This window comes from Perca fluviatilis, chromosome 22 (genome assembly GCF_010015445.1).
Source record: "Perca fluviatilis chromosome 22, GENO_Pfluv_1.0, whole genome shotgun sequence".
NCBI classification, from domain to species: Eukaryota; Metazoa; Chordata; class Actinopteri; order Perciformes; family Percidae; genus Perca; species Perca fluviatilis.
Genome location: NC_053133.1, coordinates 26,219,582 through 26,334,581, shown reverse-complemented (window position 1 = coordinate 26,334,581; position 115,000 = coordinate 26,219,582). Strand labels below are relative to the sequence as shown.

The following is a 115,000-nucleotide window of genomic DNA, read 5'->3' as shown; positions in this document are numbered from 1 at the left end:
TCTGTGGGTGTGTGTGTCTGTGGGTGTGTGTGTGTTTGTCTGTGTGTGTGTGTGTCTCTCTGTGTGTGTGTCTGTGGGTGTCTGTCTGTCTATCTATCTGTCTGTGTGTGTGTGTGTGTGTGTGTGTGTGTGTGTGTGTGTGTGTGTGTGTCTTTGGGTGTGTGTGTCTGTCTGTCTATCTATGTGTGTGTGTGTGTGTGTGTCTTTGGGTGTGTGTGTCTGTGGGTGTGTGTGTGTCTCTGTGGGTTTGTGTGTGTCTGTCTGTCTGTGGGTGTCTGTCTGTCTATCTATATGTGTGTGTGTGTGTGTGTGTGTGTGTGTCTTTGTGTGTGTGTGTCTGTCTGTCTGTGTGTGTCTGTCTGTCTATCTGTGTGTGTGTGTGTGTGTGTGTGTGTGTGTGTGTGTCTTTGGGTGTGTGTGTCTTTGGGTGTGTGTGTCTTTGGGTGTGTGTGTCTGTGGGTGTGTGTGTCTGTGGGTGTGTGTGTGTTTGTCTGTGTGTGTGTGTGTCTGTGTGTGTGTGTGTCTGTGTGTGTGTCTCCAGACGTCTCTGATTTTCGACATCAAGCTGAAAGAACCAGATACTGCCGTGAACATGCACCAACCTGTCCTACCTGCCCGATCCATACACCCCTACAGGATACCGCTGGCAGGTACACACACACACACACACACACACACACACACACACACACACAACACACACACACACACACACACACACACACACAGTGTGCGTATGTTCATGTTTCTGTCTCTCTGCAGGTCCAGCAGTCGTTCCCTCTCAGCCTCCTGTACCATGTCAGCTCTGTATCCTTTTACCTCTAAAACGAGAACATTTACTTAAGGAGGTACTTGTACTTTACTTGAGTATTTTCTCTTCATGCCTCTAGATACTTCTACTCCCCTACATGTATCTGACAGCTTTAGTTACTCAAATTAAGATATTTTTTTTACACACAAAACATAAGTTTGTAAAGGAAACTCCCCAACAGTTTATACAAGTACATATAGTACAATAGGTGATTGACAGAAAATTAATGTGAACCTATTTTGGAAGATAAAATAATTTTTCATGTTTTTTTCTTTTCTTTGTTTTTTTTTTTTGTCCCACATTGATCTTTAACCGACACTTCAGACTCTTCCTCCTGGAGCGTTTTCCAACCCGACATCATCATCAGTGCCAGTGAAGGTGTGGAGAACACACACCTAGGGCTGGGCGATATGGAGAAAATCAAATATCACGATATTTTTGACCAAATACCTCGATATCGATACCACAACGATATTGTAGTGTTGACTATTGGTGCTTTTACAAAATATTTACACAATCAGATTTTTGATAAATACTCATCACTATCATCTTGTTGTTTGAAATAACCAATTTATGACAAAGCAGCAGAGTAGCAGAAGTGTAAAAGATGTGAAGATTTCCAGCTGGTGTCCCAAAAACAGATGTGTTTTCTCCTCTTTCCACCACGATGAATGTGTATTTATTTAGTGAACAGTGTGTGTGTGGAGCAACATGGGGCCCTTCTTGTGTTCGTGGTCAGGTTTTTTTAAAATAATAATTGCAGTAAAGCTCTTTAAAACTACCTGGAGTTCAGAGTTATAGGACTTTTATAAAGATCTATAGATATTATGATTATTCTGTTCTTACTTCAACACTTATACATTAGAATGTGTCTCTCTCTGTGGGTCAGGTTACCTGTGGTACTTGCAGGTGAAGTTGCCTCCGGCTGTCAACCTGCTGCAAGACAAAGGCAAACTGATGGACTTCCTGTTACGACGGAGAGACTGCAAGATGGTCATCCTGTCTGTCTGCTCACAGAGTACGTCTGTCTGTCCGTCTGTCTGTCTGTCTGTCTGTCGTTTAGGGCTGAAACTAACGATTATTTTCATTGTCGATTTAATCTGTGGATTATTTTCTGGATTAATGGATTAGTTGTTTGGTCTCAAATGTCTCGTTTTGTCCACAACTCAAAAAAATATTCAGTTTACTGTCACAGAGGAGAGAAGAAACTAGAACAATATTCACATTTAACAAAGCTGACATCCGAATCAGCTCTAGGCGCTGCAGATGTTGTCCTGTGTGTCTGATTTTAAAAATGTCTTCATTTTAGCAAACTGCTCACAGAACATGTCAGTCTGTTTGTGGTGTTATTTAGATTCATTCATTTGAAAAGATATGATGTTAATTGTCTCAAAATGTAGTTGGGTCAGATTGTGTATTTGATCGTGGGGATGGGGAGGACAAATTTAAAAAATGTGTTGTATGTCCTACAACTTTTTCAGGAATTCAGGCTTAGAAAAATAACTGAAATTTGATCTGAAAACAGCTTAAAGCAACACCAAGTGAAAAATTGAGGATAAGATATACTTTATTGTCCCCCGAAGGGAGATTTCTTTTGCACTCTGTCCGTTCCGCAGCTTTACAAAGACAACACAACATACAGAAAATAAGCATCTCTCAACAAATACTCTCATGCAACACAGAACATGCTCTCATATACATTATACAGGTACGTATATAGTAAGCACATTAACTCCTCCTTTCATTGGCAGTTTCTAATTGAACGACCCTGTCGGCTGCATTCTCCCCAATAAGTGTAGCACAGCCCTTGCACAGTGAGATATTGCGCAACTAACATATTGCTCAACCCCAATAGATCTTTTTCATGGCAGACATGTTGACGTGTCCTAGTAGGAAAAGCACAGGTGTATTCAAAACCATTACTGATGGCTGCATTCCACTTAGGAGAGGTCCTGGTATTAAACCATTACTGATGGCTGCATTCCACTTAGGAGAGGTCCTGGTATTAAACCATTACTGATGGCTGCATTCCACTTAGGAGAGGTCCTGGTATTAAACCATTAATGATGGCTGCATTCCACTTAGGAGAGACCCTGGTATTAAACCATTACTGATGGCTGCATTCCACTTAGGAGAGACCCTGGTATTAAACCATTACTGATGGCTGCATTCCACTTAGGAGAGACCCTGGTATTAAACCATTAATGATGGCTGCATTCCACTTAGGAGAGACCCTGGTATTAAACCATTACTGATGGCTGCATTCCACTTAGGAGAGGTCCTGGTATAAACCATTAATGATGGCTGCATTCCACTTAGGAGAGACCCTGGTATTAAACCATTACTGATGGCTGCATTCCACTTAGGAGAGACCCTGGTATTAAACCATTAATGATGGCTGCATTCCACTTAGGAGAGGCCCTGGTATTAAACCATTAATGATGGCTGCATTCCACTTAGGAGAGGTCCTGGTATTAAACCATTACTGATGGCTGCATTCCACTTAGGAGAGGCCCTGGTATTAAACCATTACTGATGGCTGCATTCCACTTAGGAGAGGCCCGGTATTAAACCATTACTGATGGCTGCATTCCACTTAGGAGAGACCCTGGTATTAAACCATTACTGATGGCTGCATTCCACTTAGGAGAGGTCCTGGTATTAAACCATTACTGATGGCTGCATTCCACTTAGGAGAGACCCTGGTATTGTGCATGCTGACTCACTGAAATAGATGGAACTGAGCCATCGTTAAGGTTATCAATTTCAGCTGTGCTTTTCCTACTATGACAAGTCAACATGTCTGCTGGGAAAAAGCTCCATAGCCTAGGTATTGCACAAATGGCACAATGCCCTGACATAACGCATAACCCTAGTAGCCTACGTTTTGCACAAATGACACAAATGAGGAGTTGCCAGAGTCAATTTTAAGCAGCAATAACCGAGACCAAACAAACCCTGGTGCTCCTACACTAAACTGCGTAATATGTTGCAATTAAACTAAAATGTTCAGTTGTTTCCCCCACAGTTCTGGAGGGCGGGGAGAAGGGAAGTCTTCCTGTCGTGGCGACTGTCTTTGACAAACTGAACCAGGTGTATAAAGAATACCTGGAGGCAGAGCAGACCTACACCGCGGTGAGTTTATTAAACGTTTCTGAACTCGACCCTCCGTGCGACTGCCACCCACGTCTCCACAGACGTTTGTGTGTTTTATTTACGGTGTTTCGTGTTCGTAGGCGATGGAGTCCGGGCCGAGTCGAGGCAGCGCAGCACACAAACGTCCAGTCAGAACGCAGGCGGTCATCGACCAATCAGACATGTACACGCACGTCCTGTCATCCTTCACAGAGAGGAAGGTACATATTTAAACACACACACACAAACCTACACACTCGACTTATGAAGCTAAATGACTGGAAGAAAATGTTGTTTGTTTGTTAAATCTATTAATATGAAGTATTATTATGAAGTATTTTACAAAAGTCTGCTTGGAAATACAGTTGTACGTTTACAAGGTAAGCCGCCAATTTCAAGTACGTCCACACGAAGCCGGCTATCTCTGTGAATGTGTCTCATTTTTGGTTTTCTGTTGAAACTAAATTATAGTTTTTCACACACATGAAAATTGAGCTTTTTTTGAACCTCCTGATTGGATCGTTGTTAAAAGGGTTGGATTCAGATTCAAATAATTTAACTTCTTGATTGAGATATTTTACAAAAGGAGTTGTTGTCCTCCTTCAGGAAACGCAAGCTTTTCACCCTTGTGATGTCCTCGGGTCAAATTAGACCCGTTTTTTAAAGATTTTTAGATCGGAAATATGGGTTTCTTTCAACTAAAATGCCCCAAAATAACTTGGATTGCAAAACATGTATGTTTTATGCAACCCATGAAACATTCTTCACTAGTAAAATTCATGATTACCGCCATTGAATTTTGGTTGTTTTAATTTTAAATCCTTTTTAGGTTTAGGGACAAAAACCTTTTGAAAAAAGAACTTTAAAATACAGGTGACAGTTTAAACCAATTTGCTTTTCAGAGAATTAAATAAAGGACAGAAACAAGATAACTTAAAAGATATACATTTAATGTGTCTGTATGTGTGTGTGTGTGTGTGTGTGTGTGTCTGTGTCTGTGTGTGTGTGTCTGTGTGTGTGTTCTGCAGGGTGTCTCCCATAAATTCATCATCGCCGTGCTGATGGAGTATATCCGCTCTCTGAACCAGTTCCAGATCACCGTGCAGGTAAAACCGAGCAGAGTTGGGGCTCTCTCACTCTAGCTCGCCCAGTAAGAGCGTGCGCCCCATGTTGGGTCCTTTGCAGCGGCGCGGGTTAGAATCCGACCTGCTGCCCTTTGCTGCGTGTCATCCCCCATCTCTCTCCCTTTCAAGTCTATCCTCTGTCACTACATAATGAAGGGAATAGCCCCAAAAAATAATCTTTAAAAAAATAAAAGAAAAACGAGCAGAGTGACACCTCACCGTTTACACAGAAGATCTTTTCTTTTTGATTTTAAAGCAGGATTCTAATGAAATTAGGGCTGGGCAATATATCGATATTATATCGATATCGTGATATGAGACTAGATATCATCTTAGATTTTGGATATCGTAATATCGTAATATGACATAAGTGTCTTTTCCTGGTTGTAAAGGCTGCATTACAGTAAAGTGATGTACTTTTCTGAACTTACCAGACTGTTGTAGCTGTTCTATTATTTGCCTTTTCCCCACTTAGTCATTATATCCACATTACTGATGATTATTTATCTAAAATCTAAGTGTGAAGATATTTTGTTAAAGCACCAATTGTCAACCCTAGAATATCTTCGCAATATCGATATCGAGGTATTTGGTCAAGAATATCGTGATATCTGATTTTTCTCCTTATCGCCCAGCCCTAAAGTATAGAAAAATCAATGTTTGAAGACAAGGCAACAATTCAACCAGGTGTGGCAGGACATATATGAAGCCTTGTATGGTGACTGAGAGAAAAGTATGAGTATGATCATGTATGAGTGTGGTTTAAGGTCATGTGGAGTAGAGCAGTGTTTTTCAACCTTTTTTGAGCCACGGCACATTTTTTTACATGAAAAAAATCCCACAGCAAATACCACCAACCAAAAATTTTACAAAATGACACATTGTAGCCTAATAAGATCAGAATCTGTATTTTTCCTTTTTAAAAATGTATCCAGGCTTACATCGATGATCTCGGCCCTACTGCTTACATCCTGTCACTGCCACCAGGTGGCAGTAATTCTATTGTCTTCAATCAACAAGGTCATTATTGCGCTATACTGCCACCTACTGACACAGAATAGTCTTTAATTTCTCTGCCAGTCATCACATTGCAGGCACAGATGCGCAACAATGGCAAATTATTTGCAGTAACTCAATGGACCAATTAAGTAAAATCGGATAATTTCCCACTGCACACAGGGCGATCTCTCACGACACACAGGTTGAAAATCACTGGAGTAGAGGAATACTGTTACTAGTAGGAGTTGTACTCTGATTGGAGTATGAAATTACACAGTATGCTGGTATATGTATTACTTCTTGATGGAAATAATGAAAATAATTATAAAAGAATAAAGCAGGATTCTCTTTACATCGGTCTGTTACAGTTTCACATGAAATGTAGATGAGAAAACACATGAGAAAACTCAGCTTGTGTTCTAACTGTAGCGTTTGTGTGTTTCAGCATTACCTGTATGAGTTGGTGATAAAGACGTTGGTGCAGCACAACCTCTTCTACATGCTGCACCAGTTCCTGCAGTATCACGTCCTCAGCGACTCCAAACCACTGGTGAGTTCAAACTTAAACCATTTTTGGCCTTTCCCACTTATGCAAAAAAACAGCGGACAACTCTTTTTCCCCTTTTAGTCAATGTTTTTTTTTTTTTATCTATCTATCTAGATAGATAGATAGATAGATAGATAGATATATATACACACACACACACACACACACACACACACACACACACACACACACACAAAAACGTACAACAGATAAATCCCACCCAAAACGAACAGCAGACTCTGCATTGTCTTCAAACTAAGTTCAAAGCAGTATGGAAAAAAAAAAAATGTATATACACTATCGGTCAAAAGTTTGGGGTCACTTTGAAATTTCCATTCCACTCCATTACAGACATAATACCAGCTGATCTGAGTGGGTGGCTGATCTTTGATGCAATATCCTCATTGCCCATTATCAGCAACCATTCATCCAATGCTCCAAAGGCCCTATCTATAAATTGCAGGAATGTCTGACAGAGAGCAGCGGACCTTTGGCAGCTTAAATGTGACACACACCTCAGACCCACAAGCAATCGGCCCGTTCCAAACAGGCACATTTTCAACAGGCACTGCACTAGTCATTCTAAAAGGCTAACTGAGAAAACATTGGTGAACCCTTTTGCAATTATGTAAGCACATAATGTAATCTGAAAACTGCTGCCCTGGTTAAAAATACAATGCAACTGATCTCAGCTGGTATTCTGTCTGTAATGCAGTGGAATGAAAGTGACCCCAAACGTTTGACCGTGTGTGTGTATATGTATGTGTATATATATGTATGTGTGTGTATATGTATGTGTGTATATATATATATATATAAACTAGTACTGTACAAAAAATAAATAGCTAAGTATATACAGATTAAACCAAACACAGTGAAGTCAGAGTCTCTGCAGGAAGGAATGCAGTGGTCTCCAAAGTTGGAATTATGTTTGAGGTCGTAAGGGAGAAGAGACGATATCTGTGACCACCACGTACCGACCGTTGGGACTTGCGGGGCAGACCTAGCCTAGAAATCTAGACGCACCCTAGTGGCAGCAAATTTATTTTGCAGCCAGGGAGGGTCTAGGCACTCTCCGTTGGCTTGCGAGCTGGAAAAAACCAAACTCTGGTCAGGCCAATCACATCGTGTATAGAGTCGGTGGGCTTAATCAAGCTGAAAAACATAATTTTTTTCAGCTAGAAATTAAAGAATTATCAACAGATATTTGGTGTCCGTGTCAAAAAGATTTTCCAAAGTATGGTTTAACAGATAAAATGATGAGGATAATGTAAACTGTTTCTACGTTTCTTTTTAATATTGCTTTCTTTTTGTTCAGGCGTGTTTGCTTCTGTCTCTGGAGAGTACGTACCCTCCTGCACACCAGCTGTCACTGGACATGTTGAAGGTATCAAACACACACACACACACACACACACACACACACACACACACACACACACACACACACACACACACACACTGGCTTTAAATCATGGCAGACTTCTTAAAAGTGTCTTTATTTTCACTTTATTTTGTGTTTTTAGCGTCTGTCCACGGCCAACGATGAGATCGTGGAGGTTCTGCTGTCGAAGCAGCAGGTTCTGGGTGCGCTCAGATTCATCCGCAGTGTCGGTATGTCCGTGTTTAATTTATCCACCAGGATACAATCTCTTAAAGGTCCCATGACATGAAAATTTCACTTTATGAGGTTTTTTAACATTAATATGAGTTCCCCCAGCCTGCCTGTGGTCCCCCAGTGGCTAGAAATTGTGATAGGTGTAAACCGAGCCCTGGGTATCCTGCTCTGTCTTTGAGAAAATGAAAGCTCAGATGGGCCAATTAGGAATCTTCTCCTTATGAGGTCATAAGGAGCAAGGTTACCTCCCCTTTCTCTGCTTTGCCCGCCCAGAGAATTTGGCCCCCCCATGAGAGAGAGACATCATGGCTTTCAAACAAGCAAAGTGGCAGTTGGTCAAGGCCACACCCCCACCCTCCACCTTGCAGGATTAGGGGACCACTAAGGCCTATATAAAAGAGACTTCAGATACAGTATTAGGGGACCACTAAGGTCTATATAAAAGAGACTTCAGATACAGTATTAGGGGACCACTAAGGTCTATATAAAAGAGACTTCAGATACAGTATTAGAGGACCACTAAGGCCTATATAAAAGAGACTTCAGATACAGTATTAGGGGACCACTAAGGCCTATATAAAAGAGACTTCAGATACAGTATTAGGGGACCACTAAGGTCTATATAAAAGAGACTTCAGATACAGTATTAGGGGACCACTAAGGTCTATATAAAAGAGACTTCAGATACAGTATTAGGGGACCACTAAGGTCTATATAAAAGAGACTTCAGATACAGTATTAGGGGACCACTAAGGTCTATATAAAAGAGACTTCAGATACAGTATTAGGGGACCACTAAGGTCTATATAAAAGAGACATCAGATACAGTATTAGGGGACCACTAAGGTCTATATAAAAGCATCCAAAGAGCACCATGTCTCTTAGCTGCATCGGTTCATTTGAACTGAATTGTTATTCTTACTGTAAATTACAATACATACATAAACTATGACGACGGAGCATTAGGGCATCATCAAGGGGGAAAAAAATGATGGAGGATTATTATGATATTTCTTGATTTTGCATTTCGAGAATAAAGTCAACATGACGAGAATAAAGTTGACCTACCATTTCGAGACTAATGTCGAGAATAAATTCAACTCCTTTATCATTTAATCACATTAGAGAGACATGCCAGCTGCCATGTAGGCAACATAATAGATATGGGTTACATTGCCTGAGCCCCACTCCTTCAGGATCAAACAATTTGATCAGTTGTCTTATTGTGTCTTGTGATACAAAATGTGCGTAGGTGTAACCATGGATACCCTTATTGCATCTGTCCATTACAAGCTATTTCAGTTTGCAGGAATTTGGCCACCTCTTCCAAGTTTGTGTGGTTTCTCCTTCTGAACAGACCCAGTTTTCGGCACAATCTCTTCAAACTCCTAATACTTATCACCATACTGTGTTTATGCGCTAAAAGAGAAAGAATTTTCTTGTTATTAAAAAGTATAATTTCACGAGTTCACAAGGCATTTTGTAGAAGACTATAGGTAAAGCTAGTAGTTTGGTTTATTCTCAAAAGTCAGACTTGATTCTTGAAATATAAACTTTATTCTCGACATTTCGACTTTATTCGAAATGCAAAATAAATAATAAAAAAAAATCTTTTTTCCCCCTTGATGTGGCCCTAATGCTCCGTCGTAATATCGGGCTGCACGATATGACCTAAAATCAAAATCACGATTAATTGCACATTTTACCTCGATAACGATAAATTAACGATATTATTTATTTATTTTTTTATAAAAAAAATTTCCTCATTGTTCAAAATAGGCTCAAATATTGAAGGTGAATTTTTTTTTCTTCTAATTCAAAAGTGCTTATTTTTGTGAATTTAAAATAATTGAAGGAAACAGACACAAAGCGGGAACTATTATAGCTATTTATTGAAATGAAAATGTCTTGTGCAAAAAGTCACATTTTAGTTTTGGGATAAATGGGATGAATGGGATAAATACGTCGATAACAGCTTCAGAATTTCGATGTCGATAAATTTCCGATTAATCGTCCAGCCCTAACTACTACACTATGACTTCTGACTTTTTTTCGACACGCTATCTCTGCTGTTTTGATAATTGACTAACCCTAAAGTTTCATTGGGCGCAGGTGGCCATGACAACGTGTCATCCAGGAAGTTTTTGGACGCAGCGCGGCAGACCGGAGACCAGATGTTGTTCTACACCGTGTTCAGGTCGTTCCAGCAGAGAAACCAGCGGCTGAGAGGGAGTCCCAGCTTCAACCCCGGTGAGAGAAAACACACGGGAGAATTTAAGCAGCTGACATCTGTTTTTCTTTTTAAAGTGACTGACTGTCTCCCTCTTCTTCAGGAGAGCACTGTGAGGAGCATGTGGTTCACTTCAAGCAGCTGTTTGGGGATCAGGCTCTGATGAAACCCTCCACTGTGTGAACCTCCTAGGACCAAAACCCTCAGACTGTAAACTTGCCTGGGTCGGACTGCCTCTCCACCTGTTTAGACACACAGGAAGATCAAGAGAAGACCAATCAACATGGAGAACAGATCATCATGGGTTACATGCACACTCGTAAATCATTTCTATTATCCTGTTTCATGTTTGCACAAATAAACATCATATCCTGGTCATATAGTGAGACATGGACCTGATCCAGGTCTCTGACGCATGCAGTGGGTCATCAGTAAGAAAATCATACAATAAATAATTAAGTCTAATTGACTTATTTATGTAGAACACAAGATTTCCGAAACTTAATTTGAGTTGATGGAGTATCGGTATTATTATCAGTCCCTCCAGAAAAACGCGATCAAATTTTTTTAAATATGCCGCACTTTCGCCGCATAAATTGCCGATTTTCACGCAAAATATGCGGGGGTTTACATGATTTCATAATCCTCGCATTTTCGTTGCAAAAAAGTCCCATAATATATCTTTTTAGAAAGTTGAAAAATGTTGCGTTTACTTCACACAAGAGCAGCCATTTTCCCCTGTTGCCATGGGAACGTTATGAAGTGACGTAATTACGTGACGTGAACATCATCGAAAAGCAGGAATCACTTTTTTTTCTGTTTTTCATCAAACCGCAATTTTTGCAAGTTCCCGCATTTCATCAAAAATTGCATAAAATTGCATAAATATCATATAGCATATTCCATTGCATTTTTTAAGGAAACGTAACGCATAATCAAGGATTTTTGCCCGCAACAATCACAAAAAAACTCCAGAAAACATTTTTCTGGAAGGACTGTATTATAAACACATAAGTGTACTTTTAAAATACTGTAGAAAATACATGTATTATCTGCTGTTTTATGGTTAAAATCGAAAGTTATTTGTCATTAAAAAGACTGGGGAAACAAATGGAACATTCCCAAGAAGTAGTAATAGCTTACAATCCCAGAATATTAAGATTATCTACGCAGTATTTAAAATGTACGTATATGAACTTTGTTCTCAATATCCGGTAACTCCCCCCCCCCCGCCTACTCGGGAGAAATGTAACTGACCTGCTGCACGTCCTGCTGGTATCTTGTGTACACTGAGCCAGAGATGTACCTGCACAGGTGATCAGAAACCTGTAAAATGATAGAATCATGTTAACAGGAAACTCATAAAGATAAAAAATCTGAATATAAAAAACAGGAGGAAACTTGGACAAATGTTATTGTTAATATGATATTGTTATGATTGATTGATTGCAATGTTTGCATACTCACTGTAAGCAGCTCAGGTGATGAGTCACTGTGATGTCACCTATGGTGGGCGGGACCAGAGGCTGAATGTTGGGATGCCTGTATGAATATTTATTTAGTATGATGAATTATATTATTGTAACTAACAGTCACCACTTTATAGAGCTTTTTAGAATCAACGGCACTGAACTGTATGAAGTAAAAATGTAAATATGTTTTAATGCGCTGTTAAATGCTATTAAAAGTATAAATATATGAATGAATAATTGATTAAAGTGCAGGTGTTTGCAAAATGTCTGTGCTGTCTGTAGCATATGGAAAAGTCAGAAAAGTCAGTGTATTATGTCGGGGGGAAAAAAGTCATGAAAAAAAGTATAGTATGTAGAAAAAAAGTCATAATATAGTATCTCAAAAGTCATAGTATAGTGTGTTGAAAAAAGTACAAAAAAAGTCATAGTATAGTATGTCGAAAAAAGTACAAAAAAAGTCATAATATAGTATGTCAAAAAAAGTACAAAAGAAGTCATAGTATAGTATATGCCAAAAAAAGTATAAAAAAGTCATAGTATAAGGTATGTAAAAAGATACAAAAGAAGTCATAGGTATAGATGTCAGAAAAGAATTACAAAAAGAGAGTCATAGTATAGTATGTGAAATTAAAAGAGTTTAAAGTGTAAAGTATATTATGTTGAAAAAAGTACAAGGTAGTTATATTAGTATTGAAAAAAAGTACAAAAAGAGTCATAGTATGGTATGTGAAAAAAAGAATTAAAAGAGAGGTCATAGTATGGTATGTCGAGAAAAGAATTACAAAAAGAGTCATAATTATGTATGTGAAGAAAAAATTAAAAGAGACATGAATTATAGTATGTAAAAAGTACAAAAAGAGTATGGTATAGTTGTCAAAAAGAGTGTACAAAAGAGTCATAATTATAATTATGTGCAAAAGGACATAATTAATTTAATAAAAGAATTCAAAAGAGTCATGGTATAGTAGAAAAAAGAATAAAGTCATATTATAGTATGTAAAAAAAGAGATTAAAAAAGAAGTCAATTATAATTATGTTGAAAAAGAGTCATGAGTATGGTATGTTGAAAAAGAGGTCATAATTATGTTGAAAAAAGAGTAAAAAAGAGGTCAAAGTATAAGTATGTGAAAAAAAATTTCAAAAGAGTCATAGTATAGTATGTGAGAAAATATAAAAAAAGAGTCATAGTATAATTATGTCGAAAAAAAGAGGTTACAAAAGGTCATATTATGATTATGTGAAAAAAAAGTACAAAAGAGTGTAATGAGTATGTTGAAAATCATGAGTATAGTATGGAAAGAGGTCATAGTATAGTATGTGAAAAAGAAGTATAATTATAATTATGAAAAAAAGAGATTACAAAAGAGTCATAGTATAAGTATGTTGAAAAAGAATTTTAAAAAGGTAAGGTATATTATGTGAGAAAAAAGTCATGAGTATAGGTATAGAAAAAAAGACAAAAAATTAGGTATAGTATGTCAAGAAAAATTTAAAAGTCAAGTATAAGTATGTGAAAAAAGAGATTAAAAGAGTCATTGGTATGTTAAAAAGATCATAGTATAAGTATGTGAAAAAAAGAGTATGAGTATTATGTGAAAGATCAAGGTCAGTATATTAGAAAAAAAGGTAAAAAGTCATAAGTATATGTATGTGAAAAAAATTTAAAAAAAGAGAGTCATAGTATATTATGTTGAGAAAAAAAGTCATAGTAGTATGTGAAAAAAGTAGATATTATTCCAAAGAGTCATAAGTATTAGTAAAAATTTTTAAAAGAGTCATAGTTGTTTAATAAAAGGAGTATAGGTGAGTGAAAAAAAAATTAAAAGAGTCATAGTTAGAATGTCGAGAAAGAATTACAAAAGTCATGAGTATGAAAAAAAGTCATAGTATGTTAAAAATTAAAGATCATGAGTATAGTATGTCAAAAAGAATTACAAAAGAAGTCATAGTATGAGTATGTGAAAAAAGTAAAGATAAGTATGTATGTGAAAGTAAAAGGTCATAGTATATTATGTTGAAAAAAAGTCATATTAGAGTAGAAAAAAAAATTAAAAGTCATAGTATAATTGAAAAAAGTTAAATAGTATAAGGTATGCAAAAAAAAAAGAGTCATAATTAGAATGTTAAAAGAATTAAAAGAAGTCATAGTATAATAAGAGTTCAAAGTTAGTATTTATGTGAAAAAAAAGTGGTATTAAAAAAGAAGTCATATTATAATTAGAAAAAATTACAAAAGAGTCATAGTATTTATTAAGAAAAAATGTATAAAAAGAGTGTATAGTGTAAAAAAGTCAAAAGAGTCATAAGTTGGTAGTGAGAAAAATTAAAAAGTCATAAGATGTATGTAAAAAAAAGGGTAATTATAAGTATGTCGAAAAAAAGAGATTTTAAAAGAGAGTCATGAGTATAATTATGTGAGAAAAAAGAGAATTAAAAAGAAGTCATAAGGTATAATTATGTCAGAAGGTTTAAAAGAAGTCAATTATAATTATGTTGAGAAAAAGTCATAGTATAGTATGTTGAAGAAAAGTCATAAGTATGTTAATCGAAAAATAAAAGTCAAATTATAAGGTATGTCAGAAAAAAAATTACAAAAAGTCATAATATGGTGTTCAGAGAAAGAATTCAAAAAGTCATTGTATGAGTATGTCAGAAAAAAAAAAATAAAAGTCATATTATAATTATGTGAAAAAAAGTACAAAAAGAAGTCATGAGTATAAAGTATGTTGAGAAAAATCAAAAAGTAATTATGTTCGAAAGAAGTCATAGTATATGTGTGCGAAAAAGATACAAAGAGATCACAAGTATAAGGTATGTCGAAAAAAAGAATTACAAAGAGATCATAGTATAAGTATGTTGAAAAAATTCAAAAAGTCATAGTATAATTATGTCGAAAAAGTCATAAGTATAATTATGTGGAAAAAAAGTCACAAAAAAGAGATCTATAAAATTATAATTATAATCAAAGAAAAAGTACAAAAGTCAAAGAATTATAATTATGTCAGAAAAAGTTAAAGAGTCAAGTATAGGTATGTCAAAAAAAGAGTCATGGTATAATTATGTGCGAAAAAGATACAAAAAGAGGTCATAAGTATGGTAATAGGGAGAAAAAATTAAAAGAAGTCATAGGTATAGTTATGTCGAAAAAAAAGGTCAAAAAAAGTCATAGTATATAGTGTTAAAAAAAGAATTACAAAAGAGGTCATAGTATAAGTATGTTGAAGAAAAGAATCACTAAGTATAATTGTTATGTGAGAAAAGAAGTCATAGTATCAAAGCTTTTTAAAAGTCATAGTATAGTATGTCGAAAAAAGTTTTTAAAAAGTCATAGTATAGTATGTCAATAAAAGTACAAAAGCAGTCATAGTATAGAATGTCAAAAAAAGTACAAAAGCAGTCATAGTATAGAATGTCGAGAAAAGTACAAAAGAAGTCATAGTATAGTGAAAAAAGTCATAGTATAGTATGTCGAAAAAAGTACTAAAGAAGTCATAGTATAGTATGTCAAAAAAAGTACAAAAGAAGTCATAGTATAGTATGTCGAAAAAAGTTTAAAAAGTCATAGTATAGTATGTCGTAAAATGTTTTTAAAAAGTCATAATATATTATGTTGAAAAAAAGTCATAGTATAGTAAGTCGAAAAAAGTACAAAAGAAGTCATAGTATAGTATGTTGAGAAAAGTACAAAAGAAGTCATAGTATAGTATGTCGAAAAAAGTACAATAGAAGTCATAGTATAGTGTCGAGAAAAGTACAAAAGAAGTCATAGTATAGTATGTCAAAAAAGTACAAAAGAAGTCATAGTATAGTATGTTGAGAGAAAAGTCATAGTATAGTATGTCGAAAGTCATAGTATACTATGTCGAAAAAAGTACAAAAGAAGTCATAGTATAGTATGTCGAAAAAGTACAAAAGAAGTCATAGTATACTATGTCTAGAAAAGTACAAAAGAAGTCATTGTATAGTATGTCGAAAAAAGTGCAAAAGTCATAGTATAGTATGTCGAAAAAAGTACAAAAGAAGTCATAGTATAGTATGTTGAGAAAAGTCATAGTATAGTATGTCAAAAGAAGTCATAGTATACTATGTCGAAAAAAGTACTGAAGAAGTCACAGTATAGTATGTTGAAAAAAGTACAAAAGAAGTCATAGTATAGTATGTCAAAAAAGTACAAAAGAAGTCATAGTATAGTATGTCGAAAAAAGTACAAAAGAAGTCATAGTATAGTATGTCGAAAAAAGTACAAAAGAAGTCATAGTATACTATGTCGAGAAAAGTACAAAAGAAGTCATAGTATAGTATGTCGAAAAAAGTGCAAAAGAAGTCATAGTATAGTATGTCGAAAAAAGTATAAAAGTAGTCATAGTATAGTATGTCGAAAAAAGTACAAAAGAAGTCATAGTATAGTATGTCGAAAAAAGTATAAAAGTAGTCATAGTATAGTATGTCGAAAAAAGTAAAAAATGTCATAGTATAGCATGTCGAAAAGATAAAAAAAAAGTCATAGTATAGTATGTTGAAAAAAGTCATAGTATAGTATGTAGAAAAAAGTTATAAAAAAGTCATAGTATAGTTTGTCGAAAAAAGTACAAAAAAAGTCATAGTATAGTATATCGAAAAAAAGTCATAGTATAGTATGTCGATAAAAGTACCAGGCTAATGTACCTGAGTCTCGTAGGACCAGGCTAGTGTATTAGAGTCTGGTAGGACCAGGCTAGTGTACCAGAGTCTGGTAGGACCAGGCTAGTGTACCAGAGTCTGGTAGGACCAGGCTAATATACCAGAGTCTCGTAGGACCAGGCCAGTGTACCAGAGTGTGGTAGGACCAGGCTACTTTTGTCCAACTCCAAGCTAGAAAATTTGAAGGCTACATTGAAAGGTTCCACCACTAAATTCCACAAAATATACATAAAATATCCTTTTCTTGAACATCTGAAATCAATTCAGTTCCCCTCTGCCAATCTGTAATCTGTACTGAACACTTCCAGATGTGTGTAGTTTATTTGTGCTATAAGTAAGTGGGAATAACATTTAATGAACACTTCCTGCAGGATCGGGAACACTTCCTGTAGGATCGGGAACACTTCCTGTAGGATCGGGAACACTTCCTGCAGGATCGTGTCATTCACAAAGGCCTCTTTTTGTTTGTTTTGTTTTTATTTGTGATTTTATTTTCCATGTGTGAGTCTTTAATTGTAATATGTACTGTTTCTATCTGTACTGTTTCTTTTTTTTGACATTTTTTGACATACTATACTATGACTTTTTTTGACTATACTATAAAAAGCACAAAAAAGTCATATGTCGTATGTCGTAAGTCGTATGTCGAAAAAAGTAAAAAAAGTCAAAGTGACGTCAAAATGAATGGAGTTTTAAGCATGGAACCAAAAAACATACTATACTATGATTTTCTTTTACTTTTTTCAACATACTATACTATGATTTTTTTATTATTTTTGACATACTATACTATGACTTTTTTTGACTTTTTTTGACATACTATACTATGACTTTTTTCAACATACTATACTATGACTTTTTTCGACATACTATACTATGACTTTTTTGACATTTTGTGACATACTATACAATAAAAAGCACAAAAAAGTTATAGTATAGTATGTCGAAAAAAGTAAAGAAAGTCAAAGTGACGTCAAAATTAATGGAGTTTTAAGCATGGAACCAAGCCAACAAGCTGCGAAATGAATCATGACCACAAAAAAACAGAACTTAAAGTCCTATGTATGTCATTAAAAAGTCATAAATAAAAAATGTGTAGGCTATGTAAAATATCTATATGTATAAATATCTAATCAGCCAATTATGTGGCAGATATGCAATGCATACAGGAGGTGATGGCTTGGCAGCATCAAAATGGCGCCATAGGAGCTACGTGTTCTGGGGAGAGGCTTACCCCCTTGGTAGTCACACTGTGGTGCCGCTCAGCTCGGCAAGTTTGCTGATGGGTGTCTTTGTTGTGTGTGACTAACAGGCTGAATAAGTGTTCTGACCTAGAAGAGCTAAATGATGGGGACTTAGACAGAAAAGGCCATATCCAATGTAAAAAAAATCATTCTGCACATTTCATGTAGGCCTAATTATATAATGCCTCCACAAGTACTAACCAAGGAATATGAAACCCATGTAAATGTGACTGCTTTTTATCAAAAACGTTAGTTTCCTGTTTAGTTTTCGCCATTAAAAAAAGATTTACAGCAGCTGATCACCCCCCAGTTGATGGACAACCAGGCAGATGGGCTATGTAAAATATTTATAAACTGGTAACAGGTAGTCACACTGTGGTGCACGTACGTCCTACGTCAGTTTCCCTTTATAAATCACAATCCACTCTAAATGTCTAATTGGCAGCTTCATGTCACGCCCATTAGTTGCCCTAAAATAGTCAGTGGAATGCCCCAAATTAATATTCATTCATACCGACATCATGCAACCAACAATGACCGCCCACTTTTGGAACAGCTCCACTTCCGGAAGTGATTTCCCCAATTCATTTATCTTTATTGAAGTTTAATTAAATGTTTATATAAAGAGTTTTAAGCCTGGAACCAAGCCAACTAGCTGTGAAATGAATCATGTATGTCATTAAAATGTCATAAATAAAAAATGTGTAGGCTATTTAAAATATGTATAAATATCTATATGTATAAATATCTAATCATCCAATCACGTGGCAGCTACGCCATGCATTGTAGACAGTCAGGACAGTCTGCTGAAGTTCAAACCAGTATCACAATGACGAAGTAAGGTGATATAAATGACTTTAAAAGGTTTTTGGTACCAGACCAGAAAGTGTCTCACAAAGTTTTTCATAGAACTGGTGATGATCTACTGTTATTTTCACAAAATCTCTCAGGTTGACAGAGATCAGAAGAAAGAGAAAATACCCGGTGAGTGGCAGTTCTCTGGGTCAAAATGCCTTGTTGATGGCAGAGATGAGAGGAGAATGGTGCTGCTGTTAATATAGGATTAAATAAAGTTGTGTGGGCTGTCTTGGTTCACGCTGATTGAGGTTACGGAGCCTCTGTGTTTTTATTTAATTTATTACCTTTGGCTATATTAGTTTACACATAATTAGCTGAGAGGGCTAACTTGGCTTGTTTACTTTATAACCTTTGAGACTGTTTTCATCCGCACAACAGCGTGCTGCGTTTGCGGGTTGGACAACCAGCCAGTTTGATGGCATGGTAGAAATATACGTGACATTAAAACTAAACTAGAACTTATAAAGTCTTATTAAAGAGCCCCAAAACTACCCAAATTCCTATTTGAAATTCCTCAATTAGTGATGTCATTGATTGAGAAAGCCAGTCCAGTTTTTCACATGTGCTGCCCATAGGTGCTGCCTGAGCAAGCACAGCCTGCCCAGTGGTTTATTTTTACTTGGTTGACCAATTACAACAGAGTGGGCCTGCTGACCAATCAGAGCAGACCGGGCTTTTCAGGAAGGCAGACCAAGACCTCAGACAGTGTTTCAGACTGAGGAGCTGCAGCAATGGGCAGTATGAGAAACATCAAAGCATGTAAAACTATTCTAGTAGACCCCAAGAGTACAAATATGATGCTGAAAAGGAGCTCTTTAAATCAAGGTTGCATTTTAACTTGTGTGCTGAGTTTAAGTTAAAATCCAGTTTTAATATTTCAAATCAAGTAAATGATGATAACACTTAGACTTTTTAATAATACTTTATTGATATTATACAAAGGAAGCAATTACATACATAATCAAAAAATTAAGGTGGACACACTTCATGATAAAAAAGCCCACAAAATATTTCAAGTGCCAAGGTGTACATCTGTACATATTTACAGTTGCACGCTACAGTACATGGACAGTTACATTACATTACATCCAAAGCGACTTCCTATTAAGTGCTTTCAACCCTAAAGGTACAAACACCAGACAACAAGTAGCAAGTGCAAGTACATTAGCTTTAAATAAGCAGAACTACAAAGAGCCATATGAAAGTGCAGGTTCAAGGGTATATATATATATATATATATATATATATATATCAACACACACACAAACTTTTTTTTATCCGAGGTGCAGTCGGAAGAGATGTGTTTTTAGCCTTCGGCGGAAGATACGTAGGCTTTCGGCCATCCTGATGTCGATGGGGAGCTCATTTCACCATTTAAGAGCCAAGACAGTGAACGGTCGGGATTTCGTTGAGTGACTAGTTGTCCCTCGCTGTGAGGGGGCAGCGAGCAGGTTGGCTGATGCAGAGCGAAGTGGGCGGGTTGGGGTATATCCGACCCAGGGTGAGTCTAATGAAAACTGTGTCTGCCAGGTTCAGCTCTGAGATTACGTTATGTTCTGCCAGCTAACAGCAACTTAAAGTGCCCATATTATGAAAAAAACATTTTGTTCTGGGATTTGGGGTTTTATTTTGTGTCTCTGGTGCTTCCACACGCATGCAAACTTGGAAAAAAAACATCCATGTTGTTTTGAGTGAGATACAGTTTCCTGAATGTCTTTTGCCTTCAGTCTCTGGGTGAGCTGTTCAAAATCTGCAGGGCTTTCTACATCACTAGCCGAAACGAGGGGGGCTAACCGTAGCAAGCTAGCTCGTTCTCAATGGCAAAACACTGCTACAACACAGACTAGTTCACCATATGTCCATGTTCTGCAGGTATTCCACCCAAAGTTGGAAGTGCACCCTCGTTTAGAAGAAATCTCCCAACTAATCCTGCCTTGTACTGACTGAAGTTGGAGAAACAGATAACTATCTGATGTGATGCTTACCTAGGTACTGCGCATGTACGACTCCCAACAAAGCTGGTAAAGAAGTGCGATGTCTTACCCTGTAGCTAAAACAGAGAGCTGAACACAGGGTGAAAAGAGGAGCTGCAGCAATGTGCAGTACAACCACAATATGGTGTTTTTTGAAAATTAAACCATGTAAACCTATTCTGGTACAACCTCAAAATACAAATATGAACCTGAAAATGAGCATAATATGAGCACTTCAATACAATAGCAGGAAAAGAGCCCCCTGCTGTTCTAAAGCGCTCTGCATGTGGCGTCTGCGTGTAATGTGCAGGTTACCTTCCCCCCAAACACGGACACACATATACAGATACGTCTCGCTGCCACTTGTCTGTAGCTGGCTGTGCTTTGCATGTGTGGGATTCTAAAACGTCCTTAAAATTGTGAATTTGTGGTTTGTTTATTCAAAGTCAAAGACAGTCCAAAGTAGTGCAACTTTGCACATTTTTGTGGGTCTGAGGTGTCACATTTTAGCTGCCAAAGCTCCGCTGCTTTCTTCCTCTCTGTGTCTGGTCCTGCACTGAGCTCAGTCAGTGTGTAGTGTGAGAGGGGGAGTGGCCAGCAGATAGGGCCGCAAAAGCCAATGTGTGCTTCTTTTACCGATATCTTTTGCATTTTCTAATCCAAACAACGTCACTGCACTGCACTTACTCGTGCCCGTAGTAGACACCTGTCAAGTTTGAAATCCATCAGACTAACGGTTCGAGAGATATGCGCATGACAGACGGACAGAAAGAAGTTCCTGCAAAATATATATATATATATAGTACAGGCCAAAAGTTTGGACACACCTTCTCATTCAGTGCGTTTCCTTTTTATTTTCATGACTATTTCCATTGTAGATTCTCACTGAAGGCATCAAAACTATGACTATGTACATATGGAATTATGTACTTAACAAAAAAGTGTGAAATAACTGAAAACATGTCATATTTTAGATTCTTCAAAGTAGCCACCCTTTGCTTTTTTATTAATAAGGGAAAAAATTCCACTAATTAACCCTGACAAAGCACACCTGTGAAGTGAAAACCATTTCAGGTGACTACCTCATGAAGCTCATTGAGAGAACGCCAAGGGTTTGCAGAGTTATCAACAAAAGCAAAGGGTGGCTACTTTGAGGAATCTAAAATATAAGACATGTTTTCAGTTATTTCACACTTTTTTGTTAAGTACATAATTCCATATGTGTTCATTCATAGTTGTGATGCCTTCAGTGAAAATCTACAATGTAAATAGTCATGAAAATAAAGAAACACATTGAATGAGAAGGTGTGTCCAAACTTTTGGCCTGTACTGTATATATATATATATATATACACACACACACACACACACACACACACACACACACACACACACACACACACACACACACACGTACATATAACCGGTGTTTTATATATCGACAACGCCACCTTGGGAGGATTTATGTTCTATCATTTTAGGGTTATTTGCATTTAAACATGTGAATGTGTCATGAATACTACAGGTTTTAATATTTGGTACAGTCAACTTTTTAATCTAAAATAAAGAAAGTAGCACACAGTGGTGAAGTCAGGTCTCCACTTTATTGAATATTCTGCTCAAGAAGAGAGTAAACATATCCAACAGGTGTTGCAGTGTCACAGGAATCTGACATTTCTTCAGCTCTGTAAACATCAGCAGGGTTTGCAACAAAATTATGTTACCAGGGACTCCTTGTTCTTTTAGAGCTATGAGTTATAATAACTTGGAAAGACAAAGCAACCACATGTTTATACACGCTCAGTATCTTTATGTATCAGGAAATAAAATACAAAGTTACAATAGAAATAATTATTTGTGATGTAACACGCGATGAAAGTTGAAACTGATTGTGAAGCACTAAGCAGTTTGAGAAGTAGGCTGTGCATCAAATCAACATCAACTGATTAACAGGAAAATACATTTCTTCAACTCTATGAACATCAGCAATGTACTTAAAGCTACATTGTGTAAGAATGTATCCCATCTAGTGGTGAAATTGTATATGACAACCAACTGAAAATTACTTTCTCCTATTCCGAGTGCATTTCAACTCCTACGGTGGCCAAACCAGAAATTACCTCTCAAAGTCAAGCTTAAGGTACAGACTTTAAAGACTAACTTCATGATTCCTTCCTGACAACTATTTAAGAAAATACTGAACAAAGAAAAACTAAATGCTAAATAAAACAAAAAGGCACTTAAGCTAATTTATGATGATCATTTCAACAAAATAACTTAATCTTTTTTCATCAGCTATGAGTTATATTTTAACATACAAGTGTTGACGAAGCACTTGTGTATCAATATAAGCTCTTTATCTTTAACTATCAAGAATTAGAATAGAAACTCAATATTAAAAATAGATATGTTATCTATCAAGCAATGAAATCATCAAATCAACGTGAACATATTGATAGAAAATCACACATACAGCCAGCTATTGATTACATCATCAATGTTCCTGGTCCCTCTGGGTTTGAATGCATTGTTTAAAATTTGTGAATCATGTTCAAGATAAAATGTAAACCCATATCCCCATTTACAGACCAAGAATCCGAGAAGTATTACTCCTATTCAAGTGGACACAGGTATGCATAGTTTTGTTCATAATAGACCATGAATCCTGGGTAAACAGGCTCAGTGAATGTGGTGCGAAAGGTGTAGAAGTGTCTCAGTGTGTTAGAGGAGACTCTGTAGAAGGACAGAGTGCCAGCAGGCCAGTCCAGATACACCCCAACTCTGTTACAGTCATCAGAGGGATAAGGACTGCTCCACAACACCTGATTATTATAAAATGCTTTAAGTGAGTGTTTCTTATTTCCAGAATCAGCAGTTTTGCCAAAAGCCCATGATATGGTATTTCTTCCAATTAGACTATCTGGACGGCCTGATTTTCTCTCAATTTCACTGTATGCAATGGCAACATAAATAGCTTCTTCAGAAGAATCATTCCACTCAAACTCCCAGTAATGTTGCCCAGATAAGCTCTCTTTGCACAACACCTGAGGATGTTTATCAAACCTCTCTGGGCGATCAGGATATGACTGCCGTGCTCCATGTGTTGCCTTCTTGTTCCTCTCAGACAGAGTGAGGTGGTAGTTTGCAGTGTTTGGGTCCAGGTTGAGATCACAGGCATCTGATGGAGAGACCAAAACAAAATGTGTTGTCAGTTATTCTGATGGTCAAACAGGTTTCTGGAGGAGAGTTATAAGTACAGCATGTTTTTTTTTAATCAAAAAAGCATGGAAACAGACTTACACCAGATGAGATCTCTTCTGTCTGTGATGGTCTCCACAGGAGGGAGGACAGGTTTTGAAAAATCTTCACTGACCAGGATGTGGTTCTTGTAATGGTAGATGGTTGCGCCTGTGTAGTTCTTGTTTGCAATGGTTGCTATGAGGAAACGGAATCGACTGTTGTTCTTCAGTGGGTTGGCAATTTGATGGAAAGCTTTGGCTTTTTCTCTCATTTTGGTAACAACTTCATCTGAGTAGTACCATGGATCTTCATTGGTACTTCCTAATTTAGGGAAGTTCAAGTAATCGGCCATCACATCAAGTGGCGCCCATTTCTTATGAAGTGCGATTGCATTTCGAGTGAAACCGCAAGAGCATTACGTTTTGGATCAGTACCTGTATCGGTGACTTGTCTATCTTCTGATAGTTGGTGGATCTAGTTGATTTCTTTTTTTTTTTTTTTTGAGTAAATTAAAATTTTTTTTTAATGTTAAATTATTTTTATTATTAAAATAACCACACAATTTTTGGAAAGTGCTCAACGGTTTATGAATCACAGGAAAATTCTCTATCACTTTGTCTTCTAGAGAATCGTTGCATCTCATTGCTATTTCCCTTAAATCTTCTAGATTATCCTGGGCATTCCATACTGATTTGTCTGTGATCTCTTTCTTCAGCTCAGCAGCTTTGGGGTTGAAATTCTTCAGCGGCATCAGCCAGACGTGCACTGGAACAGCCTTCTCTTCTTTTTCTCCCAGTAGCTTTGGGAGTTGTACATAGGTATTCACTGCCTCTTCAAATGTTGCAGGGTTGCTTTCAAGAATGAAGTCTCCGTAGAATTTGCAGGAGAATTTCTGTGTCAGGGCTTTTTCTTCATCAGTCAGCTGAATCTTAACTTTCCCCTCGAAATCAAATGAGGGGATCTTCTTTATTACAGCTTGCATGCTGCCCTGGATGTCCTGAACGCTGCTGGCCTCCAACTTTTCACTGTCAAACACAAAGAAAGCATTTGTCCCATAAAGGATGCCTGTGACTACATGTGTTGCTGAGCTCTTCTGAATGACATCCATCTGTTGGGGCTCCATGGTTAGATGATCAATCATTAACTGCTTGAAGTTGGTGGTAGCTTTGTACTGAAGTGTCACTCTGCTCTGATTGTGGAATTTCTTCTGATCATTCAGATACTTGGCAGATCCTTCAACTTCAATCAGTCCACCCAGGAAACTGACCTTCAGAGAAGCTTCAACATCCAGCAGAGTGCACTTGGATTCAGTGGAGTCAGATGCAGCTATGTCAAATGCACTGGAGTGTTGAGAGCTTTCAGTTATCTTGTCTTGTAGAGTTTTATCATCCCACATTGTCAAACCTACGGAAGTTTGAAACCATCAGTCATCTGATAAAGCAGGAAAATCATTTTAATGTAAAGTCACAGAAAACTGACAATCATTTAGATTTCTACATGTTGCAGCATATTCTTCTGCAGTTCCCTAAACAGCTTCTATATTAAAGTGATGGTTCGGAGTAATTCACCCTAGGGTCCTTTGCACCATGACCTCGAGCCAAACACCCCCCAGAAGCTTTTTTCACCTGGGTCGAACATTGGGAGAGTTAGCTAGAGTAGCGTTATCAGCTGAATAGCTTAGCGCAGGGGCTAATGGACCCACGTTTGTATCTTGTAAGTTACCCCACTAATAATGCCTGAAATGATACCAAACGTCTACAAGTAGTACAAATAGGTTATGCTCTCATAAAACGATGGAGTGGAAAGTTTGTAAGTACACCAGAAGTTTATGAACACTTGCCTGCTCTCTTCTGCTCTCTGTTGCTGCTGCTGTTACCTGCAGTTAGACGAGTGCTTAGGGCCGTCTACAAATTACTACACCGAAAAGAGATGCAACAAAAATATTTATTAATTCAATGATTAAATAAGGTAATGTCTCCAAACTTACCTCAATTATTACTTGTCTCCTGCTAGTTATACTACAGCACTTACTTAAAAAAAAAGTTAAATTAAAAAATATTTTTGTTGCATCTCTTTTCGGTGTTGTAATTTGTAGACGGCTCTAAGCACTCGTCTTACAGCAGCAACAACAGCAGAGAGCAGAAGCCAGCAGGCAAGTGTTATTTACATAAACTTCTGGTGTACTTACAAACTTTCCAATCCATCGTTTTATGAGAGCATAACCTATTTGTACTACTGTAGACGTTTGGTATCATTTCGGGCATTATTAGTGGGGTAACTTACGAGATACAAACGTGGGTCCGTTAGCCCCTGTGCTAAGCTATTCAGCTGATAACGCTACTCTAGCTAACTCTCCCAATGTTAGACCCAGGTGAAAAAAGCTTCTGGGGGGGTGTTTGGCTCGAGGTCATGGTGCAAAGGACCCTAGGGTGAATTACTCCGAACCATCACTTTAATAAAGGAACTACTGGATTGAGAGTAGATTAAAGCCCCGCTTTAATGCAAAGAGTTGGAAGACTGCACACACAATTAAGATTGACACCAAAACTACTGTTTTCTGCTCTAATAATCTCACTCCCTGATTTCTGCAGTACCAAGGTATTTGACCATAAAAACAGTTTTTACTAATTTGGAACCAATCCTCAATCAGAGTCAGGTTTCATGGGCAAGGCAGCTTTATTTGAACATTTCAGCAACAATGCAACTCAAAGTGCTTTACATAAAATACAAGAATAAAAGTTACAGTGCAGTGTAAGAAAATAGATCAACCGTAGTCCAGGGATGTTGCAAAAATGGCTCCACAGACGTAATAATCGGCTGAAATTCTACAGTATTTACAATTCAATTTTTCATATTCTGTGCAGGATAATATACCATCAATTTATCATGCACCCATAATATAGTCAAAAAATAAATGGTCACATCTACATAGTAGAATTACAAAGCATTTGCTAATTATTTTCATAGGGTCAGGGGTTAGGATTAGGGCTGAATGGTTATTTTTATCTTTTTTGGGGAGTGGATTGTCTTCTACACCTATGGTTGAAATAGTTTTACTGCTTTATGAAATTACTTCAGAGTTCCTTTAAGTAGAACTGTGAGAGATAGATTGAGAAATATTTTGAATGTAGTTAATGCTTACCTGGGATCAGTTCATCTGTCCGAGCATCATAGAGCATTCCCAGGGTGAAAGGTCGACCCAGGGCAGCAACGGTCTTATTATCTGAGGCCATTTCTCCAACCTGTTGAGTCTGACATGACAGTTTACAGTTTAGTATAAGTCTAAATACCATGGCGTTTCCCCAAACCTTTCAGTTATTCCTTCCAGCCATTCAAGGTAAGTCCTAATCCCACCTGCTGCCTCTGCGTGTCCCTCCCTCTTTCCCCCCCCCACTATCCACACAAAAATAAAGGAAAGCCCCTCCTTTCATCTTAAAAGAAAATAAAAAAAAAAGTCCAATCACTCATAATAAAAAGGAAAAAGCCCCAAAAATAATCTTTAAAGAAAATAAAAAAAAGCTAAATTCTCTCTTCATGTGTCAACTCTTCTGTCTTTGTCCACTATTATCATTTTACTAAAGCACACAGTCCATCACCCTTTGAACACACAGTGTGAAAAGAGGGTTAATGTTCTTCCATTGCAGAGAGGGAATGCAGTCCATTGAGGAAGTGGTCCGCACTTTCACACCACAAGTTTCTGGATTCCTTCATTCTTTGCATAAAACTCCGTCAACGTGTTATGTCTCCAGGTATATTGTGCGTTTTCGTAGGTGTATAAGAAAAAAGAAAGAAAGGGGGAGAAGTGTGTATATATATACTATATACACACTTCTCTATATATATCACTCTCTCTATATCTATGCATACACATATATCTCTCCTATATTCTCTATATCTCTCTCTCTCTATCCTCTCATATCACATATATATCTATACAACACACATATATAAGAAAGAGAGAGACACATAAAAACAGAGAGAGAAACAAAAAAGAGAGAAAGAAAAAAAAAAACAAAAAAAAAAAAAAAAAAAAAAAAAAAAAAACAAAAAACAAAAAAAACAAAAAAAACAACAAACACAAAAACAAACAAAAACAAAACAACAAAACAACAACAAAACAAAAAACAAAACAAACAAACAAAAACACAACAACACACAAAAAAACAAAAAAAGAAAGAAACAAAAAGAAAGAGAGAGAAGAGAGAGAGAGAGGAAAAACAACAAAACAACAAACACATATATAATAACATATATAATATATATATATATATAAATAATACATCTCTCTCTCTATCTCTCTATCTTTCTTCTTTTTCTCTTTTTTTTTTTATGTCTCATGTCTATGTCTCCTTCTATGTCATGTTATGTATGTCTTATATATGTGTCATGTTTCATGTCTCTCGGATAGGGTGTCCATGCGACTGCCGGCGCGGCGCCAGCCGGGCGGCCGGCGCCGGCGCCTCTTTCTTTTTTTCTTCTCCGGCATCCCCTCGGCGACCCACCCTCCTTTCCACCGCTCACGCGTTCGTCTCGCGAGCGCGCCGGCGCTCCCTCCACGTCCCTCCTCCCCTCCTCCCTTTTTTTCTTTTCTCTCTCTCTTCATTCTTTTTTCTTTCTTTTTTCTTCTTTTTTTTTTTCTTTTTTTTTCTTTTTTTCTTTTCTTTCATGTTCAGACCTCAAGACAAAAGGATATAAATTTTTGTGAAGGATCAACAACAAGTGGGACACAATCATGGAGTGGGAACAGGAATTTATGGATATTTCAAACCTTTTAAACAAATAAAAAACTGAAATATTGGGTGCAAAATTATTCAGCCCCATAAGTTAATACTTTGTAGCGCCACCTTTTGCTCCGATTACAGCTGTAAGTCGGCTTGGGGTATGTCTCTATCGGTTTGCACATCGAGACTGACATTTTGCCCATTTCCCCTTGCATGCACAACAGCTCTAGCCCAGTGAGGTTGGATGGAGAGCGTTTGTGAACAGCAGTTTTCAGTTCTTTCCACAGATTCTCGATTGGATTCAGGTCTGGACTTTGACTTGGCCATTCTAACTCCTGGATATGTTTATTTGTGAACCATTCCATTGTAGATTTTGGCTTTATGTTTTGGATCATTGTCTTGCCGGAAGACAAATCTCCGTCCCAGTCTCAGGTCTTTTGCAGACTCCATCAGGTTTTCTTCCAGAATGGTCCTGTATTTGGCTCCATCCATCTTCCCATCAATTTTAACCATCTTCCCTGTCCCTGCTGAAGAAAAGCAGGCCCAAACCATGATGCTGCCACCACCATGTTTGACAGTGGGGATGGTGTGTTCAGGGTGATGAGCTGTGTTGCTTTACGCCAAACATAACGTTTTGCATTGTTGCCAAAAGTTCGATTTTGGTTTCATCTGACCACAGCACCTTCTTCCACATGTTTGGTGTGTCTCCCAGGTGGCTTTTGGCAAACTTTAAACGACACTTTTTATGGATATCTTTAAGAAATGGCTTTTTCTTGCCACTCTTCCATAAAGGCCAGATTTGTGCAGTATACGACTGATTGTTGTCCTATGGACAGAGTCTCCCACCTCAGCTGTAGATCTCTGCAGTTCATCCAGAGTGATCATGGGCCTCTTGGCTGCATCTCTGATCAGTCTTCTCATTGTATGAGCTGAAAGTTTAGAGGGACGGCCGGGTCTTCGTAGATTTGTAGTGGTCTGATACTCCTTCCATTTCAATATTATCGCTTGCACAGTGGTCCTTGGGATGTTTAAAGCTTGGGAAATCTTTTGTATCCAAATCCGGCTTTAAACTTATCCACAACAGTATCTCGGACCTGCCTGGTGTGTTCCTTGTTCTTCATGATGCTTTGCGCTTTAAACGGACCTCTGAGACTATCACAGAGCAGGTGCATTTTATACGGAGACTTGATTACACACAGCTGGATTCTATTTATCATCATTAGTCATTTAGGTCAACATTGGATCATTCAGAGATCCTCACTGAACTTCTGGAGAGTTTGCTGCACTGAAAGTAAAGGGGCTGGAATAATTTTTGCACGCCTACCTTTTTCAGTTTTTATTTGTTAAAAAGTTTGAAATAGCCAATGAATTTCGTTCCACTTCATAATTGGGACCCACTTGTTGTTGATTCTTCAAAAAAATTACAGTTTTATATCTTTATGTTTGAGGCCTGAAATGTGGCAAAAGGTCGAAACGTTCAGAGGGGCGAATACTTCTCAAGAGCAAACTGTATATATATATATATATATATATATATATATATATATATATATATATATATATATATATATATATAAAACGGAATATAGTAGCACGTGTTGAGATAACATAAACAAAAGTACAACTAGTAATGATCAGTCCGAGCATTAGCAAGCTAGACCAACTAGCTTCCAATTACAGAGTGGAATACAAAAGTATCAGTAAAATGGTTAATTTAGAAGTTGATCACAGCAGTTGATCACAGTTAATTTAGCAGTTGATTGCAGCATATATTTATATATATATATATATAAATAATTTAACCATTTATTAAATATTGTGTTTGACAATTGTTAAAGTGAAAAAAATAACATCTTTTCTGTGTTACAACTGTAGTGTTTAAGCTTATTGTGGGGGGATGTGCTGTAGAGACTGCCTCACTGTTGGTGTACTGACAACATGACCATGTAGGTGTTACTTTCACACTTGCAAACGAGGGGGCTGACAAGAAGTGGCCAAACCAATACTTCACACCATTAAAAAAAAAAAAAAACTAAACACATACACACAACACAAAAATATACAAGGTTTCAGTCAACAGTAATGACAAGTCTTTTCACACCATGCTGTGAGTCTGCAGTCGGCCAGGGCTAAAATGTCTGCATCATGACCTTTTCAATGGCAGCACACACCATATGCACATAGTTCCTCACTGTGTGGCCAAGACGGTCGTTAAATGCAAGGCTGATCAATTAGTCACCAGAAGCCAGAAGTATCTGTGAAGTGAATAAACAAAAAAAAGATTAGTTAAATTGGTGAATTGCCTTTGTTCGGTGCCACAACGACTCCTGCCACTCGTATTTTGTTGGAGGGCCCTGGCCCAGCTGAGCTTTCATCATCCTGTTCGACCTCCTGAGGGGTTTCGTCTTCGTCGCTGGTCTCCTGTGAGTCCTTGACGTCCTGTTGTATCACCGGTTCCTTATTTGCTTGTTACCTCTTGTATTTAGTCTCTGTGTTTCACTTCTCTGTTGCCAGGTCATTATTTCTGAGTTCTGTGTGTTAGTGTTCCCGGTTTGTCTCAGTGGTTCCTGGTCTTCTTTGATTGCTACTTCATTTTTGGATTACCTTGACTACTGTTTTCTGGACACCTTTTGTTGTATGGATATTCTTTAATTAAATATTCAAGCTCACTACATTGTCTGGCTATCTCTGCACTTGGTTCCTACATTCCCTGAAGCTCCTGACAGAATGACCTGACCACATTGGACCCAGCAGAGAGGCTTATTTTTCGGGTGTTCCCAGTTTCTTTTTCTTTTCTTTTCCTACAGTTTGCTGCTCCAAACCGATCTGGACATGGAGCCTGCACACGCTATGTCAGATGGACTTGATTTGTGACCTGGTGGAACTTCAAACATTTGGGAGGAGACTGACAGTGATTGTCTGAAGGAGGCAATTCTGTCGTGTGCTTGTGTGAAGGTTTCGGAAAAACCTTGGTTAAAGGACTCTGTTCTTCACTGGGCTATACACTTTATTTTCACTCCCACTCCTCCACCTGCTAATGAGTTGTGTTCAGCCAAGCCTGTTAGCTCCACCAATGCTTCACTCAGTCAAGTACCAGTTCCTCATCAGATTCTGAGCCAGCTAGCATTGTGGCTACAGGTTCTCTGTTTTAGACCCCACCTGCCCCTTTGCCTGCTTCTCCTAGTGATGAAGTTTCTCTACCTGGAGGAGAGCCAGACTTATATGACTTTGTTCCAATATTTAGCTATGTGTGCTAGAAAGACTGAGGAGGCCAAAGCAGCCAGCCTTTTAGCTGGAAGGGAAAAGTCCAGTACAGCTACAAACAGTGTGACCCTAACATCCTGTCTGTCAACTCAACTGCAACCTGTTTTGCCCGCACACCGGACCACCAGCAGTCCTTTGAGGGTACCTGCCTGACCATATTCCCTGGGACCCGTGGAGGGCGCAGACGGGGAAAAGGACGACATGCCTCCCGTCGCCCGCTTCAACCTCTACTCAGCCCAGAGTCCTCACTATTCATCAGTCCAGAGCCTGTGCTGCCCAGCGAGCCCGAGCTGTCCAGCAGCCCTGAGACTGTGCTGTGCAGCAAGCCTGATTCTGAGCTTTTCTGCAAGCCAGAGCCCGTGCTAAAAAATTAAATAGTCAGGATTATTTTCCTGTGTGAAATTGTAATCGTTTTGTATACATGTTAATCTGTTCACATGAAACAATATATACAAAATAAAACATTAAGGTGCTGTTTGTTACAAGCAGATATGTGTATATATGTTATAATATAAGAAATGGCTGGTATTGGTGGTAATAAGGTAACTTCATACATGCAATATCAACTTCCATTGTTATCTAGAAATATGTGATAATTTGCTGCAATACAGCATTGTTCCAAAGGGTGTAGCTGCAACAGAAAGCAAAGCAGAAATATCCATTTAAATGTGTTAATTTACAGCTGTTGTAATCTACAGAACTAATCTGCAGGGGCACTTTGAGTTCAGAATATCTGAATGAATAAAAAGGAACTGAAACCCAGGTCCAGGAGGAGGAGGTGGTTGAGTGTGGAGCAGAAGGAGTGGAGGAGTTTCAGTGTGTCTGCAGAGACTGTGTAGAAGGACAGAGCAACAGCAGAGCAGTCCAGATACACTGATGATACTCTGTCAGATCCAGAGGAACACACAGGGAGGATGGTGGACTCCACATTGTGTCTCAACACATCCAACTTTTAAATCACTGAGATCACTTCCATCTGTTGAGAAAAGACAACAGAAATGATAAATGCGATTTTTAAGGAGACTCCGTTCATCAGCTGTCTGTCAGTGATACAGCACATCCAGTATAAAGACCAGTAAGGACTTCGGTCCTGTTCAGACCACAAGTGGAGCGGCTGTGTAGTGTAGCCTGCTTCTTTTCAGCTCTCATGTTAACATGTTGAAGTGAAGCTCACAGACCTACAGAGACTTTGGGCATCAAGTCTGTTGGCTCTGCAGATTTCACTTAAGTTCACAGTGGAAATAAACTACTGAGAGTCCTGAACACATCATTTCTGCAGAAACAGAGAGATGTTCACTGCTCACTTTAATAATAACTATACTGCTGTTGGGTTCAAAGCTGCAAAAAACATCTGAATCTTTATTGTACTTTTAAATATTACATGAAAAATAAGTAAATATAGAGTCTGTAGGAAAATATTTGGATAAAACAAATGGCAGAAGGACAGATGTACAGTATATATTATATTACAGCTCTGACATTACAAAGACTGAACAGTAAAACCTCAGCTGTGTTTACTGGACTTCAGCAGAGCTTCTAGTCTATATAAAGACCACATGGTTACTAAATGTAATACTTTTCTATTAAATTAGAGCCAGTGATTTGCAGGCTTCAGTCAGACTGATGTCGGAGCTGTGACAAAGATGAACTGATCAGTTGTTTAGTATTGAAATGAGAGAACAAACACTTTGAGATCAGATTTGATGGTAGCACAGTTTGATGTCTCTGTACACGTTGTGATGCTGTCAGCTGTAATCCAGATTTATTTCCTGCAGACATGAACACAACAACAACAGTCATCTTCACATCAACTCAAACACATGATCACATGATTGGCTGACTATTCTCTTTCTCTCTGTCCAATCCTGAAGCCTGTCACCATTCTTCTCTCAAAGCTTCACTGAGAAGGTTGGAGGTTTACAGGAAATACTAGATCTCTGCTGTGATACCAACTGTGTTCAGTTAAACACTACTGAAACCAAAATGGACTGACTCCAACCCTGTACTTACTCCAGAGTCTCCAGTCTACAGTTTGGACTCTCCTTTAGATCAGACAGCAGCTTCACTTCTGAATCCTTCAACTTGTTGTCGCCCAGGTCCAGCTCCCTCAGATGGGAGGGGTTGGACTTCAGAGCTGAGGCCAGAGAAGCACAGCTGATCGCTGACAAACTGCACTCCCACAATCTGAATAAAGAAGAAATTATGTGGATAAAAATGTGATCTCAGATTTTAGACAAAAAAGGTCCATCTTCCCAATGTATAAAACTAATGTATGATGATTGAAGAAGTTGCTCTGCAGACTAACTCAATTTTTTTAATAGAATAAACATCATTGCAACATCCGGTCTCCCTGAAATTTCCTTGATTTAGAATAACTGCTACTAGATAAACCCACCACAATAAACATTAATTTACTTTAACAACTAACAGTGGACATTTTCTACAGTTTCTGTAACAAACACAAGTATTTTGTGACTGGAGACTAAATTTAGTACAAGAAACATGAAAATATGAACAAAAGGACATTTTTATCTTTTTTAAACTTTATGGATGTAGGTTATGTTTGTACAAAAATTGGATTCTATTGTTAATTAACATATAAGATCTATAATAGTAACAGAGAGTCAGTAAACTGACCTCAGACACTCCAGTCTACAAGATGGACCCTCCAGAAAACCACACAGTTGCTTCACTCCTGAATCCTGCAGCTTGTTGGAGCCCAGCTCCAGCTCTCTCAGATGGGAGGGGTTGGAGTTCAGCGCTGAGGTCAGATAAGAACAGCTGATATCTGACAAACCACAGCCCCTCAATCTGAATAAAGAATACATGATGTAACTTTAGAAGACAGTGTTCCTGTATGAAATCATTCAATGTTTAATAATCTGTTCAGAGCTGAAGAAGGTTTAGATTGTAGAAGTTTTGAAAAAGGAAACTCAAAACACCTGAAACCAACAGGATGCAGGTTAAAAACTGTAAAATACAAAAAGTGAAAAATAGCCTTCAATAATATTAATGACAGCATGCTGCTACTTCAATAAAGACAAGTGCAGTGACTTTACCTCTAAACCTCTGACAGCTTCACCAGTGGCAAGCTATACAAACTCTTGTTGTGCAGCCAAACACAAATACAAACCAACAGATATTGATTTAAGATTCAACTATAAATCCCAAAGTTTACAAAGATAACAAATATGTTAGGAGAAATGTGAACAAAAGACATTTACCATATTTCTTTTAGGAATAAAGCATCTTCATTCTTCAGTAAGTATCATCAGCATAATGTAGCTTCTTAAAAATGTTGGAAAAAGATAATTATACTGAATATATTTGATATTTTCCGATAGTTAAAATAGAGATTATTTATATATGTTCAGAGTATTTTTGTTTTTTTAATCATCATTTATTTAAAAAATTATAAGGAATATCAGATGAAAATCAAGTATTTAGGAACTTCATAGTAAATTATTCAGCATAGGATTTTTCTTGTTATATTAAGGTTTTATATGTGCAGCTCAGTATTGCTCCGCCACAGCCAATGGACTTAACCACTGAAGAAGAAAACTTAAGCATTACAATACTGTTAATACTGTTAAAATGCAGTTTAGTGTCACTACAACTTTCACATCATATTAATCTCAGCACAGAAGTAAAAAAATGGTGTCTGACCTAAGAGCTTTCAGTCTACAGTCTGGATTCTCCAGAAGATCAGACAGCAGCTTCACTCCTGAATCCTGCAGCTTGTTGTTACTCAGCTCCAGCTCTCTCAGATGGGAAGGGTTGGACTTCAGAGCTGAGGCCAGAGAAGCACAGCCAATCTCTGACACACTGCAGCTCCACAATCTAAAAAAGAATAAATAAACCAGAAAATTCATACACATATTCATGTCAACACAGATGATTAACATGCTGCTGATTTCAGTCAAGTCTGTGATTAGAGGATCACTATTTACCCTTTAAACTGTGTGTTCTGAAGGATCAAAAGTAATGCTCAGACACAACAGAACACATTGAAATTAACAGAAACCAAAGCAATATGTCACCAGATATTAAGGAAATATGCTAAGTTGAAATACTATCTCCTCTGACAGCAATGCTAAAGCCAGTATTTTCTCCTTCTAAATTTTCCATTATGGGATGAGTGTCTGCTTTTATTTTGGCCCGTGTATAGTTGTCATAGAAATAAAATGGATAGAAGGATCATTGAACTGTTTGCCGTTGTAATTCGATGAGGACACAACAAAATGGGGAATGTTTTTAGTCGTCATGGTGACATCATGCCAATTTAACTTTGGCAAAACAACAGTGTAGCCTGAATTGTTGAATTGGGAAACAACTTACATTCTCTACTGGTTGCCCGCAATTTATGGTATGATACGTTATGGAAAATTCTTGTGGCTACCATCACCAGCTTCAAGGTTATGATATGTTGGACAGTAAGATGATTCCCGCAACCATAATATGTGATGTAGTAGTGTATAGACAAACTGCTTTTAGTAAATTATTTTGTAGATTATGCAACAACAAATATTTTTATTCATATACACATAAACTTAGACAAAGTTATATTCTAAATGGAAGAAAGGCAAATGTTTATTTCATTTTTACATATCACAGGGACTGCAAAGTATTATCGAAAATCCTCCCCTGCCGAAATTCTTCCCCTGCTTCTGTTCAGCGGTTGTAGCCAACAAATGGTGACTGTGACCTGGGTAGAGACTAGGGATGCACGATGATATCGGCACGACATTGGTATCGGCCGATAAAAGCTTAAAATGGTCATCATCGGCAGATATGAATATTTCTGCCGATGAGCCATGCCGATAGGGTGTCTTGTTTACTATGCGCACATGACGACCATGAACGTAGCATGAGCGCCAGCAACTTAAACTTCCAACATGTCGGCTGTGTGGAGGTATTTCGAATGTAAAACAGATAACAAACTTACTATATGCAGTACTTGTAAAGGAGAAGTGATGCGAGGAGGCGTGTTCCACACTACAAATATGATTACGTATCTCAAGAGCCGTCATCCTGAGCAGCCCCGAGAAAAGTAAGAAGAAAAAACGCCGACAAAAACCCATCAGCAGCCTCTACTTCAATCCTTTGACAAAGCTAGAAAATACAGCAGCGGCCACCCAAAGGTAAAAGTTGAATTTTGAATGTATTGCTCTTGATAACCAGCCGTTGAGCGTGGTGGAGCCACGGTATGCTATGCCCAGGCTATGCCTAGCCGGCAATACTTTTCTGATTCCCGGCTGTTTAGCGTTTCCTCTGATGTAAGGCATTTGGCAGACCTGTTAAAGTAGGAGATGAGTTACATTTTTTATTTGAAAATTTATTTTTATTTATTTTACTCCTAAGGACTGAAGTTTGAAGTCTGAACTTAAAAATAAAATGTGGCACTGGCATATAATTTATTCTCCTCCAAGTTAAATAATTTAACTATTTTTCAGGGGTGAATGTCTGTCTACATTTGTAAAATGATACATTTATGGTAGAATCAAATGTTGTTGGTCCTGTGTATTGCCTTATCTGCAACACATGACTGTAATAAGGTAAAGGTAGTACAGGAGAGATATTTGGATTTCTCTTCAGTAGAATCAAAGTGAACAGTATATCAGGGGAAAAATGTGTATATACATCCGTATCGGTATCGGCATCGGCCAAAATGAGTTTGAAAATATCAGGATATCGAATATCGGCCAAAATCCAATATCGTGCATCCCTAGTAGAGACTACCACGAGGTTGGCTTCTTTTTAGCGTCTGTTGCAGTAAAGTTTAGCCAAGAAAAGGTTGGTGTTAGTCGGGTACAGAAGATCTGTCTTTTAAGCAGTTGTTGCAGTAACGTTAAGCTGAGAAAGGGTTGCTGTCTGTCGGGTACATGGACCGTGAGATCGCTGTCTTTTTAGCGTTTTTTGCAGTAACATTAAGCCAACAAATGTTGACAGCTGTCAGTCGTGTAGAGAGCTCCACAAGAGCACAGGCTTTTATAACTGTCAACATGGCAGTATCTAGCGACTCCGCTGCTCTGTGGTAGTGTTTGGCAATGCGAGACTAGCATTTAGCTAACATTGAAATTGTGGGACATTGCATTCAGCTTTCTCAACCCCTGTGAACTTCGAGTCTGGGCAGGAGGGTGGGGGGCGTCTCTCTCCAGTATTTTCAATTTAGACTGAAGTAAATTTAGACAAGAAACAGGAAAATAATTAACAAAAGGAAATTTACAACTTTATGGATGTAATTTATGTTTGTACATTAATTAGGTTCAATTGTTAATAACAGTAAAATAACATATACAAACTATAATAGTAACAGAGTCAGTGAACTGACCTCAGAGTCTCCAGTCTACAGAGTGGACTCTCCAGAAAATGACACAGCTGCTTTACTCCTAAATCATGCAGCCTGTTTCCTGTCAGTTCCAGCTCTCTTAGATGGGAGGGGTTGGCCTTCAGAGCTGAGGTTAGATACGCAAAGCTGATATCGGACAGCTCGCAGTAAGTCAATCTGAAAAAAGAATAAATAATGTAACTTTAGAATACAATAATTATAAAAATCCTTTATTTATAGAGTTCTTCACAAAGTAGCAAAATATTACAGACAAGTCATAAAATCACCCGGTTTACAAAGGAAACAAAAAACAATGTGTAAGGTAAAGTAAACAATTACTATTTTTACTAAAGTATTCAGAGCTAAAGAGGGTTTAGAATGTACGTAGAACTTTAGAAAACAGAAACTCCAAGCACCTGAACCCAACAGGATGACATAAGTTTTCTGACAGGAAGCAACATACACATGATGAAGGCCCTGTTTACACGTACATGGTTATTTTGAAAACCGGAGACATTTACTTTCGTTTGTGCCCTTCGTTTACACGCAAACGGAGAATTTGCCTCTGAAAACGAGTCTTTCTAAAAACTCCGGCCAGAGTGGAGATTTTTGAGATCTTCGTTTGCACGTTTGCACGTAAACTGAGACAAACAGAGGTTTAGGCAGCCGAGAGAGAGAGAGAGAGAGAGAGAGGAAGTGATTCATTGCTGTTGTTGCTATTTTCTGGATTCTGATTGGCTAACGTGGTCTTGAGCATCTTGTTACACCACCACCTACAGGTCTGGCGCGCTCTTGACGGCATTAACGGCATATATACACGGGTACATGTAAACAAACACTTTTCTGAAAACTGACAGCTGTGCACGATGTTATTTTTTAAAAAGGAGAGGTTGAAATGTACGTGTATGAAAATAGCCGCCCACGTGTAAACGTAGCAGAAGTGTCACCTGTTGGTGATGACAGATCAGACACGATTAAAGACACTTCAAACACCTGCATTTGTAAATATGCTTTCTTTCTCTCTATGGTTCTGTATGTGTTTGAAGATCCAATATGTAATCTATTTACTGTATTTAATAAAAAAAATGACCACAATATGTCATCAGATATTAAGGAAACATGCTAAGATGAAATACTATCTTCTGTGACAACAATACTAAAGCCGGTATTTTCTCCTTTGAAATTTCCATTCATGTTTTTTGTTGTTGGCCTGAGTGTTGTTGTCAACTACCTATTTTGACACCCTGGTTGCCAGACATGAAACAATGGGCTGCAGCAATGGTAGCAGAAACTAAACAAACCGGAATAACAAAGAGATTCTACCTGACCTACAAAAAACTTGGTATCTTTCGAAAAAGTTGCAGAACCAGAGTCGTGGTTAAACACGGGTCAATACTGAAGATGCATTTAAAAGTCGTAGACCGCTTAGAGCCCAAAAGGACGCAGAGAAATTAATAATAATTTCCAAATTTTCTCCTAACATGTAAGCATTGAGCTTCATCAATTTCTATCACAGCTAACATAGTAGGGAGGGGCATTTTCAGTCATTTCAACATTCATGTGCTTGCATTAAATTATATGGAGTACTCAAGTTAGTTACTCACAAAAAATTGAGACCAAGTACCGGTAAAGTGATCCCGACTGGTGCTAACGCCTTTGGTTTTTTTTCTTTGATTGTTGTGACGGGGCGCATGGCTGCTGTCATGGTAGCAATGCGCTACCTATTTTATATCTCAAAGACTGAGTGAAGAGGTTGCCTGTATGTTTCTTTAGCGTGTTAATATGTTCTGTTAATTACCACACACGGTTGTCAAGTTAGCCTACCCATTCATCATATCCCTACAGTAATCCCGCAGTTTTCTGGTATATAGGCCTACTCATTTAACCTCTAATTCTGCGTTGATTTATATGCAATTGCTACAACCGTCAATACATCATTCTCTTGTTGAAACCATAACAGTTACTTTACAAACTTGACAGGTTAAAATAATCACAAACACTTATGTCTTGGTTAACTAGTGTCGTTTATTGAGTTTAAAAGTTAACAGAGGGTAAAATGATTTGTCTTACCAGCATGTGCTCTCTTTGTTCTAAAGGAAAGTTTGCCGCGATCCTCGGGTTTAAATGGGTCTATGACTTCCGGGTTAACAGGAAGTTAACCGGCATTTTAAGTATTACATTTTTCAACCATCAAGATGTCTTGTGGCTTTGTCTAATTTTAATGTGAATCATATAAATGATATGCTGTAAATGTCTAGTTTCTTAGATATATTAATGTTGGCTGTATGGAGCCATGACTGTCTATTCTCCTGAGCCACCCCTGCATTGTATTGTGTTGGTATGTTCCAATTTGAGGGGCAGGCTTCAGGCCTACATACAGTGTATGACGAGCTGTATAACAGGGTCTGGAAAGAACTAATACCGAAAATCTCCCCCCTGCCGAAATTCTTCCCCCACTTGTGTTCAGCGGCCTTAGCTGACAGACGGTGGTTGTGACCCGGGTACACACGACCGCAAGGTCACCCCTTTTTAAGCGGCTGTTGCAGTGTTTCATTTAGTATTTTTTTTTAGCAGTGGGGGAAAGTCCGAAGTTCCTGTAAAATATGGTGATTTAAAGGTTATACATAAAATGCATTATTCCTAAAAAGGCATTGGACTTTTTGAAGTTTTTTAACATTACTTATTTAATAAATATGTGTCTCTCTCATGTGTATCAATTGTGAAGATTTGTTGTGATATGTGGTCAGACAAACCCAGAAAACAAATTAATTGAAGGGAATTAAAAAATTCTGTTATGGATTTAAATTTGCTAGATATACACTTTACAAGAGCAAAGTACATGAACTGACCTCAGAATCTCCAGTATACAGTGTGGACTCTTCAATCCAGCCTGCAGCCGCTCCACTCCTGACTCTTTCATGTACCTGTTAAAACTCAGGTCTAGCTCTCTCAGATGGGAGGGGTTGGACTTCAGAGCTGAGGCCACAACTTCACAGTGATTCTCAGAGAGTACACAGTCAGAAAGTCTGTGATAAAATAGATAATATTATGTTAATATAACATTTAATATCTGGTCAGGTGTTATTGTCACGTCATAATTCAGCTAAGTTTTCATTGGCTGCCTGGCTGGGGTGGGTGGTGGCTTATGTGCATCACAGAGCTCACAAAGCAGAAGTGAAACAGAGTGCGAGTGTCAGTCTGATGACATGTGACGGTGGACACAGGCTGCATGAGAGAATCAGCGTTTCCTGAGCTAGTTGACGTTTCCCCTCATCAAGTTGTTGTTATGTCCATGTTTAGAAACTGATGACGAAACTATGATAGAAATAACTGAATAAACGCTATTCTAAAAAAGCTTAAACTTCACGTTAGTTGCAGCAGATAAGAAATATGTCTTTGTCAGTATATACATAAGACACAATATAGAAACATAATGCAGACACTGTTTACACTGTAAAAAATACTGTTGTGATGGACAGGTTTAAATATTAATTTAAGAAAAGTCAGTCAAAGTCAGTTTAATAGTGTGCATGTGTGTAGAGAGTGTATCTTTACTCTTGATCTTTACTATCTTTATACTGATGGCTTCAGATTTACAGTACCTAAATTTAATATGAATCATATCTGGACTTACAGAGCCTTTCTGCAGTTCCTCACAGCTGGAATCAGTCTCAGTCGTCCCTCCGCTGATGTGCTGTACTTCCTCAGGTCCAACTCATCCAGAACCTCCTCTGACATCTGCAGCATGTAGGCCAGAGCTGAGCAGTGGATATCAGAGAGTTTCTTCTCTGATCTGTTCTCGGACTTCAGGAACTCTTGGATCTCCTGATGGACTGAGTGGTCGTTCATCTCCGTCAGACAGTGGAAGATGTTGATGCTTCTGTCAGGAGAACTATAATAACTGCTCATTTCCTTCAGGTTGTTGATGGCTCTCTGGATGATTTCTGGACTGTTGTCTGTCTGACCCAGCAGGCCTCCTAAGAGTCCCTGGTTGGACTCCAGAGAGAGGCCATGAAGGAAGCGGACAAACAGGTCCAGGTGGCCATTCTTACTTTCAAGGGATTTCTCCATGGCTCTCTTCAGGAAGACATCCAGAGATGAGTCAATGTCATCATCATCATCCTCAGTCAGGGATAGATACTGAAATGAGTCACTGTTCTGGTCTTTCTCCAGGAAGTCCTTCAGTACCTCCGAGTTGCTGTTGGTGTAACAGTGGTAGAAATAGACTGCAGCCAGAAACTCCTGAACGCTCAGATGAACAAAGCAGTAGACTGTTTTCTGGAAGATCACACTCTCCCTTTTTAAGATCTCTGTACAAACTCCTGAGTACAGCGAGGCCTCTGTGACATCCAGACCACAGCGCTCCAGGTCTTCTTGGTAGAACATGATGTTTCCTTTCTCCAGCTGTTCAAACGCCAGCCTCCCCAGCTTCAGAAGAACTTCCCTGTCAGCCTCCATCAGCTCCTGTGGACTCGTCTCATGTCCCTCTGCATACTTCTGCTTCTTCCTCTTTGTCTGAACCAGCAGGAAGTGTGAGTACATGTCAGTCAGGGTCTTGGGCAGCTCTCCTCTCTGGTCTGTAGCCAACATGTGGTCCAGAACTGTAGCAGTGATCCAACAGAAGACTGGGATCAGACACATGATGTGGAGGCTCCTGGATGTCTTGATGTGGGAGATGATTCTGCTGGACAGCTCTTCATCACTGACTCTCTTCCTGAAGTACTCCTCCTTCTGGTCGTCAGTGAAGCCTCGTACTTCTGTTACCCTGTCAACACACGCAGGAGGGATCTGATTGGCTGCCGCAGGTCGAGAAGTTATCCAGACGAGGGCCGAGGGAAGCAGCTTCCCCTCGATGAGGTTTGTCAACAGCGCGTTGACCGATGACTTCTGTGTGACATCAGACACAACCTCATTGTTGATGAAATCCAGTGAAAGTCTGCTTTCATCCAGGCCGTCGAAGATGAAGAGAACTTTAGAGCCAGCGAGCTGCTCTGCTGTGACCTTCTGCAACGTTGGATGGAAAACTCTGAGCAGCTCCAGAAGACTGTACTGCTCATCTTTGATCAAGTGCAGCTCCCTGAACGAAAGAGGGATCACCAGACTGATATCTTGGTTTTCCAAACCCTCGGCCCAGTCCAGAGAGAACTTCTGCACTAGGAAGGTTTTTCCAACGCCAGCGACACCGATAGTCAGAACGATTCTGATGTGTTTTTGTTGATCAGGTAAGACTCTAAAGATGTCACTGCACTTGATTGGAGTTTTATGGAAGGTCTCCATCTTGGAAGCTGACTCAAGCTGCCAAACCTCATGTTGGGTGTTAACTTCTTCACTCCATCCCTCTGTGATGTAGACACCAGTGTAGATCCTGTTGAATGGAGTTTCACTTCTTGTATCAGTTCCTTCAGTCACACATTCACATGTCGTCTTCAGACGGTTCTTATATTCACACTGACCACCATTCACTAGCAAAAGAGAAAAGTCAGAAACGTTCACGTTCACACTACTCTGGCATTTCTGAGCCCCTAAATTTGGAGACATTTGAAAACACTGTTTGTGCTCATTCAAAGATAGTGTATTGCAGGGATGAATTACTTCAAAAATGTCTTCACAGGAAAAGGGATACAGAGCAAATATGTTCACTTGAGCAAAAAAAAAACATGCAGCTAAATTTCTGATGGACTTAAAATGTAATGCTATTTGTGATGAATAAGTCGTGGTTTTAGATATGAAGACATCAGCAGACAGATGTAAAGACTTACTTTGTACAGTGCAGGTCTGACCGGCTGACTGCAGTCCAGCTCTGGTTCTGGATCTGGACGGCTGCTCCTCCTCAGAGACATCACTCATCTTCCTCTCTCTGTGAAGACATGTCTTTATCACTAAAATGATTGTAGACTGTTGTTGAAAAATATCAAAAGTTGACCAAAACTGTCTCATAGCTCAGATGTTCCAAGAGAACAGTAAATGTGTTGTTACTGCTCCGTTTGAATTCAGCCTGTAATGAAAATGTTCCATTTTATTTCAACTCTCCTGCTTTCATGAACACTAATAACTGCTTTTCTGTCAGACTGTCTAGTTAAACATTTAGTGATCGGCCTGTCGTTTGTTTATTAATACAAACTCAATGCTTTCTGCATCTCCTTCACAATAAAAGTCCTCCATTAAAGAGAGCTGATTATGTTCTTTACTGTTTCACAGTCACTTTGAGCAGCATAATTTGAGTGAGTTAGGTTTGAACTGAGGTTAGAAGTGCTCAATGGTGTTTTAAGCCCCCAACGTCTCCTTCCAGGCAGCACTGCGACCGTTGAATTCAAGGTACCTTGTCACTGCCCGATGTGAGTCGAGTACAGATGTGAGTCGCGCATGCTCAGATTTAAACAGTTTACGGCATAACGTGTCTTACTGAAATTTGTGAAATCCATAAAATAATAAACGTTTCTCTTTACATACAATAACAGAAGATGGAAATCATTTCAAAACCGTTTTAGCTATCTATGATTGCTTGATTGCTAACGTTAGCTCAAAACGCCATTCAAGTGACAGCCTTTGCTGTGTTTGATTGCTAACCTGTAGCCAGCAGTGAACCAACTTCGTTGTAGGTCCATTTTTACTGTATTGACATTAGCATCTTGTAGGCTACTTGTTGCAAAGTGACGCATCCGCAACTCACATCTGCACTCGACTCACATCGGGCAGTGACACAACTAACCCTAACCTTAACCCTAACCATAACCATTTCCTAATCCTAGGCAGCGCTGCCTGGAAGGCGACGTTTGGGGCTTAAAACACAGATAAACGCTAGAAGTGGTCTGAATATTGTGGTACATCAGCATGTAACAGGGATGTCTCAAGTTTAAGTCCAGACTGTTTCCTTTTCTATAAGTCTTTCTGTCATATGTCACTTTGTACAATCAACTATCAAATGAAGGCATGAATATAATCAGAATCAGAAAAGGATTTATTGCCAAGTAAGTAGCACTTATTAATTTATCTTGGTTGGTATTTTAAATATTCTAAAAAACTGAAGTGGCCAAAATCTACATTTGACTATTTTCTGCCCTTTTTTTTAAAGATTGTATATCCATCCATGTATATGTGCGCCTGCTCTACCCACTGAAACAACCCGGCCACTATTTTCTTCCCTTTTTATTATCTGCAGATAACTTTTACATCAGTACTGCCCATGGATGTTCGTTCTTGACGTCCAGGAACAATAAATGGTGGAGAGAATTTCTAAAACTTAACTACACAACCACAAAACCAACAGAAAAAGCTAAAGAAAAACAAAAAAAAACATGACATTATCAGAGGAAAGTGAAAATGAGTCATATGATAAATGAGTTAGTAGCAGTTCTCTTACTTTGTGTCTGAGGGTCCAGGTTCTTTACTGAAGAATGGAGGTTCGTCTTTGGAAAAGTCACTCTTCATAGACAGACAGCCTGATACTAGAGACTGTGCTCCATCCTCCTCTTCCTCCACATCACTCATCTTCTGATCTGAAGTCAGTCTGAGAGAAAAAACAGGAACACTGACTGTGAGCTCCCTCAACTATCATATAAATATAAAAGGCATACATATACTTTAAATATACTAAAAGAAACTGAAACATCAGTACTGCCCAAAACCAAAACAAACATTTCTGAAGAATAGAGGAAAATCTTTGGACCAGTGACTCTTCTTTTATTCATATTGCTTGAATCTATGATATATTTTCTTTTAAAACCATTTAACCAGGAAGCTCTAAATACAAAAACAACTGCTACTGACAATAATTAGGTTTAAAAGTTTGTATCCGTCCTCTTAGATTAGATTACAGCTTTCCTAGGTGACTGACAGCTGTCTGATTGGTTGAAGGACTATCCAATTGCGTACAGAGTCATTTGAACTATGCCCGTTGATCACGCCTCTTGTGCAGTAGAAAATACAGAGCAGATTCCCCAGACTAATGTTCAATCTTCTAAGATTGAGCTTGGGCTGGTAATAGCCAGACTAGCTACTGACAATAATTAGGTTTAAAAGTTTGTATTTGTCCTCTTAGATTAGATTACAGCTTTTGTAGGTGACTGACAGCTGTCACAGATACAAAGAGGAAAATGGCACGAATTTATTTTCTTTGTCACAAGAAGTTTGTTAAATTGAAGCTATTAATAATACAATTTTAGCAATCAAAACAAAATCAACAAAGAACTAAAATGGATTTGGCAAAGGAAGCTGAAAATGAGTCATATAAATGTGTTAGTAGCAGTTCTCTTACTTTGTGTCTGAGGGTCCAGGTTCATTACTGAAGAATGGAGGTTCGTCTTTGGAAAAGTCACTCTTCATAGACAGACAGCCTGATACTAGAGACTCTGCTCCGTCCTCCTCTTCCTCCACATCACTCATCTTCTGATCTGAAGTCAGTCTGAGAGAAAAAACAGGAACACTGACTGTGAGCTCGCTCAACTATCAAATAAAGGCATACATATACTTTAAATATACTAAAAGAAACTGAAACATCAGTACTGCCCAAAACTAAAACAAAAATTTCTGAAGAATAGAGGGAAATCTTTGGACCAGTGACTCTTCATAGACAGACAGTCTTTTATTCATATTGCTTAAGTCCTTATCCACCTGGCGCGCTATTGGCGGGTTTAACTCGATGACGATTGTGGTGTTTTTGGTAGCGATGCTGTGAAGTTGTATGAAGAGGAATCCGCTGACACTGTTCTTGATTATAAAGGTTTTATTTCATCAAAGAATTCAGCATCAATTTACAAGCCCTGCAGAGCCCGGAGAGCGACAGTTTCCCAATTCTCCAATGGTCACTCTGTGGTTCTGCTGTTAAAACATGCTATATACTGTATGTCCTAAACTTTGTGTGACATAAGGTGGGGGTTAGCAGCAATAATTGACCAATGACTATCATCCTTTTGGAGTCAAGCCAACAAAGACATCTCTGTTTTGGGAAGGGGGTTTCCTGTGGAAGCTTCCTATGGAAGTAGGGTAAAGTTCATTTGGATCTTTTATGCCAAATCATAAGTAAAAAGTTATATAGATAGTTCAGATAAAGCTTAAGTACAAGTTATAGGATGTTAATATACTTTCACGATAGAGAAGCGACCAAGCAGCTTCTTGTTTACATTCAACATGGCAGCCACCGAAGTGCAGCGACCCGTTGATGCCGCTGTCGCTGCTAAGTCACCCTGATCGTTGGTCTGATTGGACGAAGGACTATCCAATTGCGTACAGAGTCATTTGAACTATGCCCGTTGATCACGCCTCTTGTGCAGTAGTAAATACAGAGCAGATTCCCCAGACTAACAACTAGCTACTGACAATAATTAGGTTTAAAAGTTTGTATTTGTCCTCTTAGATTAGGTTACAGCTTTTGTAGGTGACTGGCAGCTGTCACAGATACAAAGAGGAAAATGGCACGAATTTATTTTCTTTGTCACAAGAAGTTTGTTAAATTGAAGCTATTAATAATACAATTTTAGTAGAAATTTTATATAAAATCAAAACAAAATCAACAAAAAAACTCAAATGGATTTGTCAAAGGAAGCTGAAAATGAGTCATATAAATGAGTTAGTAGCAGTTCTCTTACTTTGTGTCTGAGGGTCCAGGTTCATTACTGAAGAATGGAGGTTCATCTTTGGAAAAGTCACTCTTCATAGACAGACAGCCGGATACTAGAGACACTGCTCCGTCCTCCTCTTCCTCCACATCACTCATCTTCTGATCTGAAGTCAGTCTGAGAGAAAAAACAGGAACACTGACTGTGAGCTCACAACATTTAAAAGGAAAAGGTTTGTTTAGAGTTACACCCAACACTGAGAAAAAAGGAAGTAATGTGCAACACACACACACACACACACACACAGGCTTGTGGCACTATCTTTGTGGGGATCCGTCGTTGACATAATGCATTCCCTAACCCCTTACCCTAACCTTAACCATCACAACTAAATGCCTAACCTTAACCCTTACCCTAACCTTAACCATCACAACTAAATGCCTAACCTTAACCCTTACCCTAACCTTAACCATCACAACTAAATGCCTAACCTTAACCCTTACACTTTCTAACCTATTCATTATGCTTAACCTACATTACAACCTAAATAGCTTTGCTAACCTTAACCCTTGCCTAACCCTAAAAGCACAACAAAATCACAACTAAATCCTGCTTAACCCTTACCCTCACCTTAACCACCACAACTAAATGCCTAACCTTAACCCTTACCCTAACCTTAACCATCACAACTAAATGCCTAACCTTAACCCTTACCCTAACCTTAACCACCACAACTAAATGCCTAACCTTAACCCTTACCTTAACCTTAACCATCACAACTAAATTCCTAACCTTAACCCTTACCCTCACCCTAACCATAACCTAATTCTAACCCTAATCCTAAAACCAAGTCTTAACCCTCAAACAGCCCTTTATACTTGGGGGGTCCAGCATTTGGGACCCCACAAGTATAGTGGACTCCCGGTTTTTGGACCCCACGAATATAGTTAAACAAGAACACACACACACACACACACACACACACACACACACACACACACACTTTAGTTCATTCTAATATGTCTTTCCTTTACAGTCCACAGGGAGAAAACTGACTCAGACTTAAAAGTAAAATAACACTCACCCTGCCTCAGCCTTCAGTTTTTCTCCTCCTGCTCCGTTCTGTCAACTCAAAATGGAGTCTGAACTGACTGAACTCTTTCAGGGTCAGGCTCCCTGTTCCCACCAACCAAAATCTGCTCCTCCCTTCCCTCTCCATATATAGGATATCAGGCGTAGGGATCTGTGTTTGTGTGTGTCTGTAATGTTTTCTCTTACTGAGTTATAGGACAACAACTTATTCTGTCTGCTGCACGATAAAAAGATTGTAAGCCTGTTTCCTGAGTTGCAACTTTTTCATAATCCAAACATAAATTGTAGCCATTAAATGTCGCTGCCTCTTGCTAAATTTGTAAAATAAATATAACAAAAACATACTGTTATATTAGTTATATTTGTCTTAAATATTTTTATAAATTGATGTTTCTTCCAACATTAAATTCTAATATCATACAAAAGATCTTAATATTTTGCCTGTGTTTTACAAAAAGAGCGACGACATTTCCAGGAAACTTGATTTTGAAATAGAGTTACATGTTAAGAAACTGGAAACTTTCATCCAGATGTTCAGAAGAGTCTTTAAAATACCTTCAGAACAGCTGTAAGCAGGGTCCGAAATTAACACTCGCCAAATGTGGTTACATTTTCCGTTTGGCGAGTGAATCTCAGAGGGCTATCCGCCACAAATAGTTCTGTTTTTCAGTCTTCGTTTTGGTGAAGCTGCAGCTAGTTTTTTCTGCAGCTATACTGTCTGGATGTCGGAGCTTTGCGGGGGCAGGCCGACACACACACACACACACACACACACACACACACACACACACACACACACACACACACACACACACCATACGCCAGCCACACGTCACTTCTGTTTACTGATAGCTAGCGTTCACGTGACTGAATGATATTGGAACCCTTCTAACTGTAAGTGATGCTATGAATTGGACTGCTTTGTTGATTAGCCTTGCTGGACTTTGCAGATTCCCTGGGATATGATTTCTTTATGTATTTATTTTGTAGTTGTGTGTATGTGTATGTGTAGTTGTATGTGTTGTTTGTAACTGCAAATGCTTTCAATAAATTAATTGAAGGGGGGGGGGGGTGAAGAGAAAAAAAAGTTTACCTCAGGCCAAATAATTAGCTAGTTAGTGGCGATTTTTGGCTAGCCTCGTGAGACCGTCCTGATCTCGCGAGCTCCAGTTTTCCACTCGCAGATCAGTCTGGCATCTTGAGATAGAGAAAATTTGGAGCCGTTCGCCAAACGACCGACCAATCAGCGTTGGTTTTGAGGCGGGTTTCGGTGGTTATAGACAGATGGTTTATCCAATCAGCTAACCAGTATTTTCAGACAGCGGTAGCCCTAATTCTGTTAGCCGCTCGCTAATGCTTTTTTCTCTCGGATCCTTCTTTTGGAATATGGACCAGAAACCTGAAAGGGTGCCTTTTATTCCTAAATTCTTGTTACATAAACGGCAAATATCCTTTACCGACATGTTGCTTGCTTGCTGAGCTAACGAGCTATGCTTTGGGGCTTATGGTTGTATTTTCATACGCTTCGTTGATGATTGGTTGATTTAGCCTGTCTATCACCAACATGGGTGGTGATAGACAGATGGTTCATCCAATCAGCTAACCAGTATTTTCGCCCCTTCCCAAAAGCGAATAAAACGCTGAGTTCCCAGATGGATATGCCGAGCAAATGCGAAGCAATCCATCTGGCGGAGTCAGGTTAATTTTTGGCAGCCAGCCTTCCAAAAGAAAACACTATGAAATTAAATGTTAACCGATAATTAACCGTTGAACGGCAAGCAGGAAACAGAGTCTCAGTTCACCGTCCGGGAGCCTCTGACACACTTTCCGCCCTCCGGTGTTGATGTTTGGTGCATTCATGCAGCCACGGGACATTCTAAAACGCTTAATGTAAAAAAGCTTAACGTGGCTTAAGGTCGGAAAACAATGATCACCAAATTGCTCATGGCTATATCTCGTCATGAACACTTAAGCCTGTCAAAAAAACTAAACCGAAATCCAACGATTCTAGAAGTTATCTCACGTTAACGTTTTCTTCTTCATTGGAGCCTATGGCGAGGAAAAGGCTTAACCCTTGTGCCCTCCTCAAATTTACAAACATTGGACACCTTCGTGGCAAAAATGTATACGCACACAAAAACTGATATTAAATCATCATATATCAAGATTTGTTTCTGCTTTTTTTCATAAATCTCTTAACCAACTTCTAACTTCCTCAAAACTACCAAACATTCAATCATTTTCAGGATTTTAACCATTTAAATACCAGTTTATTTATTTGAAGTATTTCATTATTTATTACAAAAAAAAACATTTTTTCCATATAATGAATAATATGGAGATGGGGCTTTGGTGGGGATTAGAGTCTTGGATATGTTAAAGATAAGCAACAAAATTAATTTGATTGCATTAGTATTTTTTACGTAGTGTCAAGATACTCCGTCTGGACACTTTCGTGGCAAAAATGTCCACATATTAAATCATCATATATCAATATTCTTTTCTGCTTTTTTTATAAATCTCTTACTCTCTAACTTGCTTAAAACTACCAAAACATCATAGATTTGACATCAGTTTTTTGGACATGTACATTTTTGCCACGAAGGTGTCCAGAGGGTACAAAATGAATCAATCTAGTATTAAAAAAAAAACATGTAAGAGTAAAAAACACTGGATTTGGAGAAAAAATTGCATGCCATAAGCAGTAACACAGCAAAATGTATCACAAAATGAAGAAAAGAAAAAATTAGAAAAATTTACAAAAATGCCCGAAGAGGGCATGAGGGTTAACGTGGTTTAATTGACCTAAACAATGATCAATGATTACCAAATTTCTCTCTCATATTGCTCGTCATAACCACTAAAAACTGTCAAAAAATCTAACCCAAAGTCCAATTATTATGAACGTTATCTGACATTTAGCATTTCTGCTTCATTAAGGGATATTGTAAGGAAAAAGCTTAATGTGAAAAACCTGAACGTGGTTTAATGTACCTAAACAACGATCAATCATCACCGGTGAAAATTTCTCTCTCATATTACTTGATATCAAAGCAATATGAGACAGAAATTTGGTGATGATTAATCGTTGTTTAGGTACATTAAACCTTGTTAAGTTTTTTAGAATGTCCCCAACTTGCTGGTTCAAAGTTAGGACTAACAAGTTAATTAGCAGTTAGAAATATATTGTATAGCCTAGTTACATTTCTATCATGCAAAAGACGTCTTTAAAACTTTATATATTTTTTTTAATTAATATTAGTTTAACTGATAATATTAGGATAATCGGTCAAAAATCCCATTGTCGGTTAAACGGTTAATCATTAACATCCCTACCAGCAGGACTTGCAACCCGAACCATACAGTTTTGTTAGACCTAAGTTACAAAAAAAACTGAAATAAATTTAATTAAAAAAATAATATAAAAAATATGGATTTTTTTCATCTATCCGCCAACTTGGCCGATGAGTCAAAAGGTTTATTTTGGACACTGGCTGTAAGTGTTGCTGAAGGACTTTCTGGGTTTTTCAAAGATTGTCAGCAGATTGGCTGCTTAGTTCTGAGACTTTAATTTATTGATAAGACATGAGAGGCACAAACTATGACACTAAAATAAACTACAATATATTCAGCCTACCCCTGCACTTAATGCAACATGTTTGTTGAATACTGAGAATTATTATTAACTGTGTATTGTGTTTAAAGCCGGTTACACACCAACCAGACGGCCGACCGTCGGCAGAAAAGCCAGTTGGACTGATCAGACTGTCTCCCAGAGTTGGTCAAAAAAGTTCCTCAGAACACACCGAAGAGACGAGACGTAATACGTCTCCATAGCAGCAGGCGGCGCTAATCTGTATTGTCGCCCAAAAATGAAAACCGGCAGCTGATTGGACGAACGCTTCACGTGGGTCTGGTTTCTCCGAAGCCAGACTGTCATGACTAAAATAGTTCACTGAAACATGTTTCTGAAAACATTTGAAGAGAGAAATAGGCCGTGCAGCTGCTGAATTTGTCTTCATTTCAGATCAACAAAGGTCAGTTTGAAAGATATTCCTCAGATTTTGAGAGACTCTAGTCACGCTCGTCCCGCTCCCCGTTTCCGGGTTAGCTCTCCACCAATCAGATGGGTCGTTTGGCCGATTAAACATGTCAAATCGGCCAAAATGAAGGCCGACGGCCCCTCGGACGGACGACGGCACGGGACACACCGAACAGACTCCGAGTCACCGACCTCGCCAGACTATCGGCTCGGTGTGTCTGGGCCTTAAGAGGTTCTGACAAATACTCCTTGGATAAGTAGTTGCTATTTTAAGCTGTTTACTCTTTTTTGGGACTATAATTCAGCTCTCACCACCAGAAACAGACGTTTAAAGTTAACCTGACTCAGCTTGTTGCTCAGCAACCGTCCTCCATCATCATCAACATTCGTCCTCACAAGATGCTTCATTAAAGTGAAGTTTCAGGAGACAGCGATTTAGTTTGAGAAGTAAAAACTAACCTGTTTCCTTCGACCTCTTTGTTTCCATGGCAGCCAGCTGTCCAGTCATGTCAGGGGAGCCTCACTGACCTCAGGAAGAGTTCTCCGTCAACCTTCAAAAAAACGTTTTTGACGCCTTTTTTTCCTTTTTCCAACGTTTTAAATTCTTACATTTTTGTTCTACACATTTTCAGCGCTTATTTCTACATCCCATATTTTCTGAAATAAAACAAAAATTTAAAACGGGTTAATTTGACCCGAAGTCAACACAAGGGTTTTAATACATCCATGGCTGTCACTCTCCTCAAGTTTTTCCATCGAGTTCCTCTTCCTTCAGCTGTAACGTTAGCTAAGCTAACGCTAATCACACGGTTCAGTTAACGTTAGCTAAAGAACAACTCAACTAACAGCTAACTAAACAGTGTGCTAATAAGTTTAGTTTGAGTTAAATTAGTTATAGCCTACTTAAGTTAAACAGCTATTTACTTTCTGTATGGGCGTAAAATTAAGCTGTCACAAACAGAAAGTTCACTTAAAAAAAAATGTCTACTTTTTCAGAATCAAACTTTACTAAACTTGACTGTTATAAAACGCCAGCTTCCTCACATCACCCTCTTTTCTTCGTCTTCACAAAATGCTTCAGAGTGGTTGAGTTGTTGCTTCATTTCTTGCACAGTTGGTTCTTCTCCATTTAATCTTCTAAAAGCTAGAGAAACAGAGTGCTGAAAAGCAGTTGGCTATACACAGTGCACCTGCTCAGAAAGAGTTATAAAGGCTGATTGTTATTAAATGTAAAACTACTGAGGATCCATTTAAAATCATCCAAATTACATATAATAAAATCACTTAATTTCATTCATTCATTCAGACGCCTCATTTATCACCAGTGACTTATTATGGCGGCCTAAATCTGCTGAAAATAAAGGTGGTTTCTAGTTACAGCATATTTTGTGACTCGATTAATAAGAGAAGAATCAAGAATCAGCAAAATCTGAACTGATCAAATCTTACTTCAATAGAATTCACATAATTTACTCACGTATCACAAATGCTGAGTCAAGGTTCTGCTTTCAAAATGTTCCTGCATTTAATGTACAGAAGGACTGAATGATTCACAGAAAAAGTACTTATTATGCAGAATGGCCCCCATCAGTGTTATGTTAATGAATAATTATTACTGATGATTATAATGTAGGAGGTATTTTATTGTTGAATCTGGTCGAGGTGGAGCTCATCTTAACAGTTTACTGTTGTGTAGTTTTATCTAAACTAATTCATGAAATTCTATAAACTGATCACAAGTTTGGTCTTTAAAATAATCTGAAAAGTACAATAATAAACAAATGGATCAATGTTGACTCGGACTTTATTAATGAGAATTAGTCTTTCATTATTTCCATGCTCACTAAGCCTGCACAAGTAGAATCTCTTTTGTCATATTTGTATTAGCCTACTGTCATGCAGCTGTGCAATGTAACTAAGTACATTTAATCACGTACTGTACTTAGGTACAATTTTGACTTGCACTTTACTTAAAGGTGCCGTAGGTAGGATTGTGAAGATCCAGGACTTATCAAAAAAAATTGTGAACATCAACAACTTCTCAGTCCCTCCCACCTTTCTGCTAAAGGCTTAAGCCCGGGACACACCAGGCCAATTATCGTCCGTTAGACAGTCTGGCGAGGTCGGTGACTCGAGTCTGTTCGGTGTGTCCCGTGCCGTCGTCAGTCCGGGGGGGGGGAGGGTGGGGGCTGTCGGCGTTCATTTTGGCCGACCTGACGTGTTCAGTCGGCGGCAGGGCAGTCGGGACTCACCCGGAAATGACGAGCGGAATGAGGTGACTACACTCTCTCAAAATCTGACGAAAATCTTTTAAACTGACCTTTGTTGATCTGAAATGAAGACAGATTCAGCAACTACACGGCCTATTTCTCTCTTCAGATGTTTTCAGAAACATGTCTCGGTGAACTATTTTAGTCCGATATGAGATCGTATTCTGAATGAGTCGTCATGACAATCTGTCTTTGAATTTCCGGAGAAAACAAACCCATGTGACCAGGGTTCAAAATTAGCACCATCTACTAGCCAAATGCTGGTTAAATATGTAAGTGGCTGGTAGATTTGCTTTACTCACTAGCCAAAAAAATAATGGTAATCTATTGTGAGGCTGGTAAAATTAAAAAATGCGCTAACCATTTGGCTGGTGGACGAAAACGTTAATTTTGAACCCTGCATGTGACGCATTCGTCCAATCAGCTGCCGGTTTTCATTTCTTGGGCAACAATACAGATTAGCGCCGCCTGCTGCTATGGAGATGTATTACGTCTCGTCTCGTGTTTTTGGTGTGTTCTGTGGCAGTTTTTTGGACCTCGGGGACGCGACTGATCATATCGACGGGGTTTTCTGTCAACGGTCGGCCGTCAGCTATATGTGTCTACACCTTTAAACGGTCTCCTAATGCGTGAGGGGGGGGGGGCCTATCTGCAGCTTGTGCGCGGGGAAGCGGGAGGGGAGGACGTTATGAAATGTGTGTGCATGAGCAGTGATTGACATACAGTTAGAAACCCCCCCTCCTGGCCCTGATTGGTGCATCTGAACAGTTAGACACCCCCCCGGCCCTGATTGGTGCATCTGAACAGGGAGCGGTGGATTTTTGCAAATCGCTCTACAGGCTGTAGAATTAATGACCTGCTTCAAGTAGTTCTACTGGAACATAGGATCACTTTCAGCAAATATGACCGAAAGTTAGTTTTATAAGTTTTACCTACTGCACCTTTAAGTATTTAAATTTTCTGCTACTTCATTCTTCTACTCCACTAAATCTCAGAGGAAAATATTGTACTTTCTATGGTCACAAGATACGTCATACATAAAAAACACATATAATGCAGTATAATACTACTAATCTACCAGGTAGTATACAAAGTATCTAAAATTGGCTTCACATTGACATTGTACAACATTAAAATGCTCTTACATGAATTTGTTAATGATAAAAAGAGAATATTAATATATTCCTTAATAATATTATAATGAGTACTTTTACTTTGATACATAAAGTACATTACATGTTGGCGATAATACTTGCTTTACTTTTACTTAACATTTCCTGGACTTTTATTTGGAGTGGAGTATTCTTAGACTGAAGTATTCCTACAGTACAGGCCAAAAGTTTGGACACACCTTCTCATTCAATGTGTTTCTTTATTTTCATGACTATTTACATTGTAGATTCTCACTGAAGGCATCAAAACTATGAATGAACACATATGGAATTATGTACTTAACAAAAAAGTGTGAAATAACTGAAAACATGTCTTATATTTTAGATTCTTCAAAGTAGCCACCCTTTGCTTTTTTTGATAACTCTGCAAACCCTTGGTGTTCTCTCAATGAGCTTCATGAGGTAGTCCCCTGAAATGGTTTTCACTTCACAGGTGTGCCTTGTCAGGGTTAATTAGTGGAATATTTTCCCTTATTAATAAAAAAGCAAAGGGTGGCTACTTTGAAGAATCTAAAATATAAGACATGTTTTCAGTTATTTCACACTTTTTTGTTAAGTACATAATTCCATATGTGTTCATTCATAGTTTTGATGCCTTCAGTGAGAATCTACAATGTAAATAGTCATGAAAATAAAAAGGAAACACATTGAATGAGAAGGTGTGTCCAAACTTTTGGCCTGTACTGTATGTTTACTGTAATGGATCTGAGTACTTCTTCCACCATGGCTGTTATGATACATATATGAAATGTATACAATATTGTCTCAGAGGAATTTAAATATTTTATATAGTGTCTGTAAATGTAGTGCAGTAAAAAGTACAATATTCCCCTCTAGTGGTGAAGTATAAAGTAGCATAAAATGTACAGTACTTGAGTAAATGCAGAACACGAAAGGTGGAGATATCAGTTGCTTTAACATTAATTTCTGAGGGGGAAAAGCTCCATAGGTTGACTTCATGTGTCTGGGTTCAGACATGTGATGTGAAAACAAGCAAGAGTCACGTCAAACTGTAATGAATACAAAAAATTGTTTACTTTTTTTACAGCAAATACTCAGGATTATTTTCCTGTGTGAACTTTAATCACTTAATTAACATGATTAATGCATATACACTATTATCTTTTCTTTTACATCAAACATCCAACCTGATCTCACAGAATTCCGTGAAATGAACACGGCCCCTTAAAGCATAACTCTCGCCAAAATAAAACCTAGGGTCTTTTAGTGAATGTACCCGAGTCAAACTTTCGTTTAAAAGCACTTTTAATTTTTACTGTATTTTCGTTTTTCGGTCAAATGGCCTTTTGAATTGGGAGTGCTAGGGACACTACTACAATCGCATCAAAGTCAACATTTTTTTTAAAATAAGAAGGCCTGACACAACATGAAACTTTGCTCAAAATATTACCAGGGGCTCTACATCTTAACAAAAGCATTGACAACATTGTTTGTGTACCCAGAGTTTACTAAAAAGAAAGGTTTTGAACTACTCACCGTAGCTCTTGTTGTTTCCGGCCGCAGCCATTTTATCAGTCAAAAACAATCAATTTCCAAATGCGACATAACAGGGAGGAGAGTAAAGACGGAAAGCTCCTAAAGCTTAGTTCCATATAAATGCACAGATAATTTGTTGTTTTGTCGTTATTGAAAAACAATATTGACCCTGTAGTTGAAAAAGGAGCCTCATATGGAGTCTGTTCATTCGCATTCGGATATTGACTCGTTTTGACTGCCGAGGTGGTAGCGACCGGAAACAACAAGAGCTACGGTGAGTTGTTACACCTTTCTTTTTAGTAAACTGTCTACACAAACAATGTTGTCAATGCTTTCGTTAAGGTGTAGAGCCCCTGGTGATACTTTGAGCAAAGTTTCATGTTGTGTCGAGCCTTCTTAGTGTTTTAAAAATGGTGATTTTGATGCAATCATAGTAGTGTCCCTAAAGGCCATTTGACCGAAAAATTTAAATAAGGTAAATCTTAAAAGTGGCGATTCTGCCCTAAATATGCTTTTAAACGAAAGTTTGACTTGGGTACATTCACAAAAAGACCCTAGGTTGCATGTAGGAATTAAACACACAATATCCATGTAAATGTGTTAATTTCTTTTAGTAATCTACTAATCTGCAGAGGCACTTTGGGTTCAGAATAGGATAGAGCAGCAGCAGAGCAGTCCAGATACACTGATGATACTCTGTCAGATCCAGAGGAACACACAGGTGTCTCAACACATCAAACTTTCAGATCACTCTGAGTGAGTCTACTTCCATCTGTTGAGAGAAGAAAACAGAAGTAATAAATTAGTGTTAACAGAGACTCCGTTCATCAGCTGTCTGTCAGTAATGCAGCACATCCAGTATAAAGACCAGCAGGGACTTCAGTCCTGTTCAAAAACAAGTCAGCTGTCATGTTAATGTAATGGAGTGAACACACTGAGCTCAACGTTCACAGACCTGCAGAGACTTTGGGCATCAAGTCAGTTCACTGCAGATTTCACTGAAGTACACAAGTGGAAATAGGGTCCTGAAAGCATAATTACTGCAGAAACAGAGATGTCCACTGCTCACTTTAATGATGACTTATGCTGTTGGATTCAAAGCTGTTAAAAGAAGTCTGAATATTTCATCTACTTTTAAATATTACATGATAAATATGTAAATATGGAGTCTGTTATAAAAATATTTGACAAAAAAAAATGACAGAATGAGAGATATATACATGATGTTAAAGGTCGGACTTTTTATACAAAGCCTGAACAAAGGACTACACTCAGATTTAAAAACAATAGATTCATATTGTCTTTTCTTTTAATTTAGAAATTAATTTAGAATTTAGAAACTCCCTTAGTAGGTGTCCTTTATCACTTTTTTTGGACACACTGCAGCCAATCAGAATTGTGTATTTACCCAGACCATGGTATAACTGTGTTTAATTCAGTACTGACTCCAACCCTCCACTGACCTCAGAGTCTTCAGTGTAAAGTGTGTACTGTTACACAGCAACTTCATGTCTGAATCCTGCAGGCCGTTTCCACTCAGGTCCAGCTCCCTCAGGTGGGAGGGGTTGGAATTCAGAGCTGAGGCCAGAGAAGCACAGCTGATCTCTGACAAACGGCAGTAACTCAATCTGAAAAAATAATAAATGATGTAGATACAAAATCAATTTATAATCCAATCAGATGTGTTGAGGTTTTAATGTGTAGCTCAACATTACTCTGTCCTAATAAATTAGCTTTTCCCTGAAATGAGAAGTGACTTTGTCATTGTTTTATTGTGGCTCATCATCCGGCCAGTCTTCTACAAACATCATCCAACACAGATTTATAACATGCTGCTGATCTCAGTCAGGTCTGTGATTAGAGGATCAATACTATTTATCCTTTAAATAGCTGTGTGTGTTCTGAAGGATCAGTATCAATTATAAGACATTGTTTGTGAAAAATTCTACTTTTTAAAACCAATATTATATAAAGCCGTGGATAACCAAAGGCATTAAAAATGCATGCAAAAAGAAGAATACATTATATGCGAAATTTGTTAAAAAAAGAACCATTGAGTCTGAAGAAAAATACAAAAAATATAAAAACAAATTGGTAAGCATTATCCGAAATAGTAAAAAGCAATATTTTCATACCCTCCTAGAACAACAAAAGCAAAATATGCAAGGAACCTGAAAAGTACTAAACAAAATTATTAAAAAAACAAATAACAAACAAGAGTCTTATAGACCAATTTCATTATTATCCCAATTTTCTAAAATACTGGAAAAACTTTTTCTGAAGAGGCTTGATAGCTTCATAGAAAAATTCAAGATATTAAGTGACGATCAATATGGATTTAGGAGCGGCCGATCGACTTCCATGGCAGTTATCAAATTAGTTGATTATATAGCATCCGCATTAGATAAAAAGTATTTTACTTTGGGTGTTTTTGTTGATCTAAAAAAAGCCTTCGATACCATAGATCATAAGTTGTTAATGAACAAACTAGAGCAGTATGGTTTTAGAGGCCGTGCTTACTCATGGTTAGAAAGTTATCTTGATAATAGATACCAGTATGTACATTTTAAAGATCAGCATTCAGAAATGTGTAAAGTAACTTGTGGGGTGCCCCAGGGGTCCTTGATTGGTCCAAAGTTGTTCATTTTATATATTAACGATATCTGTAAGGTATCAGATTTGTTAAAATGTGTTTTATTTGCAGATGACACTACATTGTATGTATCTGGGGAAAATCTTCATCAACTAATTGCCGATGTGACCAGAGAACTATCCAGAATCAAGCGATGGTTTGATCAAAATAAACTATCCTTTAATCTAAGTAAAACCAAATATATTATATTTAGTAATCAACAAATTAAAACTACCATGAGCTTAAAGATTGATGAGGTGGAACTAGAAAGGGTGAATGAAAATAAATTTCTTGGAATAATATTAGACCATAAATTATCCTGGAAACCCCACATCGCTCATGTTCAATCAAAAATGTCCAAAACAATAGCTATATTACATAAAACCAAGTACTTTTTAAACAAGCCATCTCTGTATATTCTGTATTGTTCTCTTATTGTTCCATACTTTGCTTATTGTGTTTGAAATATGGGGGCACGCCTACACCACAAATACAAAACCTATTTTTATTTTACAAAAAAAGCCATAAGGATAGCCAATCATTCACCGTATAATGAACCGACAAACTTAATATTTTGTAAATTCAAAGCAATAAAATTTTCAGATCTTGTCAGTCTGAATACTGCGGTCTTTATGTTTAAAGTCTATATGAAAATTTTGCCTGAAAACATATTATGTTTGTTTGAAAAACGGGAACAAACATATAACCTAAGAGGAGAGAATATGTTTAAAAAACAATTGGTTAGAACAAATTTTAAAATGAATACGATTTCGGTAAAAGGGGTCGACTTGTGGAATGGTCTCACTGATGATCTTAAGAGGAGCAATTCCATTCATTATTTCAAAAAACAGTTTAAATCATCAATTTTTGTTAAATATATGGTGGGCTAAGACAAACTGTTTGTGATTAAGTGCATATGTCTGCAGTTATGTATGTATGTATATGTGTGCGTGTATGAGTGTATATATATATATATATGTATATAGTATGTATACATGTATGTGTGTATAAATACACGTTTACGCATGTATATTGTTTATGTTTAAATTTTGATGGGTAGATGTTGTTTTGTAAAACAGGGTAGGCGTAACAAGCCATGGCTTCAGCCTATACCTTTTCGGTTACCACCCTTGTTTCTAATGAATTTGCTGTACATATATTATGTTCTATGTTCTGTAACCGAATAAACTTTCATTCATTCATTCATTCATTCATTCATATTAGTTCAGAGGATCTTCTGTATACAGATGTGACCATTTATCAACAATTATAAACATTCATTTTCTTTAACAACTAACAGAGGACAGTCTTTTGTGACTGCAGACTAAATTAAGTACAAAAACCATGAAGATATCAAAAGAACATTTACAACTTTATAGATGTATGTTATGTTTGCACATTAATTAGGTTCAAATGTTAATTAAATTAAACATATAAGATCTATAATAGTAACAGTAGAGTCAGTGAACTTACTCCAGAGTCTCCAGTCTACAGGACGGACTTTCCAGAAAACCACAAAACCGCTTCATTCCTGAATCCTTCAGCTTGTTGTGACTCAGGTACAGCTTTCTCATATGGGAGGGGTTGGACTTCAAAGCTGTCGCCAGAGAAGCACAGCTGAACTCTGACAAACTACAGGAACTCAATCTGAATAAAGAATAAATGATGGAACTTTAGAAGACAGTCTTTTCTGCTTGAAACCATTTCATGTTTAAAAATCTGTTCAGTTCCTTCACCACCATGAACACACACACTGTAGACTGATTATTTGTTTACTGGTGAAATGAGGGAAGAAACACTGAGAACAGATTTAATGGTTGGACAGTTTGATGTCTCTGTAAATGTTATAATGCTGTCAGCTGTATCCAGCTTTATTTCCTGTAGACATGAAAAAACGTCTTCACATCAACTCAAACACATGATCAAAACGAGCTCTGATTGGTTGACTTTTCTCTCTCTTTTTCTGTCCAATCCTGAATCCTCTCACAATTTTCTATCACAGCTGCACTGAGAAGGTTGAATGTTTACAGGAAATACTGGATTTTTGCTTTGATACTAACGCTGTTTGATTCAATACTGACTTCAACCCTCTACTAACCTCAGAGTCTTTAGTCTACATTTTGGACTCTCCACAAGATCACACAGCAGCTCCACTGCTGAATCATGCAGCTCGTTGTTACCCAGCTGCAGCTCCCTCAGATGGGAGGGGTTGGACTTGAGAGCTGAGATCAGAGAAGCACAGCTGATCTCTGACAAACTGCAGTCACTCAATCTGAAAAAGAAAAAAAATCATGACTTTAGAAGACAGTGAATCCATAGAAGTCCTTGAGTTTAAAAAAATTTAAACACCTCCAAACACCTGAACCCAACAGGATCTAAGTTAAAATCTGTAAATAAAAATTGTGAAAAACAGCAGAACCCATGCACCATCTCCCCTATGTACTTGTTGTCGCAAAAATGTATGTTACATAGTCGCAAGAGTTGCACTGTCATCTGCGTGGGATTCAGTTTATATTGCTCTCTAACACTGTAGTGGGTGCTTTGGACAAATCCAAAAGTATTGTTTTCGCCCTGTTTTGTTGTTGTTTTCATCATTTTTGTGGTGTTTTGGAAGGAATTTAAAGAAAAGGTCATTTAGTCAGGAAAAACAGCATTTGTCATTGGAGACCTTCTAGCAAATAGAAAGGAAGCTGACATGAGCAACCTGTGCCGACGGCATCAGGGCAGTAAATCCAACTTGTATTGCAAGCAGTGTTAGGCACTAGCGTTACTAGATAAACTATTTCTAGTGTCATTTTCTGAATCAAGTAGCTTTTCAGTGGCTTAGCTTTTTTATTGAACAAGTAGTGCAGCAGCTCCACACAAGCTACATTTCCCAGAGCATTCTGAAGCTCAAGCACTGCAGAGCTTTCTTCTACGGTCTGAAATTAAACTGCTGAGGATCACTGACGCCATTGCCGCCAAAAACAGACGTGTATGTCGTATATTAGCATTAAGATTCTCAGTGTGGATCAGTATAATATTAGACTTCCTTCTGCATTTTAGTGTCACCACAAAATTCACATATAAATCATATAAATCTCAGCACAGAAGTAAAAAATTTTGTCTGACCTTAGAGCTTCTAGTCTACAGTGTGGACTCTCCAGAAAATCACCCAGCTGCTTCACTACCGAATCTTGCATCTTGTTGTTACTCAGCTCCAGGTGTCTCAGATGGGATGGGTTGGACTTCAGAGCTGAGACCAGAGAAGCACAGCTGGTGTCTGACAAACTGCATTTCTTCAATCTGAATAAAGAATAAATGTAGATAAAAATCAATTTATAATCCAATCAGATGGATTAAGGTTTTAAATGTGTAGCTTAATATGACTATTCCCCTAAAGTTTTTCCCTAAAATGAGTAGAGTGACTTTGTCATTGTGTTATTCTTATATATCTGTCAGCCTTCTACAGACATTAACCAATTGACCACAGCTTTCATACACCTATTCATGTCATCACAGATAACATAACATGCTGCTGACAGGATCAATATTAGGGCTGAAACGATTCCTTGAATAACTCGAATAATTCGATTACATAAAATCCTCGATGCAAAATGACTTGCCCCGAAGCTTCGTTAAATCAATGTTACCAACGTTGTATTGTTTCCGCACGGAGCATTATTACTGTCGCACAGACGCTGCTCAGTCTGCTGCTGGCGACACATGCCAGAGCGTAAATAGCGAGGGGCTAAGAGAAGAGACAGGCTGGAGAAAACGACAGAAAGTGTCCAAAGTTTGGAATCAGTTCAAACGTAATTAAAACAAAAACTATGTACAGTGTGTCTACTGCAAAATCAAACTAGCTTACCACAATAATAGCATGACGTCAGTGCTTTAGCATCTCAACAGAAAACATGGAGTCTAACTTAATCATCCATTCCACGAAGAGGACCGACTAAAGTACCTCACAGAGTCGTATGGACGATGAAACTACACCAAACACAACAACTACCAAAATCAAAGACAAGAAAATACGTAGTGGTGACCATGATCTGATCTAAAGAGCTGACGCGTTGACTATCCCTTCGGAAAAACAGCTGATTGTTGCGCATCTCTCTCTCTCTCTCTCTCTCTCTCTAGGGAGAAACAGCTGATCAACGACCTAATAGCATAAGTGTAACAGAGCTGTGTGACATTATAATCAAATATATAAATGAAAATAGGTTGAGTATAACTAATATTTACATATAGGCCTACTGTATATACAGATCAGTCAGGTTGAAACTTGTAGTTCTGAAACTTAAGTTGCACAACTTAATGTAGCCTAATGTTTGTGTATGTTTAATGTATGCCTTAGTTTGAGGTTGATATAATTTGAAAAAAAGCATTCTTTAAAAACAATGTAATATGGCACTTAAATGCACTTACTGTTTAGTTTTTTGAGAGATGATATTGTAAGCAATGTAGGCAATACAAATGTTGCTTTTTTTCCGAAAGTGTTGCTTTTTTCCCTAGTTTGAGTGGTTTAAAAATGCAAAAAAAATTATCTGCTTAATCGATTAATCGATCGATAAAGTGCTAGATTAATCGATTACAAAAAGAATCGATAGCTGCAGCCCTAATCAATATCAAATCAGACATGTTGGACATAAAATGTGTTAATTGTTTCATTTATCACCTTCTTCTTACTGTATCTGGTAACTTAGTAGGTTTTAAAAGGGGAGGAGGTCTACATTTGTGTCTGTCGTAAAACAACATCCACATACATATGTACATTAATAGAGTTATTATATATAATGACTTCTTAACTGTAATTGTTGCGCACATGATTATAATAAAGAAATCCATGTTTCCTTTCTGAAAGATAAACTTAAGTAAGAGTATGCTTAAATACTAGGGATGCACCAAACCCAGCGTTCGGTTCGGAATTCGGCCGAACTTTAGGCTTTTTGACGGAGTTCGGGTACTGCCGAACGTCAGAATTTTTTTCGACCGAACCGAACGGTACCAAAGAGAAGTACCGAGAGGCAAAACTTGAGAAAAAGAGACGAACGTTGTGTTGAGTTTCTGCTCTTGTCAAAGAGTATAGAAGTAACGAGGCGAAACTCAATAGAACGTTCCATTGCAAACAAAACTGACACGCACCCATGACAGAGCTGCAGCTCCGCTATCTTGGACAGAACTATCTTGTTACTTCACTACTCTTTGTAGAGTTAGTTGGTCGACGTAATGACGTAGCTAGACGGAACGCAGTAGCAACCTAGCAACGGCAGTAAGCTGTGAGAAAGTGAAAATGGAACTTAGAAGAAAAAGTTGTTGTTTGGCAGTACTTTCAGTCAAAAGAAGGCGATTCAAGTCACGCTACATGTTCAATTTGCAATGCCGATTTGTCTCGTGGTGGTGAGGATGCTAAACTATACACAACATCGCCGCTGTTAAGACATTTGCGTATAAAACATCCGAAAGAATACGAGTTGTGCATGAAGGAATCTCCAGACAGCAGCCAGAATGCAGCAACTTCAGGTACGGCAAAGGAAGGACAGTCCCAGCTAAAAACTGGTGTTAACCAGACCGAGCCTCTCCCAGGCTGTCAGCTGTTTTCTCGGTAAATGAGTCTTCCTACAGCGGGAGCGGAGTGACCGAACGGCCGGCTGCTGCTCGTTAGTTAACGGTAGCTCTCTAATTCCACCCCCCCAACATGTCTTCATCATACACTGGTAAGCGAAAGTTTGCAAAACAAAATTGTCACTCATCTGGCGATAGCGATGCACTTTCATACGATGTGAATAGAGCGTGGGGGCAGCCTACTTTATGGGATTATAAATCTAAAAGGCTAATATTTTGGATATTGGTTGGATCTTGAGATAGGGTAAACATAGGCCTTGTCAAAAATAGTTTTTCCCACTTGTGTGCCAGGCATAATGTTGCCTATTCTTTTTTATTTTTTACACTTAAAATACAAAGAAAAATGCACTGCTGTGGACATTGTTTACTTCATTAATGTGTTTACTGTGTTAAGAATGGGAGTAGGGTTCGGTTTGGTTCGGTTCGGGGTTCGGCAGAATCTTAACCAGTAGGTTCGGTATTCGGCAGAACCCCAAAAATCTGGGTTCGGTGCATCCCTATTAAATACAGTGTGATTTGTTAGGGAACAGAAACTTTTAAAAACTATATACAATCTGTTCTTGTTGTGTTGCCTATTCATCTTTTTTTGTATTATATACAACAGAATGTTTTTCTTCTTTCCTTTCAAACAGAACCTCACAACCACAGCAGTTGTGAGGGTTGTCTCTGTAGAAGCTGAAAAACTATCCCCTCTCACATTTAATTCCTCTGATTTTAGTTACTCTACCAACTGTTCAGCCATTTGGAAAGACAAGACATTTGTGTTCAGGTAAATCCCCAAATGTGATTAATCAAACATTCAAAACATCAGTCAAATATTTTAATTGAATATTTATATAAAACTACATATGCTACAGTCAGTGAACTGACCTCAGAGTCTCCAATGGACAGTTTGGACTCTTCAGTCCATCAGACAGAAGCTTCACTCCCAAATCCTGCAGGTTGTTCTTATTCAGCACCAGCTCCCTCAGATGGGAGGGGTTGGACTTCAGAGCTGAGGCCACAACTTCACAGTGAGCCGCTGAGAGTCCAGAGTCAGAAAGTCTGTCATGACACATTTATTATAAAATATGTAACTATGAAAGAGTAAACTTTATATTTACTTAATTTGATGATAAAACAGTTTGACAAATCCTGTTTTGATGAACATTTGCTCTTCACATCGGTTTCAGTTAAACTTTTCTCACTGTGTTTGACATAAAACTCTCTCATACTTGCAGACTTTATTCTTTGTTTTGCTTTAATCTTTTTTATTTTGCAGATAAAAGGAGAGAAAATGTAGTTACAGTACAGGCCAAAGGTTTGGACATACCTTCTCATTCAATGTGTTTCTTTATTTTTATGACTATTTACATTGTAGATTCTCACTGAAGGCATCAAAACTATGAATGAACACATATGGAATTATGTACTTAAAAAAGTTTGAAATAACTGAAAACATGTCTTATATTTTAGATTCTTCAAAGTAGCCACCCTTTGCTTTTTTTGATAACTCTGCAAACCCTTGGTGTTCTCTCAATGAGCTTCATGAGGTAGTCACCTGAAATGGTTTTCACTTCACAGGTGTGCCTTGTCAGGGTTAATTAGTGGAATTTTTTCCCTTATTAATAAAAAAGCAAAGGGTGGCTACTTTGAAGAATCTAAAATATAAGACATGTTTTCAGTTATTTCACACTTTTTTGTTAAGTACATAATTCCATATGTGTTCATTCATAGTTTTGATGCCTTCAGTGAGAATCTACAATGTAAATAGTCATGAAAATAAAAAGGAAACACATTTGAATGAGAAGGTGTGTCCAAACTTTTGGCCTGTACTGTATATCCGTAATGTCTGTCAGTGGTATCTGATTCCATGTCTGTCTTCAGAAAGTTACCATGAGAAAGTCTCTCTCTAAAATGACTTGTAGTTTATGGTGGCTAATGTTGCATTACTGAATCAGTTCATGTAATAAGAACTTTAATTTATTCACTGATAACTGTAAAATACTGCAATATGTTGTGATAAATTCCCTAGCACAACCTCTAAAGTCCTTTATTTTATTAATTTTTACCAGGTTTGCACTTTGCCTCCATCACACAAAAGATAAATAGAAGAAAAAAAACAGTCAAACCAACGAATATTAGAAATAAATACAACTATGTTCATTAACTTGACAGCTTTAAACACAACTAACTGAACAAGTCAACATGTTTTGCTCTCACAGTATTTGAAACAACGAAAGCATGTGTGACAACATACAACTAACATATAATGTTTGTAATGATATACAAGTGGAACATTATTTTAACAATAATAGGAATATTATAGTGTGTATTTGAGGAACTAAATTACTTATCTACATGGATTTATAATGTTAACCACAGCTGGACTTACAGAGCCTTTCTGCAGTTCCTCACAGCTGGAATCAGCCTCAGTCTGCCCTCATGTGATGTTTTGTACTTCCACAGGTTCAGCTCATCCATAACCTCCTCTGACATCTGCAGCATGTAGGCCAGAGCTGAGCAGTGGATATCAGAGAGTTTCTTCTCTGATCTCTTCTCTGACTTCAGGAACTCTTGGATCTCCTGATGGACTGAGTGGTCGTTTATCTCTGTCAGACAGTGGAAGATGTTGATGCTTCTGTCAGGAGAAATCTCATCAATGTTCATCTTCTTCAGGTTGTTGATTACTCTCTGGATGATTTCTGGACTGTTGTCTGTCTGACCCAGCAGGCCTCCTAAGATTCTCTGGTTGGACTCCAGAGAGAGGCCATGAAGGAAACGGACAAACAGGTCCAGGTGGCCATTCTTACTTTCAAGGGATTTCTCCATGGCTCTCTTCAGGAAGACATCCAGAGATGTGTCACTATCACCAGCATCATCATCCTTAATCATGAATGAATAACTGTTCTTGGATATACAGTCTTCTCCCAGGAAGTCATCCAGTACCTCTGTGTTGCTGTTGGTGTAACAGTGGTAGAAATAGACTGCAGCCAGAAACTCCTGAATGCTCAGATGAACGAAGCAGTAGACTGTTTTCTGGAAGATCACACTCTCTCTTTTGAAAATCTCTGTACAAACTCCTGAATACAGCGAGGCCTCTGTGACATCCAGACCACAGCGCTCCAGGTCTTCTTGGTAGAACATGATGTTTCCTTTCTGCAGCTGTTCAAACGCCAGCCTCCCCAGCTTCAGAAGAACTTCCCTGTCAGCCTCTGTCAACTCCTGTCGACTCATCTTATGTCCCTCATAATACTTCTGTTTCTTCCTCTTTGTCTGAACCAGCAGGAAGTGTGAGTACATGTCAGTCAGGGTCTTGGGCAGCTCTCCTCTCTGGTCTGTAGTCAACATGTGGACCAGAACTGTAGCAGTGATCCAGCAGAAGACTGGGATCAGACACATGATGTGGATGCTCCTGGATGTCTTGATGTGGGAGATGATTCTGCTGGACAGCTCTTCATCACTGACTCTCTTCCTGAAGAACTCCTCCTTCTGGGCGTCAGTGAAGCCTCGTACTTCTGTTACCCTGTCAACACACGCAGGAGGGATCTGATTGGCTGCTGCAGGTCGGGAAGTTATCCAGACGAGAGCCGAGGGAAGCAGTTTCCCCTTGATGAGGTTTGTCAACAGCACGTTGACCGATGACTTCTGTGTGACATCAGAAACAACCTTCCTGTTGTTGAAATCCAGTGAAAGTCTGCTTTCATCCAGGCCGTCAAAGATGAAGAGAACTTTAGAGTCAGCGAGCTGCTCCGCTGTGACCTTCTGCAACGTTGGATGGAAAACTCGGAGCAGCTCGAGAAGACTGTACTGCTCATCTTTGATCAAGTTCAGCTCCCTGAATGAAATAGGGATCACCAGACTGATATCTTGGTTTTCCAAACCCTCGGCCCAGTCCAGAGAGAACTTCTGCACTGAGAAAGTTTTTCCAACGCCAGCGACACCGATCGTCAGGACGACTCTGATGCGTTTCTGTTTGTCATGTAAGGCTTCAAAGATGTCGCTGCACTTGATGGGAGTTTTATGGAAGGTCTCTATCTTGGAAGCTGTCTCGAGCTGCCATACCTCATGTTGGGTATTAACCTCTTCACTCCATCCATCTGTGATGTAGAGCTCACTGTAGATCCTGTTGAGGGATGTTCCACTTCCTGTTTCATCAATTCCTTCAGTCACACATTCATATGCCCTCTTCACACTGATCTTATGTCTATGCTGACTACCATTCACTAGAAAAGAGACAAAGGTGAGAGACAAAACAAGAAAAGGTTTAGAATCTGGTGATTATTTTTATTATCAATATGAAAACGATCAATATCAGAAGATATAAAGGAGTAAAGGTTATAAAGTATGCATCCCTTCTTCAAGGAAAAAATAAGGTAAACTTGTTTTTTTTTTCTTCTTCTGATTGTTAATAATGTTTTTATATTTAAAGAGAAACCTCAGAAATGCTCCTTTGTATCTTAGCCTCTGACTGTGTCTTGGTTTAGAGGTTTGATTGACAGCAGAAGAGGCGGAGCCTCAGCAGCTCGTCTGCAGCTCTTCATCTAAACAGCTCACTGTGGCTGAAAACTGTTAAGCTACAGCCATGACTTTATTTTGAGGGAGATGACCATCTCAGGTTGGTCCCTGTTGATCATGCTACAAACTAGAGCTACAACAGCTCAGCACAGTTTTTCCTGCTGTGAGGCTGAAGTAGAAATGTATGTATTCATGGCTTAGCACAACGCAGCACAGAAAAAAAAATGGAGAAGACGGAAAAAAACAATATAATGTAATGATATGTATAATTATCTTAAAGGTGCACTATGAGTTCCTGCATGGTTAATTAGCATTAACAGTTAATTAGTTAGTCATGACAGTTACGGAAACATGGGGGGAGGGGCGAGCTTGCTCTGTTTTGTTTGGTATTTACTTGGAACGTCAACAGAAGTGACCATGCAGGAACTCATAGTGCACCTTTAATTGTAAGTCGTAATGTAACAAAAATGTCACTGTTTTACAACAAATTGTTTTGAAACATGAAGACATGATCACACAGATGTAAAGACTTACTTTGTACAGTGCTGCTCTGACCGGCTGTCTGCAGCCCAACTCTGGTTCTGGATTTGGACAGATGCATGTCCTCAGAGACTTCACTCCTCTTCCTCTCTCTGTGAAGACATTTCTTTATCACTCAAATGATTGTAGATTTTTGCCAAAAAATATCAAGATTTAAACAAAACTGTCTCAAAGCTCAGATGTTCACAGAGAACAGCAAAAGTGTCATTACTGTTCTGTTTGTTTGAATTAAGTCTGTAATGAAAAGTTCCTTTTATTAACCTCTCCTGCTTTTCCTATCTGTCTTTTTAGACATTTAGTGATCTGCCTGTAGTTTGTTGATTTATTTTTTATATTCTTAACGTCATCTCTGTTCTTATTCTTAATATGTTAAGTGTTGTACTTTGAGAGCAAAGATTACCAGAGTCAAATTCCTTGTTTGTCTTCGCAAACCTGGCCAATAAAGCTGATTCTAATTCTGATTCTGATAAAAGTCCTCCATTAAAGAGAGCTGATTATGTCCTTTACTGTTTCAAAGTCACTTTGGCAGGTTAGCTAACGCTAGCTTACTAATTCCACCAAGCTTCCATGCTACAATATTACATTATATTACATTACATGTCATTTAGCTGACGCTTTTATCCAAAGCGACTTACAATTAAGTGCTTTCAACTGTGAAGGTTAAAACTCCAGACAACATGTAATAATTGCAAGTACATTAGCTTTAGATAAGCAAAGCTACAAAGAGACATATGAAAGTGCAGGTTCAAGAATATATATATATTTATTTATTTTATTTTATCCGAAGTAGTAGTCGGAAGAGATGTGTTTTTAGCCTACAGCGGAAGATGTGTAGGCTTTTGGCATCCTGATGTCGATAGGGAGCTCGTTCCACCATTTGGGAGCCAGGACAGCGAACATTTGGGATTTCGTTGAGTGATTAGATCTCCCTCACGTTGAGGAGGCAGCAAGCAGGTTGGCTAATGCAGAGCGAAGTGGGACGGGTTGGGGTATAGGGTTTGACCGTGTCCTGGATGTAGGCTGGGGCTGATCTGTTCGTGGCCCTGTATGTAAGTACTAGTGTACTGTATGAGAGTACTAGTGTACTGTATGTAAGTACTAGGATACTGTATGTAAGTACTAGTGTCTTGAAGCGGATGCGGCCAGCAACTGGTAACCAGTGAAGGGAGCGGAGGAGCGGTGTAACTTGGGGAGGTTGAAGACAAGTCAAGCTGCTGCGTTCTGAATGAGCTGCAGGGGTTGGACAGCACATGCAGGCAGGCCAATCAGGAAGGAGTTGCAGTAGTCTAGACGTGAGATGACTAGAGCCTGAACCAGAACCTGAGCCGCTTTCTGCGTTAGAAGGGGACGTATCCTTCTGATGTTATGCAGCATGTATGTATATGATCGGGTGGTTGCAGCAATGTTGGCAGTGAAGGAGAGTTGGTCGTCAAGTGTCACACCCAGGTTTCTAGCAGTCTGGGTGGGGACTACCACAGAGTTGTCTATTGTTATAGTCAGGTCTTGGGTAGGAGAGCCCATCCCTGGAAGGAAAAGGAGCTCAGTCTTGTCAAGGTTTAGTTTCAGATGGTGTGTGGACATCCAAGAAGAGATGTCAGTCAGACAGGCCAAGATATGTGCTGCGCCTTGAGTTTCAGGCTCAGGAAAGGAGAGAATTAATTGGGTGTCATCTGTGATAAGAAAAGTCGTGCGACTGAATGACAGACCCGAGAGAGTTGGTGTACAGAGAAAAGAGGAGGGGACCCAGGACTGATCCCTGAGGAACCCCAGTTTTGAGTGGGCAAGGTTCTGAGCTAGATCCTCTCCAAGTTACCCGGTAGGTTCGGTCTGCCAGGTAAGATGTGAGCAATGAGAGCGCAGAGCCTGAGACACCCAGATTCTGGAGTGCCGAAATGAGGGTCTGGTGGTTCACTGTGTCACAGGCAGCAGAAAGGTCCAGAGGTCCAGAGAGAGAAGTCGTTGTAGCGATGTGAAGCTACTCAGTGACAGCAAGGAGGGCATATTTGTATTTGTATTGTTTTTAAATAACATTACTGATAGCAGTGTCCAAAAATAACTTTTTGACTCACTGGTCAAGTTGGCAGGTAGATGAAAAAAAATCCACCAGCCAAGGGTGTTTTTTACAGGCCAAAATATGAAATTGCATTTTTTTTGTAACATATATCACAAAACTTTCTGGTTGGGGTTGCAGGTCCTGCTGGTTAATCATCCATTTTAATTGTGCTTTTTTTTGGGAAGCATGGTTTACTCCTGCCAAAAATTGCCACATACTAGCTAATTATTTAGCCTGAAGTAAACGCTAGCCATCAGATAACAGAAGAGACTTGGTGGCTGCTGTTATGGAGTGTGTGTCGGCCCGCCCCAAAGAAGCTCCGGAATGCAGAAGGCAGAGGAACAGAAGAAAGTAGCTGCTTTTACAACCTTTTTGTTTACTTAATTGCAATAGCAATTGCAATAAGATTAGATCGTGCAGCCCTAGAAACATCTGCACTTCTAGTTCTGCATCAAAAATATTTAATCTTACTTTTATTTTGTCTTCATCCTCATCAGACCTGCTTAGAGTAAAAATAGTCTCTTACTTTGTGTCTGAGGGTCCAGGTTCATTACTGAAGAGGGGAGAGATACCTTTGGACTAGTCACTCTTCATAGACAGACACAAGAGATAGATACAGAGATAGATGCAAGAGACTCTGCTCTTTGTCTGTTGTACTGAACTCTGCAAACAAACACCAATATGTTTTTACTCATTACACTTACATTTTTGATACATTCTTCTTCTTTAAAGTCATTTAGGAAGCTCTAAGTAGAAAAACTACCTACTACCTAAAAGCTTGTATTTGTCCTCTTAGGCGACAGGTACTAATAAGAAGCATACAGTAGACAGTAAAAGGATAAACAATGTGACGCCGTTGTTTTCTTCAGAGATGTTGTCCGCAAGGCCAGATGAAAACTAAAAAACGAAGAAATATCAGAATCCATGTCATTTCTTGCTTTACAACATATATAGCGTTGTCAGTATTAACAAGATAACCATATAATCACTTAGATAGATGTGTTTTGAAAAGCAAACTATATCATTGCTTAGAGTGTGTGTGTTGAAAACCCCCAAAAAATAACATATATCTTGCTTATATATTAATCTGTCTTTTGCTTACATACTGATCTGTTTTTGCATTTTAGGACAGAAAGAGCTTTCTTTAAGAAACTGTAAGGTGTAGGAAAGTACCTAGACAGATAAGAAGAGCACAGGCAGGAGCTGCGGCCTTGATGGGTGCATGCAGCTGTGTGTGTGTGTGTGTGTGTGTGTGTGTGTGTGTGTGTGTGTGTGTGTGTGTGTGTGTGTGTGTGTGTGTGTGTGTGCGTCCTGAAGGTATCGTGTGGCCATACACAGCACACGAGCTGTAGAGTTCATTAAGTTCATTATTGTAATGTTATTTGTGAAGTGTTTCCTACATTACCTTACAAGGATAGGCAAGCACATATAGTACGTCCCGTTTGATAACTGTTTTCTGTGTATAAATATGAGTGTTTTTGCCAAAAAGTGCCCTTCTCTCTTAGTTTTACCAGACGCTCTCTGCGTTGTGGGGAAGATTTATTTAACCTCTTCGACATCGAAGAAGGAGATTACCTGCTCTTTTATGAGTGTGGAAGAGACAGGGCCAGGAGGAAAAGAGAAGCGGCTTTAACTACCGCTGTTAGAGCGGAGGCCTTATCTTTATTTGTATTTTTAGCTTTATTTTGTAGAGGACCACTTGCTTTTAATTTCTGCTTTTGTCACAAAATAATAAAAATCACCTGAGTCTGATTTTAGACTAGGGGAGCCAATCTTTGCCAGTTCTTTTTTTTTTCTCTGGGATCGTACCCGCGTCTCAAGCGGGTGGGGTTTCTGGGGGTTAGCGTGCTCTTTAACCGCCCCGTGGAGAGTTGCCTCCCGGTCGACTTGGACGCACGCAGACCTCCTGTTATCTCCTAGTGGGAGTGCATTTCCCTATCCCGCGCCTGGTCAGAGCCTCTGAGCATCCCCTTCTCTCAGTCGCGACCAAGAAGGGCAAGGCCGCGTCCGGAAGGGACCTCCGGTGACCCTGGGAGGACGGCTAACAGACCGTAAGTACTAAAGAAAAATCATTGGTTTTAAAGATCCCCTCGGGCAGTGCTTGTCATATACAGGGGATAAGAGCCCGTGTTTTTGGGGACGTCTGGTGTAGTGTGTATCTAATCTCTTGTCTCCGCCCTCGGGTTCCCTGATCCGGGCGAGGGCCTCTCCTTAGACGGAGGGCGTGTGTGTCTCTATAAACTAAATTAATCAGGGAAGCGTCAAAAGCAACTCCTTTTAGTATAGGTCAAAACATCCGCGCCCCGCTGACGGGCAACTGGCGTTCGTCCGTACGGCAAAAGAGGGCACTAGTAGGACCCGGGGGTTTGCTGAGGGGAAGGCAATAAAAAGGGGTTTGCTCGGCCACAGCGAGCGACGCGACGCCTCAGCGAACTGCCACACCGGTCTACAGAGACCAGTGAAGTCTATTAGAAGCACTTTTCCAGTGATGGCTGAGCGTGCAACTGAGGTTGGAGAGAGACAACGTAGATGTGACGTGAGCAACCTGTCTGAAAGTGTGAAGTCTTCTGGTAGCTGTGCCGAGAGAAATCTCAATCATTCCCAATCTTACAGAGACGGAGAGCGTAGGTATATGTAAGGAGATAACATAGACACAGGCTAATTACTGATCACTAACATGCTAGTTAACATTAGTAATTAAACCTAAACAGCTACCGTGAGTCAAAACTGCCTGCGAGCTTCTCCTGTACTATACGGTGATTTATCTACTATGCAGCAGAAAGTCGCACCGTCTGACCGCCAGAGGTGGGTAGTAATGAGTTACATTTACTTGAGTAAGTTTTTGAAAAAATTATACTTCTGGGGAGGTCAGTGACTCAAATCTGTTCGGTGTGTCCCGTGCCGTCGTCAGTCTGGGGGGTCTGTCGGCGTTCATTTTGGCCGACCTGACATGTTCAGTCGGAGGGGGGGGGGCAGTCAGGACTCACCCGGGAATGACGAGCGGGATGAGCGTGACTAGAGTCTCTTAAAATCTGATTTATTTATTTTTTGTTGATCTAAAATGAAGACAGATTCAGCAACTGCATCACAGCCTATTTCTCTCTTCAAATGTTTTCAGAAACACTTTTTTGCGGTGAACTATTTTAGTCCGATATGAGATTGTATTCTGAACGAGCCGCCACGACAGTCTGGCTTTGAATTTCCGGAGAAAACAAACCCACGTGATGCGTTCGTCCAATCAGCTGCCGGTTTTCATTTCTTGGGCAACAACACAGAGTAGCGCCGCCTGCTGCTATGGAGACGTATTAAGTTTCTCAAGTCGGTGTCTCCTCAGGGTGTCCCGGGGCAGTTTTTTTGGACCTCGGGGGACCCGACTGATCATCTCGACTGATCATCTCGACTGATCATCTCGACTGGCTTTTCTGTCAACGGTCGGCCATCGGCTTAATGTGTCCACACCTTTACTCCACTACATTAGGCTACAATGAGGTCGTTACTTTTCTTTTTACCTCTTTGGTATTTTATGCGTCACTGTTTTTATCGCCCCCGCGTACGCCTCATTTTAGATTTTAATGTTTTATTTTGATAGGGAGAGAGAGACTTCCGCTAAAGGCTCTACCACGTGACTGTGTTTCACCAATCAAACGTAGTTGTGCAGTCTCGTCACGTGACGATACTCAATCTCAGCGGCGGGACGGGTTAGCTTTACAGTCGTAGCAAAACAAAAATGTCAGAATCAACTGTCGGCAATGCAGACACAGACAAGGAGGAACAGCCCTGGCCTCATACTGAAAGCATGGTTACTTTTGTAAAAGTGCCAAACAGCAGCTACAATACCTTGTTCTAGTTCTGCCTGCAGAGTCTGGTAAAAAAAGTATAAAGGTATGGAAATTTGTGTTACTTGTGCTTATTTATTTTTTATTATTTTATTGATTTTATTTTTTAAGTACCTGAATTTACCTGGATTATTTTAATTTAAGATACTTTGTAATAAATTAATTTCAATTTTTTGTATTGATTGGATGAACTATAATTTGCCTAAAGATGATTATTTTGTATTTTTGTCTGTCTGATTGAATGCTTGTGTTAAAAAATTAATCGGACGTTACTCAACAGTTACTCAGTACTTGAGCACTTTTTTACTCTTACTCAAGTAATTATTTGGATGACTACTTTTTACTTTTACTTGAGTCATATTATTCTGAAGTAACAGTACTACTTTTACTTGAGTACAATTTCTGGCTACTCTACCCACCTCTGGACACCGCCTACCAAAAGCCTGGGTCTGCTGAGGTTTCTTCCTAAAAGGGAGTTTTTCCTCACCGCTGTCGCTAAATGCTCACTCTTGGGGGAATTATTAGAATTGTTGGGACTTTATAAATTATAGAGTGTGGTATAGACCTACTCTATCTGTAAAGTGTCTCGAGATAACTCTTGTTAGGATTTGATACTATAATTAAAATTGAATTGAATTATGACACAATTGTAAGTCTATTTTTACAAAAACGGTAATGGAGCCTTTCATACATTATCGTGTTTCTTTAAGAAATAAACAGTGGACAAATAGAGTCTTTAAACGCTTCAGATGTAAAGTTATTCGCTGTCAAAGTGACGCCAAAATGAATGGGAGTCAATGGAATGCTAACGGGAGGTGATGGCTTATTAGCATCAAAATGGCACCATAGGAGGTACGCTTTGTGGAGGCTGGCTTACCCATTGACATATTGATAGGAAGATGGTAGAGGTGTGACGAGATCTCGTCCCCACGAGATCTTAAACGTGACAAGATTTCTCGTCGAGGTAAAAAGTGTCTCGCCATCAGTAGGCTACACAAGTGCAGAGCAGCAGCCTTGAAATTAGCATTACGTTGCTTAGTTACGTTGTAACCTTGGTTCTCCGAGTGAAGAGACTCTCTCTCCTCCGTACATATTGACTAAGTAACATTGTAACTGTTAGTTTTACAGAAGAGAAGCCAATCATTTCAGTTTGTGGCAAAACCTTTCAGTGCTCAGTTTTCATTTTGTGACTTTTGATTGAATAAAGGACTATTACTTATTTCTTCATTGAAGTTTTCAGTAAAACAGAGTTAAAGTCTCGTCTCAATCTTGAGAACCCAATCTCGTGTCTCATCTCGTGAGCTGGGTGTCTCGTCACACACCCATAGAAGATGGCACGAATGATTTATTTTTGAATGTGCAGGGATCGACAGTTGCAGATTCTCAGTTGCCATTGGCAACAAGATTGAGTCAATTGGCAACCATTCAGTGGCCTCTGGTTGCCCCCGTTTGGCAACCACCTGTTCAATATTTGTGTTTTTTTTTTTTTTTTTTAAACATAAAAAAAATCAAAACTTACAAAAATGGAAAATCTTATTTTAAAATAAGTCAATATTTTATTTGGTTGTCTGCTTAAAGTTTAAACACTACATTTGTGCGCAACACGTTTCAGCTGTTGTGCGACCGCTTTCCACACACTCGCGTTTGCATGCGTGTTTGCCAGGCAACGCAATTTTCTGTTCACCTTAACGGCTCATGTTAAAATCCGGTGCTAATATGGCACCAGTGGTACCAGCGGTATCTAGCTACCGGACGGAATAGCAATGCATCATCTTCCATGTTCAGCTGACAGTAAAAATAGTCACTTACTTTGTGTCTGAGGGTTCAGGTTCATTACTGAAGAGTGGAGAAACATCTAGGGACTTCATAGACAGACAGCCTGATACTAAAGACTCTGCTCCGTCCTCCTCTTCCTCCAAATCACTCATCTTCTGATCTGAAATCAGTCTGAAAGAAAAACCAAAACACTGACTGTGAGCTCACAACATGAGAATGAAGACAAACAAGTTTGTTCAAGAGTCACACGCAAGACTGGGAGAACAGGATGCACACAGTATACACTATACACACTACAGTGCACACACTTGAAACTTAGAGTTCCCTTCCTGTAATGGGTTCTTTTACAAACTTACGTATAGGACTAATATTCTTCTAAACATCTGGATTTAAAAAATTGTCTGTCACACGATGGAACACTTTCTTTGGAAAACCACATCTGTAGTGTATTATGGGGGATTTCAAAGTGAGTTATAATGCATTCATAGTGCTTGATGACTACACTCATAAACATGCACAATGCTTTCTGATGCTGCTATCAACAGTAATAAAACATTTTAAATGTGACTTTTGATGAGTTATAAGCGGTGGTGAAGTCTACGTCCTACGCAGGTATACGCAATAAGGAAGCTCCAGCATTTTCATATACCCACTTAAAAATGTGCAATGATAAGTAACAACATTGTTTTGGGGCAACACTTTCACTTTAGCCATTTGTTTATCGCAAATACAGGTTGAGTAATGTTACCGCAAACTCAACAAACGCTTTGGATCATGCAGAGAGACTATTGTAGTATATCCACTACAATAAACTAGACTACACCACTGGTTATAAGTTAAAGTGTCGTACGGATTATTAAACATTATGGCTAGCTATACTCATACATAAACAACTCAACAGCATGTTGCAAGTGTAGTAAAGACTGATAGTATGCTATAGTAGTCCATACAGTATCATAACTTATCACTGTATTTGTTAAGGAAAGTGAAGTTGTATTGATGCATCTAATAATGTTTCATTGTGTGTAGTAAGTAAAATAAAATGCATTTTCATACAGTTGAAGGAATCTATCATTAGTGATTATTACGCGAGACGCCCCCAAAGCACTGTGGTAACGACTGGAATAGAAAAAGGAATCATTCTGAAGAAAAAAAAAAAAGGAATGAACAATACAAAAATGAACAACAGGAAATAGAAAAATAAAACTTAATAACCCTGACAAATATAATCTCTAGTGGCAAAGGCACATCGCCTTGTACAGAGTGATGTAGTATTCAAATTCTAATCATAGCTTAAAGGACAATCCCGCTGCAAAATGAACCCAGGGGTTAATAACATATGTGTATACGTGTCGACCGATGTTTTCATGCTAATTGAATGTGTCTCTAGCTTGAAACAAGCTAGCGCGAACCGGTGATTAGCTCGTAACGCTAGCTTTCGGGGCAGAGGGTAAATCTCTATTTCTACACCACTAACAAGGCTCAAAATAGCACCACACTTCCACGGTAACATAATGAGGGTCTTTACACTTTGTAAGTGTACAGACAGTTTACATGTTTACATGTAAACTTTCTGGCATTGATCTTGGATCTTGGATAACAGTCCTGATCAGTCGAACGACGAACGTCGTGCAACCAGTAACCAGTAACATAGCTCAAACACAGCGTTCGTGATTCGACGGCTAATGACTGTTTTCATGTAAACATGAATGGTACTGTCTTTCTAATCTATCTTTTTAATAAACTTGTATGCTTACAAAGTTCTCAATGCTTCGGTTTACATGTAGAGAGCCTCATTATGCTACCGTGGAAGTGTGGTGATATTTGGAGCCTTGTTAGTGGTGTAGAAATAGAGATTTACTCTCTGCCCGAAAGCTAGCGTTAGCAGCTAATCACCGGTTTGCGGTAGCTTGTTTCAAACTACATACACGTTCGATTAGCATGAGAACAGATCCCAGAGAACGGTTGACACGGTACCCATGTGTTATTAACCCCTAGGTTAATTTTGGGCCGGAATTGTTCTTTAATATTAATCTAAATGTTATTTTATTTACAGATTTTAATTATTATTTAAGCTGATGATTATTGTCTCTATTTATGGATTGTTTAGTTGATAAAAAGCCAGAATAAAAGACCAAAAAAGTGTCCAACAATATATGGTGAAGAGAATCTAAGCTCAAAGGTTCACTTACTAATAATTCAACTCTTTCTTTTCTGGATCACTGACTACCTGACAGAGAGACCACCGTTTGTCCGTCTGGACCGTGTTCTGTCTGATGTGGTGGTGAGTGGTACGGGGGCTCCGCAGGGGACTGTGCTGAGTCCTTTTCTGACTTCCAGTACAACTCAGAGTCATATCACCTACAGAAGTCTTCTGATACCACGGGCAATTCAACTTTTTAACACTTCATCACTGAGTGTGAGATAAGACTCATAGACATCACCACTGCACTAAATGCACCTTGCACAATAGGTTTATCTACATCTTTATCAATACTAGTGAAACAGCTTTTTTTATTCCCAACTTGTATATATTTTAAATAGTTGTTCTTGTATTGTGTTCTATTATTATTTCATATATATTTTAGCCTATTATTTAATGTATATTCTGTATGTGTGCTGTGTGTCTGATATTTTGCTGCTGCAACACTGTAATGTCCCATGTTTTTGGGATCAATAAAAAATCTGTCTGTCTGTCTGTCTGTCTATCTATCTATCTATCTATCTATCATCTATCTATCTTTCAGATACATCTCTGAATCATTAGTCAGAAGAGCTTTGAGCTTAAACTTCCTTCATTATATTTGAGCAAAGCTTCTCTATAAATGCTGTTAAAAGATGCAATAAGTAAGCCTTCTAAAACTAACTTTCTGTCATATTTGCTGAAACTGCCCCTATGTTCCAGTAGAACTACATGAAGCTGGTCATTTAAAAAAAATAATCCAGCTCCTCTGGCTCCACCTACATCTTGTAGTGTGATTTGCAAAAATCCACAGCTCCCTGTTCAGATGCACCAATCAGGGCTAGGGAGGGGGGTGTCTAACTGCGTGTCAATCACTGCTCCTGCACACGCATTCATTCTCCCTTGTGGGAGGAGGGGCTTAGGAGACCATTTGGGCATTAGCAGAAAGGGGGGAGGGACTGAGAAGTTGTTGATGTTCAAATTATTTGGCTAAGTCCTGGATCTTCACAATCCTACCTACAGTGGCTTTAAACAACACTATGAAATGGAGGTTCTAAGGTGTTTTGCTGCAGAAATACAATCAGTAGTTTGTGGCTATAGAACCCCAAAAAGATTGACATTCATTTGAAACAGTGTCTGCACTAACAGTTTTGCATCATGAATATAAATCTTTTAACAAAACATTTTGCCTTCATCCTCAATGCATCATCTTCCATGGTCAGCTTGTAATGGCAAAAATTACATTTAAGCATAATTCCTTGTATTTTTATGTTTTATTTCTACTTTAATTCTCTCACAAATGCTGAAAGAGTTTCTCATTCCCACATGCAGATTTTGATTCTAACTTTGTGAGACATCCAGTCTGGAACAAAATGTGAGCACTGTTTGTCTGAACAGATAGGGGGGGACAAGGTCACCCTAAAACTATCTCATGTTTTCCCATGCCAGTTAAGATGTAACTGGGGGGTGAAAGTCGTACCGGGAGGAGGAGGTGAATGACTCCAAGATGTCTCTTGTATTTCTCTGATTGTCTTCATGTGTATCAGATTGCCTGTAAGAACTGTAGCGTCATAATAATCTAAGTGCGTGTGTGTGCTGTCACTCTGAAGATGCATAAAAGCCTGGTGTTCTTGTTCACTCATTTGAGAAACTGACTCCACACTGGGCTGCAGACTTTTGTGAAATCATGTTGATCCTATATTTGCAAATATATATTTTTTAATAAAATACAAAAACCCAACTTGGTTTTAGTCTCAGTCTGTCTTATTTGTTTCAATTTACTAAACTCTGAAATTCCCCCCCCCCCCCATGCTGCAAAGGAAACTTCCACGACAAGCTGACGGTAAAATAGTCTCTTACTTTGTGTCTGAGGGTCCAGGTTCATTACTGAAGAGGGGAGAGACATCTAGGGACTTCATAGACAGATAGCCTGATACTACAGACTCTGCTCCGTCCTCCTCTTCCTCCAAATCACTCATCTTCTGATCTGAAGTCAGTCTGAGAGAAAAAAACAGAAACACTGACTGCGAGCTCACAACACAAGAATCAAGACAAACAGGTTTGTTCAAGAGTCAGCAGGACACACACACACACACACACACACACACACACACACACACACACATTATAAACTATACACACTACAGTCCAATAAAACCATCCAGCACTCCAGCTGGTCAGTTTTCTTTACATCTGTGTTGCCATGGGTTACAGCAGGTTTAATCTGTATTATTCAGCCAATCACAACTTTGTTTCCGGATAAATCAAACGGTTAAGTTAATTCTTACATTTCTTTCCTCTACGGTCCACAGGGAGAAGACTGATTGAGAGAAATTGACAGTAAAATAATAACTTGTTGGATTAACACTCACCCTGCCTCAGCCTTCAGTTTTTCTCCTCCTGCTCTGTTCTGTCGACTCAAAATGAAGTCTGAACTGACTGAACACTTTCAGTTTGTCAACATTGCTCCTCCCAGTTCTTCTATGTACCTGCATCAACCTATCAGTGCTTGTCCTTCCCTCCTCATTTACTGTGTGTGTGTGTGTGTGTGTGTGTGGGTGTGTGCTCACACACCCGTTTTAAGAATCTCTCTTGGCTTGAACAGGTTGGATTAAAATGAGTTTTGTTTTCTCATCCTAATGTTGAAGTCATATACTGTAAATAAATGTAGTTTCAAACTAAAGTACTTTTTCTGTAATGTTTTCTTTTACTGTCTCTGTAAATTATCGCGTGGTCTAGACCTACTTTATCTCTAAAGTGTCCTAGGATCTGACACTATAAAAAAGTATTGAATTGGAAGTTATTCTGTCTGTTGCACGATAAAAAAAGACTAAGCTTTTGCAATCCTTTATCATAATCCAAACATAGATGGTAGCCAAAAAAATGGCACATCCTCCACCTCAATTTGTAAAATATAATAAAATATATTGTTATACTATTTATATTTATACATACTGATATTTATCCAATATAAAATTCCAATATTATACAAAAAAATTGGGAATATTTTGCTTGTGTTTTACAAAAAGAGCGAAGATATTTCCAGGAACGTGGATTTTGAAATACAGTTAAAGTTACGTGTTCAGAAACTTTAAATTTCTAAATGATGCTCGGGTTTTGAGACCATCCACATTGTGGGAGTTACCCAGCCATGGTAACTACTTTCCAGCTTCCACCAGGAGCATCGGTGGGGTTAATGCTGGCTACTACATCCTGGGGGATTCTGACTATCACTTGCAGAACTGGCCCTTAAAACCATTCCATGACGCTGGACGGCTCACAGCAGAGCAGAAGATTTACAACAAGAAAATCTGCAGGGCACTGGTTGTTGAAAATGCTTCTGGTAGACTGAAGGGAAGGTGGCGTTGCCTTATGAAAAGAAAGGACTGTGATGTAGAACTGGTGAGATCTATGGTGCTGACTTGCTTCAGGGGACAGGCAGCTAGCGTATAGTGAGGAGAAGTTTGCTATATGTGACAAAAAAATGAAGCCTAAAAAACGCGTCTCATCACTTAGAGCACCTTTAATATATTGTCGTTTTTGAAGTTATAAACAGTGTACACTATTGGAAATGACTAATATTCTAATATGAAGCCATGATGAAAGAAACATTCTTTAGTTAGTAAAAAAAACGGGGTGTTATTGAAAAAATGTGCAAACACGCAAATAACTATATACATAAGTTAGGATCCTAAATAGCAAAATACAGTGTCCAAACATTAAAAGCAACTCCTTTTTTTGTGTCAGAATGTAACAATATGTAATAAAGTAAGTAGTGCAAAGAAAAAGGTGGAGCGGTAAGGTGCACAGTTGTGTGACGCTATTTACATATATAAAAAATAGAGGTAGCTATGGTTTGGTGTGAAGTAATGATATTGCACAGAATTGTCAATATTATAAAAAGTATTAAAATGTTAAATATTGCACAGTATGTTGGTTTCTACCAACATACTGTGCAATATTTAACATTTGTCTGGGGGTTGGGGGTAAGTAAGTAAGCTTTATTTATATAGCACCTATCACAGATAAAATCACAAAGTGCTTCACAAGCAACGAATATAACAATTTGAAAAACATCATACAAAACATAAAAAATGATAGCTCAGTCAACTGAAAGCTTGTCTGAATAGTAGTGTCTTCAGCTGTTTTTAAAAGAAACAATAAGCGGCCCACGCCCCCGGCACGGGCAGGGCGGTTGCCACAATTTGGAAAGCAACTGCCGGAAAAAAAGCGTGGTCACGCGTTAGTTTAGTGCGTTTTGAGAAATAGGAGATTTGACCTAGGAGGGATAAGAGTGCGGAAAGAATAGTAAGGGGTCAACATGTCTCCGATATGTTGAGGCGTCTGTCCATGTAGGGCTCTAAAAGTTAAAACTAAAATTTTGAAATCAATTCTGTAGGTTTATCAGTAGGTGAACCGTCTAGTCCTGCTTGCTGTGCAGCGCCTGCACAAGCTGGCTCAGAGTCCCAAGGAAGGCCTGATTGAAGGCAGCAGTTGCTGCCATCTCCTCCCTTCTCAGGGCTGCTTCTTCGAACATCATCCTCCTGTTCCCGAGGTCGTTTTCTCCGGCCTGGACAAAAAAGAAAATGGTATTCATATTGGAGCTTGCGAAAACTCAAAAAGAAAATGTATGCAAGTATATTAATGTAAGCACAGACAATAGACCCCCAGACTCCAGACTAGAAGAGTTGGCTTTTTCCCTTAATATGATGCTAAACTGGTTGCCTTTGCACATAGAAACTTAAATCTGCATGCCTGTGTTGTCTTCAGCTATCAGACATCTCATCTTTGTGACATGCCGTTTTACATGCGATTCATGTGTGGCCACCATGTTTGCTTTTTCACACAAGTAAAAAACACAGTTGTACAATAATACTCCTAATACTGTCTACTGTGCCTACTGTGCATAGGAGGTACCATGTAGTGAGAAAACGCCTCTTGTGGACTGTGTAAATACCTCCAGAACAGCTGTAAGTGTTGCTGAAGGACTTTCTGAGTTTTTCAAAGATCAGCAGAAGATTTGCTGCTTAGCTCTGTCACTTGAATTTAAAGATATGATTTATGCTAGGGTGACCATATGTTAATTTCCAAAAAAGAGGACACTTGACAAAAAAATAAATAAGCACAAGTAACACAAATTTCCAAACCTTTATAGGCTACCTTTTTTTTTTTACCAGGCTCTGCAGGCAGAAGGTAATGGAGCTGCTGTTTGCCACTTTTACTAAGGTAAATATGCTTTCAATCACAAAGGTGGATCACTTGTTATCGGGTTCAATCGCCGTGGTAACTTATGCTGGACGCCTAACCTGGTCGGGAGCAGGTTATGTTGGCGATCAGAGATCAACTGGTGTAAAAGCACACCTACTAACCAATCAATACTCCACTGATAACGGCTTCACCGTTCTTAGAAGATCAGGTGGAGCTCGGTGCGCGGAGAGAGAGGGGGAGAGAGAAAAAGAGAGGGGTGCGCTCATACAAAAAACATTTAGAGACCGACAGCCCCGTGTGTAATGCGCACAGCGGTTTGAATTATGTTTTTTATATTTTTTATTTGCTCTCACCATCGCTACCTCTAGTGTTGCAACTGAAATAAAAGGCTAAAGCAACGGCAGCTTATGGAAAGTACAAGTGTAACTAGAAAATGCATTTCCTGCAGAAAATGCGTGGGAATGCTGAATAGCTGAATTGCTAAAGCTAACTGGATGAATAGCTCAAATCCGTACGAAGAAGTTGAAGTAGTGAGAATAGTTGAAAAAGTGGAAATCATTAAAAAGTTCAAAGTTGACGCTAAACTGAATTGTTGGCTATAAAAGTTGAAAAATGACAAAATATGTAGAACATTGTGAGGTCTTTAGCTGAAGCTGAAGAATAGTTGAAACACAGCTCTTACTGACAGAAAGAGGAAAGAAGAAAGAGGACAGAAAGAGGAAAGAAGAAAGAGGACAGAAAGAGGAAAGAGAGTGAGAGGACAGAAAGAGGAAAGAAGAAAGAGGAAAGAGAACAGAGGATAGAAAGAGGAAAGAGGACAGAAAGAGGAAAGAGGACAGAAAGAGGAAAGAGGACAGAAAGAGGACAGAAAGAGTAAAGACTACTGTTCATATTACTGCCTGTAGTATCTGTATAGACTACTGTTCATATTACTGCCTGTAGTATCTGTATAGACTACTGTTCATATTACTGCCTGTAGTATCTGTATAGACTACTGTTCATATTACTGCCTGTAGTATCTGGGTGTGTCTGTGAAAGTGTTGTCATGGTAACGAATGGCCAGTGGATATGTTTATAAACATGATTTGATGTCTGTAATCAAGTTGATGAGCAACACCTGCTGAATCTGTCAGCTGTGCTGTGCTTCAGCTATTCAGAGTCCCTGAGAGCGAGCTCTCAAACAAAGCCTCACAGTGGCAAAACGATAACGGCTATCAGTCAAATGACGTGATCCTGAGCACCACAAGGCCTTTGTGAACGTATCGGTATAAAATGTATATGGATAAACATAAAAATGTGGTCATATCAGCGATTTCAAAAAGTGGTTCGCTGTGCGTTTCGCTGGGAAATGCAAAGAAAGTTATACAGGAGAGTGAATAGAGGGAGTTGTGTTACTCTTGTCGTTTGGAAGCTCAACCAGCCAAAAGTAAAAGGCGTATCACGAAACTGAGCAGATATTCTGAAACTAGACAAAAATACCTACGTTTTGATGTATAAATTGTGTATGACAAGTAGATATTGTGGGCGTGAGAGCAGTTTACAGACAAGGAACTAAGATAATTTTTTCGAAGCTTCACCCTCTAGCTGTGATGTCATCCACTCTAGCAAACGCAATACACACTCTGTTTAATCGATAAAATTTCCTGAAATGATCACTAAAGTTAAACAGCTTTTTCACAAAAACTGTAAAAGATATCTAACTGAAAAGATAAGTTTGGATAGCTGAATATTTTGTGAACATTTTAAAGTTTGTTTGGCGTCTGTAGGTGAAAGTATGAAGGAGCTGAAACTTTTGGGAGCGGAAGAAGATTTTAAGGATTTGAAGCCGGCTCTCATTCACTTCAATGTTAAAAAAAAGTGTTAAAAAGCTGAATATTTTAAAAAGTATAAATAGTAGAAAAAAAGTTGAAGAAGTCCCATCATTAGCTGAAAGAGCTGAACATTTGAAAAGTTGAATGGTTTAAATAGGTGAAAGTATGCAGAAGTTACGCAGAGCCAAAAAACGTACGGAATAAGAATAATAAAAAAAACGAATAACAATAGTTGGAATGCTGTTGAACAGCATTCCCACTAATTATTGTCAGATGTTGTGCCTGACTGATGGGGGAGTGATATTGATAAGAGTTGTGCGCATTTACAGCGTCGGCTATTTTTAATTTTTTTTGCCAGCTGTAAAATTCTGTTGATTCTGACATTGCCATTTTTGTTTTGCTGCGACTGTAAAGCTAACCCGTCCGCGCCGCTGAGTTTGAGTCTGTGGTTTGAGTATGGGCACGAGACGAGACTGCACAACTACGTTAACGTTTGATTGGTGAAACACAGTCACGTGGTAGAGCCTTTAGCGGAAGTCTCTCTCTCTGTCAAAATAAAACATTAAAATGAGGCGTACGCGGGGGCGATAAAAACATTGACGCGTATAATACCAAAGAGGTAAAAAGAAAAGTAACGAGCTCATTGTAGCCTAATGTAGCGGAGTAAGAGTACAGTTTCTTCTTCACAAATCTACTCAAGTAAAAGTAAAAAGTATAGTGATTTAAAACTACTCCTAGAAGTATAATTTTTTCAAAAACTTACTCAAGTAAATGTAACGGAGTGCTCAATGGTGCAAAAATAACTTCTGTAATAAAATAAAATAAAATCTGTAACCACCTGTAACAAAATATTAGATCTCTTTTATAATAAATATGAAATAATGTTCTAAATATGACCTCTTCTGTGTTAGAAAATCCAGCTTCAACAAAAATCCTTCACTGGTCTCCGTCCAGAGACACGGGGTCTGGTGGTCCAGTTTATATATATATACTGTCTATGGCTGTCTGCTCTGGTCCCTGTGTATGTGCGCATCTCAGAGCGGCCCCCAAGGCAGCCTCTCGGGAATTACGACACACAACAAAGTACCGTAGTAATGTGTGCAAAGCGCCATGCAGTCAATTTAAGTATACGCTTAATGGTCCCATGAAAAACAGTGAAAACCAAACATTTTCATGAATTTATAAAACCCCCCCGTCGGCCCCCGGACGGCCCGGACAGTAGGTATAAGTGGACATGTCCGGGCAAAAGAGGACGTTTGGTCACCCTACTGTAAGCAGCCAATCAGAATTGAGTAGTCGCCCAGACACATGGTTTGACATTAATGAAGTTGCAAGTGAATAAAGACAAGAGTGTAAACTTGTACGTTAGTCCACATTACATGTTATTTGTTCAGGTAGGCCTAAATATTTGTTTTTTTATTAAGATTATTTTTTTGGGCATTTTCGGCCTTTATTTTGACAGGAAAGCTGAAGACATGAAAGGAATGACATGCAGCAAAGGGCCACAGGTCAGAGTCAAACCTTGGCCTGCTGCATTGAGGAGCAAATCTCTACATATGGGCGCCTGCTCTACCTATTGAGCTATCCGGGCGCCCCAGGTAAATTAATTTTAAATGAACCAACATTAGAGCCAGCAGACCAAAAAATAACAAAAGGAGAAAGAAGGAAAATAAACCCAGACTCCAAAGTGAGAGTTAACACTGACTTTGGTTAAATTTCTTTGCTAACAAAGTTAGCTAACTTATTTTAAAAATGAGTTCACTCAAAATGTACTTACACATAGATGAAATACATAAACTCTGCTTGTTTCCTCTTCGACTGAAGAAATAAAAAATATTTGAATCACACAAAACCGAAGAATTACCAGAGTATCATATTCGACTACATTGATTTCAAAATAAACGTCACAGCATATTCAAAATAAAAAAAATATACGATATAAAGAACAATTTTGTCACTGAGAAAGAAAAAATAATGCAGAAGAAGAAATATCCATTCAAATAACACATCTGAATGGATATATTCAGTTTTTGCCATAAACTAGCAGGGTCACATTAAACTGTAGGCTAATAAACTACAAAAAAAAACATGTTTTGATTTAGGATTCCTTTCCTGTGTGTAATTGTTTTATAGACACGATTACTAGATATACACTAGAGTCTGCATGTTAATCAGTTCACATTAACGATACAAAATAAAACATAAGGTGCTGATTTTCCAACAGAGTCCAGACATAATCTGTCTGTAGTCAGTTGAGAAACTTCAGTGAAGCTTTTATTCAATTCGGTTTTATCTTCCATTTGTTTGCTACAAGCAAATATTTATGTTATTATATGAGAAATGGCTGGTATTAGTATAAGGTAACTTTACGTGTCAAAAATCATCTCCCGTTGTTATTAAGAAATATGTGGGAATTAACTGCAATGCTCCATTCTTCCACAGGGTGGAGCTGCAACAGAAGGCAAAGCTTTTTCACGTGATGGACCCCTAAACTTACACAAATTAGACGACAGGCCCCCATTATATATTGTGATGTGGAAATTGCAGTAAATTGCAAGAGACAACTTCTCACATTGAGCACACAAATGCGTGTCTTGTTTATTTTTATAGGAAAAACAATTAAATCCGAAAATGGTGCTGCCCAGCAACCCAACGGGTCCCATGTTATCACACATTTAAAGGGACCGCGATCCCTGAACAAACGTATTTACATGAATTGACTAAGGACAGTAAATTAAATGTATAACATTTAACAACAAAGGTGAATTATGTACTGTATGTCACATTCACTACAATGATACAATTCCGTCCTCCATGTTATAGGACTTTTTTTTTTAGATGTTTTATTACACAAAGGGTATGAAACCAATAACCAAAATGGTCATACATTCTGTCTTTCTGTTATTTATGGATGGAGTTATAGTGAAGATGTTAATGGAAAAAGGATTCCCCTTTTTGCTGTGGACCCCTTGGAACACACTCAAGGACCTCTGGTCTGGGGACCACTTTGGGAACCACTGTGTTAATCTACAGTTGTTGTCATGAACAGAATTAATCTGCAGAGGCACATTGGGTTCAGAATATTTAAATGAATAAGGAGAAAATGAAACCCAGGTCCAGGTGGAGGGTGGAAGAGGTGGTTGCAGAGTGTGGAGCAGAAGGAGTGGACGAGTCCCAGTGTGTCTGCAGAGACTGTGTGGAAGGACAGAGAAGCAGCAGAGCAGTCCAGATCCAGAGGAATACACAGGGAGGATGGTGGACTCCACATCGTGTCTCAACACATCCTCTTTCCTGATCACTCTTAGTGAGTCCACTTCCATCTGATGAAAAAAGAATACAACAGAAATGATAAATTAGTTTTTACAGAGACTCCCTTCATCAGCTGTCAGTCAATGATGCAGCACATCCAGTATAAAGACCAGCAGGGACTTTAGTCCTGTTCAGACCATAAGTGGAGTGACTTTGTAGCATAGCCTGCTTCTTTTCAGCTCTCATGTTAATGGATTGGACTTAACATACTGAGCTCAAAGCTCACAGACCAGACCAGATTTCAATGAAAAAAACTGCTGAGAGTCCTGAAAAATTTACCCTTCGCTAAGCCACGCCCAAAAAACGTAACAGGCCAACCGTAACTAGGCTCGGGAGGTCTGTCAAGCTTTCGAGCGAGGGAAACATGCCGAAGCGTTGTGCGTATGGATTGTGCAAATCCGATACCCTGGTATCCTGGAAGTTTGGACGGGGTGGTGGAATTTTATCCCTTCCCGTAACCTAAAACCCAAGGGGAGAAATGCCGGGCGCGGATCAAGCAGTGTGGGAGGCCCCATTCACAACTAAATGTCGACAGGATTAACAAAAACACCTAGCTAGCTACGTTTGCTCCAAGGCAAGAACATGCTAATGTTAACTAGTTAGCTCAGTCAGCACAGCATTGCTTGGAAATAATGACGGTTCTTTGTTCATAATGCATATATTTGAACGTAAAATAAGATGATTAAAGGCAAGACGGTGGCTCAGTGACATACTTTAAATATATTTCAGCATTTAATTAATCGCTAAAAATATAAGCAGGAGAATGTAATCATTGCAAAGGATTCAGGCTAATGTCTTGTGTTTATTCCACAATACTTATGGATAAGCTGTTTGATTTTTAATTATTAGGTTATTTTCGAATTTCACTACCCTGCTGTGCATGAACATAGCTGTTCTTCAGTTTGTGTGTTTACCATTTGAATGGGTCAGCGTATGAGGCGGCTCACATTATGGCATGACCTATAGGCTTTAGCTTCAATTTTTATGAAATTATTCTCTAATCGGTTGAATATTATGTCGTGGATATATCCCTTGATTGCATACTGCAGTCCCTTTTGTCTTGCTTTCTTAGATATTTCACCTGTTCTCCAAAAATTACTAATCTCCTTGGGAATGTCTGACACCGGTGCATACATACTGTAATCATTGACATATATATAATGGACCAATAGACCCCGTTGCTCTGGACAGAGACCAGTGAAGGCTATTAGAAGCACTTTTCCGGTGATCTCTTGCTTTACTGAGCAGCCTCCAACTGACAGAGACAACATAATGTGACGTGAGCAACCTGTCTGAAAGTTGGAAGTCTTCTGGTAGCTGTGCCAAGAGAAATCTCAATCATTCCCAATCTTACAGAGATGGAGAGTGTAGGTATATGTAAGGAGATAACATAAGCACAGGTTAATTATTGCTAACTAACATGCTAGTTAACATTAGTAAATAAACCTAAACAGCTAGTATAAGTCCAAACTGCCTGCCAGCGTCTCCTGTACTATACGGTAATTCCTCTACTGTGCGACAGTAAGTCTCGTGGTTATGACACAATCGTTAGCCTATTTTTACAAAAACGTCTGCTACAGAGCCATAACGTGAGGTACAAGGTAATGGAGCCTTTTATACATTGTCGTGTTTCTTTAGAAATAAACAATGGACAAATAGAGTCTTTAAACGCTTCAGATGTAAAGTTATTCGCAGTCAAAGTGACGCAAAAAAAAATGGCAGTCAGTGGAATGCTAACAGGAGGTGATACCTTCGAAGCATACCCCCATGACTGTAATAGACGTGCCAGGCACAAAAGCTTGTCAGACATACCAACAGTAACTAAGGAGGGCGGGGCTTAGCAAAGGGTCAATTCATTACTGCAGAAACAGGGAGATGTTCACTGTTCACTTTATGATGGATTTACTGCTGTTGGGTTCAAAGCTGTTAAAAACCATTTAAGAGTTTAGTCTACTTTTAAATATTACATGAAAAATATGTAAATATGGAGTCTGTTATTAAAATATTCTGACAAAACAAATGACAGAAGGACAGATGATGTTAAAGGTCCGATATGTTCACAAGACTGAACAGTAAAACATCATTTGTGATTACTGGACTTCAGCAGAGCTTCTGCACTGTATACAGACCACATGGTTGCTAAATGTAATGCTATTTCTATGAAATATAAGCCAGTGATTTGCAGGCTTCAGTCTGACTGATCTCAGAGCTGCGACAAAGATGAACTGATCAGTTGCTTGGTGTTCAAATGAGAGAACAAAAACTTTGAGATCAGATTTGATGTTTGGACAATTTGATGATGAAGTTGTGATGCTGTAATCCATTTTTTAAACATGACCAGTCATCTTGATATCATATCAAACACATGATCACAACAAGCTTCTGGCGTATCTGAGTGGCTGACTGTCCTCTCTCTCTCTCTCTGTCTGTCTTTCTGTCCAATGCTAAAGCCTCACATCATTCTCCTCTCACAGCTTCACTGAGAAGGTTGGGGGTTTACAGGAAATACTGGATCTTTGCTGTGATACCAACTATGTTTAGTTCAATACTGACTCCAATCCTCTACTGACCTCAGAATCTCAAGTCTATAGTGTGGACTCTCAACAAGATCACACAGCAGTTTTACGTCTGAATCATTCAGCTTGTTGTCTCTCAATTGCAGCTCCCTCAAATGGGAGGGGTTGGACTTCAGAGCAGAGGCCAGAGAATCACAGCTGATCTCGGTCAAACCGCAGTCCATCAATCTGAAAAAAAGAACAAATGATAAAACAGTTAAGAGTTAAAATCAATTTATAATCCAATCAGATTAGTTCAGGTTTTAAATGTGTAGCTCAACATTACCACTGTATGTCCTAATCAATGAGCTTTTCTTTAAATCAAGTAGAGTGACTTTGTCATTGTGTTATTGCAGATCTTCATAATGTCCCCCTTCTACATACATCATCCAAATGTCACCACAACTTTCATTCACCTATTCATGTCAACAAAGATTAATAACATGCTGCTGATCTCAGTCAGGTCTGTGATTAAAGGATCAATACTATATTGATCCTTTAAATAGCTGTTTTCTGAAGGATCAATATCAGACATTATTTGTTAAAACACATTTAAATTAACAGAAACCCCAAAAATTGTACTTTCTTTTTTATTTCTATGATTAGTAGCTGACTTCGCTATTGGCTGTTGAAACAGGTGACGTGTGATACTTTCTAAAACCAGCCACTTGAAACTTGACTGGCTGAGTCACAGGCGCCACCATCAGCTGGCTTGAGTCAAGATGAGACGGGCCGGTTCAGAGCGTTGCAACTTTTCCTGCAACGTTCTAACACGATTTCATTTCATCACAAATCTTTGGTCTGAACTGGGCTTAACAACTAACAGTGGACATCTTTTACAGTTTCTTTAACAAACACAAAATCTGTCTTTTGTGTCTAAAGACTAAATTTAGAAGAAGAAACAGAAACATATGAACACAAGAAATGTACAACTTCTATAACTATAAACGTAACAGAGAGTCAGTGAACTCACCTCAGAATTTCCAGTTTACAGTGTGGATTCTCCAGAAATCCACACAGCAGCTTTACTCCTGAATCCTTCAGGTTGTTGTCTCTCAGCTGCAGCTCTCTCAGATGGGAAGACTTCAAAGCTGAAGCTAGAGAAGCACAGCTGCTTTCTGACAAACTGCAGTCCATCAATCTGAATGAATAATTATGTAGATACAAATCCATTTATAGTCCAATCAGATGTGTTCAGGTTTTGAAAGCATAACATTACTACGTGCTAATCAATGAGCGTTTCGCTGAAAGGAGTAGAGACTTTGTCATTGTGTTATTGTGGATCATCATGTCAGCCTTCTACAGACATCATCCAAATGTCACCACAACATTCATACACCTATTCATGTCAACACAAATTAATAACATGCTGACCTCAGTCAGGTCTGTGATAAGAGGACCAATATTATCAATACTTTACAATTACAATTATCTATACGTAAAACAGCTATGTGTGATCTGAAGGATTTATTTTACCAAAAAGTATAAACATTCATTTACTTTAACAACTAACAGTGGACATTATCTACAGTTTCTTAAACAAACACAGGTTGTTTTGTAATAAACATGTAAATATTGAACAAAAGGAAAATTTACAACTGTATTGTTACGTTTATGGTACGTTCTTTTGTACATAAATTAGATTCAATTGCTAATTAAACCTATCAGGTCTATAATAGTAACAGCGAGTCAGTAAACTGACCTCAGAGTCTCCAGTCTACAGTGTGGACTCTCAAAAAAACAACACAGCGGCTTCACTCCTGAATCCGGCAGCTTGTTGTCTTTCAGGTCCAGCTCTCTCAGATGGGAGGGGTTGGACTTCAGAGCTGAGGCCAGAGAAGCACAGCTGATCTCTGACAAACTGCAGCCCCTCAATCTGAATGAAAAATTAATGATATAACTTTAAATGACGTTTCTGCTTGAAAACATTGAGTCACCTTTAACCAAGTCCAGTTGCCCTTGATTTTTAACCTTCCTTGGAAAAGTACACTTTAAATACACTTAATGTGTGCGCAATACATGAACTGACCTCAGAGTCTCCAGTCTACATTGTGGACTCTTCAATCCAGCACACAGCTGCTTTACTCCTGAATCCTGCAGCTTGTTGTCTTTCAGGTTCAGCTCTCTCAGATGGGAGGGGTTGGACTTCAGCGCTGAGGCAACAACTTCACAATGACTCTCAGAGAGCAGACAGTCAGAAAGTCTGTGATTACAGATAATGTAAAATTTAAAATATAATCAAATTGACACTTTTATTATAAAAACAGACTCTATGCATTTAGATCAGAAAGCACATGAACATTAGCGGCTGTAGCCCAGCTGGTCAGTCCTTTATCAAAAAATTTGAGTGCCAGATTTGTCTTCTTCTCAAAGCATTTGATACAACAAAGACATTTGCAGTGTAACATGTACAAATGTTTTTAATAATCATGTTTAAACTATTTAAGAAAACTTGTATAGAGTGTACCTTTTATATTGGGCATGTCTGTAAAGTGTGTATTTTCACTCTAACACTGAGGACTTAAGCTTTACATTGATCAAAAATGTTAATCACGTCTGTACTTACATAGCTCTTCTGCAGTTCCTCACAGCGGCAATCAGTCTCTGTCGTCCCTCCTCTGATGTGTTGTACTTCTGCAGGTTCAACTCATCCAGAACCTCCTCAGACATCTGCAGCATGTAGGCCAGAGCTGAACAGTCAATCATAGAGAGTTTCTTCTCTGATCTGTTCTCTGACTTCAGGAACTCTTGGATCTCCTGATGGACTGAGCTGTCGTTCATCTCCATCAAACAGTGAAAGATGTTGATGCTTCTGTCAGGAGAGACTTCGTACATCTTCATTTCCTTCAGGTTGTTGATGGCTCTCTGGATGATTTCTGGACTGTTGTCTGTCTGACCCAGCAGGCCTCCTAAGAGTTTCTGGTTGGACTCCAGAGAGAGTCCATGAAGGAAACGGACAAACAGGTCCAGCTGGCCATTTTTAATCATCAGGGATTTCTCCATAGCGTTCTTCAGGAGGACATCCAGAGATGAGTCAGTGTCACCATCATTATCATCCTCAGTCAGGTAAGAATCACTATGCAGGTATAAGGAACTATTCTGGGATTTCCAGCCTTCTCCCAGGAAGTCATCCAGTACCTCTGTGTTGCTGTTGGTGTAACAGTGGTAGAAATAGACTGCAGCCAGAAACTCCTGAACGCTCAGATGAATAAAGCAGTAGACTGTTTTCTGGAAGATCACGCTCTCTCTTTTGAAGATTTCTGTACAAACTCCTGAATAAACCGAGGCCTCTGTGACATCCAGACCACAGCGCTCCAGGTCTTCTTGGTAGAACATGATGTTTCCTTTCTGCAGCTGTTCAAACGCCAGCCTCCCTAGCTTCAGAAGAACTTCTCTGTCGGTCTTTGTCAGCTCCTGTGGACTCGTGTCGTGTCCCTCATCATACTTCTGCTTCTTCCTCTTTGTCTGAACCAGCAGGAAGTGTGCGTACATGTCAGTCAGGGTCTTGGGCAGCTCTCCTCTCTGGTCTGTAGCCAACATGTGGTCCAGAACTGTAGCAGTGATCCAGCAGAAGACTGGGATCAGACACATGATGTGGAGGCTCCTGGATGTCTTGATGTGGGAGATGATTCTGCTGGACAGCTCTTCATCACTGACTCTCTTCCTGAAGTACTCCTCCTTCTGGGCGTCAGTGAAGCCTCGTACTTCTGTTACCCTGTCAACACATGCAGGAGGGATCTGATTGGCTGCTGCAGGTCGGGAAGTTATCCAGACGAGAGCTGAGGGAAGAAGCTTCCCCTCAATGAGGTTTGTCAACAGCACGTTGACCGATGACTTCTGTGTGACATCAGAAACAACCTCCTTCTTCTTGAAATCCAGTGAAAGTCTGCTTTCATCCAGGCCGTCAAAGATGAAGAGAACTTTAGAGCCAGCGAGCTGCTCCGCTGTGACCTCCTGTAATGCTGGATGGAAAACTCGGAGCAGCTCGAGAAGACTGTACTGCTCATCTTTGATCAAGTTCAGCTCCCTGAATGAAAGAGGGATCACCAGACTGATATCTTGGTTTTCCAAACCCTCGGCCCAGTCCAGAGAGAACTTTTGCACTGAGAAAGTTTTTCCAACGCCAGCGACGCCGATCATCAGGACTACTCTGATGTGTTTCTGTTTGTCATGTAAGGCTTTAAAGAGGTCGCTGCACTTGATTGGAGTTTCATGAAGGGCCTCCATCTTGAAATCTATCTCAAGCTGCCAAACCTCATGTTGGGTATTAACCTCTTCACTCCATCCATCTGTGATGTAGACTGCAGTGTAGATCCTGTTGAGGGATGTTCCACTTCCTGTTTTACCAGGTCCTTCAGAAACATGTTCATATGTCCTCTTCACACTGATCTTATGTTCATGCCGACTACCATTCACTAGAAAAAGAGACAAAGGTGAGAGAGAAAACAAGAAAAAGAAAAGTTGACAATCTGGTCATTGCTCCACCAACTGAGCTATTTGGGTGCCCAAAATTAAATTCATTGTTAATAGTGTTTTTTATTTTTAAAGAGAAACCTCAGAAGTGCTCCTTTGTCTCTCGGCCTCTGACTGTGTGTTGGTTTACGCGTTTGATTAACAGCAGAGGAGGCGGAGCCTCAGCAGCTTATGTGAATCAGCAGCAACAGGAAATTTTTGCTTATATTAGCAGTAAGTTAACAAATTTCTGACATGACTAAAGCTATCAGTAAACAGTAAAATAAATGGATGGTGACACCGTTGCAAATACGATGATGATTGGCTGGGTGGGCGGATGCCCTGCTCAAGCTGTCTCACTGCACACTCTGACTACACTGACTACCACTAAACACAAGACAGAGACAATGGCGACGAGCCAGGGAAATTCAAAGGCTGGCTGGCTACGAAGCAGAGCTACAACAGCTCAGCTCAGTTTTTCCCTGCTGTGAGGCTGCAGTGGAAATGTATTTATTCATGGCTTAGCACAACACAGCACAGAAAAACTGTGAGAGACAAAGTAAACAAGCAGAAAGCTGTAGTTTACAGGCTGAGGACAGGCAGTGTTTTGTTAGCAGAGGTAGTGAAGTGAGAGGACCCTGTTAAGCATCTAGACTGACCAATGTTGATACCAGCAGGTGGGTTTTTCAGCTGCTTAATGTGCTGCAACTGACCAGCTAATGAGCACTTCACTGTAGCTTTAAAACGGATGTCAGCAGTGCACTTTTACTCAGTGGTTTGTTTGGTCGTTTGTTCAATAAGTCGATCTCAGGGCAACACGTGTGTTTGTGACTTAGAGAAGACTTTAGCAGGAAGCTAGATGGGGGCTGTTGTTCAAAGCCTGTGCCAAATGTTATGTCTCAGGCTGCTGTTAGCGTGACTGCGTGTCTATAGACCTGTAGTCTATATCCACGACATTCCACTTCCAGGATTGCTCCGGTGCCGCAGGAAATTCTGCCGGATGCATGTCTTTTCGCTGATGTCCGTTTCCTTCCACTTTCTTTGTGTTGTAATTTTAAACTCCAGGGACTACGGTTAACTGCTCCTCAGATCTCTGCAGGGTAAATCCAGACAGCTAGCTAGACTATCTGTCCAATCAGAGTTTTCTGTTGCACGACTAAAACTACTTTTGAATGTACACGTTCCACCAAAACAAGTTCCTTCCCGATGCTATTTTCCAGCAGTGGACATTTGAAAATGTTATATACACACAAATGTACAGACTTACTTTGTACAGTGCAGGTCTGACTGGCTGTCTGCAGTCCAGCTCTGGTTCTGGATCTGGGCGGCTGCTCCTCCTCAGAGACATCACTCAATTTCCTCTTTCTGTGAAACATTTTGTTATAACTAAAATGATTTGTTGATTGTATTTAGATTTGACCAAAACTGTCTCAAAGCTCCGATGTTAACAGTGAACAGTAACAGTGTTGTTACTGTTTCATTTGAATTCAGTCTGTAATGAAAATGTTCCTTTTATTTCAACTCTCCTGCTTTCATAAACACTAATAACTGCTTTTCCTATCTGACTGTCTTATTAAACATGTAGTGATCTACCGGTAGTTTGTTTAATACAAACACGTTCTGCGGCTCCATTAAAGAAGAGCTGATCATATCCTACAGCTTAGCTTGAGTGAGTTAGGTTTGAACTGAGGTTAGAAGTGGTCTACTTGGTACACCAACAGTCTAAGACACACAGCATGTCTTAAGTTTCCTTTTCTGTAAATCAGTCTGTTTTATGTCACTTTCTACTGTCAACTATGAAATGAAGGCATTCATTCAAATATTCTACAAAAAATAACAGAAGTGGCAGGTCATAACAGCTGATTAGAGGAAAAGTCAAATCAACTAAATAATAAAAATATTATATAAAATATTATAAAAAAATCCTCTGAAGGACATTCTTTCAGATTGCAAATCTTTACAGCAACGTTTGGACATTTAAATATTTTGGTTTATTTATGTAAATTCTGAAATGGAGGTTCTCAAGTGTTCTGCTGCAGAAACCCAATCAGCAGAAACCCACCTTTGTGGCTATAAAACCCAGAAAAGATCCATCTTAGTTTGAAACAGTATTTACACTAATAGTTCTGCATCACGAGTATAAATCTTTTAGCATTTCTTCATCCTCAATGCATCATCTTCATCAGGTCAGCTGACAGTAAAAACAGTCTCTTACTTTGTGTCTGAGGGTCCAGGTTCATTACTGAAGAGGGGAGGAGGTTCTATTGACTGGTCACTCTTCATAGACAGACAGCCTGATATTAGAGACTCTGCTCTGTCCTCCTCTTCCTCCACATCACTCATCTTCTGATCTGAAGTCAGTCTGAGAGAAAAAACAGGAACTCTGACCGTGAGCTCAAAACATGAGAATCAAGACCAACAAGTTTGTTCAAGAGTCACACGCAAGACTGAGAGAACAGGACACACACACACACACACACACACACACAAACACAAACACACACAAACACACACAAACACACACACATACACACACTTCAAACTTAGAGTGCCCTTCCTGTAATGGGTTCTTTTACAAACTTACAAATAGGACTAATATTCTTCTAAACATCTGGATTTAAAAAATTGTCTCTCACACCTGTAGTGTATTATGGTGGATTTCAAAGTGAGTAATAATGCATCCATAGTGCTTGATGACTACACTCATAAACATACACAATGCTTTCTGATGCTACTATGTCAACAGTAATAAAACATTTTAGATGTGACTCATAATGAGTTATAAGTTCAAGTGTTGTACGGATTATTAAACATTATGGCTACCTATACTCATATATAGACAACTCAACAACCAACTGAAGTAAAGACTGATAGGATGCTATAGTAGTCCATGCAGTTTCATAACTTATCATTGTATTTGTTAAAGGGGGAAATGAAGCACTCAATCAGGTCCAATGTGTAGGAATTTCTCCCATCTTATCTAGTGTTGAGATCATATATCGCAACCAAATCTCTCGCGCCATGCAGTTCAAAGTACGTATTCCAGCTACGGTAGCCTTCACGCTTCAAAAAGCCGGTCTCTTGCTCTTTTCAGTCTCCTTTTTCTTTTTCTGGGCGAAGAAGAAGAAGACTCCTGCTCCTGAAATTTGGATTTTGAATATGTGTGGTCCTCCATGTTTCCTTCTTCAAACTTGCCGGGAAGCTATGATACCCATTAGCAGAATTAGCAGCACCCAGTGGTGGTTCTACATTGAATTACACCCTGTGCGAGACCCCCCCCAAAAAAAAGAAAACACACAAAAAATTTGTATATACAATATATAGTGTATATTTCTTTAATTTCTGATAACTTTTACTGTCGTATTTTGTGTAGAATTGTGTTCATTGTCTTTTGGCAATGTTGGAGGTGGAGATTGTGCAAAAAAGTATGTTCCTGTTGTAATTGCAATAGTTAAATAACTGGATTCTCGCTCAAATGTTCTAATGAAGGATTTGTGCAACTAAGAAGTATAATTTTCTCGTTCACTTATGTTGTTATAATACAATATATACAGTTCTGTGCAAAAGTTTTAGGCAGGTATGAAAAAATGCTGTAAACTAATAATGTTTTCAAAAATGGAAGTGTTAATAGTTTATTTTTATCAATTAACAAAATGAAGTGAATGAACAGAAGAGAAATCTAAATCAAATCAATATTTGGTGTGACCACCCTTTGCCTTCAAGACAGCATCAATTCTTCTAAGTACACTTGCACACAGTTTTTGAAGGAACTCAGCAGGTAGGTTGTTCCAAACATCTTGGAGAACTAACCACAGATCTTCTGTGGATGTAGGCTTCCTCAAATCCTTCTGTCTCTTCATGTGATCCCAGACAGACTCAATGTCTTCTTGTTCTTCTTTACACTGAAGATAGTACTTATTGACCTTGGCTCTATGTTTGGGGTCGTTGTCCTGCTGCAGAATAAATTTGGGCCAATCATACGCCTGCCTGATGGTATTGCATGATGGATAAGTATCTGCCTGTATTTCTCAGCATTGAGGACACTATTAATCGTGACCAAATCTCCAACTCCATTTGCAGAAATGCAGCCCCAAACCTCCTCCACCATGCTTCACTGTTGGCTCATTATTGTAGCCACAGCCCTTCGGCGAACAACCTGCCTTATGCTACAGCCAAATATTTCAAAATGTTGACTCATCAGTCCAGAGCACCTGCTGCGATTATTCTGCACCCCAGTTCCTATGTTTTCATGCATAGTTGAGTCGCTTGGTCTTGTTTCTATGTCGGAGGTATGGCTTTTTGGCTGCAAATCTTCCATGAAGACCACTTCTGGCCAGACTTCTCCGGACAGTAGATGGGTGTACCTGGGTCCCACTGGTTTCTGCCAGTTCTGAGCTGATGGTACTGCTGGACATCTTCCGATTTCGAAGGGAAATAAGCTTGATGTGTTTTTCATCTGCTGCACTAAGTTTCCTTGGCCGGCCGCTGCATCTACGATCCTCAACGTTCGCTGACTTTTTGCAAGTGTACCTATAAGAATTGATGCTGGTTTGAAGGCAAAGGGTAGTAACCCCAAATATTGATGTGATTTTGATGTTTTTTTGGTCGGTCACTTTGCATTTTGTAGATTGATAAAAATAAACAATCATTATTTATATTTTTGAAAGCATTCTTAGTTTACAGCATTTTTTCCACACCTGCCTAATACTTTTGCACAGTACTGTATATATAAATGTGCAACAACAATAAAATAAAATATTAAGAATAATATGCAAATAAAATATAGAATAAATATTCAAAATAGCACAAATTTCAAACTAAAACCTGACCTTTCTGGCCTTCCTTGATGCAAAATCATCAATGATGTCATCGTATGAAATCTACTCCCATATTGAGTGATTGATACTGATGACGGCAAAGCCAGTGAGCCGTTCCTGGGACATGGTTGACCTCAGGTATGACTTGATCAACATTAGTTTCAAAAAGCTCCTCTCTGCTGGAGCCACAGTGAATGGCAGAGTAAGTGCAATCCTGAGAGCAGTCCAATAGTTGGGGTGGATCCCCGATAGATCCTTATCATGGTTCTCAAGTGTTCTGCTACAGAAACCCAATCAGAAGTTTGTGGCTATAAAACCCAGAAAATATCCCTCTTAGTTTGAAACAGTATCTGCACTAATAGTTCTGCATCACGAGTATAAATCTTTTAGCAGAGCATTTCTTCATCCTCAATGCATCATCTTCATCAGGTCAGCTGACAGTAAAAACAGTCTCTTACTTTGTGTCTGAGGGTCCAGGTTCATTACTGAAGAGGGGAGGAGGTTCTATTGACTGGTCACTCTTCATAGACAGACAGCCTGATATTAGAGACTCTGCTCTTTCCTCCTCTTCCTCCAAATCACACATCTTCTGATCTGAAGTCAGTCTGAGAGAAAAAACAGGAACTCTGACCGTGAGCTCGCTCTACTATCAAATCAAGGCATACATATACTTTAAATATACTAAAAGAAACTGAAACATCAGTACTGCCCAAAACCAAAACAAACATTTCTGAAGAATAGAGGAAAATCTTTGGACCAGTGATTCTTCATAGACAGACAGTCTTTTATTAATATTGCTTGAATCCATGATACATTTTGTTTTTAAACCATAGATCCTTATCATGCATAAAAGTGATAAGCTCAAGGAGGCTCATGGTCCTCCCTTCCCCCCTTGTCCGGACCGTTCCATTTGGGAGACCCAGAGGTGAACTGTCCCCGTGCCCCCTCCCCTTTCCCCTTCTCACACAGGTTCTGCTTCTCAGCAAGTAAGTTAAGTGCTTGTGCCGCCCCCCATGTGTCATGAAAAAATGCCGCCTCAGGCAGCTGCCCGCTTCACCCATGCCAAAAACCGCTACCGGCAGGACCTCTGAGTTTATCATGTGACAGCAAAAATGCGAAAGGCGGAGCAGTATGTCCTGTATGTCCCTTACCGGCTAACGTATTTCAAGATGGAGCATCATTATGGCGCGTTTACCCCAGATCATGGAAATGCAAATGTAAATGTCAGGGCCAAAAGGAATACTTGGAATTGATGGTGGTGGTAAATATTCATGAAAAAGGACAAACACGAATGGGGAACACAGATTTTGATAATGAACAACTAAACACGTTACACACTGGGACTTTAAGGAAAGTGAAGTTGTATTGATGCATCTAATAATGCATGCTTTATCTTAATGTTTCATCGTGTGTAGTAACTAAAATAAAATGCATTTTCATACAGTTGAAAGAATCTATGCTGCATCATTAGTGATTATTATGCAAGGTGCCTCAAAAACACAGTGGTAAAGACTGGAATAGAAAACAGAATCACTCTGAAGAAAAAAAAGAAAGAACACTGCAAAAATGAACAACAGGAAATAGAAAAAGAAAACTTAATAACCCTGACAAATATAATCTCAAATGGCAAATGTACATTGCCTTGTACAGAGTGATGTGGTATTCATATTCTAATCATAGCTTAATAATAATCTAAATGTTATTATATTTACAGATGAAAATTACAAATATTTTAATTATTAATTAAAGGACAATTCAGGCAATAACACATGTGTACCGAGTCAACCATTCTCTGGAATATGTTTTCATGCTAATCGAATGTGTCAGTAGCTTGAAACAAGCTACCACAAACGGCTGATTAGCTTCTAACGCTAGCTTTCGGGCAGAGGGTAAATATCTATTTCTACACCACACTTCCACGGTAGCATAATGAGGGTCCCTACATGTAAACCAAAGCATTGAGAACTTTGTAAGTGTACAGACAGTTTATTAAAAAGATAGTTTAGAAAGACAGTTCACGTTTACATGAAAACAGTCATGAGCTGTCGAATCACGAACACCATGTTAGAGCCATGTTAGAGCCATGTTAGAGCTTAGATCAGGCCCAAAAAATCAAGCCCAACCCTGCCCGAGCCCATGCACGTTGTGTCCGAGCCCGGCCCAACACATTAACTGTAATTATGAGCCCGAGCCCGATTTCAACCAGACACTTTTTTATTACGTGGGCCGTTATAACTGACGTTCTCAACTACAATTCAGAGTTGTTTGAACTGCAGAAAGCTGATTAAAATGATCTTAATGAATAATGCAACAAGAGCGATGCATGTAAACTGCGCTGTTTGTTTATTTGGACTGGAATGGATCGCAAATGGATCTGAATGAAGAAACTTAAAAAAAAAACTAATTTCTCTGTGAGGGCTTGCATCGCCCTCAGGGGTAGCCTATGCTTGGAGAAGTAACAAAAGAGGACATTGAAGGCTGACTATCATCTTTTCTGCCATGGCGAGCCTGCTTCATGTGTCTGTTCATCATCCAAGTCCCCGTTTTATCAGCTGTCATAGGAGACGTAACTTATTTGTTACTTTGGCCTAAATATAGCCTATATAGATAATATTTCTGATTATGACATTGCTTTCTCCCCACCCAGTTAGGCTAAAGTAATGATTAAAGAAACCCACAAATGTTTGATCAAGGGCCCGGCCCGAGGATAGTGGCGGAAAATAACGGCCCGGCCCGGCCCGGCCCGGCCCGGCTCGGGTCGGGCTCGGGCTCGGGCAGAGAATCTAAACTCTAAGCCATGTTACTGGTTACTGGTTGCACGGCGTTCGGCGTTCGACTGGTCGTGACTGTTTTCCAAGATGGCGCCCGCATGTAAACACGAACGGTACTGTCTTTCTAAACTATCTTTTTAATAAACTGTCTGTACACTTACAAAGTTCTCAATGCTTCAGTTTACATGTAGGGACCCTCATCATGCTACCGTGAAAGTGTGGTGATATTTTGAGCCTTGTTAGTGGTGTAGAAATAGATATTTACCATGTGCCCCAAAAGCTAGCGTTAGCAGCTAACCACCTGCTTTGCAGTAGCTTGTTAAAAGTTAGAGACTAGGGTTGGGTACCAAAACCCAGTTTCACTATGGAACCGGTTCCTACGCAAATGGTAGTATTCGAACCGGATTAGAACGCAAATTTCGGTTCCTCATTTCCGTTCCGACTGAAATATTTTTCCTTTTTTCTTTCTCCCTTTTCCGCCGAGTGGCGCACGTGCCCGCTGCTCGCCTGGTGGTGGTGGAGGTGGGACAGCCTCCCCAAATTGTCTGTCCTTTCAAACTCCTACCTGTATGTGTACAGGCCTCTTGGACAACGTCTGAGAGTTTTCTCCTGTGCAGGACCTGCCATAAGTCAGGAGAGGTGTCCTATCTTGCCAAAGAAGGCAAATATATGATAAAATATGGTCATTTTGAAGCTGGTTGTCATACCAACTCAACAACATTAACTTTGTTGTTACTTGGTAATAGTGTTAAACTGTTATTTGTTAAATTATTGTAGTTATGTGTTAGGTGACTTAGGTTTACTTATTTTATATTGAAGTACTTTAAAATGTTAATATATTGTTAAATGTAAATCATTTTCAATTGACATGTCCCAGAGAACGGTCGACTCGGTACACATATGTTATTAACCCAGAGGTTCATTTTTCGCCGGATTTGTCCTTCAAGCTGATGATTATTGTCTCTATTTATGGATTGTTTAGTTGATAAAAAGCCAGAATAAAAGATCAAAAAAGTGTCCAACAATATATGGTGAAGAGAATCTAAGCTCAAAGGTTCACTTACTAATAATTCAACTCTTTCAGATACAAGCTCTGAATCATTAGTCAGGAGAGCTTACATTTCCTTCATCATATTTCACATTAGTAGTTTGTTTAAAAACAAAATCAAACACACACATAATCAAGGTGAGCAAAGCTTTTCTATAAATGCTGTTAAGGTTCTGACACACCAACCCGATGGCCAACTGCACGGCCATCGGAGTCGCTTCGGTGTGTTCTGAGGCACTTTTTGGACCTCGGGGAGCCGACTGATCAGTCTGACTGCCTTTTCTGTCAAGTCAGTTGGGTTGGTGTGTCAGGGCTTTAAACAACACTCTAAAATGGAGGTTCTCAAGTGTTCTGCTACAGAAACCCAATCAGAAGTTTGTGGCTATAAAACCCAGAAAATATCCCTCTTAGTTTGAAACAGTATCTGCACTAATAGTTCTGCATCACGAGTATAAATCTTTTAGCAGAGCATTTCTTCATCCTCAATGCATCATCTTCATCAGGTCAGCTGACAGTAAAAACAGTCTCTTACTTTGTGTCTGAGGGTCCAGGTTCATTACTGAAGAGGGGAGGAGGTTCTATTGACTGGTCACTCTTCATAGACAGACAGCCTGATATTAGAGACTCTGCTCTTTCCTCCTCTTCCTCCAAATCACACATCTTCTGATCTGAAGTCAGTCTGAGAGAAAAAACAGGAACTCTGACCGTGAGCTCGCTCTACTATCAAATCAAGGCATACATATACTTTAAATATACTAAAAGAAACTGAAACATCAGTACTGCCCAAAACCAAAACAAACATTTCTGAAGAATAGAGGAAAATCTTTGGACCAGTGATTCTTCATAGACAGACAGTCTTTTATTAATATTGCTTGAATCCATGATACATTTTGTTTTTAAACCATTTAGGAAACTCTAAATACAAAAACAACTGCTACTGACAATAATGAGGTTTAAAAGTTTGTATTCGTCCTCTTAGATTAGATTACAGCTTTTGTGACTGTGAGCTCACAACATGAGAATCAAGACCAACAAGTTTGTCCAAGAGTCACACACAAGACTGAGAGAACAGGACACACACACACACACACACACACACACACACACACACACACACACACACACACACACACAGTATACACTATACACACTACAGTACAATAAAACCATCCAGCACTCCAGCTGGTCAGTTTTCTTTACATCTGTGTTGCCATGGGTTACAGCAGGTTTAATCTGTATTATTCAGCCAATCACAACTTTGTTTCCGGATAAATCAAACAGTTAAGTTAATTCTTACATTTCTTTCCTCTACGGTCCACAGGGAGAAGACTGATTGAGAGAAATTGACAGTAAAATAATAACTTGTTGGATTAACACTCACCCTGCCTCAGCCTTCAGTTTTTCTCCTCCTGCTCTGTTCTGTCGACTCAAAATGGAGTCTGAACTGACTGAACACTTTCAGTTTGTCAACATTGCTCCTCCCAGTTCTTCTATGTACCTGCATCAACCTATCAGTGCTTGTCCTTCCCTCCTCATTTACTGTGTGTGTGTGTGTGTGTGTGTGTGTGTGTGTGTGTGTGTGTGTGTGTGTGTGTGTGTGTGTGTGTGTGTGTGTGTGTTGTGTGTGTGTGGGTGTGTGCTCACACACCCGTTTTAAGAATCTCTCTTGGCTTGAACAGGTTGGATTAAAATGAGTTTTGTTTTCTCATCCTAATGTTGAAGTCAAATACTGTAAATAAAGGTAGTTTCAAACTAAAGTACTTTTTCTGTAATGTTTTCTTTTACTGTCTCTGTAAATTATCGCGTGGTCTAGACCTACTTTATCTCTAAAGTGTCCTAGGATTTGACACTATAAAAAAGTATTGAATTGGAAGTTATTCTGTCTGTTGCACGATAAAAAAAGACTAAGCTTTTTTCCTGAGTTGCAATCCTTTATCATAATCCAAACATAGATGGTAGCCAAAAAAATGGCACATCCTCCAACTCAATTTGTAAAATATAATAAAATATATTGTTATACTATTTATATTTATACATACTGATATTTATCCAATATAAAATTCAAATAGTATAAAAAAAAGGTATGAATATTTTGTTTGTGTTTTACAAAAAGAGCGAAGATATTTCCAGGAACGTGGATTTTGAAATACAGTTAAAGTTACGTGTTCAGAAACTTTAAATTTCTAAATGATGCTCGGGTTTTGAGACCATCCACATTGTGGGAGTTACCCAGCCATGGTAACTACTTTCCAGCTTCCACCAGGAGCATCGGTGGGGTTAATGCTGGCTACTACATCCTGGGGGATTCTGACTATCACTTGCAGAACTGGCCCTTAAAACCATTCCACGACACTGGACGGCTCACAGCAGAGCAGAAGATTTAAAACTAGAAAATCTGCAGGGCACTGGTTGTTGTTGAAAATGCTTTTGGTAGACTGAAGGGAAGGTGGCGTGGCCTTATGAAAAGAAAGGACTGTGATGTAGAACTGGTGAGATCTATGGTGCTGACTTGCTGTGCTTTGCATAATCTTTCAGAGACTCACGGAGAGGCCTATGACGATGACTGGGATGCATCTGTGGCAGCAGAGCCTGTGGGGGCACTGTCACAGGGTGCAGAGGGAGAACGCAGGGATGTACGACAGGGTTTGATGCGCTACTTGAATAGCTAAATAATAAAAACATTTTTTTATATATTGTCTTGGTTTTTAAGTTATTACAGTGTACACTATTGGAAATGCCAGGCAAAAGCCCTTGATATGAAACCATGATGAAAGAAACACTTTAAAAAAAAAAGGTTTATTGAACAAATGTGCAAACATGCAAATATACATAAGTTAGGATCCTAAATGGCAAAATACAGTGTCCAAACATTAAAAGCAACTCCTTTTTTAGTGTCAACATGTAACAATATGTAATAAGGTAAGTAGTGCAAAAGAAAAGGTGGAGCGGTAAGGTGCACAGTTCTGTGACGCTATATACATACAGTACAGGCCAAACGTTTGGCCACACCTTCTCATTCAATGTGTTTCTTTATTTTCATGACTATTTACATTGTAGATTCTCACACAAAAAAGAGTCAAGTAGGTACCATGGAGTGGGAAAAATGCCTGTGAACTCTGTAAATACCTTCAGAACAGCTGTAACTGTTGCTGAAGGACTTTCATGGTGCTCTTTGGATGCTTTTATATAGACCTTAGTGGTCCCCTAATACTGCATCTGAAGTCTCTTTTATATAGACCTTAGTGGTCCCCTAATACTGTATCTGAAGTCTCTTTTATATAGACCTTAGTGGTCCCCTAATACTGTATCTGAAGTCTCTTTTATATAGGCCTTAGTGGTCCCCTAATACTGTATCTGAAGTCTCTTTTATATAGACCTTAGTGGTCCCCTAATACTGTATCTGAAGTCTCTTTTATATAGACCTTAGTGGTCCCCTAATACTGTATCTGAAGTCTCTTTTATATAGGCCTTAGTGGTCCCCTAATACTGTATCTGAAGTCTCTTTTATATAGACCTTAGTGGTCCCCTAATACTGTATCTGAAGTCTCTTTTATATAGGCCTTAGTGGTCCCCTAATACTGTATCTGAAGTCTCTTTTATATAGACCTTAGTGGTCCCCTAATACTGTATCTGAAGTCTCTTTTATAGGAGGAGAGAGGGGGGGCAAGGTGGAGGGTGGGGGTGTGGTCTTAACCAACTGCCACTTTGCTCATTTGAAAGCCATGATGTCTCTCTCTCTCTCTCATGGGTGGGCCAAATTCTCTGGGCGGGCAAAGCAGAGAAAGGGGAGGTAACCTTGCTCCTTATGACCTCATAAGGAGAAGATTCCTGATTGGTCCATCTGAGCTTTCATTTTCTCAAAGGCAGAGCAGGATACCCAGGGCTCGGTTCACACCTATCACCATTTCTAGCCACTGGGGGACCATAGGCAGGCTGGGGGGGGAACTCATATTAATGTTAAAAAACCTCATAAAGTGAAATTTCAATGCCAATCTTAGAGGCACAGACTGGGACACTAAAATAAAGGCAACATGTTTGTTAAGGAATACTGTTAATTGTTATGAACTGTGTGATCTGTTAGCTAGCTAGATAATCTGTCAAAGACTCATGGGAGATGAGTAGTTGTTGAAAACTAAGCTGACAAAATAACTGCTGTGTCATGTTTACTACAGTGTGTTCAGGTTGTACTGTCAGTGTAGTATAAGATATCTGTTTATATGAGAATATGGACAGAAAAACCACAGGAACATAAAAAATGCTTATAAAAAATAACAGACGTTTAGAACAAAGGCTAATAACGTTAGCTTAAAAAGCCTTTGAGATGGTAACCGTTAACGTTATTAGAAAAATATAGGATAACATCAATAAACTTGTACCGTTAACGTTAGTCCACATTACGTTATTCGTTCAGGTAAACTTAAATAAACAAACAGAAAAGTAAAAAGGAGAAAGGAGGAAAATAAACACGACACCGAAGTGACAGTTAACTCTGTCGTTAGCTAGTTAGCTAGCTAGCTTGCTTGCGTACATTTCTTTGCTAACAATGTTAGCTAACTTATTAAAAATAATGTACTTACACATAGATGAAATGCATAAACTCCACTTGTTTCCTCTTCAACTGAAGAAATAAAAACATTCACCTCTCCCACACATCCTTAATTTAACACAGAAACACTGTTAGCTAATTTTACGTTAACAGTTAACTACATTTCTTTCAAAATAAACTTCACAGCATATTAAAAATAAAAGCCGAATACGATATAAGGAACAGCAGCTTTCCTATTCACAGGGTATGTTGAGGGAATGGCTCCTTTGTAAAATGTAAATATTTCATTGTGAATGTTCCCTTTACATAACTGGGGAATGTAGCAGCTATATTAGCCCTCCTGTTGTCCTCGGTCAAATTTGACCAATTTTCAATTTTCTTTTAACCACATTTAAAAAAAAAAAAAGAAAAAGTAACGTGGATGGTTCCATACAACGCTCTTCACAAGTAAAAGAAATTATCAGTTCACTAATTTCATTGAATTTGAGTGTTTTATTAAATTTTATAGCATTTAAAAAAAACTGATAAACGAACGTTGAAAATTCTTTTACAAAGATGTCGGAATAAGCTTCAAAATCAACGCGGAAAAATGGGCAGAAAAGAAAATCGACACTGAAGAACATTGAAAAAAGTGAGAAAAAAAACTGAATTTATTTTCAAAAACGTCAGAAAAAGTGACAAAAAAAGACAAGCAAAACATTTTAAATTTATGTTAATTATTAATAATTAAATTTTGACCCAGAAAAACCAAAAGTTGCAGTTGACAGGAAGACAACACAAGGGTTAAGTATTTTCTTTTACATCTTATTTGGTTTTTAATGGCGGTTGGAATCCAAAAAGCTGCATTTTACCATCAACTACTGGATTTAAACAAAAAATCTCCCATTAACTGAATAAAATAATCCCTTCTCACCCATTTCCAATTCTTTATTATCATCAGGTTTTTGAGAATGTAATGCCATTTTATTTATTTTAAAGATAATTTTTTGGGCATTTTAGACTTTAATAGACAGGATAGCTATGGACAGGAAAGGACTCGAACCCTGAGCCGCTGCGTCGAGGACTGGGCCTCTGCATTAGAGCCCTGCTCTACCAGGTGAGCTACCCAGGCGCCCAGAATGTAATGCCATTTTATCAGATCTTAAATAAACATAAATGAAATTAATTGTATGAAATACATACAAAAAAATAAAGCAATAAATAAGTCAACATAGCTTAATTAATAGGTTTTTAAAAAAAGGACATTTTTCGAATGATTACGGTACTTTCATTTATTTCAGGGGACTTATTTCATAAATCCAAATGTATTTATTTCAGGGGACTTACAAATAAAAGTGCTGATTTCTCATAACTTTCCGAATATATTGTATTTTTACACAGGAACACAACCGTGGATTTTTGCTCTACATTGTTGCACAACAAAGGCATCTCTTCACAGTTTCAATGCACAAATTATTTTAAGATATAAAAACCTTTTTATAAATGTTCTAGGATTCAAACACATGAGAGCGGCTGATTTAGTTCGGCCACAACTGTTGATAAAACCCAGTGAAGTAAAGAGAACCTTCAAGCAGCAGTGTTTTGAAAGGTTAAAATAAAGCCATCAACACCACCACCCATTCCGCTTTCTCTCTCCGACAATGCTTTCCTAGCTTTCTGCTTCTTTTTAGCCAGCTCAGCCATGACGATAGTGTGAGAAACTCTCATCGATACCTTGTTCTTACAGCTAGCCGGTTCCTGAATGGGCGCTCTGACCTCATAAGGAGAAGATTCCTGATTGGTCCATCTGAGCTTTCATTTTCTCAAAGGCAGAGCAGGATACCCAGGGCTCGGTTTACACCTATCACCATTTCTAGCCACTGGGGGGACCATAGGCAGGCTGGGGGAACTCATATTAATGTTAAAAAAAAAAAAACTCATAAAGTGAAATTTTAATGCCATGGTGACCTTTAAAGACAAGATATGAGAGGCACAGACTGGGACACTAAATTAAAGGCAACACGTTTTATGCTAATATTCATAATAAAAAAAAATATTCATGCCATGGGACCTTTAAGGTAAATTAAGCTAAAATAACTGCATAGTTCCCCTTTAAATCGATGACTAAATGTCCCCCCCCCCCCCATCTTTGGTTCGGATGATAGAAACCGATGAACGTGTGTCAGTGTCTCAGGTGTGAACAGAGTCTCGGGAGAAGCGAGCGTTTTAGAGAAATCTTTCCTTGTTTTTATTTATCACACATTTAGAAAATGAACCACACTATACAAATGTCCACCGTTGAGTAATGGAACAGGCCTCCTGCATGAACCCAACCGACCTCAAACCAAAACAACTTCAGCAGATAAAGAAGCATCACGGTGGCTCCAAACTCACCACCTCCTCTTCCTCCTCCTCCTCCTCCTCCGGTTCAGTCGCAGACTTTAAATTACAGGACCGGCGTCGATATCGTGTCATCGTACGGTGGACTGCGTCGGCTGCCCAGTGACTCGACTTATTTTTTTACTTTTTAAATCTTTTTCACGGTCACTGTGGTGCAGGTAGGCAGTAGCATGCAGAAACCTTTGGATGTGGCTCTCCTCTGATTGGCTGTAGGCTAATTCATTACGTTTGCGCTATGTAAAGAAGGGAGTAGGGTTTTTTTTTTTTTCCTCTTAAGAGTCTGTGGTTGTTATTTACAATATGACAACGAGGAAGTGTGTGTGTGTGTGTGTGTGTCTGCGTGCGTGCGTGTGTGTTTGAGTCCTATGGATGGGACGATGACAGGCGAAGTGTGTAGACGGGGTTTCCCCAGTCTCAACAGCAGGGGCGTTCCTTCATCACTGAAGGGAGAGCAGAAAGTATGACTCCCCCTCCTCCCCCTTCAGGTAGGTGGTTGGTTGTCATATCGGGGGCGACACACTCGCAACAAGTCCGCCGCTCAGAGGGTTCGCTCAGAGGGTTCCTCACTTTATTACTCAAGACATAAAATTTAAAAAAAAAAAAAAAAAAATGAAGAAGATAACAAATAAAACTGAGGAGAGCCGGTCGGGGCGGGAGGGAGCTCGGCGTTCAGGCCAGGTAGCTGTACGTGTCCTTCTCACCGTCCACCCGCTCCAGGTACTCCTTCTCTATCAGGATGTCGATGCATTTCTGTCCACAAGAGGGAGACAAAACCCAATTTAAGACTTTTTAAGACAATTATGAGTGATATTTAAGACCTTTGTTACAACATCAACTAAGCCAAGCATCGCTAAACTTGCACTTCCCCATAGCTGAAGAATAAAACCTGTTTCACGTCTGTAGTACGATCCGAAAGAGACTCGCACCAATAACACGAAAGCTGATTGGCTGCAATAAAAGTGTGTAGTTGTAATACACATATCTGCAAATGCAGAAGGGCTGAAAAAGGTGTCTGTCAAGTGTAGTGTTAACTAGCTAACTGTAGGCTAACGTTACCTGCTGTCAAGTGTAGTGTTAACTAGCTAACGGTAGGCTAACGTTACCTGCTGT

At 38.9% G+C, this 115,000-nt stretch overlaps 5 protein-coding genes across 12 annotated transcripts in view; 1 reads left to right on the top strand and 4 right to left on the bottom strand.

Annotated features, from left to right (window-relative positions):
- rmc1 (regulator of MON1-CCZ1) overlaps window positions 1-11,089 on the top strand; it is a 22,241-nt gene extending 11,152 nt beyond the window's left edge. Inside the window, exons 10-21 of the mRNA XM_039790716.1 lie at window positions 542-650; window positions 763-807; window positions 1,136-1,189; window positions 1,701-1,829; window positions 3,840-3,946; window positions 4,048-4,167; window positions 4,975-5,052; window positions 6,515-6,619; window positions 7,935-8,003; window positions 8,143-8,230; window positions 10,347-10,484; window positions 10,568-11,089. Coding sequence (XP_039646650.1) covers window positions 542-650; window positions 763-807; window positions 1,136-1,189; window positions 1,701-1,829; window positions 3,840-3,946; window positions 4,048-4,167; window positions 4,975-5,052; window positions 6,515-6,619; window positions 7,935-8,003; window positions 8,143-8,230; window positions 10,347-10,484; window positions 10,568-10,647 — 1,122 coding nt within the window. The 3' untranslated portion in view covers window positions 10,648-11,089. The remainder of the gene's footprint in view (window positions 1-541; window positions 651-762; window positions 808-1,135; window positions 1,190-1,700; window positions 1,830-3,839; window positions 3,947-4,047; window positions 4,168-4,974; window positions 5,053-6,514; window positions 6,620-7,934; window positions 8,004-8,142; window positions 8,231-10,346; window positions 10,485-10,567) is intronic.
- Window positions 11,090-22,276: 11,187 nt separating this feature from the next.
- Window positions 22,277-27,168, bottom strand: LOC120552728 (neoverrucotoxin subunit beta-like). The gene is made up of 4 exons (XM_039790953.1): window positions 27,074-27,168; window positions 24,482-25,335; window positions 23,992-24,304; window positions 22,277-23,869 (listed from the first exon to the last, which is right to left on the bottom strand). Exons 1-4 carry the CDS (start codon window positions 27,162-27,164, stop codon window positions 23,304-23,306), a joined length of 1,824 nt encoding a protein of 607 aa, XP_039646887.1. The 5' UTR covers window positions 27,165-27,168; the 3' UTR covers window positions 22,277-23,303.
- A 5,132-nt stretch (window positions 27,169-32,300) lies between these two features.
- LOC120552555 (protein NLRC3-like) lies at window positions 32,301-73,763 on the bottom strand. 2 transcript variants are annotated; one of them, XM_039790706.1, is made up of 12 exons: window positions 73,727-73,763; window positions 47,829-47,975; window positions 46,499-46,645; window positions 45,605-45,751; window positions 44,004-44,101; window positions 41,879-43,706; window positions 41,094-41,270; window positions 38,248-38,421; window positions 35,583-35,756; window positions 34,554-34,727; window positions 33,927-34,100; window positions 32,301-32,892 (listed from the first exon to the last, which is right to left on the bottom strand). In XM_039790706.1, the coding sequence occupies exons 2-12, from the start codon at window positions 47,954-47,956 to the stop codon at window positions 32,883-32,885; spliced, it is 3,231 nt and encodes a 1,076-aa protein (XP_039646640.1). In that variant the 5' UTR covers window positions 47,957-47,975; window positions 73,727-73,763; the 3' UTR covers window positions 32,301-32,882. The 2 variants fall into 2 exon arrangements, with proteins under 2 accessions (XP_039646640.1, XP_039646639.1); XM_039790705.1 differs by lacking the exon at window positions 73,727-73,763 and adding an exon at window positions 48,883-48,950.
- LOC120552556 (NACHT, LRR and PYD domains-containing protein 12-like) lies at window positions 58,245-108,507 on the bottom strand. 7 transcript variants are annotated; one of them, XM_039790708.1, is made up of 11 exons: window positions 83,367-83,445; window positions 82,855-82,992; window positions 78,846-78,983; window positions 71,142-71,239; window positions 68,485-70,315; window positions 66,981-67,154; window positions 63,615-63,788; window positions 62,602-62,775; window positions 61,977-62,150; window positions 59,335-59,499; window positions 58,245-58,643 (listed from the first exon to the last, which is right to left on the bottom strand). In XM_039790708.1, the coding sequence occupies exons 2-11, from the start codon at window positions 82,971-82,973 to the stop codon at window positions 58,634-58,636; spliced, it is 3,057 nt and encodes a 1,018-aa protein (XP_039646642.1). In that variant the 5' UTR covers window positions 82,974-82,992; window positions 83,367-83,445; the 3' UTR covers window positions 58,245-58,633. The 7 variants fall into 7 exon arrangements, with proteins under 7 accessions (XP_039646642.1, XP_039646643.1, XP_039646646.1 ...); XM_039790707.1 differs by lacking the exons at window positions 58,245-58,643; window positions 59,335-59,499; window positions 61,977-62,150; ... (6 more) ...; window positions 82,855-82,992; window positions 83,367-83,445 and adding exons at window positions 90,582-91,333; window positions 93,893-94,066; window positions 94,851-95,018; ... (6 more) ...; window positions 107,498-107,644; window positions 108,347-108,507; XM_039790709.1 differs by lacking the exon at window positions 82,855-82,992 and having other exon boundaries at window positions 83,367-83,424.
- Window positions 108,508-113,714: 5,207 nt separating this feature from the next.
- Window positions 113,715-115,000, bottom strand: part of LOC120552727 (cullin-1) — a 29,601-nt gene continuing 28,315 nt past the window's right edge. Inside the window, exon 20 of the mRNA XM_039790952.1 lies at window positions 113,715-114,640. Within this exon, the coding sequence (XP_039646886.1) occupies window positions 114,560-114,640 (81 nt within the window). The 3' untranslated portion in view covers window positions 113,715-114,559. The remainder of the gene's footprint in view (window positions 114,641-115,000) is intronic.

Bases quoted from the DNA above. Each gene is read 5' to 3' on its own strand.
- LOC120552555 (XM_039790706.1), bottom strand. From the start codon at position 47,956: ATGAGTGATGTGGAGGAAGAGGAGGACGGAGCAGTGTCTCTAGTATCC. The intron at 45,752-46,498 runs GTAAGAGAACTG...TTTTTCTCTCAG, and splicing joins CCTGGACCCTCAGACACAAA to ACTGACTTCAGATCAGAAGA. The intron at 44,102-45,604 runs GTAAGAGAACTG...ATGTCTTCACAG, and splicing joins CCTGGACCCTCAGACACAAA to AGAGAGGAAGATGAGTGATG.
- LOC120552728 (XM_039790953.1), bottom strand. From the start codon at position 27,164: ATGGCCTCAGATAATAAGACCGTTGCTGCCCTGGGTCGACCTTTCACC. The intron at 25,336-27,073 runs GTAAGCATTAAC...AAACTTCCGTAG, and splicing joins GACAGATGAACTGATCCCAG to GTTTGACAATGTGGGATGAT. The intron at 23,870-23,991 runs GTAAGTCTGTTT...TCTCTCCATCAG, and splicing joins CAGAAGAGATCTCATCTGGT to ATGCCTGTGATCTCAACCTG.
- LOC120552556 (XM_039790707.1), bottom strand. From the start codon at position 107,625: ATGTGTGATTTGGAGGAAGAGGAGGAAAGAGCAGAGTCTCTAATATCA. The intron at 103,752-107,497 runs GTAAGAGACTGT...TTTTTCTCTCAG, and splicing joins CCTGGACCCTCAGACACAAA to ACTGACTTCAGATCAGAAGA. The intron at 98,293-99,596 runs GTAAGTCTGTAC...CTCTTTTTCTAG, and splicing joins TCAGACCTGCACTGTACAAA to TGAATGGTAGTCGGCATGAA.